The sequence below is a fragment of the Pelmatolapia mariae genome, linkage group LG10_11 (assembly GCF_036321145.2).
Source record: "Pelmatolapia mariae isolate MD_Pm_ZW linkage group LG10_11, Pm_UMD_F_2, whole genome shotgun sequence".
Lineage (NCBI taxonomy): Eukaryota > Metazoa > Chordata > Actinopteri > Cichliformes > Cichlidae > Pelmatolapia > Pelmatolapia mariae.
Genome location: NC_086236.1, coordinates 22,555,688 through 22,699,866, shown reverse-complemented (window position 1 = coordinate 22,699,866; position 144,179 = coordinate 22,555,688). Strand labels below are relative to the sequence as shown.

Genomic DNA, 144,179 nt, shown 5'->3' with positions numbered 1-144,179 from the left:
CTGAATGTGGCATGGGTTTTTTTTGTGCCACACAGACTGGTCTGAGTATTTCAGAAACTGGCCATCTGCTGGGATTTTCCCACACAAGCATTTCTAGTTAAGAGAATAGTCTGGAAAAACAACATATCCAGTAAGTGGGAATTCTCTAGGTAACAATGCCAGAATGCTTTGAGCTGATAGGAAGGCACAGTAACTCAAATGACAATTTGTTACAACAAAGGTACTGTGTGCCTGTATACCTTTGACGGAGAAGATGTATGCCACTTAACTTTCAAGTCTTCTATGTTTGTGGCTGAAATCACAGACAAAACTGTAGCTTGTTAGCTACATCTTATTGGAACATTGCAGGCGCCCATAAGAATGTCATCCTGGCTGAAGATTGAGCCCTGAGGTACAGGTAACCACAGGCGTGCTTTACACTTATGTGATCCAACTGATTTCCATTGTGCCCTCTTTAAACGTTATGTGATGGGACTGATCAGCAGGCAGCTGCCAGGTTAATCTCATCATGAATTAATATTTATTTTGGCCTCCTCCCGAGAGATCTCGACATGCGCTGCGTCTCTGACGCTGGGTGTGCGTGTGCATATTGTGTTTTATATTAGCCGAAGTCCCAAATCCCAAACCACCTAATTTCCTGGCTTTGTGCCTGCACTGCACAGATAAATTAGCCAAGCCCCAGCCCCCTGTGTCGCCCCTCCATGCCACCCACTCCCCCCTTTGAGAGAAACTATCACCAAAGGTCCATCTTATTTATACAGGCAAGGGAGGAATAAACTCTATCAGCTCTGAGGTACATTATATAAACATTCATCTTTCACTCAGTGCAGATATTAATAGAAGTTGTACTGCTTTTTCAATGAGGCAATTACCAACCTCAACCGGGAGAAGTCGGGGGTAGTGGAACACATCTGTGTCATGAGATAAATCTGGTTTGTGATGTGTTGTGCTACAGCCTTTACAAAGGTTTGTATTTAGGCTTCTCACTGACTAAGAGTCCTGTACTGCAGGATGAGGGTGGTGGCTGGGAATTCATTATGTGTATACTTATCTTATTTAACCCATGAGTACTCAGTGTCAGTGAGATCTACAAACCTGTCCTTCATTTTAAACATAACTATATGACCTCATGTTAAACATGATATTATACAACAAAAGGCCTAGGAGCTATGCTGGAGTTACTAGTTTATATTTCCCTTTGGATATTCCTCACTTTGGATAATAGTCTGTTGAAATAGCCCAGCGTATTACATTACCTTGAGAAACTGGTATGTGTAATATATGTAAACTGGTATGTAGCTTCATATGTTTTAACATTATGTTCAACAAATCTACAAACTAAACTTAGCAGAAAAAGTAAGCAGATTTGTGTTGGGCTGATTATTTGTTGTAAAAAAGCTACTTGATAATAAATATTATACTGTTGCAAAGCTTTTTTGTTTCCTCTTAAATGGAACCACATTTGTAAGAAAAATTGCATTTTTGGGTTGAGCAGCAGAGTTGAGTCTGTGGGTCATACCCATGAAAAACTTGACAAATCGTCTGTGCCAATGCCAAACCGCTTATTGTATAACAAACACAACCACACTGGCTGAAATGCTGGTTGAAGAAATGGGAAGCCACCCCACAGCAGAGTGTGACCAGGCTGTTGATCAACATGGGGAGGAGCTGCTAGACTGTTGTGGCTGTGTATGGCTCCTCCACATGCTGCTCAGGCCCCTGTTTGTCAATGAATAAATTGTTAAATTGCCAATAGGTCTTGTTTCTCCTCCGTATTATTGTAGGGTCTTTATTTTACAATATAACGGCCTGATGGCAAATTTTGTTGTGATTTGGTGCAATATAAACAAAATTGAATTGAATCAGCTGAAGTTTCCTAAAACTTCACCCCATTCAATAAACTACACCAAACAGTTAATAGCAGAATCAGCTGTTTGGCATTTGCAAGGAAGATATGGCAAGTTTTTCATGGGTGTAACCCTCAGACTCAACTCTGCTGCTCAACCCACAAATGCATTTTCCTTAAAATGTGGCTCCATTTAAAGGTAAATAAACAGGCTTTCTAACAGTATAACAATTTATTGCCAACTAGCATTGTTACAACAAAGAAATAAACCAAACACAAATCTTCTTACTTTTTGTGCAAAGTTTAAAAGAGGAGCTAACAGTTTGTCTTTAAAAGTGTTGTCAATGTTGGTTCTCACTGTAAATTTCTTCCACTACACTAAGAACCCATGCCCTTTCTAGACAGAAGACATTTCCTCTGGTTTTTCTGATCTATGTTTATTATTACAGGAAGTGACATCAGCTTTACCGTCATTCTTTACTATTAGTGCGTCTGCACCAAAGTTTTGAGGCTTTGCAAAGGGCCTTGAGTTCTTCAGTTTCCTTAGCTTTAGGCCTGTGTGAACAATCACAACGAGAAGATTACTCAATTATGACCTTTTTGAATGCTGAAACATCAGATAACCACCTATCGTCAACCACACTTTCAGTTAATTTGGAGGTGTCTAATGGAAAAAATGACGAAAGACTCAGTGCTGCACAGCTGAATTGCCTTTTTGCACAGCTAGAGCTGTGCCCAAACCTGCAGTTTCCTGAGCGGCCACTTTAGGGTGGCTCCAAAAATGAGTCAATCCCAATATGCTCACATGTGAATATACCAACTTATAGCGTGTTACAAAAAATGTCTTTGGTCTTTATATCTAAAATACCCATGTACAGGCTATGAAGAGGATATAAATATGAAAACTATACAGAAATATGAAATATAAACTATACAAGTTATAAACAGTTTTAAACAGTTGTAGAACTATAATTATTGTATTATAATCTATTATGTAAATCTATTATGTTCCACCATTGCAAAGGTGTAACTCGTAATCACACTGATTATAATCAGGATGCACGACACAAAAGCTCTGGGCCCCCCCCAAAAAAACTAATGTTGATAATATTAATAATTACACCTGGGATTTCCTGTAATATAGCCGTGTGTCGTGCCGGTGACAAAGACCCACAGGCAATACAATATGAGACAAGTTTATTTTTACAGCACCTTTCAATACCAAGACAATGAATGTGCTTTACATACATTAAGCCATAAAAGGCATTTTATGTATAGGTCTTTATAGATACTATGCTACACATATAATGGCTTTCTATATATTGCAAAAGTGCTCCCTCTGCTGGACAAAAATAGTAAGGTAGCAAAACCAAAAAGAATCAGAATCAATATGGCTAACTTGTTTTGGTAGTGTTTAGACATGTGTACATGTGTTCTTCTATCCTAACCTGAAACGAGTGCGCGATAAGACACGCCTCTTGTCCTCCAACTATATTTTAATTTGTTTCATACATTTTATTTCTGTGAAATGAGTCGGCACAGGTCCAAGCAATAAAAACAAACCATAACACAATAAATTAAAAAACACATTCTTCCAAAAATAGTGGCTTGTGCAGAGAAAATGCAGGTAATGTTCATAATTCATTATCTTTATTTTTCAATATAGTTTAGTAAACCTTAGTACACCTTTAGTGTTAAAGTAAAACAATCAAAAATGATGACTAGAAGAAAAATATTAGGTCGTCTTCCAAGAATCATTTTCTAAATAATACTGAAAAAAGGTGCCTTGAAAATAATGCCAAAGTTAAACAGAGAAAAACTGCAGACACAATTATTCGTACACTGTGATCATTAAAACTAAAAAATGCATACATACAGCCTAGCAGGGCCCCAAATGTTGGTGTTGGATAGTATGGAAGGTGAGTACATTTTAAAGATAACATAATAAAATAGAAACACTATAATAATACTTTCATATTTTGCCAATACTATGCACATTAATGTTTTAAGCAATAGCTTGTTTAAACACCCAAGGTGTGCTGCAGCGATTACTTGAAATGCAAAAAGTTACACTTCCAATATCTATTGCTTATGTTTCATATCTTGGAGATGTGTTTCTGCTGGACTGCTGCTATTTAAATTTTTATTTAATCAATGCAAAGCTGCAAAAGTCGAAACAGCTACACCGACTCTGTGTCTTTTTGAGCTTTGGGGTGGAATGATGATGATAATAACATGAGAAATCCTTTAAAGTGAAGACTGAAACATGGTGGAGTGACTCCAAGATCTTCTCCAAGATCTTCGAGGGAAGGAGCGATAATCCCAGCTATGTTATTGCTCCCCAAAAAAAAGGTTTTATTTGAGTGATTTTCTTATTATCAGGTGGGCCGTCTGTGCAGATCCAGTGTCCAGGTGTAATTTAAATGAGCTAAAGGTCAAAGAAGTCCAGTGCGAGCAGGAAAGGCAGTGTTAGTGCAGTTATGTATTACTGTCATTCAAATGTCATAGCGGCCACATGAATACATCTTTAGGTTTACAGACTGTATGAGCTGTTGCGCAAACTGGTGGCAACAAAGGGCTCTCTATTCTTTTATAGATATGTCTGTATGATAGAAGAACAAAAGCGCTCAGAGATGACCTCCACTCTTAATATAGGCATATATAGACTTCTTCTTCTGTCAGCTTCTCTAATATGATAAAACTTATTTGTAATAAATTTCAATAACAAAATATTTGTATATCTCAAAACTTATTTACAAGAGAGACCTAATAAAGACAGACAAACAAATGGAACCGATTACGTACTCCCACCATTTGGGGTGAGGAGAAAAAAATCTGATTTAAAACAAATCATAAAAGATTTGTTAGGGAAGAAATCTTTTATCATAAAAGAGAATGAACACCCTTTAGCGCTGCATTCATTTGCCGTGTTTGCCATTTCCACTTGTCATGAATTCTTTTCCCTTGTGAAACAAAGGTGATCAAGGTACTGAGGTGACAGTGAGGTCTAATACATAAAATCTCTTACACATCAGCGGTACATTTTTGAAGAGTAGTCCAATGCTAAGGGAGAGGTTATTTTAAAATTTTTATTCAGTCTTCATTTAGAGAGCTTCTACTCTCTGCCTATAACTTGAGTTAATGCACAACCATCATGCCAGAGGGAGCCATTAATCGTGTACTAAAAAAGGCCCACTGAGTTGCTATCCTGTGAAAGCAAGAGATCAAGGACTCAGAAGACCCACAGCCACAGGAAGTGAAAACACCAGCGATAAAAGCCAAGGTGCTGATTTGAACATAACACTGATTGCAGAGCAGATTGGAAGAAGCCCTGTAAAGGAGAAAAGCTTAAGTTTACTTTCCACCAGTGTTTGTGGGAAACATATAATGAGTAAACGCTACTCACTGTGATGAACGGCCATGCTGTTCTCCTTCCAAGTGCTCCCCTGATAAACCCTGCAGGTGTAGGTGTACGGCTTCTCATCAGCCATCGGCGCCCAGGTGAGGCGGCACAGATTAGGGTGGACCAGGCTTACGTTGCTCCTTCTACGGTCGTCTATGGACACGTAGATGACCTGGTTGGGGAAGGTGGTCCCCACCAGCCGGCTGTCCTGCCGATACTCGCAGTAGGGGCCGGGGACCTCGTAGGTCTCCGGGAACTCACAGTCCACCCTGACATTTCGCTCCAGGTAGGTGAGACATGGAAACATCTGGGGCCCACGTGGAGCAAACAGGAATGTAGTCACCGGGTTCACTGAAACAGAAGCAGCCAGAATGTTTGCTCTGTGATGGAAATTTTTAAGATAAGACGATAAGATTTCAAATTTAAGACAAGAACACACAGAGAGCGCAATTCCCCTGAAACTCAAAGGCTATACTAAAACTTTGATATTTTATGCTAAGGTCAGCAGTGGTAATATGGATCTATATAGTATATTAATATACATAGTATATTAATCTATTGGTGTCATTGTGAAGTTATATAATGTTGTATTGAAAAAATAATAATTAGTGCTCAGACAAAGAATGCACTTATCTCCCCCAATGACTAATATTTTACTTTAAAATTTAGATAAAAGCTTTTTCTTAATTTGTTTAACCTTATGGTTTCTTGAATTTTTTTTCAAGGTCAACTTTGATCTTGGGCGCTAACAATAAAGGTCAAAATCAAATGCTAGTCACATCCCCCAAGGCCTAATATATTGCGGTGAAGTTTGAAGACAATCCATGAATACAAAGTTTTTACCGGTTTTCACATTTGGTGTGAACTTGATCTTGATCAATTAAATCAGTGAGTTCAAGCTGTTATTAACTAATTATTATGAAATATCATTTCATTATCCTTAGCATTATAACACTACAACTGAAGTAGAATGTTTTTCACTTCAAGATACAGAGGCCATCATTCACAAGCCTACTCACTGAGCTAGCTAACAAGCTAATTTAGCATGTAAACATAAAATATGACCCTGCAAAATTTTTTATTCACATTCCAGTTCATTCACACAACAGTGTTGTGTGTCTTTCTCAGATGAAGAGATTAAAAATAACCCTCAAATATCTGTAACTCAGAATAATAAATGAATGTTAGCTGATATTGAACAAAGCGCTCATTTGCCTAGTTATTCAACAAGCTAGCTGGCATGTATATTGTTGTTGGGCCAAAGTAATTGTAATTGTTTGATAATTTACATTCTTTATTTTGTATTAGTTTATTTTGAAGATATAGCTTTGCTAGTCACGCTAACTTAAGAGAGCTGTAGGCTTATTGACTGATTGAAAAGAGAAATGGCAGGGACAACAAAAGTGTCATTGGGAAATAAAGCCAAATTTATTACAGCTTTGCTTGAAAAATATAGTTTATGTACAGCCTATTCATTAACTAATTATACATACAAAATACAAAATAGAGTTTTTAAATGATTATTTTATTAAGTGCCATGTTTATTTTGAACATTTCTCTCTCTCTCTTTCTCTCTGCATATATGTAACTATATCTATTTATGTGTGTGTGTTCTCCTATCCACTCAGGTCAAAGGTTATAACAAATAATTTGTGATAAAAGACTCTTTCCTTGTATATTACATAATCTATATGAATCTTTACTGATCTCTGTGGTGAAACTGAGCAACAACATCTTCGCTGCAGTATCACAGAAACATTTTTGACTCGATCACAAGGACTGTGGAGCTTAAATTTCACTAACGGTTCTATCTATCTATCTATCTATCTATCTATCTATCTATCTATCAATAGATAGATATCTATAGATAGAATATCTTTAATATTATCAGCATTCTCGTCCTAGTAATAAATTCCACTTAAAACGGGGCTGGATGCCAATGGATGGAAAAAAAAGAGTAATTAAAGAGACATACTGTGAGTCGTCTGATGCGTTATCATTATGTTGCCAAAGAGGAGACAGCCTATGACGGACAGGTGCAGCTCCATGGCGATAGACAGGCTATCTGTCGGATCAGATCAACCTTCACACCAGCTGGAGCCTGGCAAAGTTCATCATGGGACAAAACGTTAAAGTTACGCTACCGCAGAATGCCACCACAAGATATGTCAGACAAACACATATACGAGCATGCAACCTAAAGGTGGGATAACCTTCAAATCGCACCTATTAGCCTCCTGTAGCCTCTAATAGCGTAATTCTAACAGGCCTGGATGTGGGACTCTGTCTGCAGCCCGAATGCCGATAGGACTACGCCCCTGCGGTGTCCGAGCACTGCAGCAGACTGCTGAGCGGTCCACGTTTCAGGCGGGTAAAAGTGAATTCTTGCCGCGAAACAAGAGTTCCCCCTGCAGGTCAAAAAGTAGAAGCACAACCGAGAAATACAGCAGTCACTTCTCTGCAAAGTACACACGCGGGTAAGCATGCTGAATCCAAACTCAGGGGGGCTTTAAGTATACTGATAGCTGACATCATTTCTCTTCAGTAGTCTTAAAAAATATTTTACCCACGGACAGTACAGTGCAATAACAAACACCAGAGGTGGTGTTTGTTATTGCACTGTACTGTATATATTTGCTTCACCTAAATACTGACTTCCTTATATTTTTAAGGACTAGATGTCAAATCAGGCAGTGAACCCTAATAAGTGGCAGAAGAAGCCTTTAAATTCTTAGGACAAGTAAAATGAGTTTGGCATTTGAGTAAAATAGAGTACCTATAGTATTAATATCCCTTCATGCTCTAGTCTGGTGTGATCAGTGTTTGTTGGTAAAACTATATAAAACACTCAAACTAAAAAGAAAGACATTCTAGCAACTGAAGACGCTGATATAGAGCTATATTTTATTAAACTTTAAGACATAAATATGACAAATATATATAAACAATAAGCTTTATTATAGGTACATCTTGTAATACTGGGCTGGACCTTCTTATACCTTCAGAGCTGTCTTAAGTCATAAATTCAACAAACATTCCTCAGAGATTTTGGTCCATGTTGACAAGATGGGCTGTAGTGTTTAAACGGTGCTCAGTTGGTAGTGAAGGACCCAAAGTGTCCCTTGAGCAGTGTTCTTAGCTGACAGTAGTGGCATCTGGTGTGGTCTTCTGCTGCTTCAGAGATGGTATTCTGCATACCTTGGTTGTAAGGAGTTTTTGTTGCCTTCCTATCAGTAGTCTAGCCATTCTGACCTCTGACACCATCAAGAGTTAATCACACAGAGGCTTTTTTTCCCCCCAGTCTGTGAGCTGGTTCTGTGAGAAAATCCCAGTAGATCCGCAACCTGTCTATCACCAACAAGCATGTCATGTTGAAAGTCACTCAAATCAGCTTTTCCCCCCCATTCTGATGCTCAGTTTGAACTTCAGCAGGGCATCCTGACAATGTCTGCATATATTAAATGCACTGAGTGTCTGCCATTTGATTGGCTGATTAGATGTTTGTGCTAAGAAGAATTAGAACAGGTGTACCTAATGAAGTGACTGGTGAGCATATACAAAACATTTAAAAAAAAAAAAAAAAAGGAAAACGAAGCAGTTTTTCAGATATGGACATTACATTTTTAGATATAAATATGACATTTAACAGAGACAGATGTATGTAGCCTATCCACTGTCACACACCTGCATTCAAAGTTTACTTTGGGGTCGCTGTAGCTCAGGAGGCAGACTAGGTTATCCACTATTTTAAGGTTGAATAGAAAGCACTTAAGCATAGAAAGTGTTTGTATGAATAAGTGTGAATGGGTGAATGAGGCATGTTGTATAAAGTCCTTTGAGTTCTATATAAGTTCATTTACCATTTTAGTTTCTTCCTTTCTTGGTTTGAAAGGATAACACACAATACACATTTGACCCAGGAGGCATACCTCTGTACACCAAGAACAATAATGTTAAGTTTCCTAAAGTGGAAGAGAGATACCAGAAGCATGTATCATATTCTGCATAACATAAAACTGTTATTTAGTAACCATTTCTTGATGATAATATAATACTAGTTATATGGTATGGCAACAGTAAAGGAGGAAAATACTTATTGGAAAAGAACAGGCAAGGGCTCGTCTTTCATCTGCAGTGTATTAGCAGCAGAGGACCAGCAGGGTTCACAGCTACAGAGTCTCTAATGAATACTTTTGGCATGCGGGGATCATCACAGCCTGCACTCTCAGCTATTTATATTCGAAAAGGAGAAGACAATAAGAAAATGCAAGAAAACGTAGTGTCAGAATATTAAAAGGGAGGAGAGTAGCAGGCATCCTCTGCTATCAGAGACTGCTGAGGGTTGTGCCTTTCAGAGACCTCTGCAACACTTCTGTCAGGGAGACTGCTTCAGCATGGCAGCTGTTCAGGAAGGATCTTGATGAAGTGGATAAGCAGTGTGATGAGGATGCAGAGCACACTGTGGGTTTGGCTGTGGGAATTTTAACAAAATCTGGAAGGTGTTGAGGATTTTAGACAGCATAAGATGATGTTGGATGTTAGATACATTCCCCCCCCCCCGATTAAAGTGTTACTATTAAAAGTGTTTTCAAAAAGTAGGTGTGTAGTATCATATTTATGAAAGCAATTCAGCTTTACATTATATGGGTCTTTACCAGATTTAATTTAGTGCACAGTGCGGTTGTAGGAGTGGAAGCTGTGGTCTCTTGTTTGGTTTTTGAAAGCTTCTTCTTTCCACTTCCAATAATGTTTGCAGATTTATCCTCCCACATGGTTTGCTATCAGGTTAATTAAATGACTGCTGATAAAGTATCAGCAGAAAGCTACTATATAATCCTGTCATCAGCCTCGTGATCTCGTGATTTCTGTCTCCTTTTCTTCGTAAACGAATCTCCACATCTCTGTGTTTAAAATTCATGTTGGTGAAAGTAGCAGAGAAACTGCTGACACACATAGCGCTTGCACATATTGAGTAGATCAGCTGCGGAGGTGTGCCAGCTAATCAAATCCTCGTCACCACGTATCCCTTCTCATTCATCTGCCTCCTTCATTCTTTTCAGAATGAAACCAGAGGTTTGTGTACTGACACGTGATCCTCCGTCCTCTGGTAAAACAGCCTGAAAATCAATAGAAAACCGTACACAGTCCTAAGAAATGTCCCCAAAGTCCACCGGAGCAGCATTTTCTCCCCCTCCCCTCTCTGTGTCCCCCCTCCCCTCCCTTCCTCCCGCCCTCCCTCTCTCCCCTGCTTCTTCTATAAGCCGACCTCTACTGTATCTACCCCCAGCATCACACTGCAGAGCACTAAGGAAGACTCAAAAATGCATCAGAGAAGGTGAGAGGGATTCATGTGCTATGTTTGTGCATGCTGTTTAATCTGAATGGCAAAATATCGAACCGTGGCATGCACAATGCATTTCTGTCATTCGGTTATTCTGGATGAAGTATATGGTCCAGCTGCTCTAAAGCAAATGTTTGAATGCAGGCAAGGGTTGGTTTGCATCAAGCAAATAAAATGAAGTGCTTAGTCTATTCTTTCTACAAATCGAGGACGTGAATAATTAGCCGGTATCCTCTAAAGAGGTTAAGCACGGAAATGTGTCAGTAAAGTTTGTACTTCGATTCTTTGCAGTGTGAACAGTGAGGCTGGATTGTGATCGATTGTGTAGTGTTAAGGGTACAGCGACTTTTCTGTGGTTTAGCACAGAGCAGCAGAAGTGTGATGTTCATGTCTCCGAAGTGACTTGACTCCACTCTTTACAGCTGACTCAGATTTATTTGGAATCCAGATAATGTCGAGACAAACACAATAAAAAACTCTAACTTCCTCTTTTTGTTTTGTTTTGTTTTGTTTTTTAGGAACCTCGGGAGAATGTCTTTCTTTACCACTATATTACTCTTTGGTAAGACACACATCCTCATGTGAGCAACCCCAAATGTATAAGTTTGTGTTCTTAATTCGGATCATCTCTTCCTCCTTCATTATAGGCTTTGCATCTGCTCAGAAGGTGATTCAGTTGTCCTACTGCTCTATCGACGAGGACCACCTCAGGATGGACTGCAAATACTCACTTCCTTCTGAGTCATCAGAAGTCTTTTGCAAGTACACGCATGGTGAACGCCTCTTCGACACCACTGACCCATCGGAGGAGCAGCACGCCCCCTTCAAGAAACGTGCCAAAGCCCGCATCTTCCCAGGCAACATCTGTCGCCTGCTGTATAAGAACCTGCCCAACGGCAAGTCCACCTTCACCTGCAACATCAAAGTGGGCGACTCGGCCCCTGTGACCAAAACTTCGGTAGTCGAGAAGAGTAAGATGCTTATCCTCCCGCTCGTTTGACCCATATGTGCACTTCCTGTTATTTTTACAAATAAGAATAGAACATGTGAACTTGACAAACAAAACGTGTCTCCTTGCGAACCTGTGTTGCTTTTTTCTTATCGCAGAGCTCCTCCTCCCCTGTTCTGCATGGAGTGTCCTATTACAAAGCTGCAGTGGCCTACTGTTGACCTTGATGACCTTTCCCATGCTGCTGGAAATTCACTGGCTGTGAAGAAGGCGTCAAACTGCTGCATATCTTAACACTGCAACCATAACCATCTGGTCACTGATGCTGTACTCCCCCGAAGTTGCGTGTATGCACAAAGTGCAATAAGTTAAATTGAATGTACTCACAGTATATATTTGGTATGTCACACACTTGCACACTTGGCATTATGCACTCAATACTAAGCACACATACTGCTGCATATACACTATACTCTAAACTAATATCAGCTCTAAGCTATAAGTTACCTGTATCTGGCAGACTTTCAGTAGGGTTAATGAGAAAAAAAGCATGATTTAAAATTGAAATCCTAGATTCTGCAGTGTTCACTATCTGGATTCTATCATCGTAGCAGATGTAGTCAAAGATATTGAGAGACTGCTTCTTTAATAAGACAAAAACTGTCTAATTTAGAGGGAAGGGATGGAAACTAGTTTTGCTGTTCCATCTAATGAGTGAAATCTTCACAGCTCTAAAGTTTTGCAGTGCTGCACTCTCCAATGTGAATTATTGCTGAGTCACGTCGCTCGTTAAGGTAAGCAATCTATTTTGCCTGACTGAAATCTGTCCCTAGTGTCTCCTCCTGGCTGTCAAAAAATGACAGCAGATGGCAGTGACCTTGTGCTGCACAGGCCCACTAGCGGGAGACCGTGCTGTGTATTTGTCAATAAAAATTGGATGGAGCAATGAAGATAGCTGACAGGGTTTTAATGTAGGCTTCAAATGATGTTTTGACTTACTATTGCATGCAATCAAGTTTCTCTATTCTATCGTGTTCTATTCTATTCCTGAGGAGAGGATCAATAGTCTGGATCAAGTCCCTCAACTACAGTTGCAAAGACACCCAAACACAGTTTTTTTTAAATTTTGCCTTTCACGTGTGCCTAAAACACATAAGCCATGCTTGGCTGAGGCTTATTTAGTACATGTTTGAAACTATAAGCTAAGTCAGATACTCAGTCTTTATGAATTTATGAATTTACATTAAAAATTCTTTCACTGGTGCAGTGTTTTCTCCTGAGGTCAGCCTGTTCTGATGGCTGTTTCCAGCAGGATAACGCACCATGTCACAAAGCTCAGATCATCTCAGTCTGGCTCCTTGAACATGACAATGAGTTTACAGGATTCAAATGACCTCCACAGTCATCAGATCTCAGTGTCATCGGCAGCTGTGGGATGTGGTGGAGCAAGAGATTTGCATCATGGATGTTCAGCCAGCAGTTCGTGCCAATATGGACCAAAATCTCAGAGGAATGTTTCCAGCACCTTGTTGAATCTGTGACATTAAGAACTGAAGCGATTCTGGAAACAAAAGGGGCTCCAGTCAAGTAGTAGAAAGGTGTATCTAATTAAGTAGCCAGTGAGTGTATACAGTGTCTGGTATTTGTGAGTGAGTCAAATTGTATTTGAAGGTGTTGAAAAGCAACAGTGAAAGAGAAGGAAAAGAATATCTCGTTTCTATAAAAATCTGTGACTAACAGGATCTGTTTTGAAGTTGCATCCTTTAACTGAAAATGAATGAATAATAAAATGAATGAATAAAATTCACACTTGAGTTCAGCTTCTGGAAAGTAGTCCTTGTAAACAAGAAATACAGTCCAACTACCATTTGAAAAAAAATTATTTTACTGATTGTTTGTATTCTGCCAAAACAGGAAGATGATTAATCTATAGTACTGGTACCCTGTATACAGAATAAAGAAATAATATGGATTTTCTTTTATAAAATACTTTTCTTTTTATAAAGTTGTATCATTAAACTCTCTTTTAAATAGAAATAATGTACAATTGTTAAAATGCACATGCACATATACATTTCATGATCACAAGTATGTGGTGTCTCTATGCCCACATACCTTTGGCTGCATGATGTCATTTTACACCTACAGGCAATTTTAAAAATGTGTCTTCTTAAGAGTGAGCAGAAGATCTGATAATATGTGATCAGCATGCGGTTAAACAGCAACATTTCCAATGATGCGCCAAACGAACCGAGTAACTCCTGTCATCGTGTTGCCCAATCCCATGTGCCTGTGAGCATTATTTGAACAATTACTCAGTAACATGCTGGCATTGTGTAACAAAGCACGGTGTCATCTCGGGGTCCAAAGTACTGAATCATGCACTGATGAATCCTTTGCACAGTTTCACTTTCCAGCACTTCTCATGAACTTTATCTTACAAATAACAAGTGATAATATGACAAAGTTTTTAATATTATGATGCAAGAAACAGTCCATATCAGCCGAATGTGGGCTATATTTAAATCATGAATTAAATATTACTAATTGATTAAACATAAATTCCAATACAATTACTCATGCAGGGGAACTTGCCTTTAAAATGAGAGGAAATAAGAGACACATAAGCTAAAAATACAATCTGATTCATAGATTTTGAAAGGTGAAAACAGATGGCAGACAGAAAGTCAGGCAGCAGTTTGACACTCATTGTTTGTCCAGATTGCAAAAGCAGTAAAACCAGGCTTACTGGAGGTGGTTTCATTGTTTGTTTGGTTCACATTTATCCACTTTTTTCTGTTTCTGTTTCAATAAGGATTCATTAGTTAATGTACCTAAAATAAACATGCATTTATACACACATGCTTAAATATGTATTTTTATATTGGTGTGTTTATTAGCAATTCTCTTTTTAATCCCTGTACATTTGTTTATTAAGACAGATTGCTATCTTAGGACTGAATTGTGCTGCATACAGCTCGGCTGTACCTTTAGTATAATGACAACAAAGCTTGCGATTTTAATGTTAAGCTTTATCCCGATTAAAATGAAATGTAATGGTGCTAATAATAAACTTTATTTATGCAGGACTTTTCTTAACAAAGTTAAAACGTACTTCACATAAACACATTAAGAAAAAAAAAGGGGGGGGGGGGGCAAGAAGCACACACAAACATTAAAATAAGGTAAAGATATAAGAATCTTTACGAATCCATTCAAACAGTGCCATCGAAAGTCTACACTGTTCCTCACTTCTGACTCAGCTGGAAAACACCACGCGAGGACCTAACTGCAAGCGCTTGCATGGCCTACAAACACGCACATCAGTTTCACGCAGAACCCACACAGCTGAGAATGTGTGAGGGTTAAAAGACTGGAAATGTCTCTAGAGTATTGACACAACTAGCCATTACACATGCTTTCCTATCGGGGAGATGTAGTTTCTATTGGGTGTGTTCTAGTCAAACCTGTTTTTCTCCATCAGCCTCGGGGCGGCACCTGACAGGATCTTATTACCGGAAGTTAGGTGTTTGTAGTCACCTGCGCTGATTCTTCAAGCAACGAGAGGTGTTTACTCGAGCTGGAAACGTCGAAGTAAGAGAAACAGGAGTCGGTGAAACGGAGACCATTCGTTCTTTATTCGACACAAAGAAGATTTTTGCGTACTTTCGGCTTGTTTTACTCGAGAATTTTTAAAGGAGAACGCCGTCGAATAATAAACAAGAAACCCGACATGACTGTGAGAGGAGTCCTTTGGCTGCTTTTGTTCTCTGGCGCAGCCGTAGGTGAGAAAACTTGGGATTTCTTTTTATTTATCTATTAATTTTTTTTAAGTGTTTATTTATGTGCTGTTCTTTTATTCTTTGTAGGCATTCAACAGTTGAAGCTCCGTGTTTTTTGGTTTTGTTTTGTTTTTCATTTTTAAAGAAGATCGTAATCTTGTTTTGCAGTAGTTTTTACCAAACCGTAATTATAAGCTTAACGGTTCTTTAAAAATATGGGCAGGTTCAGTTACAACGCCCTAGTCTTGAGCAAAACCATGAAAGGCCATTTTGAATTATTACATAACTGGAATTTGTCCTACTCCTAAAACATCTTAACCTTCCGTTTCCACACCACCATTACTTTTACACAAATGTAAAGATGTTTAGCGAGGCCATATTCAATCAAATGTAATTCATCAAAAGAGCTGCTATTTACTTTAGTAAGTTCTTAAGCGGTTTCCTGTCACATGCCCACTTTAAAGGGGTCAGTAGGTATCGGTCAGTATCGTTTGTCCTGTTGTGATTCTCTGTGAGGTGCAGTGTGTTTTATATACAGCACGGCTTTTTGATAATCATCTCTGCAGAAAAACAAACAAACAAAAAAAGGTGAATCTTTATGAAAAAAAAAGCTCTTTATGGAAAAGATAGGTTAATCGTAAAAATAAGAAAACTGTGACCAGGGACAAAAATCAGTTTAGTTTAGTTATTCACCCCCACCCCCAGACTTGAACCATATCTGTAATATTATTCGTACTTCCGCCTTAATTTAAATGTCATCTCCTCGTTATTCTGTATTTTCCTTCCAAGTTTCCTGCTGCTGCTTAATGGTCATTTGTGTAATAGTGTAGTTGGTTATCAGTTTCAAGTTTGTGGGTTTTTTTTTTTTTTTTTTTTTAAAGGTTAATATGGAGCTGCTGCTGCTTTTGTTGTTGTGATTGTTTTGCATACAGTTTCACATTTATCATTATACACATGTTGAACGGCTTTTTATCCTTTACACTGTCTCAAATTTTCTGAATTGCTTGCAAGGTGTCAAGTATTTTTACAGTAATTTTTCTGGATTGGTATTAACAGTGAGTAAACTCAAAATCTGTCCAGGTTATCACGTGTGTATGTTACGTACAAAAATACCCCCCCCCCCCCCCCCCCCAAAAAAAACAAAACAAAAACAAAAAAAAAACAAACTTGTAATGAAGTGAGGATTTTCATCATCTACCATTCCTCTCTAGCTTGTTTACAGCTTGTGCAAAATGTGAGCAATACAATAGGGTACATTCTGCTGTATGAATCAAACTCTGGCTTGTCAGACGAGTTCCTATAAAACTTGTTCCACTTCTCAGGTGCATTTGCTGTCAGGACTTCTCAGTATGTATGTACACTGAAATTCTAAAAGTATGCAAACAAGGAAGTCATGGTGTGTCCTTTCAGTTTACACTCCTACCTTATCTTTCCATCAAACTTATCTCGGTTGAGATTGCCTATAAGAAATGCCCACAGGTTTTAGGTTGGTCTGCCATGAAAATACATGCCAGCACTGTATTTGTGTCAATGTTAATCTGAAGTTTAGCTTTAGTTTTATCAGCACCTTGTAAAAAAAAAAACGTGATGACTGTTCACAGAGTGAATTTGCACTGAGTTAATAATTATCTGCCTTCTGCTGTAGTTGAAGCTTCTCTGTACCACCTAAGCTTAGCAGACAGGGCAGTGGTTAATCATGTAACTCTAAAGTAATGGCAGCTGTGCAATGTAATGTGGAGTGGGGCAACAGATGGACATGTGGTGTGACAGAGAGGCTTTTTACTGGCTGCATTAATGATTTAGTGTCCCCGAAGCTCAGCTGACGTGCCTGAAAAGACCCAGTTTCACCCTGAGAGCCGATAGTTTCACCGGAAGCTTCCTGGCTCAGCAGACAGGAATGAGCCACTTTTGTTTTGATGTTTTGCTTGACCACTCCCTGAAAGCTTCAGAGCATGCTCCGAGTGTTTAGGCAAAGAGTGTGTTTTTCAATCCTCAGTGCTGTATGCCTGGTTATTTACATAATGGAAGATTGTGGTCTACTGGGAATACCTTATAATTTTCCTGGTAATACAGAGGGAGGACTTGGGTTTTCTGATCATGGCCGTCAACCTAGAATGATTATTTTAATTTATTTAAATGAATGAAAACCTTGGATTGATTTTTAGACAGCACTAGGTCTCTTTTGTTAAACAAAGTACAAAAACAAAATTAACTTTGGAATTATATTATCTCATCCTGGCCTCTCTTCACCTATTCCTGCATGCCATGTTTGTGGAGTGTTAAAACTGGGTTTATTAAAACCCAATTTTCAAAACAGCTTAAGCAGAGCACTGGTGTAATAATCTGCGTATGTGTGCAGATTTTCTTTTCTTTTTTTAATCTGCTTTTTGTGTTCAGCAAATGGTTGGCACAAACTTTCTACTCACGCTTCACTTATCAGACAGGTTAGACTACAGAGCAACATTGAGTATTTTTCGCCCAAAAAGTTCTTATCAATTAGGGCCTAGTGTGTGTGTGTGTGTGTGTGTGTGTGTGTGTGTGTGTGTGTGTGTGTGTGTGTGTGTGTGTGTGTGTGTGTTATCAAGAAGCTTTTTTTTTTTCTTTAAACATTATGGGGTCTGTGTGTCTCCAAGTAAATGGTAAGGATATTGGTTATAGGTTTATTCAGTAAGCTTAATGTATTTTATACACTGGCTTATTTTAATATTATGTTGTTGTCTCTTTTGGTCATGTATATATGTATTTTTTTGTACACTGACAGTGCACATGTAATGAAACGTGTATAAATTACATTTGTGTTTCAAGAGTGCTTGGCCCGTATGCAGCCATACACACAAGCAGCATATAGACAAAAGTATAGAGCCACCTGCATATTACGCATACAAGAGCTGCTCAGTCATGGAAACCTATGCTGTAAAGTTCCTGGTGCACATTTTTTTTTGTGTGTGTGTGTGTGTGTGTGTGTGTGTGTGTGTGTGTGTGTGCTGATGTTAATGTTAGAGGTGGTTTGGATCGCTGGTGACTCAGTAACTGCTTCCACACTGTAATAATAGCACTTACAGCTGATCATGGAACCAGGGGCGCCTCCAGAATTTTTTCATAGGCATGGCCATATGGGGGCCACTAAAAATATTCGGGTGACACAACAAAAAACAGAATTTCCAGTTTTATTATGTTTTGGTCAAATATAGGTTACCTGAAAAATATGGCAAAAAAAAGAGAAAGAAAATAAGTTGATATCACTAAAAATATGAAAACCAAACAAGATTTTGAAATCCGTAATAATTTAATAAGAATTTCCCAATTTCTGTTACTAGTTAGTAACATTAGTTTATGTTAGCTAACTATTGGCTGCAATCGACCAACCAACCCGGTGATGAAATGTTCCGTACTGACAGAAGATGACACTAAACATGTTTTTAAAACTTTTACTTTAACCACTTATTTCTTAAATCCAGCTTCACAGATGGAGTTGCATCTATGTAAGCTTTTATGAGCAGGGCTCCATGAAGTAAATTAGTCATGTTTCGCTTCATGTCCACTTCAACACTTATACCGATCACTCATATCAAACTTTCCTTTACTAAAGTTTTGCTTTCCCTGTTTTGTAGTTTATTTCAGAGACAAAGACTGGTAACTGTATCATGCCTGTACTGCTGTTGCAGAGATGACCGTGCATTCACTTGCTTCATAATTATATTCCTTTAGGCTACAAGCCGGTTTGCTTAAAGGAAGTGAGTATTTTGGACTTGACACTTGATGCTGAGTGTTCTATTTATTTACTTGTTTTATTTTAATCTGTGTGTCTAGGTGTAAGTGGATATTCGGTCACTACTTCAAACCCAAATGTACGAGTGGAAGAGAACAAAGGTGAGTTTTAAAACAAAATTTTGAATACCATACCAACTTTATTTATAAAGCACTTAAAAATAAACCAGGGTTCACAAAGTGCTGTGAATGTAAAAATAACATAAACAGAAAATGAAATCAAACATGCTAAAATAGAGAATTAAAAAAAAGAAAACAAAAAATGGGATTGTGAATGATTACCCAGGAAAATTGCAAACTGTCTTTGATGTGTCTGCTGAAATCACAGATTCAGAGGTTTTCAACATGAAGTCATATAATAAGACAAAACTGCCTTTAAATAATAGACTGCAGAATTATGCAGGTTAATGGTGTCACCACACAAATTTCCCTCTCTCTTTCCAGGTGTGGATTTGACATGCTCATATTCAGGAGACTTTGGTTCAAACATTTTACTTAGATGGAAGTTTAAGGACCGAAAAGGCTCTCAGGTGTTTGTGGTTCACGATGGGAAACCAACAGGTAAGTTTGACGTTTCTTTCTTTTAATTGACACTTTAATTAGTTTAACTAAAAAACAAAAACCCATGATGCATGTGAAATAAAACCACAATTTTCCAAAAATTCTATTTTGATGTCACTGTTGACAAAATTGAATGTAACAAATATCATCAATATCAGTCACGGTGATCGCATTGGTGCCTGTCATTGTCCGTTTTATTTGACAGATCCAGATTTAGATTAAAAGAAAAAAATAGTTCTGTTAGCATTAATCTCGTTAAAATGACGTTAACACCAAAACTGCATTAACGCGGAAAATCTGTTAGCGAGTTACCATGGATCGCCCCATGCGTGGGGCTGCACGGCGTTAACGAGCTAACTGCACTAACACGTTGACGAGCTAACAGCGCTTGCCGCGTTAATGCAGTTATGGCGTTAATGTCATTTTAATGAGACTAACGCTGACAACACTAGAAAAAAACTTTTTCTGTGACCAACCAAATAACCTGTCCTGAAACCCATCTGCTGGATGTGGTGTCTGAATACTTCCATGCTGGTTACGTAATGCTGCGTTTCTTCCACAGCGCCGTATGCTGACCGTTTGACTGTGGATGGTACCAATCTGAGATTCTCCAAAGTCACTCGTAAAGATAATGGAGTGTACACCTGTGAGATAACCAGCGCTGACAAAACCCAAGTTGGGGAAACAGATGTGACTCTGACTGTTCTGGGTAAGACTATATATCACATTTACTTGCTGTAATGGAGACAGTATGTTGCCATTTATAAGTGTTTCAGATAAAAACGAAACATTTTGCCCTACAGTGCCTCCATCTGTGCCATTTTGTAATGTCCCCTCATCGGTAACAACGGGCAGGACAGCCATCCTGTCTTGTTTTGATGAAAGCGCCTCACCGCGTCCCACATACAGGTGGTACAAAAACAACGTTCTTATGCCTGATAACCCTAGTAACGTTGCTGGCTTCAAAAACGCCACCTACAAGTTGAATTCAACCAGTGGCGAACTGGTAAGCTTTAGCTAGTTACATGTGTAACCTTTACTATGACTGATATGGTGTGTTGGCCTTTAAGTTTAAAATATACCTGTGTGGCCACAGAAATATCCTGCTGCAGCCAAGACAGATACAGCTGAGTACTACTGTGAGTCTGTCAATGACGCTGGCCCTCCTCAGAAATGTAGAGCTATGAAGATGGAAGTTCGTAAGTTCCTTTCAAACTTTAAACTCCACAAAATGCTTTCGCCTGAGCCATTTCTTCCTTACCTCACAAAGAAAGTGTACTGGTTCACCTTATTATGTTTCCCTGTGTTTTCTTCAAGGCGACCTAAACACCGGAGGAATTGTTGCTGGTGTAATAGTGGCTCTGCTGCTTGTGGCCCTACTGATATTTGCCATTTGGTTTGCCAAAAAGAAAGGATATCTGCCCGGTTAGTTTTCCACATTATATTCAAATCAGACTTTTACCGTCCTCCTCATTGTTCTGACGATGATCAGTGAAAAGTTTGTTGATTTAGGCAGGCAGAGGTCTAAAAAGTGTATCTGTAATACTGTGCTGATGTTGTTTCCTTTCTTCATATTACAGCAAAGAAAGAAAGGTAAGTGCATATTTCTATGCATTTAAATGTTACTTAACATTATTGCCTTTGGTTTAATAATGTAAAAATGATAGCGATCTATATTTGGTGATGTCAATACTGGGTTTTTTTTCCCCTCATTTTTCTTGCAGCAGTTCAAAGATGAACGCGTCTTACCACCCACCTCCTAGTGGTGGTGGTGATGATGTAAGTACAACGTTGCCTTTTATTCCACTAGCGGATTCATTGTTATAATAAGTACTCTTAGCTCTTGTTATAATGAAGTGTGCTTGGTATGTTTGAACTTTGAAATTGCCAGAAAATTAAATTTTTTTGAAATTGGAGTATTACTTGAACCTTTTGAGAGAAACTAAATATCAGTTTGCTTTATCGAAGGTTAAATTTTACATCTGGTATTTATTTATTTTTTTTTGCAACTGGTCGGCATAAAAACAATAACTCATGTGTCACATGTGATACACTTTGCATACAGGGCTAAAACATGGTATCTGTGCAAAAACGGATGAAGCTGACAGAGCTTTATTCTGATTGTGTTGTTTGATATGCTTGTTTCTCAGGCGGATTTCACACAGAAGTCATCATTTGTGGTATAGTGTACGAGCAGCAGTGGCGACAGCAAGCGCTCTGAGCGAGATGTCTCTTAAGTGTGTGGTTTTCCAGGAATTTGAAAGTTTGTACAATGCAGTTTTTATAGACTATTGCAATATATTTTTTTAACCTGAGCCAGCTACCATACTCTGTCAAATGCATCAGAATGTGAGGTTCATGCAGCAGCACCACAGGAAAGAAAGAAATAGATAACTAATGAACCTCGTACTGTATCTATCTTTACTGAAATGAACTGTGGCCACTAGTGACCTATTTTCAGCAGAAACCAATTTTCTGCTCATCACTGATGTGTGCGTTTCTGTGTGCTTTTTATCTTCTGTTAGAACAAGATTTTAAAGATATGCGCTTACTTGTGAAAACAAGATTAATTAGAGTACAGAGACCCTTACACCACCCCCACCACCAGCAGCAGTAAATGAAAATAAATATATTTATTTGTTATCTTTACATTGAGGACAGACATATATTGCTGCATTTATTACATTTGCTGTCCCATCACATTCATTTCCGCTAGCACAACTCTCTTATCAGTCTTTGTGGGTTAGCTGAAATGTTAACAGAGCCTGAATATCACGGCCACGTTTTTAAAGGTGTTTTAGTTTTTGTTTTTCCTGCTTTCGTTTTTTTTAATCTCTTTTTTCTTTTTTCAACTACAGATCGGATGTAATGTACATGATCATTTTTTTTCTGTCTCTTTCTTTGTAAATAAAACCAATTTTTAAAATTTGGATAGCTTCTTGGGATTAAATGGTCACTCTTATACCCCTTTCACTGCAGGACAATGGTTCAATACTCTTCCCAAATCTTGGAACTTTGCTGCCGTCTGTAGCGTTTTCACCTGCTTAAGGCAGAACCACTGTGATGATTTGGTGCAGTACTATTGCAGGCTTGCTAACTTTCTATCCAGAGACGAAATGTCGTCTAGTTTTGCTCATCTGAAATAAAGAAAAGAGCAATCGTTTACCATTAGATCCTGATCCTATCTCCATGGCAGGATAATTTATTAGATATTAACCAGCTTCCTGTGTTATAGACCATACAGACCTCTTCTCTGACTTTTAAAGGGATAACATGAATCCTACTCCTCTGAATCTACAGGTATAGAGCCTGTTTAGGAAGGGTGAGACTTAATGCTGAGAGTGCGCAACCCTGACGCAGTATTAGCAGTAAGCTAGCACACCCACCAATTTCATCATGAGTCACACTGGAAAAACTTAATATCCATTCTATTCCAACAAGGGACCGACTGTCAGGTTCCAACCAGTTTATTTTTGGCCAGAATGCTTCAAGATTAGGTGTACAGCCAGTACTGAACCAGTTTCCTGTTAGTAGAAAAGGGGAAAAGTTTACTTTGTGAATAGGATTCATGGAGAAGGTTGTATGAAGTCAATGCCTTGGATCTACTTGCTTCTGACACATTCAATTTTCACACAGCATATCTTAATGAAATGCTGTATACCTCTGGACGCTAACATTTGGTGTGATGAGATCCGAGTACCTATTGATGGCGTTCGATATTTAAGTGGATGTTGTTTTGCCCTTTTTGTATAAGTGTATAATTCTTCTGTGTGCCTATTTATAATAAACTCTTTTAAAATAGGTCTACATTTGTCTCGGAAGGGTAATATTTAGCTTTTGTGTCATCTACAGCCTGACTGCTTGACTAAACAACCCTCACTGACCCTATAAATACTGCTCTTTTTTAAAAAAGTTAGGTGTACTTGCAAATATGTACTGATATGTACTCTGAAAATTAAAAGTTGTAATATTATGTAGCAGGCTAGTACATTTTACTGAAAATTCACTGTAGCAACTTAAAATCATACTCAGGAGTTTGTGTGACCACCACGTGGTTTTGTACATGCCTGAAAATATTGGGGCATGCTACAATATGAGACAATTGATGGCGTCCTAGAAGGGACACCATCTGGACAAGAGGTCTAGGAGGATTTCCTAGTCCAGGCCATCACTGAGCTCCTGGACAGTCTAAGGTGCAACCTGGTGGCATTGGATGGATAGAAACGTAATGTCCCAGAGGAGTTCAGCTGGATTTAGGTCAGGCGAACATGGGACCTGTCAATGTATTAATTCCTTCATCCTCCAGGAACTGCCTGCATACTCTCACCACAGCATTGGCCCAGCATTGTTGTGGACTCAGGAGGAACCCAGGATCAACTGAACCAACGTAGGGTCTGACAGTGGGTACACAGATTTCAACCCGATACTTACTGGTAATCAGGGTGCCGTTGCCTAACCTGTAGCGGCCTTTGCTTCCATCCATGGACATGCCTCTCAAGACCATCACTGACCTACCACAAAACCGGTCGTGCTGAGCGATGGTGCAGGCAGCATAGCATTTTCCACAGCTTGTCCAGACCCTTTCATATCTGCCACCTCTTCCCATGTGTGAAAAGCACAAGGCATAAGTGTTGTACTTTCAATTTCTGGTATTCTATGGCAAATGCCAATCAGGCTCCAAGGGGCTCAGCAGTGAGCACAGGGCCACCTAGAAGACATGGGACTAACTAAGAACCCTCTCTGTTACTTCCCTGACCACATACAGCAGGTTTAACTGATTTAATCCAACACTTTGATTAAAAAGTGTTCCTTTTGGTTTTTGAGTAGTGTCCATCCACCAAGCAACAATCCAAAGCAAATGCTGCCCATCAGCTTTGAGTATGGAGCGAGGAATCCAGGTAATCGTAAAACATTTTTGTTATAATTCTTAAGTTTTAACTGTTGTTTCAATTTATAACTATTGGGATGTATGGAAAAATATACCTACTGCTAAGTATGTGTGATGGACACGATGGGCAGTGAACTGAATAAGAAGTAAACATTTTTGTCCATTGAGCTGTATGAGACATGTCACCCTTCATTTTCAATACATGGCCATACGTGCACATATATATAATCATAGTCATGCAGACGAGTTTAAAAATTAATGCTTCGTTTCAAACACGATGGGGTACTAATTATTATCATGATTATCTATTTTTATTGCAGTTCTTTGCTCTATTTTCTCCTTTAACAGTGTACCTCGCACACAGCTGAAACGCTATAGCTGTCAATATGAAAGAAAATAAAGCTACCATTAAAAAAAGTTGTGCTATTGTCTACACAGATACATTTTAAAATGACAAAAATCATTCACTTAACTGCAGGAGGAATTCACTGATCACCGCGATCCGTAAGAGTTAGAAATACTTATATTTCACGTAGTAATGTAGGGCAAATTGAGCGGGTTACTGTGGCAACTGATGGTGCTCGAATCCCCTTTGCTGTGCACTGCGCATGCGGGGTAGTGTCGACACCGACCTTCGCAGACAGGAAGTGTGACCAACTTTTTCCACCATCCAGCCCTACCTCGGCTCTTTACATCACCCTTCCTCAAGTAATCTCATTACTTTCATCGCACACGTATGTAAGCAGAGGAGTGTGCTTTACTTTTAGTTTCACCCTGGTTCCGTTTATAACAGCTTTCCTGTCCTCTCACAAACAAGCGTATGCCCCTTTAACTGAGAGAGAGGGGCCGCGCAGTCAGACCTGCGACCGTTTACAGGCTGAGCCTTCCCCTCACTCCGGGATCCATTCATAAATAAGACATCGTTTCGGCGAGGAAAGTCTGACTTTCTCACTCGAGCGGACCGGATGCGAACAGCGAGCGGGAGTCAGACACTTTCGCCTCCGCGCTCGGCGAATGTGGATCGGGGGCACGGCTGACAGCGCAGAAGTGACTTTCCATGGCTGAGCCCCCTGCTGTTGAGTTCATGTGCGAGCCCGTCAGGAGGCAGCTTGACAAGCTCTGTGCGTTTAGACCAAGTCTCACCATGCTCGCTTCCCCGCACTGTTTCGTGATTTCTACGCGCTTCCTCTTCAGCCGGGGCAGCCTGCTTTAAATAGCTCGCCTCTTCCTTTCTTCTTCTGGTTTACTCTCTACACCCATCGGTCTATCTATATCTATACACATCTATTACTTCCAACAAATGACAGTACATCGGAGGAGGGGTGGACCTGACGTACCGATGGAGCAGTGAGTTATGGCAGCTAAAGAGGAACTGTATGCCAAAGTGACCCCGCGGAGACAGCGCCAGAACCGGCCGAACACCATCAAACATGGGTCCACTCTGGACGTACTGCTGTCCATGGGCTTCCCCAAGACCAGGGCGTGAGTATACACAGCTTCACACACTGCTCACACCATTAAACACTGTAGAGCTGACCATCAGCAGCCTGTCAAAGTTTTCCTTTATCTGCCTTTCGGCATCAACATCAGCAGCTGATCAGCAGCATCTCTGCAGCTGGAAGGAGAGGCAGCGGGTCTGCTCAGCTGTGCGTGTTTGTTGATACATCTTTTCGCCCGTGGGGTCTTCTCAGATGACCCCCGTAAAGAAAAATGCAACAGCAGCTGTATACAGTAGGACTTCGGCTTATCTATTGTGCCATGCGTGACTTTTTTTCTTTTCTTTCTGCGGTGCTGCAGAAAGTATTTAGTCCAACAATATGAACGCAAGCTACTCAATTTCAGCTAAAAAAGACAGCAACAATGACTTAAGCTCAAGTGTTGCCTCACCAGCAAACCCAAGTACCTCAGTGCTGCTGTGCACGCACCTGTCCGTGTGTTGTTTGGTCTTCTTCCCACTACTAAGGTAAAAAAAAAATGACGGGAGATGTTTAGTGTTGTCTGAGGCACTCTTTTTTTGCTTTTGTTTTTTTTTTTTTCAATGAGAAGCTGACCCCCTGGGCCTCTCCTGGATGTGCCTCTCAATACTTCTTTTCATTCATCCCTGAGCAAAGAAGTTGCCAGGAAACAAGCAGTACTGGCTTGTGACTGTAGTCTGTGGATTATGTAATTATACTGGAAAATGACAATGTGTGGTCTGCTTACTACTATTGCACCCCCGCCCTCCCCGCCTCAAAAAAAATCATATAAATAACACATTTTCTTATAAAAAATGAGGGTTAATCAACAGAAGGATGCGTTTATTGAAACCAGGAAAGAAGAGAAGTTAAAAAAATGGATGTGCAGCTTTGTTAGTGAGTAAAGTTATGAACATTTCTGTTGCTGAGCCTTTTATTTCACTCGAGCCTGTGGGCAAAGGAGCGTTTTATCAAACATGATGTGGTTTGTGTAACCCGACATACTGAAGAGGTGTCAAATTTTAAGTTATGCACAGAGCTCGGTTTTTACATCTCAGCCTCCTCTCGCTGCGCAAACTCCACTTAATCACATAATCTGTAATCATAGTGTCTCTCATTGCTCGCCCTGCCGTTGACTCCCACATTACATATATTTCAGCAGCCTCATCTTCTCACACAAAAGCCTTTCTGTATGTTCAGCCTCTCCCCAGGTATCAAAAGAAAGCTGAAATTACTGCCACCGCAGACAAAAGTGAATTACCTGAGAGTGCCCCGATTAACGTGAAGCTCTGATGCTTGTTTTGTCGTCTGGATCGTGCAGATATAAAACTGTCTGCCCATTTAGAACGAGGAGTCAGAATTTAGCAGTGACAGTTGTCAGAGTTTTGCAAGTAGGCCGAAAGTGTTGAACAGTCTTTTGCTTTTGTTTAAGATGCAGCGTCTCCAAAATTAAGCCTTTTTATCGTCTGCAAAACTGGCTGAGGTCATCCCGGCTTTGATCGCTCCAGGCTGAAGCTCTCACTCATTCTGCACAAAGAACCGATGCAGAAAGAGCAACCTGTTTGCCAGGGCTCGCTTCTATTATTGATGACAGACTGATACACTTTGATTTGATTGAGGCTATTACATTCATAATGGAGCAGGATTATTAGGAGTCACTGCCGTCAAGGCTGTCTGGCCTCTCTGGCCTATTTATGATATTAGAAAACAAACATAAAAGGTGTTTGTGCACACTCCCCTAGAAAGCCTCATGTTGTGTGAGGCTCCTTTTTTACTTATATGACTAGTGATACCAAAATATAACATGACATTGTTATATTTTTGGAGCCTAATTACATGCGTGACTGCTTGCGGTTCTTTATCCCATTTTATTTTTAGGGAATCAAATATGCACAGGTTTTACTAACCATTTTCTGGTCTTGAAATAACTGCACACAAAGCAATTATTTTTTTTCTAAGTGGAACATTAAAGACGTAAAAGATGAGGCGATAATGTCGCTCTGTATCTGATCGATGTGTAAACAGGCAACTGCTTTCGGACACGCTTGTCACGTCTGCTTTATCAAGCGATAATGCAATACGTCCCAGTGTTGTCTCTGTACCACAGACAGCTTTGCAGTAACCCTCTCTAAATGAAATACTCCGATTCGTGTCAGAAACTGAGAAATCCACGATTAAGACATTTGGGGGCTGTAGTTCGATTCACTTAAAAGTTATCTGTGTTCTGCAGATGTGTTTCAAACGGTCAGAATCCACTCTGACGACCACGCCAGACACGTTGCTGTAAAATATCAAAAATAAACATCTGCTTATTAGGTTTTGTTGTCAGCTTCTCTCCCAGTTGGTATTGTGAGAGGGAGAGGTACTAATAGGAAAATCAGTTATCAGTCATGGCTCGAGCGAACAGCAGCTTCATTGTGCTAGAGTTCTTTTTTTTTCAGGGAGTAGGGAGCATGAATCATGTACACACACGCATACGCGAACACGGAGAATTGGGCTTTCTGTTTTAATTGGGCAGCGAGGGGTCTGCTGAGTCATCCAGGAACTGACTTGTGTAATCAGATAGGACATGGATGGACAGTGGTCTCTCTTTCTCTGCGATAATGGTGTCAGATGGTTGGAAGACGGTTTGGAAACTGAGCCTGACAACACAGACTTGCCATAATAAAACACGATATAGAGTTAAGCTCATTTTATTTGGATACTTGACCAAATATTTGGTATTTTAGCTTTAGATTAAGATCATAATTAAGTAGAGTTATATGACTATGGGTAGTTTTTCTTTTCTAGAAAATAATAATGGCAAATATAATTTTATTTTAAATAAAATCTATGCCATAGTGAGCAACGTAAAGGGGCTGGACCTCTACTGAAGACAACTGGTGTATGATCACAGCATCTTTTCTATGGTAAAGAAAAGTGCTGAAACTCTCCATTATGTAGGCTCATTATTATCTAATCCCACTGTAAAGAGAAGACTTCAAGAGAGAAAAACGTAGAGATTTCAAGGCGCAAAACGCTCATCAGCCTCAAGAACAGAAAGGCCATTACAGAGCCGAAAATGGCCAAGCCGATCACTTGACTGACTTGGCCAGTCGAGCATGCATTCCACATACTGAATGCAAAAATGAAGGCAGAAGTACAAATAAACAACAGCTACACACAGCTGCAGTAAAGGCCTGCAAAGCATGACAAAGAAAGAATCTTTGGTGAGGTCCACAGACTCCAGACATCGTGCAAAGGATCCTCAACAAGATCTTAAAATGAGTCTTTTTACATTATAGGGCGGGGGGAGGAAGTGCGTGTAAAAATAGCTGTAAATGCAATATCTTTGTTTAACACGTCAACACCTTAAGGGTAAACAAATTCTGCACATGAAACAGAAATTTGTGTCCAAAAATATGGAGCAACTGTGAGTATCGGACTAGAACTACCGTTTTGTTTTTGAAGCTACACCGAGCCATCTTCTGGACTTTTGGTGATCTTTTGTTGTGATGTTATATCCAAGCTTCTAGCCACTTCCAGATATGGTCCGTATAATGACATGTATTTTGTAAACAATATGTTCTGTGAAATTCCTTGATAAAGCATTTGCTTGCATTACTGCCACCGTAGTTAAATATTAACTTTTGCCATGAGTTTATATCCCCAGTATTCTCCGGCCTGCTATACCTTATCAGTAAGGCAGTTGCTCTGTCTTTCTTCCTCTGTCCTGACTTGGATCCTGACTTTTCTCTGACCTCCAATTATCAATGAGTGTGTAATGTCAGAGCAGTGTATTACCTGAGGCTAAATTTGACATAACTATGGTAACAGCAGCTTGTCGACTGACTGTAGGTACCTGTGCTGATGGCAGATTTAGGCGCAGTTTTACAGCTCGTGAGAAAGTCAAGAGAGGAATTAAGCTCTTGATTTAAACAAATGATGAACTATGTTAAGAGAAACTACGAGAAACAGACAGCGTGTCTGCGGCTTCTTCATGTCAGCCATGCATGAAGCACAGACCTGCCTTGAAGCAGCTGTAAGAAAAAAAAAGTGACTGAAATAGAAACAAATTAGGATATGAGCCAGCATACTAATTTGTTAAAATGCCTTACCTCAGTGTTTATTGTGGCAGTTTGGAGCAACTGAAGCGTGAAGCTGATGACCACATTGCACCAGAACAAGAACCGCAGGAACAAAGAGCAAAGCGGGGAATTAAAAGAGTAAATAAAATATTTAGACACCCTTTTGCTCACTTTTACTTTCATGCTAACAGGATGTAGACAAACTAGAAGTGGTGAAGGCTTTTGTAATGCATTATGCAGCATGACCACTTCTCAGTCAGAAGGTCTGTGCTTCATCCCAAAAGTCACATAAACTCTCGTGCATCCAGGATTGTCACACAAAATCCAAAATCTGAAATAAAAATATATATTATGGGGTAATCAGGTGATCAGGCAGTTGGGTTTTAATAAGTGCTCACTCTGTAGCGTATTACAAAATATAACATCATAACTAAACACAAGTTCTAAGAAAATTGCTGCTTTTGAAAGGCTGGGTCCGTCTAATATCTGGCAGTTTAGCATAATAAATGCCATAAATGTGCCCTTCATTTGTTTATTTGGCCTAAATCTGGTGTTGATTGTGGAATAGAATGCAGCCCTTCTGAGCTCCAGTATAAAACCCTGACAAATGCTGACCAAAAGCCTCTGTTTTGTGTTCCTTAACACGTGCAATTATCTTCAGGCACTGCCATGTCTGTTGGTTTCCCACAGTGCGTCTAAAGTGAAGAGGGCGATGGCACTGTGGTTGCTGCGCTCTAACGTATCTATGCTCAGATAGCATAATATGTGGTAAATTTGTCGTTTCTGTCTGTGTTTCTGTTCTTTCTGTCTGTAAAGGCTTTTGTTTGTTTAAGAGGAAGTCGGTGTGGGACAATGTTCTCTTGCCTGCATCAGTTTCATAACTCCCGCCTCAACCATAGCAGCTACATGCATTAACTTCACTCCCATGTAACACGCACCAAAGGCATCAATGAGGAACCGTTTCAGTTTAACAGAGGAAATCTTACAGCACTCACTCAATGTAGCTCACGCGTACATCAGACATGTTAGTGGCTGCTTGCAGTAACAAACTCTGAGCTTGCATTGCAGACGGCCAAGAGGAAGTCGCCCATTTCCGGAAGTGGCTTGTGACCTTTAGAGTGTGCTCGTTTGAGGGTTGAAGGGTGGCTGACGCAGGGGATTCGCACGTCTCTTCTGCATTGTAAAAGCCTTTTATACCTCTTGAGTTGCTGTATTTTTTTTCTCAGTAGACAAATGCAAAACTTTAGGAAATGTAAACAGTTAAAAACTCTAACTATTTAGATTAAGCTTTTATTCATTAACCTGTCGACAGGCCAATTTTAATCTGACCTTTGAGACCTGGAAACAAAATTTTCAGGTGGAATTTAACCAAAAAAAACCCAAACTAGAATAAAGATCCTGATTTTAGTTTTCAGAAAGCATCCGTGTGCGTGCCAACTGCAACTCTTGAACATTTGCTGTTTTGCTTTGCTTTGCATGACACATCCGCGGACTTTTGATGAATGCTGTGTTATGCGTCACAATTTTGGCACCGAGCCTCACATATTCTTAGTGAAACATTTGCCCTGTGCACTTTGCCTCATTTCACTGACGTCATGGGGCACTAAAAATAACATGCTAAAACAGCACACTTTGTTTTAGTTTTTGTCAGAAGCATTTCTAATCAATTGCTCAAACGGCAAAGCTCGGCGAACACAGTGAGCGACTAAACATTAACTTTAGTAACACAAACGGCTCACAGTTCATTAACTGGTGTCAATCTCTGACTTTCTCCATCTGATCTTGTGGATTTAATGTGTCGATTGTGCAGAAATAATGAAGAGTAGAGGCCCATGACACGGGCCGTACACTGCTTGCTTTGTTAGAGGGGTGCTACTGAAATGTTGCTTTGTTAGCTCTAAAGAAAGCTCTGAATGTACAACACCAAGAGTTCAAAGTATTGTATTCTCTAATTTTTTTTCTTAATTTTATTCAGTTTTGAGTTTTGGTTTTAATTCAGTTTAGTTTCAATTTGTTTCCTTATTGCACTTTAGTTTTTATTATTTGAAAAAGCTAGTTTTAGTTTAGTTTTCAGTATTTTTAGTGTTTGTTTTTGTCTTTTTAATTACTTAAATATTAAGGGTATTTGTAAGGGGCACGATTTAGGAAAATCAGAACTGGTATTTTAATAAACTGCTCAAAAAAACTAAAGGAAAACTTTGAAAACACATCAGATCTCAGTGGGAAAGTAATCATGCTGGATATCTATACTGATATGAACTACGTAATGTTTTAGGAACAAGTTTGATGGAAATGAAAATTATCAACTTACACAGGTATGAATTCAAAGACCCCCTGAAAAAAAGTGAGGTTAGGCAGGTTAGTCCATTTTGCTGAAATTTAATTGCAGCAATTCAAAACCTAATGGCTGCCACGGTCCCGTTGCCTAGCCTGTAGAGGTCTGTGACCCACCACCAAACCAGGCATGTGATGTTAGACGCAGTATAATTTTCTACATGGCTTTTCCAGATCCTGTACATGTGCTCATGGTGAACCTGCTCTCATCTTTGAAAAGCACAGGGTGCCAGTGGACCTGCCAATCCTGGCATTTTATGACAAATGCCAGTTGGGCTCCACGGTGCCAGACAGTGAGGACAGGGCTCAATAGAGGACGCTGAGCCCTCGGGCCACCCTGGTTGTCTGGTCAGATACAGTCACACTAGCGGTTCCTAGCAGATTGCTGTGGTCTCTTCTAGTTTGGAAGGAAGATGCCAAGCTGTCTACAAACACTCAGAAGCTGTGATCCGGTAAAACTCAAGAAAGCAGCATTAAAACTTGAAATATCGTTTGTCATATATAATTTATATCATTTATAGCCACAAAACCTGACTTCTACACGATATATTATGTTGAGAACCAGTTAGCTACCAATATATTATTATGTCATGTTATAATGTCATCAGGTTGCCTAGGAACCACCTAGCAATGGCTTAAAATATCTATTTGTTGCAGTTATGCACCTACAGCACCCTATAAAAGCATCATATTGTTTTCATTTCAAGCCATTTCAACAGAACAAACAGGCCAAACAACACTGACACACGTGCATCTACTAGTAGATTAAACAGACAAGATAAAACAAATTAGCTGTAGAGGTGTTAGCAGGCAAATGTCTAAACATTAGTGTGCTTACAACCTTGCGCTGCTTCCACTTTTTGCGCAAAGCAAATTGACCTCAAAGATGTGGCTAGTTTAATAGTGGGATTTTCAAACTTTTGAGGGTCAGAGATGGATCTCTTGATAGAAATTTTTTGCAAGGACCCTTATAATCCTACCACAGATAGCTGGCTTAGTGTCACTAAGTCAGTAAGCATAAACAGCTACCTGACTTGTGGACCAAACTTGAGAAATAAGTGCTTTAATGCACAGATGTCAGAGCTGCAGCAGTCTTCTCATCTAACTCTCAGGAAACAAAATGCCATAAAGCATCTCTTTCAACATATACAATAAACCTACATAATGGAAATGTTAAGTCTGTAAGCGTTATTGCTTTGTTGGCATGAACGCATCAGCCTTGTTGTGTATAAGGATACTTGTAGGCAATGTATCGTGAACTATAATGATGAATCAGCTGTTCAGGCCTCATGTCTGGCGTGGGCTTACCATCCATTTGCATAGTCTGCTAGATTGGCCGAAGGGGAGCCCCTTTCCTCTCCCGATGGGGGCTTTCCTCAGGCTGCAGTCTGCTTTTAGCAGCATCAGTCCTCTCAGCCCTGTGGCTGTAATAAGTGGTAAAAAATGTGTGGCTTGTAAACAGGAAATGTTGATTTGCCTATTGAGTGAAGTCAGGAGGGGCCCCTGGGAGCATTTAACACATTTGTGTGTGTCCTAAGATGTGTTGATATGCTTCTTCTTTTAACTTCTGTTCTTCATTTGTGGTTTGCTACTTCTTTGGAAATTTATGTAGCTAACCTGCATGGAAAAATATCCAGTTCAGCTGTAATAAACAGTCCGCTGTATGTTTACACGTGTGAAAAACCAGAAACACTGCTGTTTAACATGCAACACAACACTTTATCTGAAGTGGGCTTAAATGTGGAAACAGGAACTAAACACAGTTGCCATGTGTGGCTGCCATGAAAAGCTGTTTTCTGTATTGCGTGCAGCCGTGGTGCATGTGCAAATTAAGTTAAAGCTCCATTCAATAATGGTCACTTTCTCTTATACTTCCGCCTGACGGAAACCATTACTAATCCAGAGTGCGTTCACTAACAAATATATACTCTGGAACGACATGAACAAAACATTAGAAACATGGAATTAATTCATGGTAAAAGAAAACGCATCGACCGCTATAGCCAAAAAGTCTTTCCTTTTTTTGGCATTTAACATTTTTAGTAAGTGAAGGCTGGAATAACTAGTTCAACTATTTTGTTCTGTGTATTTATGGCAGTGTTGTCTTTATTTATCATTCTACTCTAAAGTGGTTAAGGTGCATATATATTTTTGATGGAAAAAAATAGGCAATATTCTGTCTGTCAAGACTTTACATCTCGTCCTCACTAGGTCTTAAAATTAGTTGAATGTAACCATATTATTTATTTAACTTGTAGATTCGCCTTTAGCACCAATAACTGTATGACTGTCTCAGTCTCTCACATTGTTGTGGAGGATGTTTGACCCACTCTTCTTTCCAGCGTCGCTTTAGTTCAGCTGACCCTATAACATTTTGCCATACAGACGACTTCGTGGTCGACTCAACGGCTGCAAGGTGCTAAGGTCCTTTTACTGAAAAACAAGCCGAAATCATCACACCTCCACCACTGTGCTTGACAACCAGTACGAGGTGTTTGTCCTCATTAGATAACCTTCGAAATGTACTTTCTTTTTTACCAAGACTGCATCCAAATATCTACACTGATAAGATCCACATGGGTTGTGTGACGCCTAGTTCTTGTTATCAGTCGTAACCACTCTGTAAAGTAGGCACTAGTCAAGGGCTCGTCTGAGGTTGGATTATGAAATGCAAGTGTGCGTGTAGGAATTTGTGGTGGCGAAAGTATACATGACACCTTTAAGCATATCTGTTGGTGTACTACGACTTCCTTGTGGTCCCGCATGTCAGTCAAAATCAGACCATGAAAGTAAGGCTTTAAAAAAGTTGAAGATATTTCTGAAAATGGCCTCACCACAGCTTGGAAATGACTGCAAGAAATACCAAGAACAACGCATACTTAAATCACCTCATTTCTTTTTCAAAAACTATTAGAAATGTGGGAAAGTTTAATAAAGAAGGCACCGAATTTGAAAGTGGGGATTTGAAAAAAGTATTGCTACATTTATAATTTAGTATAAGGATATTTCATTTTCAAAATGTGTAGCAGTTGATTATAATATTCCAATATGAGCTTTAAAAATTGTGGAAAGATTACCTTCTTTATTAAACTTCTGGCGAAGTAATACATCACATGCATGTGATTTCTTGCTTAATCAGTATCTTAATATAAAGATATTCTTTTCTAAGGGAACTATGCATGGAAGAGCTCATCGTGAGAACATTACACTTACAAGTTTTAACAAGTTCCACCAGAGGAGTCACACTAGAGGTTTGAGTGTGAACACTCTGGCCACCTGTATAACGATTCCAAAGTGAGCCATCAAGCACAATCATGAAGAAAAATGGTAGCAAAAAAAAAAAAAACACAGCACAAACCACAGTGAAACATGCTGCAACGAAGCAAGCCTGGTGGTATTTAGCACGGCTTCCTCACAGGAAGAGGCTCCTCTGTTTCTCCAGGCATTAAAAAAACCTGCTCGGTTACTGTTACCTACTTCAGTCAAGGACACTCTCACAAAAGACATTCGTAAATCTCAAGAATTTTATTTATGGATTTAATAAAGGAGGAAAAATCGACAAGTTTCAGACAGACATATTTCTGAATCGGCTGTTAGCCGAAACGTATGATTTGATCAAACGTGTCAGCATCGTTTGCTTTTTATGTTTTTACTTTGAAGTGTTGCCAGAGTCGGTAATGATGTCCTTTTCACGTGGACTGATCCACGAAAAGCTGAAGCTTAAACTCCAATCTTGTGCGTTACATTTTCAAAATACACACATACAAAAAAATCTTTTGTTTAAAACATTGCCCTTTCTAAAAATCTGTGCCACATAGATGAATAAAAACGGCAACACCATCCTGCTTGATGTTGTGTTATTGTTTATACATGGATCGGGGGTTCTTCTCCTTTGAAAAGCTTTAAAAAAAGGCAGATTAAATTCAAGTGCCGTTGCATCAGTTTGCTCTGTGACTCTGCACTAAGAGCATTACTATTATTTAATATCGCAAAGGTTCACTCTCATAAAATACCAAGGAGATAAGAAGCAAGAATCCAATGTTCCAGCCTGGATTGGATTTTGTGACGTCTCAGTCACATCTGCATGTAATCCCATCATGCCTTCTGAGAGAAAATCCCCTTCTTTTCCTCCTCCACACAGAACCAGGTGGAATCTTTTGAAAAGGACAACTGACTCTCTATCTTAAACCTCCTCCTTACAGTGGTGGTGTAGTGCTGAAATAGTATAAATAATAGATTAACCATAGACTAACCAAATTTTTTGACTCTCACTGTAGCTGATATATAACTCAAGTCTTTATGTAGATCTGTGTGAGCCATCTGTTAGGATCCTGTAAGGCTTGACGCTCTCATCGTGCACGCTGTGCTCTTTCAGTGCACGCTGCCCCAGGGTTGGGGGATTTCGCCGTATCTAGGACCCTCTCACTGGGACAAATTTAAAAATAGCTCATTGAGTTCGAACATCAGGGCGGCACAATGAACTCTGTCCGCATCACGCTATAAATTCAGTCAAATGGTGACCATACAATGATGCAGAATACGACCCCTTGTTCAGTTTTATGGCTCATTAGAACTGCCATTAAGAGTACCAACAAGCAAAGCTCTCTTATATGAGAATAGAGATATCATTTAGAAAAATGTGACATTATTATGAAGGTTTTGCTTTTAGGGTTATCTGATGCAATGAATGAGAGCTAAACAGACTCAGAGTTCTGCTTTATTTTCAAGCACCCTACAAAGCTCAAAGGAGATGGAGTTGGGTGGCTTGTAGCTGAGCTTTAAAGCTTAAATGCTACAAAGCAACGTGCAGTTACTTAACATGAATTCCCTGTTGTTTAAAAATGAAACTGTCTACTTCCTTTCTTTACTCGTTTATCAGGAATCCAGCTCTTACAGGCTGTAATACCAAGCATAAGATATATTCGACAAAACAGCAAAGTTTGTGCTACAGTGCACCAAAGATTTGCAGTGCGTGTGTGCTCTGAACCTTCTAAATTACCGTCTCTTGCAGATATAATCTGCGTTAGTCCTCTAAGAGCTGAAGAAACCTCCTTGAATCAGCAAATCCCTTCAGAGGCAGCCTGCAATAACAGAGCTTTTATAAAAAGATGCTAATTAGATTTTGAACACTCAAGAGTAATCATTCAATCAGCTCTCTGTTTCAGGAAAAAAAAAGAAAGAAATTAGAGTATAAAATGACACAGATAAATCCTGTGGTAGGAACCGTTCATTTTATATCATTTTAGAACAAAAGGCGTTATTTTATCTGTCATTTATAGCAGATCTTGGTATCGTGACACAGGGGTTTTGTTGGCCTACATTTTTAAGCAATGAGACGAGTGATTTGAATGTGTTGTTACCGTACTCGAGTGTGCTCGGCTTCAAGTTCGACCTCAGTTAACACTAACACAGGGAGCATCTCCCAGTAGGTGGCCACACCTAACTGATGATAGAACCAGACTGTCCTAATGCATTCTTAGTTGTTAGCAAAGAAGCTAGCTGCTTCAAGTCAGAGTGTTTCATGAACCTCTGGTATGAATAATGAAAGAATGATTGTGTGCTTGCTGTCTTTTTACTGGTCTCTCTGGATATTTGTTCTTTGTTCACGGTCACACGGAGACGCAGCAGTCTCTTCCTAATAAATACAGTCCGGAAGAGAAAGTATTGATTTGTGTGGCTGTGCTTTGATCTCCTCCTCTCGCTTTCTCTTCCTGTTTTGCAGCCTAAAAGCTCTGGTTTCGACAGGAGGGAAAAACGTCCAGGCGGCTTGTGACTGGTGAGAGCAACACATGCGCACACTCATATTTACTCTCCCTGTTGTTATTGCTTAACAGGAAATCAAATGGATATTTTTGACATGGCAAAAATATACTGACCTAATGTAATATTTTATTGACACGTCAGATTGCACTTACAACCATCACTGCCCTCTGCTGGACATTAGCTGCTCCTTTCTTTTTATCTTCCATTATCACAGTTTTTTTTTCTCCCTCTTTCCACTTGACGTCCTCTTGGTCACTCCAGGCTCTTTTCCCATGTCGATGACCCCTTCCTGGATGATCCTCTACCCAGAGAGTATGTGTTATATCTGCGACCAAGTGGGCCACTGCTCCAGCAGCTCACGCACTTCTGGAAGCAGTCCCGCCTGTCTTGTGGCAAGAACAAGGCACACAACATCTTTCCCCACATTACCCTCTGCCAGTTCTTCATGGTCAGTCTCAACTTCCTGTGTGTGTGTGTTTAAATTATTTGTGCTCACCCAGAGGAACTTGTTTTCAGTTTCTGCACATGTACAGTAAACATTTAATATATGCTGTCACATTTCCGTGTGAAGCCTGCTGCAGAGAACGCAGTGAACAGTTTAGAACTGAAAGAAGTGCTTGCAAATACAACATGTTAGATTTGTGTTTGCTGGATTGGTTAACCTCCTGTAACCTCTTTGTGGTCTTCAAATTTAAAATCTGTCCCTCAGTTGTTAGCTAACTTATGACCCAAGTTCCTCTTTGTTAAAGCATTAAGTCTATGTGTAGAATTTCAGCCCAATTTCTCCCAGTTCAAAGCCTTGCATGCATAGACATGCATTGTGAGACAGGATTTGAAAGTGGTGAGTGTCACAGATGTCAAGGTGCAGAGCTGAGCAACTGAAAACTCTACTGTAAACATCATGGTAGTCAAAGGGACTGTGAGAAGAAGACCTTTGGGGCCAGTCAGGAGAAAGTCAGAGTTGCAAGCAAAGCAGGGGTTGATTTCCTGGAGGTGTCACAAGTGGGAGCGTGGTGTTAGGTTTGGTAGAGCTGGATGTCATCAGGATAACAGTAGAAGCTTATATTAAAAAGTTGATTAAACTTACAGAAAATATATTCAGTGGAAATAAATAAGTAATGAATAGAAAAGGACCCAGAACTGATCCCTGGGGAGCACTGGCAATAACTGGAAATGGGTGGGATTTTACATGAGTGTGACCGAGAGCCAAGAGATGGGATTTAAACTAGTTTAAGGGCGTGTCTGCGATTCCAATACAGGCTAGTCTGTCTAGAAGGATGTTATGGATATATAGTCAAATGCTGCACACAGATCAAAGTGGATGGGAATGGTTGATAGACCGGAGTCAGCTGCCAGATTGTAATTGTTCACAAAGGTTATTGCCAGACAAGAGAGCATAAACTTGAGAAACAGCTATTTTCTCAAGGACTAAAAGAGTAAATTGATATAGAACAAAAATGACTGATAATATTGGAATCTGAAGCAGGTTTTTTTTAAAATAATTTTATCACTGTTGATCTGAGAGATCAGGGAACAACATCTGTGACAGGCCTTCTTTGTTCTTCTAGTTGCCAAAGTTTTCTATTGATAGTCCTGTGTAATGAAAAAGGATCTAAAGAGATGTTTGCACTAAACTCTATATTTGCCCATGTGCAGATTGTTTTTTGCATACATATCACTAGCAATGACAGAGTGTTCAGTATATCACTGAGTTTCCTGTGTTGTTATCTCCTTTACGCTCAGTGTACTGATGCGAAGGTGGAGGCTCTGTCCGATGCTCTCCAGACCACCATGGCCAAGTGGAAAGGTCGCATACCTATGCCCCTCCCCCTGGAGCTCTACGTCTCCTCAACCTTCATTGGTCTCTTCGTGGAGGAACAGATGGCAGAAGTTCTGAAGAGTTTTGCTGCTGACTTTGCCAGTGAAGCCGCATCAAAAGCAGGTTCAAGTCCTCTTTTTCCCTTTGGTTAAGAGGTTATACATGAACGCTGTCTTGCAGACGCAGTGTTGGATGCTAATGCTCCCAGGCTCTCTGCAGCAATGATTTAGTTCAAAGCAGTAGACAGACATTTGCATGCCTAATTGCTTTCTGACTAAGAGTTTTATGAAAGGATCAATACAATTCTCTCTTGCTTAGCCCGTGTATTAGAATTATTTGGGCAGCACTGCTTAACGTATTATTATTTGGGGCTTGGTTCACTAGTTGATACCATATCCTGGAAGTTCCTTTGCCTGGCTAAGAGAGTCCATCATGTAGCCATTGACGAAAAACTACAACCATGGAACTGTACCATGGTATAGAGCCAGGCTAGCTTATAGTAGCATGAAAGGTAGGCTGTATGCTATCGTCAAGGTTAAAGGTCAGAAGTGGTACTAGTATTTTCTATATTTTCAACTGGTGCATCCCAAGAAACCCTTAACTTTTGCATGGAAAAGGCACATATAAGAGTTAGGCTTAATATGGTTGGGCTGAATTGGGGGTACTTATAGGCTTTGGAAAGATGCTGAAGGCCAGGATCCAGGTTTTCCCATAAAAATATACCACTGTGACACGATCTGTAGTGTTAATTACTTTACCTGCCAGTGCTTTTATTATTGTGGATGACTGGTGTGTATATGTTGTTCTTTTTTATCCTTAATCCAGATGTTCATGTTGAGCCCCATAAGAAACAGCTTCATGTCACGTTGGCTTACCACTTTCAAGCCAGTAGCCTTCCAGCTTTGGAGAAGCTAGCCAAAAATGTCGAGGTGTCTGCAGGGTGTGACTGGCTGGCCGTGCTCTTCTCCAGGGATATTCGGTTTGCTAATCACGAGGTACACTCTCATTTAGTGCCATCTCTTAACAAGCACGTTTCTGCTCCTCAGTTGTAGCTCTGGGACTTGAAATTGCTGCCGTCTTAATGGCTCTTAATCATCTGGCCCCCCGCAGACACTGCAAGTCATGTACCCGTACATGCCTCAGAACGATGACGAGCTGGAGCTGTTGCAAGGAGACTTTATTTTCATGTCTCCGATGGAGCAGAGCACCGCTAGCGAAGGCTGGGTGTATGGCAGTTCGCTGAGTACGGGGCTGTCCGGCCTCCTGCCTGAGAACTACGTCAACCGTGCCGATGAGTCTGATACATGGGTCGTCCATGGGTAAGGAAGGGAAACAGGGTATTCAACATACACATCAGCACTGTGGGTTACTGTGCCCTTTTTAAAACTCTGTTAACAATTTAAGTCATTTGTGTTTTGTTTTTTGTTTCATTCTCTAGGTCTTACTCCTTCCTTAACTGTGCCTCTCCATCGAACTCTGGCAGCACTGTTGGTGGGCTATTTTTTGATGGACAGCAAAATGACAGTCTACTTGACAGTCTTGTGGATCCTCCCAGCCTTCCAGGCCTCTGTCTTCCTATGCAGGTACAGCCCATGTTAAAGTAAAAAAAACCAAAACAAAAAAAAACATCACGAACTTCACTGTTGTCCTGTAACAATCCCAGTAAAGAGTTTGTTAATGACAATAATTACTGCGTGGGCTCCTAGCAGAGGCTCCAGATTAGTGCATGTTGTCTTTAATGACTCACAGTTTCAAACAATTCTAATCGTAGGTGTCAAGACCAGCTAGTCAGCCCTCCCTGTCCAAGATGAGGCTGTTTGTGTGTCGCCATGGAGAGAGGATGGATGTGGTGTTTGGCAAACACTGGGTCACTCAGTGCTTTGACTCCAAAGGTAAGGGTTTAATAGGGGGATGACCATGTTTTTTACACATTAGTATGGCATTAAATACGTTTGACTTGATTTGTTATATTTTATTTGTGTTGTGCAGGCAGATACATTCGCTCTAATCTCAACATGCCAACCAGTCTCCCAGCTCGAAGTGGAGGGCACCGGGACTTTGATAAGGATTGCCCAATTACTGTCTTTGGCGCCACACAGGCCCGTCTTGTTGGTTGGTATATTTTACTTTTATATCATTTACCAGTGTAAAGCTATCTGAGATTCTGAAGAATTGAGCTTTTTAAGACATGACATGCTTGCCTGTGGAATCACACTGTATTTTGTCCTATCTCAGGGGAAGCCCTGTTAGAAAGCCATACAACAATAGACTTTGTTTACTGCTCTCCTTCTCTTCGATGCATTCAGACTGCTCAGCACATTCTTCAAGGTAGGACCTCATCTTCACAGACGTCAGTGTACTGACACCAGCACCTACTCAGCTTCTTTCTACTATGTGATATTTTCAATGTTAGCTTTGAGTCATAAATCTTTAGTTCAGGTCTTATCACAGTGAGACTTTTCTAGGTCTAGTTTATAAAGTGTAACGGGACCTTCGTAGTCTGTAGACACATCAGTATGTCTGCTTTAAAAAGGCGAATCCTTTTTAAAGGTTACCTCGTTTGCACATATTTATACATTTCCTTTACATTTTACTTCAAAAAGAGTAAGTCTCAGTTCAACTCTCTGCCAGGTCTACAGCAGGACGGAAAGACAAAAATCCGCGTGGACCCAGGACTGTTTGAATGGACCAAGTGGGTTTCAGGTACATGTTTACCTACCTGGATCCCTCCAGCTGAGCTGGCTGCTGCTAACCTGAGTGTGGACACAACATATAGGTACACAGCAGCACTAACACTAACACTATGGAGGTTGTGCTGTTTTGTCTGATCCTACAATCTACTTCACCCCTTGTATCTATTTCGTTTTTCTCCTAGACCTCATATTCCCATAAGTAAATTGACAGTTTCAGAGTCCTATGACACCTACATCAGCAGGAGCTTCCAGGTGACCCGAGAGATCCTGACTGAGTGCAAAAACTTGGGTAAAGTATATTAATTAACATGTATCCAGGATTTGCTTAGTAAGCATTAAATGTTGCCAACATTCATAGGTTAAAACAGCCACTTTATGTAGATGAAACTGTAGTTTTCAGTGTTGTACTTTTAAACTTCTTAGCTAGACTTTTTAGCTCGTAAAACACGCGTATCCAAGAAACTAAACATCATCAATGGCTTAGTTTGGGACAGAAAGCTTATGGTATCTGAGGAATGTGACTCTATGTTCTCTACCTCTTTCACACAGGAAACACGGTCCTGTTTGTGGCCCATGCTTCCTCCCTGGAGGCCTGCACTCGCCAGATACAAGGCCTCAACCCCCAAAACTCCAAGGACTTTGTCCAAGTTGTCCGAAAGGTCAGTGTAGCATTTCAGTTTCAGCGCTTCTTTCATTTCCTTTGTAACCTCTCCCTCTCCCAATGCGTTGTTTTTTTGACAACATGCACATCTGTGTCTTCTTTGTACAGATTCCTTACTTGGGGTTTTGCAGTTGCGAAGAAATGGGAGAGACTGGGGTGTGGCAGCTGGTCGACCCACCGATTCTGCCTCTGACACACGGGCCCAATCACAGTTTCAACTGGAGGGAAATGCTAATGCAAGATTGAAGGATATGCTCTTTGGCTCTCTTATCTTGAACTGCTGAACAAAAAGTGGCTTCCATCAAAAGACATCATGCAAAAAAAAAACAACAACAAAAAAAAAAGAAGTGCATAAATGAAGGCAAATGTATTCAAACACACTGCTCAGGAACGGGAATGTACAGTTTGTGTGGAGATTACAGAAAAATGAGTTACAGTTTGGGCGGGACTTTGCTGCATTATCCTCAGTGATATACTTGTTAACCCAAAATGTAGAGGTGCTGCGAGGAATGTAGATGGCTGTTTGATTTGTTGATGGTTGCCGATGAATCAGGTTTTATGTCACGAGAGGGTGCCTCATTAAACTGTGTCTGCGGGCCCCTCTTTGGCAGAGAGGGGAGTGGGTGACGACTTTGTGTTCTGCTGCCTTCTCACACACTGTGACCAGAATTAGTTGAGAAAGACTTGTGTATCAGAAAAACTATATTGCCGTGGGTCAAAAATAACTATTTAACTTGTAGCTATGACCCTCTGGTGAAAAAAACAAAAAGCACAAAAGAAATGTTGACAATCAGACAGGGCAGAACTGATCTTCATCGTTTTTTGGTGCTCAGGTGGGTAGCTTGTTATAGGTTTGATTCCTGTAAAATGTCATATCATTTTCTTCTGTGTTAACATTTACATGCCCACGTGACTCATTTAATCTTGCTGTAAGCCATGGCCTATGGGATTTGTCTGGAGACAACCAAGTCAATATGACCAAGAAAATTTATATGATAATATACAGAATGTTGTTGTGTTGTTGTTTTTCATCGACTGAACCTTCTGCTTGCTTTCTCTGACCACGACAGTACTTTTTCGACAACGTGATGAATTTTACTTTTTCTGGATTACATAAGATACCAGTTATTTGCTGCATGAATCTGAAAATCCACAGATACTCTAAAAATTAATAAAACAACGTTGTGGAGCTACGAAGGCCAGCATATATCAGCCCTCCATGTCTTCTGTAAAGACCTTACTCCCTCTTCTTGTGCAGCAAGAAAATGAGCATAAGTGGACACTGCAGTGCAGTAGAGTAGTGCTGCCAATATCCCCTTACTGTAAACTGTCTGCACAATTGCATATCAAATAAGTTTAGTTGCTTTAAGGTTTTATTCTGTACCAGCTGCAACATCTGATTTGTTTTTAAAACAGTAATGAATACAGGGACATCAAACTCATTTTACACTTTGATATTAAATCTCTGAGCACAGGTTTAATGTATTTGTATTTTATGTTATGTATGTGTAGTGCTTTTGCGCCACTATATTTTGGATACAATGTACTCAACACCATTTATTTGAAGGCTTTAGGTTTTTCTTGTGTTGCAGATAAATTGCATTTTATTAGAGCAAGCTATTCAGCAACATATGAGTAATTAAAATTATTAAAGAGACATACACATGAATGTATAATTATGATAATATGTATAATAATAATAATATGTATGAGTCTGAAAATTGCCATTCTACATAATTAGTACAGGTACTATTTGAGGTAGTACCTGTACTAAATATGTACTTCAGGTATTTTAATGTTTGATTATACAAACTGAGTACTGTTAGGCTACCAAGTAAGGTTGTAATTTTTACTAAAGTAAAAAGTCTGAATGCTTTTTTCCACTGCAAAACAGCTGTCCACCGCAGAGTTATATTTAAAGTCTTGTGCAGAACCCCTGCGCATGAATCTGAAAATATTTTTTTTCTATGATAACTTTATTTCTGATTAAATATCTGGATTTCCTGGAGCCCCCTGTGCCACCCTATTTTTTTTAAACCCAGTGGCATACATCTCTGACTGAAAACACTTGTGCAAGTCATAAACGAAAAGGAACTAGTTTTTTGCAGATACTTAGACGATTCACACATTTTATTTTCAGACATCATGCTGGCAGATGTGGTTTATAACATCTCAGACTTCCGTTTCTTTCAATTGCCTACTATAAACCTTGCACTGCCTGCAAAGACGATTTCTTGCTTAATGTGTGAAATTTATCAACATTTTATTAATCTGAAATATTAATTTAGGACATAGAAGAATTATACAAACTCACAAATAATATTACGCTAGCTAAAAGTAATTGCGCTAACCTGTTCACCTGAATTTCCTCTTAATTGTTCGAGGCGCTTAGTATAATGCACTTTTAATAGTGACGAAACTTTAAAAACTACATTTTATTTTAAACCCGTGGGACCACTAACAATATATTAAACTCACTACAGGTTAAAGCGCACAGGTGAAAAGCACCTGGGACATGAATAACTACTGTATTAGCATGGTAGCCCCACAAATGAAACTTGCTCATACAGGTTCTTCCACGTGATATGAGAAGCTGAGGAGGATATAAGGTATGTTTGATTTATGGCCTACTGCTTATTGCATAGTCTAGTTGTCAGAGTAGTTAAAGCCGATATAGTGTATAGCAAATATTACATTAACAGTATATCTTGTAGTATGTTAAGAGGACTGAAGATTCAAGAGTCAGTTACTAGAGGTGGCGCAAAAAAGAGACTTAACATAAACATACTGACATGGTATAAATACAAATACAATAATTAAACACAATTTACTGACATGTAGTAAAAAGTAGAAAGTTTGTGTATACACACACATATACATACAAAGACACACACATATATATATACACATATGTTTATGTCTACACAACCTGCTAATACCTGCTCATACAGTAAGATTGGGTCTTAATATTGCACTGTTTTAATGAACATGAGCTATTTACAGGCTGCGTGCATGTCTATGTAAAACGTATTCAAGAGGGTTGTAATCGTGTGAAGGTGAGCAGTATAAAGTGCACTTTACATGAGTTATTTAGCACATTATAAAATGTATATAAAGAGGTATGTCAGATTGAAGCAACATAGCTCAATCCGCCTTACAGTGTTTTAGATACTGTCATATGAAGTGCCTTTAATTTCAATTCTTGCTGTAAATATGTAGCCTCAAACCTTTTTTTGTTGTTACTGGCTTTTTTGACAACTATAGGGATTATCTAAGGATATGCATCTTGTTCGAAACTGTATAAAAAACGGAATTATTACAGAATTTAAAATATAAATTATCACTAGGAGTAAATTGAGTGCTTCTAAAATCCTAGTCTGCGTTGCCCGCGTTTCTCCTCAACATCACTCACACGTAAACTCTTGGCATGCAACACAGCGCCATCTAGCACTCACGCTAGATGGCGCTGTTAAACCAATCTCAGAGTCCCGCATAGTCAGTTACTCACAGACTCACAAACACTATGAGCCAGCAATTTCTAAATTCTGCCCCGGGTAACATGTAGATTAACACTGATCCTGGTGTTTGATTTGTTTTGCCTCAGAGAGCTGTGTGTTGGGACTGAGTGGCATTTAAACTAATTCAGTTGTGGGTTCCCTGCACTAAAATGTAAGAAGAAAAATAGGACTTTATCTAAAATTGCCAAATGTAGTTTTTTGACAGTGAAAAAATTTTTTTTTTTTAATTGGGAATTGGAAAAACATGGATTGTTTTACTTAGCAGTGATTACTTAACAATTGCTTTTGATTGTTATTAATAATACATTACAAAGTAGAGTAAAAGACTAATGCTTAATGATAGCTGATCAACACATCATAAAAAAAAACCATCTACACAAAAACAACACAGTAGGTATTTTTAGGGCTTACTGGTTCGGTTATGATGGTTTACATTTCATGTATGCATTCTTTGGTAAGGCCCTGAGGGTAGTCGCAATCTTGACCAACATCCCTTTACGTATTCTGCAGGTGTTCATAACTTGATCACACATGTAAATAATCTCAGTCTATTAGTTTATTAATTTAGACAAATTAATGTTCAATTCAGCATAAAGAAATGCTTTAACAAAAGTCTGTAAACACAGTTCTGTCCTCTCCGTTGGTGCAGAGGTCAAGCACAGGCAAAGAAAGAAACCATGCAGAAACTGAGCAGATATTTTTGTTCAGAGGTGCGCGATTAGGCCTTGGCCCAGTATGCATTCTCCTTCGTTGAGTTATGCAGGCGCTGTGCTACACTTAAGATTGAATAACTAACTAATTGGGGTTAGGGTTTGGAAGACCGTAATTTTTAATGCTGAACAATGAATTGGTATTTTTTAAAAAAGATTTCTTTCCTTCCTTTATGCATGTATTTTTTATTAAATGAGTCTTGCAACATCAGTATGATTTTTTTTAAACTTATTGTGTTATTACTACTTAGATAATCTCTTAAATATATGAGCTGTTTTTATACATCTAATTTTTAAGTCTGTCCTTCTTTCCCGTGAAAGCACATTAAAGTTTTGGGTTTTTGGGGGAACTTTGGGCATGGATTAAAGTGTAGAAACTGGAATATTAATATAGTTGTTACGGTGATTATAATGTGAAACCGTTACCTGTTTGCACATCTGTCTGGCTTTCATTTTGCAGTTGTGTCAAATTAAACTCAACTCACTCTTGTGTGAGATATCCTGCTCTTCAGTTGCTAAATGCTCCACTGTGTTCACAAGCTGTTTTCCTGCTTTGACTGTATGCTGTTTGAGCAGACCACTTAAAGTGTTTTCCAGAGCTTTTTGACTAAAAAAAGGGTTTTTGGGTGGGAGCAGTGAATCAAAACTGTGGAGCTGCCAGCTTTAAAACCAAAACGGTAAGCTGAAAAATGCTAAAACGAAGTTAAAACAGAGGTTTGTGACTTCTTCCATTAGAGATAAGTGCTATGAAGACTTTCACAGTCCAATATTAAGGTGATCTGTAAATAATAGAAAAAGATTGTCTCTGGGTTACATGTGCCACAATTCCATTGCTGGTCTTTTTTATTTGTGTCCTCCGTCTAAACATTTTGGAATTCAGAGTCATTGTGAGAGGTGTCTCTTGGCAACTTCTGACAATGGCTTCTGCCTCCTTGTTCTACTCATCGAAGGTCTTCAGACACATTGCAGAACAGCATCGGCAGTTTGCATGTAAGAGGAATCTAAAGTGGCTGTCATAAGTCCTTGGGCCTTCGTGTTGGCAATAACATGAACCAGATTACTGGGGGTCCTGACATATAGCTAAGTCAGTTTGGAAAAGAGTCAAAATTCTTGCTCTGTGTAGTGCCTTGGCTAGTTTATGACAAAACCAAGAATTATAAAAAAAACATTTTTATTTCAGTACTACGCTTGACAGCATGACATCAAATGTGAAGTCATTGGCTTGTCACTCGAGCAAAGCAGCTCTAGCAAATAAACATGAAAATGTCAATTTTTCACAGAAGCACAAGTTTAGGATTAGGCAACCAGTTCCTGCAGAGCTAGTCATTCTGACCAGCGATAAGGTTGGACACAGCTGTCACGAGTTAAGTGAGGCCATAACACATTATCACGATGGGCTGAAGTGCCTGCAGAGTACAAGAACAGAAAAACATGGATATACTGTAAGAAATAAGATGTCAGACCTCGCTGACATCTTATTTCTTACAGATTGACGGATGTCTTAGTGTTAGTGCTTCTCAATGTGGGGTACAGTTATTAATCGACTTTGGATATGTGGATGGACTTAAGCGCAAACATCATCAGTCATAGTGGTGCCAAATAAATAACTTTTTTGATATGAACAAACATTTTCGAGAGCTAGCAGAAGCTATTTGAAAGCAGCATCCCTCCCAAGAAAAACATTTCCAGTAGCCTTCACCTTGACTGATTTATTAAAACAGGTTTCACCATCATCATGGTGAGCATTCTCATCTGCTCTACTGGGCACACAATGCAAGCCGTTACTAACTATAGTCAGTCGTACTGAAAATTCATAAGAAAGGTCAGTTAGTGTGAGAGATTTCTAGCTGTTTGCCAGGATTAATGCAGCATGTGAAATATATGACATATGGCCGTGCTTATAGGTCTTTGCACAGACATTTTTCATTCATGTATCTCTGTGATGAGTCACCTGAAATTGTGTCAAAGGATCATGAAATCTGGGCTATTTAAAGTAGAGCAGCTAAAGGATTACTGTGCATATAAAGTGTGTATCTTTTTTTCTCCGCACCACTGAAAAGACAGAAGCAAGCAAAAGGTTTGAGGGTTTTTTTTAAGGATTTAAAACGCTCGTGAACATTCAGTTTGACTGTTTCTGATTTTTATGTCAATAAAGAGGATCGTACTTTTAAACAAGTGTGGATAAAAACAAACATTTCACACTGTTTTGCTCTGCTTTGTCGTACAGAAGCAGTTCGGTGTTTTTTTTGTTTTTTGTAACCAGGAAAAGACGACAGTTCTGCATTGTGCGTTGAACCGTTAACAGGAAAAAGTTGAAGAAAAAGAAACTTCTGAGCCCCTTTCTCTTTGTGTCTTGGAGCTGTTTAGGAGAGAGGGAGGGGAGGTGCGTGGAGGGGGAGGAGGAGGAGGAGGAGGTAGGTGGAGTAAGGTTGGAGTTCCACACAAGGGGCGAACTGCTGGCAAAGGAGCTGTTTTATACTGTGCTTCTCTAAGCTGTCTATGCCTTCTCTGTTTGTGTTCACTGGGAGTCTGCGTGCACCTGTGTGTTTGAGCACTGGTGTCTGTCATTCCAGTTGGTTGTTTATCAGTGTTGTCATGTTAGCAGCTCATGCAGCAGTCAGTAGGAGAGAAGCAGAACCGGACCTGCTAATAACAAAAACTCAGAGCAAAGGAACGGTGTTTGGAGAGTTTCTGCCTCCATCTTGAGACGAAAGAAATCTGAGGAACAAACTTGCCTAGCTGGAATGAAAGACTGACAACAAGCAGACTTGTGGGGAAAAGGGTAAGTTTCACAAACAGCTAAGGTTACTTCAGGTTGTTTGGTTTGAGCCAGGATCACTGTGAAAGTTTTCACCTTGTTTTTTTTTTTGTTTAGTTTTGTTCCAAATTCTGTTACAAACCTCAGTAAACTGTACAGGACTGTGGCAGTGATACACTTTTCTTGGACTTGAGCTTCTGTTTGTGCTCTTTGTGTATATGTGTGTGCCAACACGTTTGTGGGTGTGTGTTGAATTTTCTGTTGTCTAGTTTGTGGTTAATCTTAGCTGCTCTGCTTCTTTCAGGATATGTCTTCTTTTGCTTTTCATTTGTTGCGACATCTCACATGTCCAGAGGTAAAAATAAATAAATAAATAAATAAATAAATGAATAAAAAGAACTGCACACACGCAACAGGACAATGTGATGGCTTCACTCCAGAGCAGACAGCATTTACCACTGCTGGCTTAAATTAAGGCATTTCACTAGAAAACCATTAATCCATTAAACCTTACTGAAATGATTCTCACATGTTTAAAGCGGAAAAAAAAGTGTTGTTGCTAGATTATCTGCATTTGGAGATTTCAACATAGGGCCAGTCTGCATTTTAAAATTGGCCCTTGCCTGACCATGAGCACAAATGACAAGATATCACAGCAGGAGTGGATCAGAGAGAACTGTTCTGCTAACTTTTCCAATGATGTTGCTGCTTTTTTAAGGACTGTAGTGTAAAACATTATTGGTAGCTTAAATGGATGCCAGCAGACAAGGGGAGAATTGATCAACCTGGTGGCAATGACTAAAGAAGGTGGTACCAAATGACAGTTAACTCATGGGTCAGCATCATGTTTTTGAATTTTCTTTTATGCACAGTTATTTAATATGTTGCACTAGAGCAATTATGTAATACCTGATACTTACCAAAACAATCACATATGATGGATTTGCATATCTGTGTACCAAAAGAAGGAAAAGTTAGGAATTAAGGATTCGTTCTTTACAGTTCGGTGTGTCTGTGCATTTTGTTTTGATAACGTGTAAGTTTGATCTTTCCTCGGTGTCCACACTGTTCCCATCATTTTCCCCTGTGAATTCATTCATTTGATAAGCTCCATCACGAGGAGTCATGAAGTAGTGACTAAGTAAAACTGTTGGGGTAATGGGTTAGACCGCCTGACTGTTTAAAATATTGATGCTGTTTGTTGACAGTATATTGACAACTTATTGCAGGAAGAAGCTAATGCCGAAGCAAAGGAAGTTGATATTGCCTCGCTGATATTGTTTCACCCCTAGGCTGGGTTCATATGGTCATAGAAAGCTTTTGGTCATGGAATTGGGAAATGGCAAATAAATATACTGGGAAAGCATTTTCCAGGCAAGACTGTGAATTTGTGCAGTACCTGGAAAATGCTAAATTAGGTTTCTATTGTAAAGTTATAGGGCATGACTTGAAAGACCAGTACCCAGGACATGAAGTGAAGACTATGTAGACTCATTTGGCGCTCTTAGCATGAGATAGCTAGCTAGCCATTCGATTGTAGATACGCTTTGGGTGCCTCAAGCATATTAAGTCTCTTCTCCAGAACTGTCTTTTTTTCCCCTTCCTGGTGTGACACCTGCTAGCAGATGCACCGTTTCCTCTTGCCCGCCATGAAGCAAACCATTGTGAGGAATGTGTCCAGAAACGTACCCCAATTTGCAAATGAACTGTGGATGCTAAAGGTGGCTAACAGCTACACTAATTTAGCTCTTACTTGCTATCTTCTCTGAAGATCGTTCCATTACAAGGTGGGGTATTTTTTCCAACGCTCCTACAGTAGCTGTTTGTTAATTATGACTACACAATGAATTATCGTGGTTTGGCACATTTTCTTTCTATAGACATTTTCCTGGTGTGTTGACCTTAAATGTTTATTTCATATTAAAACACATTATTTTTTTATCCCATGAAAGCCTACTTGAAGTCATCCTTGAAGCTCTTTTCTGAACCCAGTGATTTCTGTCATATTTGAGGGCTTCTTATTGAACAAAATGACTGGGTTTGAATCAGAAGTTATAGTGAGGGTAGTCTCTGCCTAACTACCCTTAGAAAAACCCAGAAACTATTTTAATGGTCATAATGATATATATCTCCAAAAGTTGATTCTGTTCATCTGGACATAGTGTTTTGTGGGAGAAACGTTTCGTCACTCATCCAAGTGACTTCTTCAGTCTCAGCTGACTGCAGGTTTCCCCAATCTTATAAACAGTACATTTGCATAATGACTGAAACCAGCCCGCTGAAGGAACAATGGGCTGGGAGGTCAGTTCCTTAATCATAATTATGCAAATTCTCATGACCATTGATCAACAACCACTGACCAAAACCCACTGATCAAAGACCACTGATCAATGGCCATGAGTACCATTCACAGAGAGTTGGGGAATGGCTGCAATTACAGCATTGTAAGATGGCAAAAGATGTACCCTTAGGCCCCCTCCTCGATTCAGAGATGGTCTTTCCCTTTTCACGTAAATGGCCTCCTTGACTCCGCGCTCAAACCAGCGTTCCTCCCTGTCCAGGATGTGTACATCCTCATCATTGAAAGAGTGTCCACTGGCCTGTAGGTGTAAATAGACCGCAGAGTCCTGGCCTGACGAGGTAGCTCTTCTGTGTTGTGCCATCCGCTTCGCCAGAGGTTGTTTGGTTTCCCCGATGTATAAATCCTGGCAATCCTCCTGGCACTTAACAGCGTACACTATGTTACTCTGTTTGTGTCGGGGGACCCGATCCTTGGGGTGGACCAATTTTTGGCGCAGCGTGTTTTGGGGTTTAAAAGGTACTCATGGCCATTGATCAATGGTCTTTGATCAGTGGGTTTTGGTCAGTGGTTGTTGATCAATGGTCATGAGAATTTGCATAATTATGATTAAGGAACTGACCTCCCAGCCCATTGTTCCTTCAGTGGGCTGGTTTCAGTCATTATGCAAATGTACTGTTTATAAGATTTGGGGAAACCTGCAGTCAGCTGAGACTGAGGAAGTCACTTGGATGAGTGACGAAACGTTTCTCCCACAAAACGCTACGTCCAGATGAACAGAATCAACTTTTGGAGATTTACTTTCCTGGATGATTGAGAATGCATCAAGACATAATGATATATACTGAGGTGTCAAAACTCAGCATTATGGGTACTGGGGAGGTTGTCAAATGTTGTGTTTACGTGGGAAAGAGCTGAGACATGTTAAGGTACCACTGTAATAGATTTAATCATTTTTATTTTCATTTTCAATGCAGATATTTTACACAACCATGCATTTCAGAGAATATATGGTGATGAACATTTGCTTAAAAGTCATGGAAATTTTGCTGTATGAGCCTAGTCTGACTCAGCATTGTAATAGAGGAGTAATGCTACTCAATTTGCCTTTTCTCCCAAAATTCTGTACATTGTTCTTCCATATAGCTTTCAGATTCAGAGAAAGACAGTTGGTAGTTTTATTTATTTTTTTTTATTATGATGCTAAACAGCCAAACCCATTTCTTGCTTACCTTACTTTCTTACTTACATGCACATCTTTCCTCAAGCACACCCCACACATAATAACCTTAATCTTAAATTTGAATGTCATGTAAATTGATGCTTCTTTGGTGTGGGAAATAAAAAAACCCCATCAACAACATAGTGACATTTAAAAATTGGTGAGTCTTTTGGATTGTTCAGAGCGACCAAAGAGAGGACTGAATGTTTGTAGCTAAGCTAATGAGCAAAGTAACGTCCATATAATGTTAAAATATTCTTGTGGTACTCTCTACACAATGTCTCTGTGTTTATGAGGGAAGAGCCAGAAGTTGGTGGTGCTGAAATCAGCTTCTGGGGGGAGCAGTGTGTGAACTCAGTTTATCCTCATTGAAATTTTGTGGGGATTCATTGAGATTTTCTACATTATATTTGTACACTTACCAGTTACCTCTACATTAGAGTGCTTTACAGAACAAAAATGATAAGAAATAGTCATGTTAAGGATGATTAAAAGCGATGAATTCTAGGTTCTGTGTACATGCAGTGCTGAGATGCATAATTAAAGATTGTGAATGCCATGAGCTTGAATGCACTCAGAATGGCTCGACTCAAGTTAATGTCTGTTGTGTGTGATTCTGTTTGACATGCTGTCCAAGGATATCCTGCAGGGAAACAGATTAAAATAGCTCTCCTATTTTTTTCTCAGGTCTCTCCAATGATTTGCTACTGTTCTTCAAAATACTAACCAGCGTCACCATGACATCCTATTTAGTGCTCACAATAGGGTGTGCTACAAACCTGAGGCAGCTGAAAGTGTAGGACAGGAAGAAAAAGGAGAGGACATATAGGATGGTGGAGTTACCTCAAGGTATGCTTCAAAATGTGATTGGTTTCAAACAGAAATGAAGGTACTGTATAGGTATAGTAGTAAAAAAAATGTAGAAAACAGTGTTGGGGGTTGTTGGGAAGAGAAAGGGATCTTTCAGGCTCTGCATGCTTCACATTCTTAGCTGCTGATCTCTGTGGAAAATAATAACAGCCGTACTTGAAGGTCACACCACCACAGCCAGTGGTGGAGTCAGCCTCGTTACTGGCTACAAATTGGATGTTTATAAAGTTATAAAGTGCACTTGTCTTCTCTAATTATCTAATTATAGCGGGATATTACAGTTAGAGATTACTTAAGTTATTTGGAATGATTTTGTTGTTGTGAAACTGTCAAGTACTAAAGGTGTCTGCTCAGTACACTGTGTGGTCTATGAGACAGGACTATTTCTTATAGATGTACAGTAGTTAAGCAATTTTATAGAATGTATGAAGTACCCATTACAAGTGTTTGCCTGAGGTCATATCATTTTAGGGCTGTAAGGATATCTGGACATATTTTTTTCCCTAGAAAATGTAAAAACTGAAAGCACCGTCACAGACTAAAGTTTAGGTGAAGGTGAAAGAATGTGACAGAGCACCTGTTTTTCCTGCGGTAATCAGCAAGAGGCTTAGGTCTGAAAAGACAGTATCAGGCAGTGATCACACACCATTTCACTAAATGGTTTAGAGTAATCCCTAAACAAACCAAAGGCCAACCAACGCATTAGTGTCTGTGAAAACCTCTGCCTGGCTGGTTGCAAATGTGGGACATATATCTCTTTAAATATAATCCTGGGGTTTTTGGACAAATAGCTTCGATGTTCTACCTAAATCTTCCCTAAAAGATTTCCTGTATATTTTTTAATGTGGTTGATTTGATGTATGTATTCGGGAAACTAAACACAAAACATCTGTAGCATCATCAGAGTTCCCTCCACATCAGAATGACACTCAGAGAGCACAAATTTGAAGGGTAACACTTCGTATGAATTATTATTTGTCGGCATTGTGCAAGTTGTAATCCTCCATAACCTTTCATCTACTTTTCTTACTTTCCCTGCTCCTTGTGTCTGCTGAGGTAATGTTTCGTAAATTAGTGCAGTGATGCAACATGTCATATCATTTTTTTTTGCTTCTCTTTACATTAAACAAAGCGATTGCAATGACTGTCATTTCATCTCATTAAGATGAACAAAACTAATTTTATCCAAATTGTGCTGCTGTCAGACTTGTCAAGCTTTAATTGTTATTTTCATATCACAGCCTAGCATAGAAGTGTGTGAAGTCACTTACAAAGAGTAAGATTAGGTCTTGCTCATGTAAAGCTGTTAGCCATGAATTTTATAAAATTGAACTGCTTGTTGTTTGGATGTTAAAGCTTGAGTAATCGACACAAGAAATGCTAAAATCCCATTTCGGCTTTATAGGTATATAGGTTTAATTTGACTATATGAACACAGAAACACTCCTGCTGATTGCTTGTTCTTTAGGTGTTATTTATGCAGTGATTTTTTTTACATGCAGATCTATGGATTGAGTCAAATAAAAGTATCATGCTTTGTAAAGACAGTGGGCTGAGGTCAGTGGTCTGAACCTGCTCTTTTTTCTTTAGGACAACCCCTCTTAAAAGGAATAACGCTAATAAACGAACTCCTTGTGTGCCTGCCACACCGCACGCCTGCTATCAGTGGTAAAATATGACCGTTTTGCATTCCTTTTTCACTCTTCACCTCGCTCGTTTGACGATCTCGTCTTTTTCTCTGTCTCCTTTATGTTCTGTTTTCTCTTCCTTTTCTCTCTCTTCCTGTTTGACTTCTATCTGGTTTCTTCACAAATATGTTGTCTGGCTGTTTTGTCTCGCCTTTTGTCTCATTTCACCACGTGGTCGTTGCTGTAAACTAACCTCTGTTCTACTTCACCCTTTTTAAGGCCAAATGGGAAAGCTGTGTATTTATTTAAACGAAGAGTTTAATGAAAATCTTAGTTGAATTCTTAAAACAATGGCAAAATTAAATGATGACTTGATATGGAGTAAGTAATACATCACTATATCCTTGCTGCAATGTCTCTAATAATATACACCATATGGACAAAAGTACCAGGCTGCCTACACATTACACCTACGGGAGCTGCTCAGCCATGGAAACCCATGCAGTGATGAATGTGCAAAGTTTTTGTGCTGATGTTAATGCCAGAGGAGGTTTGGAGCTCTGCAGCTATTGAGTCAGCAGAGTGTTGGCAACTTTTACGCACTATGTGCCTCAGCACTCGGTGACCTCACTCTGTAACTTTATGTGGTCTACCACTTTGGGGCTGAGTTACTGTGGTTCTGAAACTCTTCTAATTTGCAGTAACACCACTTACAGCTGATCTCAGAATATCTAGGAGGGAAGAAATTTCACAAACTGACTTGTTGTAACCGTTAAACCCTGTTACGGCACCATGCTCAAACTCAGTGAGATCTTTAGACGACCCATTCATCCACAAATCTTTGTGAAGGCTGACTGCAAGGCTAGGTGCTTGATTTAACAATACCTGTGACAACAAGACTCAAAACACCTGAATTCAAAGATTAAGAAGTGTGGCCCAATGCTTTAGTGCATTTTTGAATTTATTCTAAAAACCTGGTAACACACAGACTAGATGAGACTTTTTACTTCCTGCTCCTTTCAAGTTATAGCCCCCCTTTATGTAATGAAGCTGAAAATCCCCCAATTAAAGCATAATTAAGTGGTAAATTTAGTCATTATGGCAGCTTGCGGGATGCACTGCAATGAAATCATTTTTATGGATCTTTCTGACTTGTGCTCTGCTTCTGAGAAAGAACTTTTTTGTTTTGGGTTAATGTGTATTTAAGCTAGGAAAAGTTTGTAGAGTGGGATTTAATTACATTTCTCTGTAATATTGAAGTTTTTCCTTTTTAATTGAATTTCTTGGTGATTACTGGAAAAACAAGTACGCTGTGATATACTGAACTCAGCTGACTTTCTTGGAAAAGACAAATCTGTTTGCAATGTTGGATGAAGCAGACAAAATGTACCTATAGATTAGTAATCTTTAGCTGGAAAAAATGACTGCTTTTATTGTTTCCAATCTGTTGCGTATATTAGGCTCAGTATGTCATTCCCTTTGAAATGCTGCCTGCTTCTTAGAAAATCTGGCTATTGACGAAAGAACATGACCAAAATAAATAGCACACTGTGAGGGGATTAAGGTTGTTTAAGAGCTTCTAAAATTACAGCCCCCAGAACATATCCAGATGTTGCCTTCCTGATCCTCCTCAGGTAACACAAGTGGCAGTGGTGTGGTGTGTAGAGGAGCTAGAGCAGTTCATGCAGAGCACCCCTCAGGTGTGAACACTTAAGATTTTTGCTGTCCTAGACTCCAGCTGATGTGACTATCATGCAGTATGGAGTTGGCTCTGTGTGTCCTGCTGATCAGATGTTGAGCCGGTTAGAGGAAAAAAAGAGAGAGGTCATGATTTTTCAGTATATTAATCTTTGAAGTTACTCTAAGGTTAGCTTCTTAATACAGCAAAAAGCAAAAATTTGTTTTGGTGTAACAAAAACAAAAAACGAACATAAAAAGAAAAGTACTGTTGATTTTACAAAGAGAGTGCTGTGACGAGATTCTGTGTAAGAGGTGGGAACTCGGAGAATTTTCTGAACTGATTTTCTGACCAGCACATTTTTTTCTGAGACTTTTTTTTCTTAATGCACAAAATATATGGAGAGCAATGTTTAAACCAACAAATAATTTACTAATGTTTGCAACACAGACTTTACTGCTAATTGTACAAATATTTTATTGTTTGCACTTCACCTTGAAATGAACTGAGTGCACCTGTGTTTTGATTGGTGAAGATTAGGTATTAGTGAAGAATTAGTGAGTCTTCTTCATAATTCTAAAACACTCTTTCAGAGTTACATATGGGATATCCTCCAGCCTTCCACATGAAAGAAAACGATAGACAGATTTGTCATTGTATAACTTAGTAGCCAATATATGAAAATTACATGTTCAAAAATATTTTTCATTGAAGACACATTTATCTGAGAGTTCCTCTTAATTAAGCATTTATTAGGCGTTAGACTTCTGTACTTCAGGAGGTAGAGCAGGCCATCCATTAATCGGAAGGTTGGTGGTTTGATCCCTGGCTGTTCCCAGTCTGATTGCTAAATATCCTTGGGCAAGATACTAACCCCAAGTTGGATGCATTTGATACATTGAAGTATGAATGTGTGAGAAAAAGCAAAGAAAAAGTGCTTGTATAAATGGGTGTGAATGGGTGAATGAGGCAATGTGTGTAAAGAGATTTGAGTGCTCAGACTAGAAAAGCACTATATAAGAACCAGCCCATTTACTATAACTTAGAGAAATCATTGACACAGAGAACAAATTTGAACCAGGGATAAATGTATAACAGAGTGAAGCCATGTAAAAGTTATTGCACATTGCTCTTAATACATCAGCCTCCTCGCTATGGAAACTACTGGTGGTACAGAGATTCCAGTTGTTCTTCAAGTTGGGCAACATTCTCATCAGGATGACAGCTTTTACTTAAAAGAAAAATGTTCTCCATTCTTTACAGTCTCTTGTGTGATTCAGGACATATGCTTCCGGTGGAAGGAAACAATCTTGTAAGCTAGCATTTTGGTGTATCCACAGACATTCTGGGTGCATTCGTGAAGCCACATAAAGTCACACTACCACCTCTGTGTTTGAGTTGTGGGATAGTGCTCTCCCTGAGCGCCCACTGTGGTTGTTTTTTCCCCACCTCAAACATGCTGGATCCCATTTGAAGTGAACAAATTTATCTTGGTTTCATCTGCATCTGACCAAAGAATGTTCTCCTAATGTTTATCAGATGTCTCTTCATATTCTGTTGCAAAGACCAAACCTGCAAGGTCTTTGTTTGTGTCTGCAGTGTATAGGTTGACATTATGCAATGTCCTCAGACTGTCTGAGCAATTACAGGAACATTAGTACCTCCTCTGCAACGTCTGAAGCACTTTTCAGTTTGTCTAGCATTTTTTCCCCATATGGAGCTATGATGCAGGAGGACAGACAGACAGACACAGTCTGTGGGTCTAGAATTGAGTTCTGGTGCTCACAAATCATAATTATGGTCATGTAGTTGGAATAATTTGTATTTACACATATATTTTTTCAGTGATCAGGGTTTTCTACGTTGTTGAATTGGCTTTTTACTTTGGTGCTTTAATTTTTCACAGTCTTACAGTCTTTCAAAAAATATTGGTTTTTGATTGTTCATAACAGGAACTATGCAACTTTCAATTATTCAGAGTTCAAACCCAGCATGATTGACTTTGGTAAAGGATGGCAATAGGAAAAGTACTAAGTAACTTTGAAATAGGGTTTACTATTGGAGCGTGGGCGGCAGGAGCTTCAGTAATTGCTCAGCTGTCTAGTGTTTAAACAGGAACGTTGACTAAAGTGATGACAATGATGCTCATGCATTAGTGCCACATGTAAGAAAAACAGAAGAGCATCTCTTTCTCAGGCGACTGAATCGGGGACATTAGCCTAGTCAGCAAAAAACAAACAAAAAAAAAAAAAAATCAGTTGACTGACACTTACGTACAGAACGATTTTATAGTAGGATTGCAGTGCATAAACCCCTTCGTTTTAAAGAGGCTATTGTTCATCTTTGCATAAGAATTTTATATAGATCTTTATACATATTAATTGTAAACTACTTTGCTATATTGAAACAACATTTAATAATTAAGTCAACTTAATTTGAGTCTTTCTTTGGTTCTGTTTTTTGACTTGTACATAACTTGTAGTGACTTAACTTTACTAGTTTAAAGTTTTTAATCTTCATATTACCTAAAGTGGGATAGGGCACTAGGAGTAACTGTCTATTATAATTAAATCGTCTCTCCTGCTCTCTGTCTTCTACTGGTAAATATACAGTGAAACAAAACGTTGAGAAGAGGTATTAGGCTACACCACACCAAACTAAAAACAACACATACCTTATGTTTTCTCTTATTTTCTTCTCATTGGATATACGTGAGGCACATTTAATATGAATCTGTTAAATTAACCCTTTCACACATAGTGGTCACTACAGTGGACAGCTATTCAAAGGCTTTTTTCTTGTATTTGTGTCAGTGTTGATGGTATACTTGCACATAAACCACTACATTGGACACTGATGTGTCGCTCCATACCCTGCCACCCACTGGTCGTTTAATGTTACTATCCGGTCTTTAAGTCTGACGTCACTGGCCGTGTCTGGGCCTAAACTCCGCTGCAGGTCCATATATCAAACGATCACTGTGGCATTACTGAGAGTTGAAAAACTGTCTAAAGTCTTTCATCTTTATTAAAATGATCAGCGTTCTGCTCTACCAGGTGTAACAATTGAGTTTAACATCCAGGCATCCATGAAAACGGAATTTATGACATTTAACGGAGTTAGAAGTTAGCAGGAAGTTAGCTCGCTAGCTTCCATCTAAATACAATATAGCATGTCCTGACTGCGGGGTTTTGGAAACAAATTAAAACGTACAACTCTGTTATCACTTCCAACATAAATGAAGACAGGAAACTAAACAGCAGTGACGTTTGTAGGGTTACTGAAGTTTGGCTAGCTGGTATATAATGATGTGCTACGTGACCGGTAGCGACACAGCTATGTTAGCATAATATAAACAAGCTAACTTTTTTTCCACTCTATAAAAGTTAACGTGAGTGTTCTTGGTGGTCAGGAACAAATGTAATCTCTGTAAGGATGCTGTAAACGGACCAAACTTCAGCCAGGAGAACAACTGAGATAATCCATCCACAATACGAGGTTAGTCATTCATATACTGCTGCATGGGCTGGGCTGTAGTTACATCGTAAGGTTTTAAAAACTGAGCTTAAATAAATGATTAGCAGTAATAAAAGCCGAGGGAGGTCAACAGTGATCACTGACTGTTTTAGGAGCTTAATACAAAACATTAAACATGTTAACAACACAAAAGCCATATTAAACGCAGACTACTTTAGGCCCGGAAGTAGGATTCGTCACGTCATCACTGAACGACCGGATAGATGTATGACGTGAGTCATTGTAATCATTGTTATTTAACCCTGTCAGGATTTTTTTCTTAAGTATTTTTAATCATCTTTTCATGTCTAAAGATGAATAAAAATACTTAAGGACAAAATCCTGATTGAGGTTGTCATAATTCATGCATGAAAGGGTTAATACAATAATGGAATAACAAGCTTAAAAGTTGCCATGATTGACAAGCGATTGGTGATTATCTGGACCATCACTGATCCCCAAGACACAGCACTGTATGATTAGATTGCTTCACAACTAATTGTATTTTTTATGTCTTTGTGACAACAAGTAGTTACAAACAAATTCTGTTCCTAAGATGGAATTTGATTATGAAAACTTTTACACTTTAGAGAAAGTATTAAGGAGATGGAAAAAGGCTGAAAAGCTGTCAAAGCCTGGGGTCAAAATGGCTACAAGGACAACATCAACACAAAGGCACAATGTGCAGCTCTTATTAAAAAAACATCAAAACACCTGCAGAATTCTTTACAACTTCATAAATTATTTGCTCATTTAACCACTACAAGAAAAACTATAAGAATGAAATTCTACATTAAGAGAAAGAAAACACTGGTACCTTAAACCAAAAGGTATTTTGGCGTATCTCGAGTTTGTAAAAGACAGACAGAATGTTCCACAAATTTTCTGTGGACGGATGATAAGTTGAAGAACTTTTTTGTCAAAAATGCACAAAGCTATGATATGGATGCAAAAGGCACCACATAAAATCCTGCTCGCACATCTAAGCCATGTTGCTGGGAGCATCACAGTTTTTCAACTGCCTTGATATCTCAGAGCCTGGACACCTTGCATCAGTTAGGAAGCAATTCATTTTAAATTATATCAATAAAATTTAGGGTATGTTTAGGAAGCAGTGCAGGATAATGAGCAAGATGGTTGAAAGGAAACCATAGGAAAAATCAGAGTCCCAATCTTAATCCAAAGGAAATGCAGTCACATGACCTAATGAACTAACACAATAGTCTGTTTTTTAAATATGTGAGCTACCAGGGTGTTTACTGCTAATTTTACAAGCTTATCGTTAGATAAAGCAGCTATTAATCATCTGTGTATTCTCAGTAAGTAATAAGTTCAGTAGAGGAGTTAATCAATTTGCCACGACCTTCTTATTTTACTGCTCTAGATTATGAAATTAAACTTTCTTCTTTTTCCTTTACTGTCTATTTCTCAAAGTAAGCCTCTGTGTCGTGGGCTGAATCAGCATCTTGAGTGGAAATATAGACCCTTGGGCCAGAGAAGAGGCATTATATCTGCCTGCAGGATGCCCTTGCTGAGTGTGCAAGCTATCTGGAGAAAAAACACAAAAGTGTACATTACCAAAGATTATCCTTACTCTGAAGAACCTGTGGATACTATATATACTTTGAAAACTGTATCTGTGTAATTTCATTTTTGCTCAAATCAAGCACAAAACAAAATGTGAAAATTAAATAAGTGGAAGAAAATATGTGGCTAGATAAACATAAACATACATATTGAAGATTGTTCACCCAGTATCTGTAAGGTCAGTCTCAACATTACACATGCATATAAAGTGTGTTATAAATAGCAGTTTGCTCCAGGCTCTTGGTCTGGAGCTAATAATTTTTCTGAAATTCTTTCTAATTATCAGCAGATACAAAAATGGTACTGTCATCTGCATACATGGCAATGCGTAAGTTATAGCAGATGTCCTAAACAGCTGCCCTGATCAACTTTACATTGTCATAATTTTATTGTTTGATAGTAAATCATTAAACAAAATACATGTGCTGTCTCTTGGATTACTAACTCTTCATTCATGTACCGGCTGATGATTTCAATCCATATGCAGATAGTTTAATTAGACCACGATTTATAAGAAGACTAATATCTACATGTGGAGTAGCACATGGTGGAATTTAGAGTTGATATTGTTTTCAGTCAAACTGAACATTTTTGAACGCAATACTCTCCTGGAGTTTACTTAAAACGGACAAAATATACTAGGAGCACCACTTGGTTCAGTAAAAGACTCTTTGGTTATTTGTAAGCATTCGCTTTTCAGACACTCCTTTGAAATGCAGTATCTGTGTGCTCAAAGAACACATAAACCTGCCTTGCCACTTAGCTGCTTAAAACCTGATCTTTATATTTATTTTTTAGTCAGTTTTGCTTTTATTGGATAGTTGATAGCACAGAGACAGACAGTGATTTATCCACTCTGTGATCAGAACATTATATGAAAGCAATTTAATGTCCCTGTATATGAAATAATGGCTGCAATGTAACAAATCATGGTCAGGTTTGTTGACCTTATGAGACCTATGGCATACACATTTTCAGTTTGCACACTTGGTTTGAAAGTGATGAAATTACAAAGCCAGTCTGAAGAATTTGCTTTGGGATTCATTTTTTGTTTTTTATATTGTGCATAAGGTTTTAAAAAAGCCACAAAGGTTTTAGTTGTGCAGTCAGCACCAGTCTCAGTGTTACGATGGCCTAGCAAAGTGAAGACCACATTTTTGCTTGACAACCAAAGGGTGGTTTGTGCAGCATTAAAAAGCTTTTAGTTAGATTAAGATGCATCGACTGATTGGTGGAATATTATTTTAAACGGAGCCGGAGACACTGCCTTTAGTTTCATTAAAGAGATAATAATAGTACTTTGAAGTAACTTAACATTATTGCAGAAACTAAAATTGAAAACTAAAAAGGCAAAACAGGTATTATTACCTTTTGTATTTCCTCTAAGTGTTATCAATTTATTTATTTTTTAATTCAAAATAAATCATGCCTACTTCTTCTAAAATTAAAGCTCTTTGTCCTTTTTATTCTGGTGGCCAGAAAGAATCTTTAATAAATTCACGGTAAATGTTTTCTACAGTTTCAGGGACAGGATAATAATTTATACTGAATAAGTTAATGCCAATTTTTTTTATGTCCCACTCACCAAAAAGCATGTTTTCACACCACCACTTATCCACTTTTCGCACTTTATTTTTTTGTTGAAAGGAAGAAAAGTATTTCAAGGATATATGAGATTTTTTTTCCCTCCTCCATCATTGGAGTGGCTTGTTGTTTGTGTTTGACAGCAGTCGGCATGCTGATCTCTGGTAGGGGCAGAGAGAAACAAAGTAAACATACTTGTGCTCGGACATACCTGTCGAGACATTAATGTACTGTGTTAGCAGTTTGATTGTTAACAGCTGGATCGATGACTGAAAAACAGTCGGACCACTTAAAGGTTACAAAATAAACATTTGTAAATGAGTTTACAGAGTTGGTCCACCCTCTCGACATCTGTTGGATGGATTGATATGAAAATTTGTACATGTGTTGGCCCAGAGGTTCATCACTAATGGCTTGGTGATCCCCTGACTATGCAGCTAAATATCTCGTGAAATACTTGGTTTGTCATAAATTTTGCTACGTGGATCAGTTTTAATACATGTTACTCAAAACGTCTGTATCAAAACGTCTGCCAACCGATGATCTCCCCATTACTTTCAGCTGCAGTGTGAACATGGTAAACATTAAATCAGATGGGTGTACTGTGAAGTGAGGTTAATGAGTCAGTGAGCTATGTTGAGCCTAAAGACATGGCAACGCATACTGCACAGCTTACCTGGTCCGTTGGAGGGTGTGCTGTTTTGGTTTGAAATCATAAGTAGCATTTTCACCAGTTATTTCCCTAAAATTATGATCTAAGTGCGATAAATGGTCTCATTTGATAAAATATTTTATGTACGCAAAACTGTTGAGCTGCTACTGATTGAACCCATGCAGTACAACTTCATTTGTGTCAGCTGTATACTATGTCTTGCGAGGAATTTACTCAATTGATGATGTTGGGTTTGCATAATTTTTTTAATTTAATTAATTTTTTTGCTTGAATTTCTTGTTTGAATCTCTCAGATTAAAAGATATATTTATCACATTTTTTTCACTTTCATGTCTCATCTAACCATATTTTTTTCTTCATATCTCCTGCTAAGTCAGCATTATCCCACAGCCTACCCAAGTGGTTTGATTAGTTTGGTATCAAGTGCAAAGTTGTTTGGACCCAATATTTGAGTGGCGACAAGTTATTAAGGATGAGGCCAAATGTTTAAAAATGCCCGAATTTCCTCTTTCTAAGCCTGCCTGATTATTTGCATTTAATTGGCTGCAGCTGTTCTGGTCTCTAAATGAGACTGGTACCTCTGAATTGTGTACCCTTTCACTGTGGGCTGTTTGGATTTATCTGGATGAAAAAATCTCAGCTTGTACTCCTTTGTATACTTTATAGATTTGTTTGACATGTAATTGTCTGTGCATGTGACTTCATTTTTTCCCCCATACGTGCAAACAAACATTTGAGTACACACAGTCAAGAAAATACTTCCTACCAACCAGTTAGTGGAGCACCGAAGGGCCTCCTGGTTCCTGTGTATTTCAGAGAGCTTTACTTTTAGGGCGAGCCTCGCTACTTAGTTAAACAAAAGGGCCTCCATGTTGGTCCTCTAGGTAAACACACTTTCCTGAGAAAACACGGACACAGTTACACTTTAACCTGCCCGGGAGGCCACAACTACATCCTCCCGGACAGTTTAGATCGAACTGGGCTATAGTTCAGACCCTCAGTGAGAATCATGTGCTGCACGTGAAACCATGCAGGCCTGTCAAACAATGGTGCCTTTGACAGCCATGCTCCCCCTCCCTAGTCCACAGTACAGTCAGAGCACTGTCTCTCTAGGGCTTGGATGTCACTCCCCATCTCTGTTGTGCTCCCCTGGAGCTGACCAGCTGGCTTCTAGGCTCTGGGATGTGAAAAGCAGCAGCACAGAGGAGCTACAGTCAAAGTTTAGCCCGCGTTAGCTCTTCAGAGAGGCCAGCAGCAACTCAAGCCAACCAAGTCGAAGTTTTTCCACTGATAAGTTCAGCCACTTGAGAGTAGGCTGAGCTGGTCCTTTGACCCACCTGACATCTTTTGCCCCTTAATCCTGCTCTGCAATGTTTTTCACATTTTCACACACATTTTTTTTTTACATGCCCTGCGGTGCACTAACCACAGTGTAATAATCCTATACAGAAAATATGCAGAATTTGCTTTCTCAGCATGGCAAAAATGTGAATTATAGTCTTTTTTAAGCAATGAACTACAATTAAAATCACTCCCAGTTAGCAAAGACTGCAGGGATTGAGCAATTGCCTGAGGAAACACAAGTCAGTCAAATTTTAATAAAATGCAGATGGCTAAGCTCAAATGTGTTTCATGCTCTGGATTCTCAAGTATCCACAAGGCATTGCAGCATTAACAATTGTTCAGCTCTATAAGTCGCTGGCGTGCAGTACAGGTACTGCATGTTGTGTCTAACTCACAGGTCATTCTAACTACATGCAGTAATGTCGCTTGTTGAAGTATCTCTGCCTGTAATGCAAAATAGAGAGAAGAAAGCATATTACTGTGCCTCCATTACTGCACAAACAAAGGTTTGAGTGTGCTTTGAAGCCATTGTGACTGGAGACATTTTTGTACACTCAGAATGAAGTGGCTGACTGAAGTCTCAAGCCTGAACAGATTTCAACATTAGGAACACTGAATAAAGCATTCTTATCTCTCTGCTAGATGATGGACATATAGGCAAGCGATGAGAGTTATATGATGTTATAGTTATGCAGAGCTGCCACCTCCCCCAGGCAGCGGCGGTCATGTAAACAGACAACGCTCTAGAGGAATGCTGGACTCTGTGACCTCCCGCCCCGACTGCTGTTACAGTGCACTGAGTTCAGTTAAAACAACCCTCCCCACGCTGCGCCTCCCCAGAGCTCCGCCTCGCCCGCCCTAGTCTGAGGCCCCTCAGGGTGGAAAAAACACACCTCTTTCACCCAACACCGCAGCCTGTTCACATATACATATACATATACACGTACATGAACAGACACACACAGAAAGACAAGTGGCCCTTTTCTTTGCCATCCCAGCCGTCAGGACATCAAGCTCCGGTTTCAGGCTGCTTTCAGTCTTTGGTTAAATGTACTTGGTCCTCCTTTTATTCCTTCGTTCCTGTAGAGTTAAAAAAAAATCATGGGTATACTCTTTAGTCCTATATTTTCAGGCTTAGTTGTTTCTTTTTTTGGGAACTGCAGAATTTAATTGTAAAAAAAGCCTGTCCCTGACACTGAGGAGCTCTAAGACATTCTTTCCTCTTACCAGTCAGTATTTCAAATTCGCTAATTGATAAAACTGACCTCAATTTTTGTTAGAAAATAGAGCCGCATGAATTTTTTTAAAAATTGCTTTTGTAAAAAGCTTGTTTTTCTGATTAAACTCTTTCCCCGCTTTAAATAAACATTCAGTGAAATGTGGTTTGGGAGGCGTATACTACAGTGTCAAGCAGACACTGCCATCTGCTGGAGTGCAAATTGAGGTGAAAGAGCAGGTCAGCAAGGATGAAGGCTCTAAGATGCTGGTTTGTAAAGTCAAACAGACTTACATCTGACAAAGTACTGAGCAGCAGAGGAAAAGCAAGACAGACACTGAGAGCCACATCTAACAGAAATTCACTCTGTTTCTCAGCCACACATGAGTTGTAACCCTGCTAAGATCCCTTGAATAAATCAAGTCAGTCAGAGGGAAGACCTAGTTAAAACGTAGCATGAAGCTGAGCTGCAGCTGCTTATATGTCATGGTTTATGAATCTTAAGTGGATTTTGTAATTGATTGCAGAAGCAGAGTGATGATTATCGCTTTGCTGGAACTCGTCACATTAAACACGAGAGGCCTAACACATGTATGCGTTACTTGTGCACACAGACATGTGGATGCACACATACACAGAGGCACACGCACATGCAGACACACACACACACAATCACAGTTAGCCGTTGTCTGAGGAAATGAGGAGCTGTCTGGTGCCATAGCAACCAATGCGGATATCCCACCCTTCTAGAGCAAGACAGAAAAAAAAACAACAAAAAAACAAAAGTGGCAATGAGAGATTGACAAGGCACTAATGAGATCCCTGCTACAGAGATTATCTATCTATTTATCTGTCTGTTTGTCTCATCTAGCTACTGTCTGTCTTGTGGTCGGGCAGTTTATCACAGTTCGAATGGGAAAAGTAGAAAACGTTAAACCACAGCTACGGCAACATCAAGAAATTTTAGGAAACAAAATGTAAGGAACAGAATAGCCACTCGTGGGTGAGAAAGGAGGTGAGCGCACACTGATGTGGAAGGAGAGAAATGAAACAAGGCAAGACGAAAAATGCTCAGACTACTCTCTGGGGCACGTCTGTCTGTTGTGAGCACTGAGCCATTGCCTAAAAACACAGACACTGCCGCAGTCTGCATCAGCCTCCCTTTCACCGCCGTGGCTCCCGTTTGAACTGCGCTCATATGTAATACTATTATTCTGGCCCATATACCAGGTTACATAACACTCCGAGCCAAATCCTGACCTCAATCTGCAAAACAGTCACTCTTGCACTGATCAGAATGTTAGACTCCTTATGAGCACTGACGTATGTGGAGCACAGCAACAAAAAAATAGTCAAGACGTCACAGGACTGTTAATAGCCAAAGTTTGCTGGTTTGGTACTACCTACTCTGCATATGAACTAATGATCATTGTTAATTATTGTTTTTTTCCCCTTCTGTAGGTGGCTCTAAGAACTTCTGGAATGGATGGAGAGCACCAACTGCGTTACCCCCCACCCGGTAAGTTTAGCCCTTATCAAGTCTCACTTCCTGGGCTGGCCTGCAGGTGGAAGTCACACCCACGGCTATGTACGCCACAAACAACATCCCTGTTGGAAAAAGACTCCACTCCCATTTACTTTTCCTATCTATCAAGTCTGTGTGATGTGATAATCATTGTTTGTGGCCACTTCATATCAGTAGTACAGCATGAGTGATAGTCTGTGTGTCTGTGTGGTGCTGATGCTATTTATGTCAGCAGTGTATGGCAGAAGACCACAAGAAGTGACTCACAGCACTGACATGACCTAAATCTTTTTTTTTTCTTTACTGCAGTGTCATTGTGTTGTCTTTGTGTGAAGCCAGCCAGCTTTGCTCACACTGTTGGGCTTTGATGTGCTGCCCTGAAGTGAGTGTGGAACATGTCAGTGAAACTGTAGAGTCAGAGAGATGGCTGAATGAGACTCGAGAGAGGCCGTGACTTTGACTTGTGTGAAAAAGCGCTTTATAGATTAAAATAAATGTGTCTCTTGTTAGACTGCTAGTCAGGGATCATCGTAGGGGAGGTAACCCCTTAGTACAAATTCAACTTTTTCCCTAAAGATATATTTTATCCTTACATGACCTAGTTTTACCATTTCAATAATTCTTTGTGGATGAATTTACAGCCCTTGAAAAATCTTAGTAGAGGTGCCTCAGTCCTCCACTGCACCTTTACACTCGGTCCACCTGTGAATGAAGTTTATTGAAAATCATTGGGCCGTTCATCTGCCTCCATGCTGTTGTTCTGTTACCTGGCATGGCCCCGAGTGCCTCCTTCTCCTCTTCAGGAGTGCAGCGGCTGCAGCCCCACCTGACGCACTTAACTGTTTGCCTACTGATCTACGCCTTGGCTCGAGGAGATGGATGGAGTGGGGATTGGACTACCAGCCAATAACAGTCCTCATTCTGACAGCACTGAAGTGACTTGACACATGTATTCAGCCAATCAGAGAACACTGCAGCAAAGGAAGAAGGAGCCGTTAAAAAAAGGGGGGTGTCTTTGGTGTCCTGTGCTTTCACAGGTTTTGCAAGTCACAGCTAAATTGCAAAACTGAAATCAAACCAAGTTGTGCAGTTATTAACTAGGACGTAAAATCTCAACATGGCACTACTAGATGGGATTATTCATAATCAATACTGTCTTTGAATATAAGGCCTGTAGTTGATAGCAAAATGTTGGTTTTATGCTACATTGTTTAAAAGTAATCACTGCAGCTATTAATAGGCTTTTATGAGCAACACATCCCTGTCACACTGTTGCTCTTGACTGCAGTGGCTAAAGCACCATGGTTTGCTTTTCACTTTTGAGACATTTGAAAAGGTTGGCTTTGATTTTTGTTGGTTATCATTCACTCATTCATAGCTTGGAATCACTCTCGGCTTATCTGGATCTAAAAAGAGACTGTCTTCCAGCAATGATGATGCATATAAAGGAAAGAAAAGCTTTCATCTGTGGGGCCTTTAGGTATATTCACCACCTCAGAAATATGGAATGCCGTCCTAAAGAATCAACCCAGGATGCAGGTTGTTATCTTTAGAGTCTGTAAAGTCAGTTACCGCAGTAAAAGGTCTATTACCTTGTCTGACACAGCGTGGCAGTGCCGTCTTAACGGCTGCAGACACATGCCACATATCAGTGTCCAGCCGGCAGAGGACCTCTCTATTAGTGTGCCCCTAACTGCACATGTTACAGTCCCCTTATCGGTCAATATTCCCTGGGAGCTTAGATGAGAGGTGGTTGTCTTGAGTTTTTATCTTGCAGTGCTGGTTGGCGATTGTGTTCGAATGATTTTTGTATTTTAACCAGATGGATACACGTTTATTTTTCACCAACGTGATGTGTGTTATGTAAGTAGGGTGTGGTCTAGTTGGCATCTGTCGGTTTATATTTAAGTACAATATTTTAAAAAAGTAATAAATAATCAACGCTGCTTTTTATTACTCAGAAATATGTAATATATTAACAGCGTGAGCATACGCGCTTTATTGAGAGGTGATCTCGTGTGGTCGCTGACTTTATCACCTTTGAAAAGGATATTTTCTGTTATTAGTTTTTAGCTGATTATTAATGTAACATGTTAAATGAAATTTCAACAAACTTTTGTGGAAAGTTCAGATGTGTGGTTAAAAAAACAAACAAGTAATTAGTTTGTGTTGTGAGTCTGGATCAGGATGCAGGTCAAGGATTATTTTTAATGAATTTTTAAACACTGAGATATGACAAAATTAAAAAAAAAGAAGCATTTTGCTTTTGCTTCATGAGCATGAGTGTGATTGGGTTATTTTGACAAAGATTATCAGTGTTTCAGAATTCTTTGTTTTGTTATCCTGACTTTTTGGAAAAATGTTCCTTCCATGAGCCTTGTAGGGTTTACTTTAAAGTCACGATATGTCCGGGTTTTTTTTTAGTCTATAAAAAAAACAAAGTTTCAGTTCTCGGGACGAAAGTCACAACAGCCGGTCCAATAATCCTTTGGTTCAGAACCTATAAAATCTACTTTTAAGTGACATATCATCATCTTCCGAACAACCATATTTATATTCCTTTTGTGTTTGAACACTTACGTCGAAAAAGGTCATGTGATACCTGGGCCACAGGATAAGTTTATTTGTCTGCGTGTTGTTTTCTCTGTCTATATGAAAGGTAAAGCACTGATTTAAAAAAAAGAAAGAAAAAAGCTTCTAAAAAAGTTGCTTATTAGATCCATGTTTAGTTTGCTTCAGCCAAACCAGTTTCTTTCTGCTACGGTTTTAATGGCAAAGCACTCACAGGCTTATTCACCACTGGATCTAGTGCTGGGTGTATTGAAAACAGAGTTTGAAAAATATTTCACTCGTTTGTATTTAAAAAGTTAAAATGTTAGATTAAAAGATCAAAAACACCTCCTAGTCTCTTACTTAAATTGTCATTAAGGGAGCTTGTCATAAGCAGCGATTCACCTCTCTGTAATATCTTACGCTACTGTTTCTGCAGACCAGCATGAATTCATTACTCTGCACTGTTCTGCATGTTTACATGACTCATTTACAGACTGTAAATAATCCGTTCAAAATGAAGGGCTACAAAATTACAATTTGAGTTCTCTTTTTCATCTAGAAAATAAATTTCTTGAATTGCTTCATAGCAACATTGTTATATTTTACAGGTAAAACAATCACAGCACAGTCTGTATATACAGTGCAGTCTCTCATTCAGAATGTGTTGATATTTAGTGATTTCTGCATATCTGTGCGACTTCAGTATTCAGGTACCGATCAAAAATTAACATGGTTTTTGATTTTATCCCGTGACCGCATCAGTATTCACGTTGATGATCAGCTCTTTTAAAATTGCATTGTGAGAGCCTGCAGACTGTAGTAGCTCTACTCACTGTGTGTATCTTTTTCCTGCCTCCATCCTTCTAAGCCTTACAGCTACAGTTCATGACTCACAAGGTACTCTGTGTGTGTGTTTTCTGTTTTATTTGTGTGCCTGAGCATCTGAATATACTGGAAAAGGCTATAGAGGACACAGTCCTGCATGGACTCTCAACGCTGCACAGGAGTACGAAAAAAAGACATACCGGATTATTCCAGATTAGGAAATCTATGTACTTTAGTGATCGAGGATATGATTCAGTGTTCTTTGGGCGGTGTTAATGTGGTTGAATGACCAGTGTTTTTCATGTGGCCTCAAGAAGTGAAAGTGCGACTGAGTCATCAAATAGAGACACAATAGAACAGGAAACCACAGTAGTGCCTACACACCCTAGTGCCGTAAGCACACAGTTGGGTTACTTGATTGCTAAATTTGAAGAATTTTGCTTGCTCATTATGGCTTTCCACTGTTCAGAGTCATGTCTCACGTGTTTGGAAAGACACACCCAACAAGTGGTCTGATTTATTGCTTTGGAAACAAAAGCATTTGTTTTACAGAGAGATGTGCGGTGTTGAATCTTTCAGGCGAATTACTCACCGACATTTGAAAAAGACAGCAATTGTGCTTTTTTATTGTTAACTGTGGATGAATATGTATCCAAGAGAAATGAAGTAGAAGAAGAAAAAAAACAGTACTGTACTGGCTCACATGGTGAATAGTGATTTATATTTTAGGAATTAGACAGTCTATTAAAAGTCAGGTGAAACAGAGAGGAAACTTAGTGAGGTTGGCGAGAACTACTGCTGTTATTTCCAAAATGCAGCGTGTCAAAATGATTAGACTAAATGCAAAAGTCCTACAGGAGAGAGGGAGAATATGTCAGCTACAGAGATGTAACTTTACGTGTTACTCTGAACATGTCTCATGCAGAAGAATAGCTTTCAAAGATTAGTTCCCTGTAGGAAATAAATTAATCTCAAGAACTTCCTATTCAAAACAATACAACATATAAAATGAAATGAGATTTTCCTGACAATTTACAGACCATTTTTACTCTATATTATATCTTTTAAGGCATAGTGGCATCAACTATACCTAGCGATATGTGAATGATTTAAAATTACTGTTCCTATTTGTTGAATAAAAATAGCGAGGGACGACTTGGAGTCTGCTACTGATAATTATCGTGATTCTCCTTGAATTTAGCTTGCGGTCAGTGTACCGTTGTCTGGGGAATCCTGCATGCAAATGTTAATTTCTTCTTGTTTGCTGTCTTAATCTGGCTTTCATTCTTCCTGACCAATTACTGTCATCTCAGAGGTTCAGATTATTGGCTCTCCTTTCCCTCCTCCACAGCAGACATGTGTAACAGTCTGGTAATGTCTGTGTAATATTTGGCATTTTCCAAACTAGGGTGATCCGCTTGTTGTTTATTAAAATGACTCAGTGGGTCAGCTTCCAGAGAGTGATGTCCAAAATGAAAAAGAGCAACTTGTTTGAGGTGAAAGGCGTGACCACACGCTGTAGACGCTACAAAGATGCAGTGTCTGTGACATCACCCACAGGTTTGTGAAGGGAGGTTTTCACGCCAGGATCTGGGTTAGCCAGCCCAAATTTAGGCAAAGAGGAGGTGCGTGGAAGGATAAGCAATAATGACTGACTGTGAGAGGCTGAGACGCCTGCCTGTCAACAAAGACACTAGAAAGACGCTCTAGATTTAGGAGCCTATTGGTCTTTGAGAGTCTGTCACCTGTCCTGAATCTTACAGAAACATTTATCAAAATTAAGCAAAATTCTTTTTGTTCAGAGGGTAAACCTCTCTGTTTTAAGAATTTGCCAGACCTGTTGTGCTTTTTCAGATTCTGAAAAAGTACAGCAAGCCTGTACTTTTTAAATTTAAGGCTGGAAAATTTACCCAAAGTAAAGTTTACAAAGCAAATTACAATTGTGCTATGCATGTGCAAATTTATAGGTTATGGCTTTATGAATGGCTCAGTCTAATGTGTTGACACTATCATGTTTCCCCTCCAATATCTGAACAAATGCTATTCTAATGAGCACTAGCGACGCAATTACCAAAGAAGAAATTATGGTAAAATGTCTTCTTTGTAATGTCTCTGCTAATACGAAGTAGTAAATGTAAAGTTTACTGTATGGGGGTTAGTGTAGTTCTGTTGTTCTTGGATGATTTAGACTGAGTGTGCAGGACTGTCTGGTTAGTCGCTCACGTTTTCCCTGAAAATCCTCAGCTTGATGCGTGTCTGACTTCAGTACTTCAAGCCCTTCACCTGTAATCCGCATTTAGTGTCATGTGATCATTTTATCCTTTTCACACTAATGGTGTGATTTGTTTCTGTCGTGTAACAGTGGGTAGAATTTTAATAGAAACGCACTGTTATTGTGCTTAATGTTTGTGATCTTTGACTTTTTCCATTTTTTTGATATGATCTTTAGCAGCTGCCCAAATAGCATAATTGTGTGCACAGTTGCACAAACTCTCTTGATGATTCACTGAGACATTTGGTGCAAATTAAGTTGTGGCACAAATATGACTCCCAAAATAATACTTGAACAGAGCAATTTAGATCCAGTCACAGCTGAAGCATACTTTACACACAGATAGATTGATCTCTCCGTTATGTGCTTGGCTCATTGGTTGCTGAGGTCCTGTGGTAATAATTACTTGGTGAAACTTGGTGTAAAGTGCACAGTGTTTTAAATTACCAAGAATAATTTAATGAGTAGTTCTAGTGCTTATTCATATCTATAAAGTACTTGGGTCCTCAAGGTTTCTGGATAGTGACACTTTTTCTGTAATTTTGCCTCTGTTTGCAACCACAGTGGATTTTAAGTCAAATAATCAAGATGAGATTCAAGTGCAGGTCAATTCACGTTTAATTCAAGAGGTTTTACCAAAGTTTTAAATGAAAGGTTTACACTTCCACATTTTCAGAAGGTCAAAATTAATTGGACAAACGAACCTAAATTTAAATACAAGAATCGTTTTCTCCCCCTAAAAGGGAGGGTGTGTGCAGTCGGTTCCATTTGTTTGTCTGTCTGTTTGTATGGCATCCACAGTTTTCATTATATCGTGTTCAAATTTTGTGTGATGGTAGATAACAACATCTTAGGCTGATTTCATTTTGGCAAAAATCGGGTCAAGGTCAGTAAAAACTGACAATCATTTATGGATCCTCTTTAAACTTCACAACACTATACTAGAACCTGCAGGATGTGAATACTTCGGATGACTAAGCATTTAACCTTGACCTTCATTGTTAGCGCCCATGGTCAAAGTTGACCTTGAAAAAAAAAGTCAAGAAACCATATCGAGTAATATACCATACGAGAGGGCATGAAGAGAGTGGTACGATACAGTTTTTATTTTTTCAATGTAATGCCCTGTGACATCACAATGAAGCCATAAAGTTTCGCAAAATCACACACTGCATAAATATATGTTAACATTTACAGTTTTACAGTTTAGAAAAGCCAAAGATTTCAGCCAATTCTGTAAAGATAATAAAATACACAATTTTAATATGTAATGCTTTTAGGTCATACAGCAAATTTACAAATCCTTTACTGCCTTGACTGATTGCCTGAACCCTAGAAACCAAATATAGTTTTCTCCTTTGAGATGCTCCAGGCCTTTACTACAGCCACCTTAAGTTTCTGTTTGTCTGTACGCCTCACTGACCTCAGTCAGGTGACTGACTTGCATGTTGGAGAATATTATCTTTCTTTACTTTAAGAAACTCTTGGGTTGCTTTTGCTCTAAACTTTAGATCATTATCTGTTTGCACTGTGAAGCTCTGTTTGATCAGTTTTGCAGCATTTGGCGAAATCTGAGCAGAGAGCATTGCTCTGTACACTTTATAATTCACCCTGATGCTTCTTCTATATGCAGTCACATCATCAATAAACACTATTGGTGGGGTTCCAGTCACAGCCATGCATGCCCATGCCATAGCATGTTTGACATGTTTGACAGATGATGCGGTGTGTTTCGGATCATGAGCTGCTCTCCTTTTTCAAATTTTTCTCTTTCCATCATTGTGGTACAAATTAATATCGGTTTCAACTCTCCAAATTATATTTTCCAGAGCTGTGCAGTGTCTTTTCAGATGTTTTCTGACAAAGTCTAATCTGACCTTCTTTTTCTTGATTGTACCCAATGGCTGTTTCTTCTTGGCAGTGATACACTTATCTCCTTGAGAGTGTTCTCGACTCAGTCGTGAAGTTGTTTTTCCTGATATAATTCTATATCAAGCACTAAAGTTGTTTTCTGTCGTCTTTCATGCTTTTGCATTTTGCTGAGCTGGCCACTACAAATGTGGATTGACGATAAGGCCACTCCTGAACTTTCTGCTACCTCTCTGATAAGTTTATGTTGGTTTTTTAGCCTAATCCGGCCTCCTTCTGTCACACCTGCATATCTATGGATCTCATGTTGAGAGTTCCAGTGACTACTACCAAATGCAAGATCAACACTTGGAATCAGCTCCATATCTTTTATATCCTTAATCTGTCTTGGGATAACAAGGGACCAGGCCTCACCTGGCCAAGAAACAGCTTGTCAACTTTCCAGTTACTTTATCTGAAAATAGGGGACGGTGTATAAATATGGCTTACTTCTTAAACACAGGTGATATCTTTGTTAAATCCCTTAAATTAAAGCTCACATTCGATTGTTTGTTTTAATATTCACTGTGGGACCATACCAAGATATAAATTGCATAGTCGTGTCTTTCAATGTTATAAGATGACAGTGTAAAATCAGACTACTTTAGCAGATTTTAAAATGTTTGCTCTGTTTTCCGTGGATAAAATGGGATCATTCTAAGCAGTAATGCTGTTAATTTAAAAGAAAATGCATCAAACAACTTAATCGTCTCCTGAAATGCTTTCGCACAATATTACATGTCAGATGGAGTCTATCTATTAGGCCGGGCCTTCTGTAAAGCTGGCAAGAGACTTGTGGCCATCCCATCATTAAGTGGGGAATTAAAAATCCTGAGAAGTTGTTAATCGCCACAGTCATTCAGATTCCATATAGACTCTACACGGCTGAGGACATCTATGAGCTGTGGAAGGGGCATGGTCCTGGGGAAACTGGGCCAATGCTACTGGACCCAATAGTGTTTAATTAGAGGGAGAGCTTGGCAGGAACCGATGAAGGAGAAAGGCTCTCAGGATGTTAGTCCAGGGTGAGAGGGTTCGCACACAAAACAGTGGCTTTTCATCACTGCATGACTCACTCAGTTTGTGTGTAAAGTATAGTGCATGTGCGTATGTGTGCGCATGTAGGGGGTGGGGGGAGAGAGAAAGTGAGAAAATGTGTATGTGTGCTTGTACTGTTTCCGTGTGTGTGTGTGTGTGTGTGTGTGTGTGTGTGTGTGTGTGTGTGTGTGTGTGTGTTTCTTACCTCACTGCTCAGGCATTCCAGTAGAGAAAGTGGTGTGAAGTGAAAGAGTGGCTCTCACAGTGTGGGTATTCATGGATCGGGCCCCCGTGGGCCAGTCAGGGCTCCAATGTTCACAGACAAAGCCTCTCCAGCCGGACCCAGACACACTCATATAGAAAGGGGAGCAACAGAAGGAGAGGAACGCAGAAGAGGGAGACAAGGTAACAAGGGGAGAGAAAATTGGAGAAGGGGTGCGAGGGGGGCAACAGGAGAATGTCTGTTGGCAGCTCCCTTCTCCCAGGAATGCAGGTGTGATCGGTTACCGTCTATAAGTGGACCAACCCAAATATTTTCTGCTCTGAGCTGCAGCCTGGAGTTTTGTTTGGGAAAAATCTAAATGGATGCCTGTCTTTTTTGAATATTGTGTTTCAGATTTCCTAAGGGTTAAACCCGAGATGCTTTGTAGAGCCTCTCATCTTTACTGTACCTTTACTTTAAATAACTGTTACACTGGAAACCACTTGCTAACCCCATATTCATCGGCACCTTTGTCCTTTTTTTTCTCTCCCTGCTGCCGTCGGACTCCATAAATCTCTCTCTCCCTTCTGAGGAAGTGGCTCCTCCCTTTCTTTTTACATCAGCCAATCCTCTCCCTCTCCCAGTCCTCTCTACTCCCACTAGCATTAAGCCAGCAGCTTGAGCTCTTAGGATTCCATGAAAGTTTATTCGACTTGGCCGTCCCGTCACTGCTCCCCCTGCCCTGGCCCCTTCCCTAGATCGGGTAGCCTGGTTCACTGTGTCCTTAAACAACCCGTGTGCATGTACAGGAAAGGGGCCCCAAAGTAGGGAGGCCCATCTCTAATCCTTACTTTTCGAAGAGACAGACTCGCACTGGAAAGTCTTTATACTGGCTTCTCTTTATTTATTTCTGGCTACAGTCATCACACAGTCTAATTACCACAGTCATCAATAACAGTGTTATCTGGTAGCACAGATGTGGTAAAACAATATAATACAGTGTGTACGACGACTGCTTAGCATGTACTCTGCAACTGATAGGAATCATTTAGAAAAGATACAAAAATATACATCCTGAAGAGAGATGTTTTTCTTCCACAGCATCTTTTCATGTTAATATCTGGAATATACAAATATTTTTTTTGTTTTCCTTTTTGGACAGTTTAAGAAAGACCCCCTACAGTGCAGTATTCACAAGGCGTTTGTGATGTTTTATAACAACTTTTACGTTCCCCATGAAAATCTCAATCGAAGGGCTCTCGTGGATCATGACTTTTGAATCGAATTTGCATTTTTAAAGAAATCAGGTGCAATTTTCTTTGAGATACATTACGTATTTCTTAAATACATTTATCTCATATTGAGCTGTAGCTCTCCTCCTGCTTGCAAATGTGGAGCCCTTATCAGTGTTAAAATGGATGGGTGGGTGGCACCTGCTACCATGAAATTGATGGCCCTGTCCTGAAGGTGCATAGTCACACAAATTGTGAGTGCACAGCAGCCAAGAAATGGCCAGAAGACAGATGATATTCGATATTTGAAGTTAAATTAATCATGAGTCCACTGATATGCAACAAAAGCTGCTGATTATGAATTAAAAATGTGTATTTTTTGAGGCTTTCCTGAAATGTATTGTTTACAAAAGTATATTGCTCAGTTTGTCATCAGTTAAGAATTTGTGGGGACGTTGTAGTAACGTGGAAGATAAGATTTTGCCAGTTACGGCTGTGAAAGCATAAAGTAACAAGGATACTTCCCGTTAGACCTTGTTAAAATATTTTCCCGTGAGTTGGACAGAGCATCTGGTTTGTTAGAATTCCTCGCCATTAGAATTCCTTACTGAGACAAGAATTGTCTCTAAGCCATGAATTCACCAAACTGCTGAAAACTGGAATAAAAAAAAATAAAAAAATCACCAAGGTCACAGCACTGGCACAAAAATAAGATTTGCAATATGCACATCTTAAAAGTTTGATTACAAGCTGGTTAAATGAATGTGCTGGCATTAACAATAAGCTGCTTTTTGAATGATTCTGTTGACAACTAAATGCGTAAACCTACTATAATGAATGGAGCACCATTCGATTTGTGCAGATGTTTTAGGGTCGACTTGCACTGATTTGATTACACTTTAGGAATAGTAATAATAGGTGATAAATTAATCAGGATATGGCAGTACAACTCACAGTAGCTATAAAGATGCATAAAGATGACTAAAAATATACCTAGTTATATTGGAAGGTATAATTAACTCAATTCATTTAATGACATTTTATCTTCCTGTTATGGATGGTGCTTTGATAACTTCTAAAATCTGTAGATGAAGCATACATGATGTGACTTCAGTTTCTGTGTATACAGAACCTACAGGTGGATGTTGGGTGTAGGTATGCCTTGTAAAATCCTAAGTTGGGCAGCTAAAGTGGGGGTGGAACATTTGAGAAAGGGTGTGATGCAGTAAGTGGTGCAGGATGCTGTCTGCCTGAGCTGTCTTAAACTGCTATAGCTACACCCCGTGTTTAGAGATGTAGCTATTTATACTGGGTGTAACTGTAAAACCAGGAAAGCCAGAAACCACAGTTACAAATCACCTATCCAACAATGTTGGGCAACTTCAGATGAACTGTTCTACAATACAAAACAGGCACAATCACTCTTTTACATTATAAACTAGGGCATGAATGGATGGCTATTAAATATGAGTATACTGAAGGCACAGTAGACACACTGTCATATGGCTCTATGATCCCAGTGACTCCTGATCCCCTCAAATCCCTGATGAGCTAGAAGCCATGACCCTGGCATCTGCCAGCAGTAGCAGAAGAAGCAGGAAGCTATGACTGAGTCACACCTAGACAGATGCTGCGTATGACAAAGTCTCAGCAGTGAAACTGCCAGCACGCTCACTGCTACTGAAACTCTCACAGGGCAAGATGAATCGTTAAACATCGATCCTGACTTCTTTGGCTCCAAACTACACTAAATTATGCGAAGCAGCTGCTTTACATATTTGGATCACCCTATAAGGTTTCTGTTTGGTCTAAAACTGCTGTAAAATGTGGTCGTCTGAGACGTTCATCAGTGATATTTTACAGTATTTTTTGAGTATGTCCTAAAAAGGGATACTATTTAAAAGACAGCAATAGTTGTGTTAGACCTTAAACTCGTGTTGAAATTCTGTCCTTCAGATGAACAAAGTACTTAGAGATGCCTGAGAGAACGCCTGGTCAGTCACTCTGTACTCCTGCTGGTATGTGTTGCGGAGGTGCAGCTGATTTCAGATGCAATCTTTGTGGAAGACTTTCTTTTTAGCAGCAGTGTTCAAGTTGATACTGTATATGTCTCAGATGGAAGTAGCCACGCAAACAAGCATCACACTCATATTTAGCAACAAGCATTTAAAAGGTGCTGTTTAAAGTCGTACAAATACAAAACATTTGTGGCGATTACTAAACCCAAATGAAGGCTTTTACACACCCATACAGGACTTTTTATTGGATTCCCATGCTCGTGGTTTTAAAATATATGTGTCTAACTTGTTGGATTGGTCAGGATTGGGGAAACTAGTATCACATTAAGCAGGAAACATCGTTCCTGAAAAACTTCTTAAAATTCAAAGATGCAAATGGATATCCAGTGAGATATGAGATCTAGCAACACTAACGATCATCTAAAAAATTAGGAATAGCAGAGACAAACAAATCAAATGTCTGACTGACAAGATTTAAACAGATACACTTCTTTAACTGTAAAAATGTTAATGTTACTCATTGGATTTTGCTTTGGTTACGGTATAAACCTAAATACAAACGCTTGCTTTATAACAAGAGGTTTACTCTGGCTTTCCATTGACTGCACTGAACACAGAAATGTCACTAAATACTTCCAAGTCATTGCAGTCAGGGTGAATTCAACCACCCCAGTGTGTCAGACAAGTTTCTCCAGTTAACCAGGTTTGAAGACTTTATTTTCCTAAATTAGTTCTTTGGTTTTTAACATCTGTGCTGCACTAATTTTTTTTTCCAAAGTTGCGATTATTTATTGTTATAAATTGCGGTGTCACTCCTGACAGTTAAATGTTTTGTGAATTTAGATTTTACTCCTCGCAGTTCAAATCTTTCTATCTGCGAACACCAGAATTTAGAAAGAGGATTCTGTCTATGATTAAATAAAGATTCATGTTTAGTTTTTAGTCACATGGATTTAAAAATCTAAGTAATGAGATTATGACTTTATTTTTTTCTCATAGCCACTCTGATTGTACACTGTGTGGAGGCCAACGGTATGTGAATATTTAAATATACGCACATGTATTTTCCCATCTTTAGTTTGCTGTGTGTGTGTGAGCAGGTATGCATTTATTTGTATCCGTGCGTGCAGTGGTGCATGCATGCGAGTTAAGTTTGATGTGCGTAAGTGAAGCTGTTTGTCTCGTTCTGTCCTGTGTGTTCAGAAATCTCCTTTTGCTGCAGACAGTCTGGGGTGCAGAAATGGTGCGGGGCGTGGGGGAGGTAGGCAGCGGACATGGCGGCAGGCCAGAATCAATTGGCAGTGTAATGAGATGGCCTGGTGCCAGGTAACCATGGAGCTACCCTCTTTGCCTGTCTCCCAGTGCAGAGTTCAAAATTAAACTGAATGAATGAGAGAGAGAGAGGAGGGGGGGAAGGAGGGGAAGGAGGGCAGGGAAATGAGGGTCTGAAACGGCAGGAGTGGAGGGTGAGAGAAAGAAAGAAACGGCAAAAGAGGAGGGTGGCTGATGAGGGGCTGTGTACTATTTCTAAGCTCTGCTGTAAAATCTAACTTGAGCCCTTATTTCTGAAAAAAGGAGAATGGAGGGGGTAAACTCAATATCCAGCCAGGGTTTTTTATACTCTGGAATATCTCAAAATGCTGTTTCTATCCGTCTTCATTTTGCTTCAGTGCGCTGCCAGTTAAAAGTAGAGTTTTAAGGGAGGAACGAGTGCACTTCATGTAGCAAAAAAAGAAATTAGACTCCATGAGTTTTTATCCTTGATGTTGTCCACGTTGAGCTGCTTCCTTCCTTTTGCGGGTCTAAAAGCATTTCTTTCTTTAATTTCCCTGTAAATCTTTGCATTTCTTCACCCCCCCCCCCCCCCCTCTCAGGCCCCACACTCTTCTTCCTGTCACAGAAGATGTGTTAATATTGAGCATTTGGCTGCTTTCTTAAAGTGATTAGTTCAAGTCAGTGGATCCTTCAGATGAATAGAAATTAAGTAATTAATAGAGTAATTACATCTTTTTCTTCTTCCTACAGCCTTTACCCCTGCTATGTCATTGTGCTTGCTCTTTTTTTGTATCTCTTCCTGCACATCATCTTCAAGAAGCAGTGCGCCACATTGGGTAGTTTTTCAGTTCTGCTTTGGCTGACATATACAATGGTGAAACACTGGTGTACAACCATGATTACACCAACTGAAGATCTGTCAAAACCTTTTATTAAAATAATAATAACACTGAATGTGAAAATGTCACATTTCAAAGACTCTTAGTTTATAATCTGCATTGATTTAAATGTGTTAAGTGAAAACCAAAGTGCAAATTAAACAACTTTTTGTTTTTGTTTTTGAATGATTCGCACTATGAAGGCAGTAAAGTCAAACAAATGAAGGAACATTTCTTTGCATAGTCCATCACCAATCCGAAACTCTTTATAAACTTGTTTCCAGAGACAACAATTGAGTTTTCTGCACTAAAGCTTACGTCTTCAGTGTGTTAGAAACTGGCTGAAACAGGGCAGAGCAAGCCACATATCACCAACATTTTTGCAACAAGCCACTACTTTTTATGTGGTGATGAAAGTAAATAGATGCTATATTTGTGTTGTCACCTGTCCTGATATGACCTGCGCTTTCACTGGGATGTCGTCTTCATTTTCTAGCATATTTAGAGAGGGGGAGCACGGTACACCCTGTACAGTAGAAAAGTATGCTCAACAGTAGGCCTCATAGCCTGCGAAAAACGGCCAGGCACTCTCTGATGAAATGGCCCAGACTTTGAGACTTTTGAGTGCACATTGACAGAGAGACGAGACAGTGGGCCAAGATGTCTGTGGTGTGGATTAATGGGGAGGACTGGAGAAAGGGTGCCGCAGTTGTGCGTGAGCAGAATATTTGATGGGGGAAGCGAGAGGAGGGAACAGTGAGGGACAAGCAATTGAAAGAAATGGGTGAGATGAAAGGGGGGAAAGATATAAAAATTGGACTGCAACATTCAGAAGCAAAGATGTACGAGTGTGAATGAAAAAATATAGTAAAAAAATATATGTTGCTGCTGTCTCATGTATCCCACTGGTTCTTTATTCTGCTCTCTCCTGCATGAGTGCGTCTTTTCCACATTCACCCTGCTGCACTGGGTTGATTATGGGGATGAATTCGCCATGAAGGCCGTCCTCACGGACACCTGAAATATGCATCCTAGTGATGTTAAGTAGAGTTATTGCTAAATATGTTAAAGTTTAAATTTTTTTCAAAGATTAAAAACAATAAAAATACACGCACAAAAGCAGAGAACGAACAGTTAATTTTTGTGGGTACTAAGTAAAGCAAATGTCGACAAACTGTCATATAAAACACTTTAATTATGAAAATTATGACGAATTCTTTAATCGTCTGCACATCTTTAATCATTAAGCTATTTTATTAACTTTTATTAACTTCCTCTTGTGTACCTAATGCCCTTATCTGCTTTTATTTGACTCAACCAGCAATAATTTTCCAAAAATGAGGCTTAAAACATGATATTTGCATGAATGTATGTACTTGAGTAAGCTTAGTATGTTCTGTAACATTATTTAACAATTATGCCAAACCAAATTACAAATCCTACACAACATTGTTTTTATTTCACTTTTGTATATAGATTTGACCTAAATTCTCAGCCTGAACCCTAAACCCTGGTGGATTTCACAGGTGTTACTGCAAGTTTGTGGAAGTTTATGAGAAAATACATTCGGAGTGGGCGGTTATTTTATATTTTGACTGCTGTACCCAAAAAATTAAAATCACCCATTATACTTTTTTATTTTTTAGGTACTCATGAAAGGATCATTATTATGTATAATGCTATTAGACAAGACAAGAATCATGGCTGACATCACTGGACCATCCTTTTACTGTGGGAAGCACTAGCTGCCAAGAAGTCACTTAGTGCCAGTAACAGGAGTAACTTAGGGTGATATATAGGTTCTTGTAGAAACTTCCGCATCACAGACGCAGCTATGACTCAACTGTGAATCATAGCCTTAACATGATTAGACATTTACCAATGAAGTAATAAAACAAGTGAGAGTGAACTATTGATGTTGCCTTTCCTGTAATCTTCCACATATCAATATTTGAAAAATACACAGTATATAATTCTGTCCCTTTAAACATTTGAATGGGTTAAACATATTATAAATAATGTATTAAGCCCTGAATAGTTTCATGTTTACATTTCAGTCTACTGATGTAATGAATTCAAAGGTAGCAGTGGTATTGTTCATGTCTCAGTGTTCTTATCAGCACATTCTTTCCAAATAAAAATATTACAGCTTATCTTAAAAATGCTGTGGCTTTACAACATGGATGCAATAACGGTTTAAACAGTGCATCATGATCCTGAGTGTTGTAAGAGATCTGAGTAATAAATACCCCCTGTGATGTGTAAATATTAATGCATTTTAAGGTATTTTACATACTTTAAGCTCGTAATGAGATTAAACTCCAGCAGCCTGTTAAGGGCCTGTCTTAAAAAATGCACAATGGAGTAAAAGTACAGAAAAGAAAACCAGTGTGAAGTTTTGATTCAATAATCCTACAGGTTCAGTAGTAACACCCCAATTATAATGCTGAATGGTGTTTTAAGCCCAGTGGATATCAAGAGCTATAGCTAGCATGCCATTATAGTAGAGTGTTTAAAAAGGTCATTATGTTTTAATAAAAGCCTCATTCCTGGGGTGGAAAATACAAGTTGGTTGGATGTACGAGGCTACCGACAGACCGGTGCAGCAGGACAATAATAAGGGCACGTATTGTAAGGAGTCAGTTAAAAGGTCACAAAATCTAATTAAAACAATGAAATCCAGTTTTAATCTATGTGTCTAAGACCTGGATTATGCAGCGCACTTGTCACTGCATTCACTGACATAATGTTACCATATGATAAATGTTGGTAATGATTTTTTGCCTATTGTTGGCTTCCCTCTTTCTCTTCCCCACTTTCCCAGGCTCTGAGAGTGGCTTTAAGGGGTTACCTTGTTAGAGGTTTGGGGTTATGCCCATGTCGGTCGCTCTGTTTTCTCCAACCTTCTGTTTTTGGAGAGGCCCTTCTCTGTGTCGGCACCGTGACAGGGTTCTTGGCAATATCCTGAAAGTCAAATCTGTTCATTTAGATTCAAGTGGTGACCATGGAGCAGACAGCAGCCCATTGGCATGCTGTGGCAAAACTAGTATCCAGGGCAGTTAATATCCTGAACCCAACATTTGTCCTTTTTCATAACACTAACAAGCTGATATGCATGGAGGGGATCCGTGTGTGTGTGTGTGTGTGTGTGTTAGTTAGTTTGTTTTTTTTAAGTATGCCGCATACTCAGGCTTTCTGTGCAGTTTTTACCAGATTAAATTTTGCTTTTAAATTAGCTTATTCTGCAGAGGTCAGGGTCAGATACAGCAGCATCTTGCTGTTTTTCTAATCTCTTGCTTTAGGAAACTTTGGTTGGGTGGTTGCTTATTGGTATGAGCTTCACTGAACACGCTTCCAGTGAGCAAGAATGTGAGGCAGCCATTTTAAAATCTGAAATGGTTCTTCCAGTGCTGGTGAAGATGACCTCACTGGGAGGTCAGTCCCTCAGATTTATGTTGGGTATATTATGTATATGATTAGTGATTTGTGTAAAACAAATGTAGACGCGCATCTGCTGAGACGCATGAGGAAAAACCTTATTGCTGTGAGTGATAAAAACAAGTGTATAGATTTAACCCGGAAAATTTTCAGATGGTTTCTCTAAAATAACTGCTGCATCTTTACTAATTTGGTTATTAAATATGATGTCTGGAAAATAAAATCCCCTGCCCTTTTGAATGTTTCTAGTAGAATTTTGGCTTTATATCAGATAGGTAGTGCTTTTTATGCATCGTGACTGCAAGCAGCCAATAAACAGCCTTCAGATACTCCACTAGAAATACCCAAATGTAAATGTAGTACTACCGACTGCAGCAGCCATGCTGTTTAACTACTGTACTGTTGTGACGTCAAGAGTGGTGCTGAGCCTGAGTTCAAATAGTCACGAGAGGAGACTGTTCAAGATAATCAGTGATGTTTTTATTTGAAATTTGGGATTCAAGACGATAAAAGTGAGAATATAGCATATGATTACATTTTGTTTTTAAAAACACAGATTTTATATAATATAATAAAATATCCATTATTGATATGTACATATTTTTTAAAATAGAAATTATATAGTGGTTGAGTAAGAGTCACCTGTCCTGTGAGGCATCTGAGAGCATTTTTTTTTTTAAAAACAGCAAAAAAACCCCCCCAAAAAACAACAACTTGCAGAGCATCAGGATTCGAGCATGTGCACGACGAACAGTAAACCACATGAACCTCACTCATTTACAGTTGTAGCTTTCCCCTCCCCACGGTGGCCCGAAAAGAGTTTCCTATGGACCGACAACACAGCTGTACGCCATTCGTCCGATCTGAAAGACGGCTAACGGGACAAAGGGCACGAGTGAGGAGAGGGAAACGAGGGAGAGATGCTCGCTGAATCGCCCAGCCCACCCCTGTGCAGGACGGGGAGCACCTCTCTTCCTCTCTGCTCATAGCTGCTTTCTCCCGGCCCTCAGCCATTTTGGAGAGAGCAAAAAGTGGCTGCTTTCTCTCTCCCTCTCTCACTACGTGGCATAGCTTTAGAAAGGTTTCGGCTGCTGTGTTTGTAGCAGCAGAGAAGACACACTTTGCAGCTTGCACTTTGGGAGATATTATGTTTGCAGAGAAAAAATTCTGACGCGAAAACAAAACCCTTCCATCTCGACTTTTTATTTTTTAATGAATTTTTCCTTTTTTTTCGTTTCCCTTGAATTCAGCTGCTAAGCCTCTCTCCTCCTTGCTGTGCACTTTTCACTCATGCTGTTTCCTTTTCTTTAATAACTTGCGCTGTAGTTTTGGTGGCCGGTCCAATCCCTCTTTTCTTTTTTAAAGTCATGTTTTCTCATCTCTCAATTTGATTTTTTTTTTATGTAACAGAGTTCAAGACAAAGGGATATGTCCATATTTTGGCAGCACTAAGAAGAGACAGAGCAGCAGCCAAGGATCCTGCTGGGATCCAAAAAAGCCAAGCAGAATGAAGCACCAAAAAAAAAAAAAAAAAAAAGAAAACACCACCCTTTCCTTTGCTTGGTCAGAAATTCCACTTTCTCTGTAGCCAGCCCTGCGCTGCGACTCCTCCTCATCCACATCTTACCGCATTCAACCTTTTGCCATTTCTCTCTTGCCGTACCTTTTTTTTTAAAGCCGATTTGAGGTTTTTGTACCCCGGAAAATGGGGACTGGACAACGGGTTATGAGTGCGTAACTAGGAGAGAACAAGGGGATGTTTTCTTCTTACTTTCGGTTGTGATTTAGCGTTTTTTTCTGCTATTAGTGTTATTATTGTTGTGCTTCTTATAGTTTTTAGTCGTTTGTATTTTTAAGGGTGTGCTTGGATCACCACGTGTTTGTGTGGTTTGGGGAATGTGTGTGAACGGGTGTATACTCCCTGTGAATGTTAGACTTGCTGCTCTGTTCCCAATCAGTTTGTGATGATTTACATTCTGCTTTTTTTGTTGTTGTTTTGTTTTGGGTTTTTTTTACATTTTTATTTTAGGTTTCTTGATTTCTCCTAAAGCGTTGGCCTACACTTCTCTTCGAGCCTGACTTCATCTGAGTGTAGAGGACGTTTGACCACCATGTCCAGCTTATGCCTTACTGGTATGTTGGCGATTTACGAAACTTACAGTTTTCATTTTGTGGAAGCGGTTCAAAATAGGGTCTAACCCACACAATGTGATGCGTACGTGATTTTTATTATTTTTTTTAAAACTTTGCTTATTTTTCGATGGTGTTCGCTTTATGTTTTCTCTCCAGGAAATTTTCTAAGGTCCAGAGAATTGCATTATTGATTTTAATTTATTAGGTCATTGCAAATAAGAATCACTTTTATTTTTATAATAAAAAAAAATACTTTGTATTTGGCAGCGGAGCGATTAAATGTGATTTGTAGTCTTTATTTTGTCTTATTTAAGAATATATAACTGCATGTGCTGGATGTATTGTAGTATTTGCTTTTGCTGCTCTGTTGGAGACGTGGTACTTGTTTTTATTTTAATCATAGTGTGATATTTCATAAAAAGTCGTGCAGCGCAAAAATGCCTTTTTATTCAGTGCAAATTCATTTTCTTTAGAAAAATATTTCCTAGCGATGTGCGTTCTTGTGTTCAGATCTAAAACTATTTACAGTATACTATTCTGACATTTCAAAATTATACCTCAAAAGAATGTGATCAGTGGGGTAAACACACAAACACCGCATCTATTACAGTCATGTGCCCTGGCCTATTCTGTGTACCATGGCCTAATTTCCACGCTCATCTCTATTAGATGCTTAAAAAGGACACATTGTATATTCCCACACTGAAGCAACCTTAATAAGTACAAGAAGTGAAAATACATGAAAGGATTGATACTCAACGCGTGGATTTATTCTTTAAATATTGTAAAAGTGAACGCTGAAATAGAGTAAACTTTTTAATATTGATGCATATTTTAGTTGCAGAAAGACCTACATGCAATGAAAGCTGTGCCATGTTGAGCCTTATCAGCGTTACAGTGTTGTCCATTGTGGTTTGAACACCCAGTAAGAGGAGTGCTATGATGCATCAGTGGAGCTGAAAGCTTCAGACAGTAGAATGAGTTGTCTGCTTAAATGTTTGTTGATTTCTCTGCTTCTTATCCGCTCTTAAAGTGTTAATGCCAGCTGCCACGAACCCGTAGATCCGAACTTGTGGTGACTGGCTGCACAAGCTCGTATCTATAGGTATGTGTCTTCCTGGTAAAAACAGCATCTGCCCAGTGCTTTTAAGAAAGGCGACTAGATCACTGGAATTATTTTGGAAGCAGGTTTTGACTGGATAACCATAAAGAGTGGCATTTCTTATTCCTTGATTCCCACAATTAAACAGCACTGACCCTGCGTGACCCTGTATCCTAGGATGCAGGATATTCTCTACCAAACTTATCCCACGTGTGCCGCCTCGATGCAGTGACCCCACCCAAATTTGTGGGTTGGGCTAAATGACGATGTGTCAGAACATTGTACATGACAGACTATCTTTGGCCTCTACGTCAGTGTTGCAGTTAAGTAAGGAGGACAACTTATTGGTGAAATTTTTCTTCAGTTTCTGGTAAAATAAAATTACATTGCTGTGGTAGTTTTGAACTGCTCGCCCGGCCCTACAAGGCAGCCATGCTGCAGCTTCCTCCAGTGTTCCGCAGGTTGAGGTAGTAGGTTGTATAGTTCAGAGTGACACCACAGGAGATAACTGTACAGCCTCCTAGCTTTCCCTGAGGAAACACCACACACTCTGTACACTGATGGATTATTTCATAAACGCCAACATCTGTGCAATATTTGTGTATGAGAGTTTTATCGCCTGGTTGTAAACACAGCTTCTCTGTCAGGTGGTTTTGTGTCTGTTTCTTAATACTCTGAAATATCTTCTGTTTAATTCAAAGTGTTGTTTTTGGGTTTTTCGTTTTCTCCTTTAAGCAGATATGGGAAGAGATAAAGATATTTTGCTAAAGACTTGCATGAACATGGCAAATACTGCATCTCGTTTGACACTTGGAAAACAAAGTTGAAACAATGACAGCACAGATTAGGGAGGGGGGCAAAGAGAAATCATTTCAAAATATGGGGAAAAGCACTAGCATGCTGCTGCAGTGATGTTTGCGGGACGCTCTAATGAAGGAGATGCCACTGAAGGGAAAACACACCATACAGCCGCAGGGGAAGAACAAGGTCTTGGCGGCCAATTATGCACAAAGTTCACTTTCACTTAACCAAAACGATATACTTCCTCTGCGCAGCTATGTGGTAAAGACACTGCTGTGATCAAAACAGCCAGTAACAACTTTCACTGCTTCAAACCAAGAAAACCACAGGCCCCTGAAATTATCTAGGTTCCTGACTGCAATTTAGAAACGCGCTGAATTACTTCTTAATTTCGGCTGTGTTCAATTTCTCGGGCTTCGTCTCAGACCGTGTGACCTTTATCTGCTCTTCAGGCATATTTTCGTTGCATACTTTTGATCTCTGTTGGATACTACATTTTTGTAAACTCCCACTTTAAGGTGTTGGAATAGACACTGCCAAATATGCATACACAAGAAATTAATGAAAGTGTTGTAATTTAATTTGTTTTAACTGTTTGGGGGGTGTTTAAGAAATATGGATCTTTATGAGTAAAAAACAGTTTTTAGTTGTCCTGCCATAAAAGTATTTAACTAGCACATAATCTTTTAAGCCTGAACTGTAAATATACATTAGACACTGGATGTAGGGCCGCTAGGTTAGAGATGGTATCCTACTCCTGTAGTGCGGTATGCTGCTGTGTACAGATGTGTAGTGCAGGGAGTGTCATGATGATGAAAGACTGTTTCCACTTAAACTCTATGCTCTCTGTCCCAAGGCCACCGGGTTCGATAGAGGTGGGGTAAGGAGCTCTTTGGGCCAGAATGAAGAAGGGGCCCTTGGTACGGGGCAGCTTTTGCAAAAGCGCAAGCATTCAGTTACAGTAGATACAACGTGAATCGACTGTTGGGTTTTTCACTGTGCCTAATTATCCTTGCTTACTTTTTTCCCCCCCTCGCCCTTGTTCTAGAAAAGCGTATTCACACTTCTTTCTGTGCTCGGTGGTTTGTTGTTGCCATGTGGTAGTGCATTACATTATACAGCAGGAGGCATAAAGGAGCTCTCCCTGACTGACCCCCCACCCAGCACACACGGCCCACCCTCGCTGTGGAATCTGTGCAGGTTTTTTGTCTTCTTTGGAAATTTCTATAAATAGTCCCGGTTGACTCTTGTCGTGTTAGTGTGCAGAGACAAGGTGGAAGTAAAACTGAGCATAAATGAAGGGACCCTTTGCCGCACTGAAGTGCACGTGATGCCTTTCAGACATCGTGACATGTGATGTCCGCGAGCAAGGAGAGATGCCTTAAAAGTGAATTTTTGATTTAAAAAAAAAAACGAAGAAGAAGAAAGAAAAGAACGAGGCTCTAATGATACAGGGAGAAAAACAGCAAAATGTAAATGAGAGCTGAAGAAGTGAGAACTGTCTGCCTGATTTATTATTTTTAAATTGACTTCAAAATAAAAGAACGACCTATTTAAACCAGCAGGGGGAAAGGGGTGGGGGGCGATAATGTTGGGACCACACAGGCCATTTTTCTGCTGTCACTGATCTCAGCCTATTGTGTGCTGTCCGTCAGAAGAACCCTGGTAATTCCCTCTGCTCCCCATTTGTCTCGCTTTCCTACCATCTTGTCTCGTGTCTTCCCCTCGCCCCCCCCTTTTTTTTACAAGCCTTTTCCACTGCTTTACAGTGACTAATACTGATAAAATATAAGACCACCACACCACAAGGCTTCCAGTTACATTTCCTTTGAAGCTCCCTGAACTGGTGCGTTCACTCTCTCTTGCTCCCTCCTTTTCTCTTGTTCCCACCCTCCTTTTCTCCATGAAACGCACGCTGTAATACCCAGTCACTCACAGACACAGAGGGCGAGAGACACAGGAACAGAATACTGGACATGCTACTGGAGCAGGATTTTTTTTTTTTGTTTGCCTTAAATGAAAAAGGAGCTTGAAAGAGACATTGTAAGATAAAACTGTGACTTCCTATTTGACTGTCTTTGCCTTCTCGTTGTGCTACTGTATGCTTTTGTTCTCTTCACGTCTCTCTCCCTCATTTCTCTACCTTCCCTTATCTCTCTTTCTCCATATACTAGGCCTTTTGTCTGTGTAATTTCAGCTGTGGGGAGGGAAATGAATGGGTGATATTTATTTTCTTTCCCACCCTGCTACTGCTGTTTTGATGCTATATGTAACAAACAGAAAAAAAAGGGGCAAGCAGAGGCTCTTCAGTTTTTCAGCCTTGGGGACTTGAGCCTGCAATCTATGAAGCATGGAAGGCAGAGGAGGGAAAGAAAATACAGAGGCACAGACACAGGCCGAGAGGTGTGATACAGCGAGACTAAAGCACCAATCAAGTGCAGAAAGAAAATGTGAGACAGATGGAGCCAAGAGACGAACAGACAGACAGGCAGAGGAAGAAAAAGATGGGTAGTAGTGTCACATGGAGAAAGGGCTGAGCAGCAGTAGGCAGAGGGACTACAGCAACAGGCGTTACACATTTTTTCCTATTATTCACTCCTGTCGCTGTTTTGGCACACTGTGTCTCAGTCTTTTTTTTTTTCACAGCTACTAACCAGATCTGCCAAATTCTGACGGTAACCTGAACATCCTTCTTGTTTTTGATTTCTCATGTAAAGCTGTGACTCATATGGGGGAAGCTTTGGGGAAAGCTGAGATTGTACATTATTGAATGTGCGGGGCGATGAATATGCGCTTTAGTGCAGTAGAGCTCTTTTTAGTTAAAAATCAGACGTCTGGGGGGTTAAAATATTACTTTAACACTCTCTAAAATCCTGTTTTTCTCTTTCTGTATGGCTTCCTGTCATTTGCTCTTATTCTCTTGTATTAGTCAGCATACGTGTAACATTACTGGGCTGTGGTTTTGCTGTTTATTTTTGTGATTTTTACTGTTGGACCCAAGCTAAACAGAATATTTTTTCAATTCTTATGCTGGTTTCTTTTTCATGGATTGTTTTTGATTTATTATTGTGCATTTTCCCCTCCCCTGTAATACTAAATGTATTGCTGTCTCAGTCACCCTCACTGCTTTTCTATTCTATTCTCTTTTTTTCCTCATGTTCACCTACATTAAACCTTTAACCCAACATCTGCCCTCCCTTCCATCTCTCCCTTCATGTCTCTGTCTCCTTCTCTTTCTCTCTCTCTGGCTGCACATGGTACAGTCTTGCATGTCTGAGCAGCAGACGGCTAGACGGCAGCAATCTGCTAGAGCAGGCTCATGTGCTAGCCCGAATTATCCATTCAACAAAGCCTGCGCTAGCAGCACTAAAATCTTCCTCTATTCTTCTCTCCAGCATTCATTTTTTTCTCCCCTCTCTCTCTCCGATTTTTTGCCCGGCTACATCCTCTCTCCCTTTGCTAGGCTGACCGGCACAGGCGTACAGAGAAGACTGCGGCAGCCTCCGCCACCTCGGTCAGCTGGGTGAGTTTTTTCTTCTTTTTTCTTTTCTCCTTCCTTGCATCTCATCTTACCGCTCCTCCCAGCCTCTTTTTCCTCCTCCTACTCCTCCTCTTCATCTTGTGGGTAGTCAGATTTTATTCTGCGACCTGACAAATGAGCTTTCCCTCCATAAACTCAAAGCGGCATGATTGACAGGTGCGGTCTCAGAGGACTGACAAGCCTGGCTTGTCACGAGATCGCACTGGCATAGAGGGAGTAAGTGGTAAGGAGCTTGGACTTTTTTAGTGTTAAGGGTGTATTTTTATCAGCGTGAGACACTGGCGTCAATTTGTAGTCTCTGCTGCTGTAGTCATCTGGCTGCTGCTGCTGCTGCTGTATGCGTTCACAGTGCGGGGTTTGGAAAAAAAATCAAAGATGTTTTACACAGATTATTATTCTAGGTTTGGTCAGGTTGTGACAGGGAGGCAGAGCTATCCTTATGATTAGTGATGGTAAAGTGCTTTCTGATTGGGTGTGTATGGCTAGAGTACAGTGTGCACAGCATGAGTCTGTTCAGTTATCATAAGATTATATATGGTTAGGTTTTATATTACATTTTCAGTGTGTGCTTACTGATGCATATCGATCTTTTGACTCATATAACGATTTTGTTTGTAAATGTGATCATGGATGAGCTAAATGCTAAAGCATGGTGGGGTTGTGCATTTTACCGAGATCAGACTCGACTTAAGGAGCAAAACTGAGACTTAAGGTAGAGCACCGCACAAATCGAGGGATAGAGGGAGCTGTTTCAGTCTCAGCCACAGTGCTCGTGCAGCAGATGATCTACTGTACGTTGCACAGAAAAGGCCAGACCAAAAAAAAAAAAGAGCAATCTGTACCTCTCTCATTCCCTGAGACCCTAACTTGTGACGTTTTGCTGTGATGTGCACGGGTTGGGTTCTTGGGAGCTGCGAGGGGCACTCACACATCTCTAACTCTGAACAAAAAAAGGAAAAGGCTTAACATGGCGGAAAGACACAAAGCACGATGAAGAAGGAACAGTTTCGTCTTTTTATTTATTTATTTATTTTTTAAAGCTAGACACGGTGACATAAGGTTCATTTGATCCACGAATAGTGCAAAAATAAAGCGCGAAAGGAACGCAAAGTACGAACATTGGGTTTCTTTCAGGATATTGAGAGTCTGAGAGCCAGAGGCAGGCACAGTGTGCAGGGCACTGGGTGGGGGAGAGGGCGGGGGAGTAGGATAGATAGAGGAATGTGGGTATAAGGGACATGTGACTGAGATGGAGGGACGTCCAGATGAGGTGGGGTGACATGGTGAAAACACCCACATTTACAAAATCCTTGGTACAATGAATGAATGAGGAATTTGTGAGTTAGGTTACACCCTCAGTGACTAATGTTGCACATGCTAGCATAGACAAACCGCACAAGAACCGCACCTCGCTGTTAAACCCTGCGTCATAAACCGTATAGTCATACACTTAAAGAAACATGATGTTGACCAAATAAATATAATTTATACGCAGCGGGGAGGAAAATTATAATATAAACAGCATAACTTGAACACACAGCAAAGTGCAAAATGCCCTTTCAATAGAATGAAAGTCAGTGCTTTAGGGTATTTTATTTCCACTACTCAATCCACAGGCTCTTCATGCCTTATCTTGAGAGCAGCACAAAGTACTAGTGAGAGCGTGACTCTGAAAGCTCAGTACACTTGTGTTTGACCTCATGAAAATAATCATCTTCCTTTTTCTATTATATCATCTATACCTACCCTTACGTGCATTCGGCCCGCTGTTTTTTTTCTCTTCTTGTTACAAGCGAGTGTGAAGATAATGGTGCAAAACAGTATTACACAGTCGAGTGGGAATTGTAAGACACCTTGACGTGCATGTCATAAGATGACCCCCTCATCAGCTATGGATGAAAGCACAATTGTAGCGGCTCTCAGGTGCATTAAAAGGCTTTTATATAGTTTGTTCTGTGTTTTAATGGGCGTCATTGGAGAGTAGGATGAGTGTGGCAGAACTGCTCCCTGTTTTGACGCATGCGTGACAACTTCAGGTGTCAAACTGCTGAGGACTAACATACAGTCCTCTTATGTTATATGTTTTCTATAACTAACATCCTTTGTGTCAAAATATGCACAAACGTGCATCTGTTTGCGTAGTCGATCGGCGAACGCAGTAACGGCTTCGTTTTTCCTCTCCTTTTATCCATACTTGGATGTCCCCCTTTTGCATATCTCCTTCCTCCTCTTCACCCGCTGTGAAGTTGCTGCAAGTTTTCCAGGGAGCTTCAGCAGCATTTGAACCGGGATACCGTTTGATGTTTTGTCCTCATTCTTTCATTAGCGTGGATGGGATGTGATTATGTGCTTGAAGGACAGGTAGCTTTGAGCTCCGACTCTTTTTCTGAACGTTAATTTGAAGCTATGTTTCACCATTTCTGACTCTAGCAGCAGCCTTTTTTTTTTTGGTCCATACAACATCCTTGAGGAATTTCGAGATTCATTAAATCGGGCATTTTTACTATGCGGTCAAACACTCTTAATGAGCAATGACTTCTGTAAATGTGCAGCTCATTTGCATTGTCACGCACTTCATATCTTATTGAGAGCTTTTGTCCTCTGCCTGGTTTCAGTTTACTGTGTGAGGATGAAGCTGGAAGTAAGGATGCAAGCAGCATGTGATGCAAGTTAGCCAAGTTTCTATGAGGGTAAAGAAGCAGAGCATGCTGATAAATAATTAACTACCCTGTAGAGTAAAATCTGACTTGCTGATTTCTTGAAGATGTTTTATCTTTTGTTAACTTGAATCCATGTGAGCTTGCCACTGCTGCAGACAGCTCCATGTAATCATATTGAGGGGTTTTCGCTGTAATAGTTTGTTTAGGATAAGAAAACACTTTTATTCTCAGTATTATCCCAACACTGTGATTTCCCATGTGTCTACAGAATATGCCCGCCACACACTGGATGCACATGGACGCTGTTTTCTGAGCTGATCTGGTCAGTCAGTCATGGCCTTCATTTAGCCCCAAAACAATCAATGAATATCGGGCTTGAGCATCTAGTCCATCTATTTGATCCAAATTAATTCCTAGATGGGCATCCATTGGACTAAATATAACTGTACAAATATGATCACACCTCACCCAGCACAAACTGATTGAAGAGGGGCAGAAAAAACAACTTTGCCAGACATCTCAACAACTTTAAAACACGAAAGGTAAGAGTAGCTTCTTTAGGTCAGAGGGAAAGAAAAGAGACTTAGAAAAGCATTCCTTCACATGCAAACTTAGTTGAAAAGAGAATGATGAAAAGATGTCTTTTCAGGCCATTGAAAAGATATTTCTATGCATATAAACCTACTGAGTAATTTTCTGTTCTTTACAAGTCTAAAAGACATTTAAATAGTACACAGCTATCTAGGATTTCATCATTTAAAATCTAGTTGAATAGTGAAAGTGCTGTAGATGACTAGTTGCAATAAGATACACATACATACATGTCCTAGGTGTGCTGTGACCGCTACTTTGGGCTATAGCAACCTGGAAATGTTATGTATATGCCTGCATAGCATGTAGAAGCTAAATGTGGTTCACCTTTAAACCAGTTATTAAATGACTCCCTTTTCCCCCCCACTGTAAATCCACATTTAACGGTGCTTTGGTGAAAATATGTTATATAATAATGTTTGGTGCTACATCTATCCTTGACCGTAGCTCTGCAATCAGCAAACTATTTTAGCACATTCAGTAGATTTCAGGTGTGCGTGTTACATATTGACACATGTTTCTGCTCAACTCTGCTGGTGAGCTCAAGTCTTTTGAATTTGAAAGGTGCGGTTGAGTTTATTTGTCTATCAGTCTGAGTCTTTGGAGATCAATTCCTAGTCCGAAATAGGATCAAATTTTCAAAGGGATGGGTCTTAAGGTTGGTTACCTTTCACCTTTCACTTTTCAGTCACATCTCGATCTTTCTTAGAATCCTGCAAACATTAACTTTTTAAGTGTTTTTCCTGGGTGGGTAAGGAGTTTGTTTATTCTTCAGGTTTTGTTTTTTAAATGTAAATGTGGTAATGTGATTTTTTCTCAGTTTAGTGGGGATTCCTGCATGGAGCAGTGCATTTGCAGGAGTAGGTTATGGTGTCAGTGTTCACCTTGTTCAGCACAAACATGGAAAGGAAGATTACTTTAGACAGGCGGCGAGAAGGAAGGAAGAAAGATGACTAGTTGTAGAGTGATCGCAGACACAACGCATGTTTGAGTGTTTTCTGCCATATATATATATATATGTGTATGTATATATACATATATATATATATATATATATGAGAGGCTATTGACTGACAGTAATTAACAAAAAAAGAAAAAACATTTACATTTCACTTAAAGCTGAACACTGTATGCACTGTATTTGATTGGTGTCATTCACTCACAGTTGTAGGCACACCATGTTTTTTAACCAGTCCTCTATGCATAATTATAATTTAATCAAAGCAGTAGTGCTGTGCGATACTGAAAATTTTGGTACTAATCCAACGCCAAATAAATACAGACTGCATACTGCCGGTAACAGTACCAATACTTTTAATCTATGACGGCAGATTGTGGAGGGGAGAGCAGTGTGTCATCATTTATGAGAAGAATCCTCAATTTGATAATTCTGAATGCATTTTAATGACCACTAAATAACTCTGATTTTTACTTTCCACGATAATTATCCAACACAGTAAAACACACGTTTTCTGCTTTTCATGCATTTTGAAATTTTTGAAGACCCTGAATGCAAACTTGACTGTCTCTAAAGCGTCAGCCTCTGTTGTTTAAATGTGCTTTAGGCTCTAAATAAAATAGATATGACAGTCAACAAAAAGGGTTCCCACATTTTTCATAGTGCATGTTTGAGGTATATATTTCTAAAAAAAAATTTCTTTAACACAATTTAGCGGGCTACGTACCGAACTTAGAGGATAGAAACAAGTATCCATGCTATTGCGCTGGTATTGGTATGGATCTGATACCAATACCAGCGCTGGTATCAATACTATTGATATTTGAATCGAGTGATGTTTAGTGATTTAGTGAAGCAGCAGGTAACAGTTCCCTGAGGTTTATGTATAATTTAAAGGTGCTGAATAAAGAGCTGATACTGTAAGTTACAAAACCATACACTGTACACTTACTGTACTGTAAAACCCTTTAAATCTCATCAATTTAGAGGGTTTTTTTAAAACTTTTTTTTATCTCTAAATATGTGAATAAACGTGTCTAATGTGAGTTATTAGTATATGTTGGGAACTGCAGACATATCAGCTCTATATCTTTCTTCACCAGCCATTTCCTGCTCTCACCCCTTACGCTGTGACCTCACTGCTGCACTCTGAGTCCTGAGATGCCCTCTGATCGCTAGATGAGAGGCAGGACTTGAATTCAGCTTACTCTTTGTCTGCTGGTTGTTACACTAGCTGCTCCAACAGCAGCAGGAGCAGGTGTGTCTACCTCCTGTGCCATTCCTCTCCCCCCCCCCTCTTCCTGTTCCTTCATCACTGCAGTACGGCAGCTCTGTCTGGGAGGCAGCCATTCCATTGTTCTCGCACCCCCCTCTACCTATGAGTGCTCCTGTAGGTGCTGGTGCCGCTCTGCCCGCCCCACCCCACCCTGTGGAACAGGCTGGCTTCAAATCACTGTTATACTTTTCACTTACGTGCCCTGAGTAGGTTACGCTTATGTCTTTCTGTCTCTTCTCTCCCTGGACAGAGCTTGCTACACTCGTTGCTGCACACCGCCGCCATCTTGTTACTGCCTGTGCTACTGGTCTGCCTGCCTTTGCTGCACTCAAACCAAATCATCAAACTCAGCCTGCGGTTGTTTCCATGCCACTCCTGTTTGTGCGCAGCTTTGTCACAACACAGTGCTGCGCACGAGCTACCGGACACATGTCGTTGCTGCACAGAAGCAGACACACCTGGAACTTTTATCTGGGTGTTTCTTTAATAGCTGCCACAGATTGGATGCTGCAGACGGTGTTGTCAGCATCTCTCAAACCATCAGTAAGATCTGTACCATTGTAATACACACTATGCCCGATGTAGATTTAGCTAAGGATTTGACATGCCGTACACCATTAAAACAAGTAAAAATAAGTGAAATGTTATTTTACAAATTTACAAATGATTCAAAGTGGCATGTCTTCTTTGCAGGATTTAAGAAAATTGCTCCCGTCGAAGAAAATCAATAACCACAATCTGTCCCTTATTCTGTGTATATATTTTTCTCCAGAGCCCATATGCCTGAGCACATATACTGTATATGCTATCTTTGTGAGCTTGTGTGCTGTAAAGAGAGAGTGGGAAAGAGAAAGGAGGGGAGTGAGAAAGAAAGAGAAAGAGAGAGGAATCAAGCGTCGGTAAGAAAGTCTTCCTAATTCTGTTTGGCAGAAACTGTGCTGTTTAACCATATGTGCAGAGAGCAGGCTTTGCACATGCTCAGAATGACTCAGAGGACACGACTTTCATGTCTCAACGCAATTAGATTAACTAATAGATAATTTTCCAGCAAATATAAATAAGTTACAATGAAGTCATAAATAATTTAAAAAGTGTGCACTCTACCTTGAATTATTTTTGTTGTACTCACAGTATGAGGTTAAAACATGGGCATTAGAAGGAGAGCGGGATACAAACACAGCAAGTATATTCCAGCTTATGGAAATCTTATTGCTGTATTTAACCGTGCTTTGGTGAAAAACAAGTGGAAGTGTGTAGGTGGAGGCCAGAGTGATACAGCAGTGAGTTCAGAAGGTCTTCAATCCTCTAAGACTATATGCCAAGAAGACACCATGCTAATGAAATCATAAAGACGGTGAAGAAAACAAGCTGTCCCTGGAGAATACATCCATGCATCGGAGGTTGCCAGTTTTACTTTACTTGTGTCTGGGTATACATGTACTGTAGCTTTGCAGTGATACTGTATTTATAAGGTCAAAGGCTGCTTTGCTTCAGGGTTAAAATGCTCTCAGCCTTTATCTTATGATTACCTTCATCAGGTCAGTGAAGATCACCCTTTGCCCCACCAGCTGAGTGGGACAGCGGGTTACAAGAGGTATGCAAATCACAGTAATATTTATTATGTGTAACAAGGAAGAAAATTTAAAAAAGAAAAAGAGTTTAAATCACTGCTGATATTACTATGAAATACAGGGTACAATTAGAATTAGATAGAAATGATCAAGATGCAATTAATGTTCATACTTTAAATATTGGACAGAAATATGACGTTGAATAATTTTGGCCACTTTTATACACAGTCCGCCATCTTTAGGTGCTTAAATGCAGTCGAACGAACGCTCATTATAAGTTGGGGGTGGTTTCAGTTACAGAACCAGCAGTTCTGGCCTATTCAGAGAGCTCAGGTGGTGGAGCAGGTGGTGGAGCAGGTTTGGGCAGGACACTGAACCCCTAGTTGCTCTCGATGGCAGATGAGCTGTCTGAACACGTGTGGCCTATAAATGCCGATCGTCTAAAATTTGTACTTTTAATACTTTGTCAGGAATCATTTGCAGGCAGTCTGATTTCTGAAACCTTCGGAAATTAATGCTTCTGCGTTTCTTCAGTTGTTTGTTTACGCGTCTTGTCATCAGGGAGTGAAATTCATACTCAGTCAGACTGAGATTGGCCGAGAAAGTTAAATTGTCTGCATTGTGGTTGACTATAATCAATGCTGACATTGCTTGTTGTCCTCATTGTGTAAGGATGGAATCATTACACTGTTACCAAGTAACAGTGTAATGATTCTTACAATGATTCTTGAGTGTATTACGTACAGAGCAAAGAATTCGTAGTTTATTGAGCTACCAGGTCTCACGCAGAGTTAACTTTGAATTAATGATTAAAAGCAAACAATTGTCAACTGATAGTTTTCATGAATGTTATTAATCTAGTTTGAAATTTCAAATTCAGTTGGAGTTTCAGAGACTTCAGAGCAGATCGCTGAAACAATACCGAAGCAATATTGCTGCATTTTAAATTCATTTTTAAATCCATTTTTAAATCCGTCCATCCAAGTCATCTTTGGGCAAAATGCAGGATATACTGTGGACTCATTACCAGTCTATCACATGGCTAATACAGAACACTTGCAGTCCATCAGCTAAGAATGGCTGCACAATTAGATCCCATTTAGAGGAATTATTCACTGTCAAAAAGTCCAATTTATGCAGAAAGCACATAAGAGCAAATATGAATTTCTTACTGGAAGGTAAGCTCCATACTGGAACATCACAATACAAGTTCAGAGAGCTTGTCCAATGAAATAATTCATTATAATCCAAAGTGAGCCTTCAGTCAGCTTGGGAGTTGTCCTGCTATGTTTTTATGATCCAGTTAACAGAAATAAAGCTCTCAACTCTCCGGCTTGAGTAATGACGTAAGCAGTTAACGATTGGAAGAATTTCTTTTGGACAAGAGCGGAGGACGTTGATCATTCAGGGTCAACAATGAGCGCCTCATTTGTTCTTTTGTTTTCCCATTTGTAGTATAAATAGAAGCAGTTCAGCCTTCAGTGGAGAGTTTGTGGAGCATACTTACTGAGTGTCGAATGCAAAGATGTTGCATTCTTTATTATTCCATATCGACTGTCCTGGAATCCGTTACACCATTTACCAGAATTGCAGTCCAAAAAGTATGTAAATCCCAGCTGGGAATGGGTGGAGAATCCCAAGGTTTGTGCATGTGACATGAACTATTCATTCTTCCTCTTTTTCTGTCAAAGCATGACTTCTTAAAAAGAGTTACAGGTGTATCTGGGCCCACCTTATTGTTACATATATATAATGCACAGCTGTCAAAAGTAAATAAAGTCAAAATCACAAACGTCCTTTGTCAGGTGTTCACATTTAATTGCTCCTTCAGAAATAAATGCAAAATCTTTGGAAAACAGGATAATCTGCTAACAAGTGCCATTTCCTCACCCAGAGGATCCATACTTGAGACTTTGTTTCTCCCGGAATAAAATTTTTCCTCATTTTCAGTGAGGAACCAACCAAAAACCAAAAGGTTTTGACATTCATTGTTCTCCCAGAAGATGCATCTGCAGACAATCCCTAACTTTCTCCTCTAGTGCTACCAGCACAATGATGTACGGGTGTATGTGGTTTTAAAATTCATAAGTCACCAAATACTGGATGGATTTCCATTAAAGTTTGTGCCAATATTCATATCCTTCAGTGTACCTGTCTGCATTTTTTTTTTAAAGTGTCCAGTGTTCCAGTATTTTGGCTTGCGATTAAACAACTGCAAAGCTAGTGATTTGCTGCATTACTTACATATTGCAGTCATGAATAAGAGAAGAGACTAGCCTTTCCTGGTAGACTGCAGTGAATTATCTTCACAGCAGCAGAGTAGACATAGATTGCATGACATGGTGCAGTTTGCACATGGAATGCAGAAAGATTTCAGGCACTGAGTGATGAAGGCCAGATGTTTGAGTTATGCATAGGAAGTCAGTGGTCTACAGTTGCTACCGGGTACTGTATGAAACGATGATGCCAGAAACCATCGCCGGCATATACCATGTAATTAAATTTAAGGAAACCCACTCACATATTACAGCTTGTATATAAAAGCAATACATGTTCCAGGTTTGAAAAAAACAGACATCAAAAAACATTACATAAACACAAGTGCCTAAATAAAAATAGAAACGGTATATGAGTAAGAGGTGTTGCTTATGATTCACCTGGTTACAGTTTGCATAGCAACTAATTCAGTTTTTTTATATATATAAAGTTTTGCTCAAAAATAAAAAATAAAGAAAACCTTAAGAGAGTCTGAGAGGTTGTTGTGAATGTTGTGGATTTAATGATTGGTCAAAAAGAAATAAAACATAAATATAAGTCAGGTCATTATATCGATATCTTCAATTTTGTCCTTCATTTGTAGATGTTACGGAAATTGATCTTTTTAAACTTGGAGAAAAGAAACAAGTTGAAAAGAGGACTCGTTTACCAGAAAATATTCCTTACACATTGATTTGCAGCACGCAGTGTGGTTACATTATTAAACTATAGACACCCAGCAACGGTAAATATATACTGAAACTTACCTCCTCCTCCTATAGACGGTTTTCTCTTGTTCTTTCTCCCTCCTTTTTGTCTCCTCGTCTTGCACACAGTTACACATGCACACTCCCAGCCTGTCTGCATCTCACACTCACACTCAAACACACGCACACACACACACACACACACACACACACACACACACACACACACACACACACACTGTCTTTTGTTTGGAGTCAGACGGCATTGAAGGCAGATCCTGTGGCCCTTCTGAGGAGAATGTTAATATGCCCGCTCTGGTCTCTCTGGGGACGCAGAGAATGGACTCGGGCTGCTAATGCACTGTCACACTAACCCCACTAAGTATTCTCACAGTTAGCAACAGCAGCGCTGCTCCCAGAACTGAAATGTATTTAACTAAACTCGCAACCTACTGAATCGTAAAGACTTACTTTAGATTGTCCTTTCACAAATAACTGCCTCATTTGCCCACCTTTCTGTGTCTGCAAACAGAGATATGGCAGGTGGGCTATTTGTTGAGTGCAGTTAGACTTATTTCACTTTCATTAGCACTTTATTTATGTGGACTCATTAGGGGCAGTTTGCTCCCCCACACTGAGGTAGGCTTAATGGATTATACTAACGACCCACACAAGCATACGGTATTCAGTTACATGTAGAGTTTAAACAAGTCAAATTATCTTTGAAGAGTTTGGGCTCGGTATCGGATTTTGCTAACTTTGGCTAAAGGACGTATTTTTGCTTGTGGTTCAGTGAAATCCTGCTACTCGAACTGTGGTCAGCTGAGTGGAAGGAAAATGTTCCCCACTTACCGAGCCAAACTGGTGTGAGGAGTAACTATTTTTTCATTTATGTCATTAATAAAATAAAACTATTTTTGCTATTTAAGAGCATTAAAAATGAAACCTAAAATGATAACATTTACTTCATGTTGTATAATGGCTGTGGTCATTGTGTCCATGTGCTGAGCCTGTGGTTCACAGATGCATGCAGTAATAGTCAAAGGACATTTAAGGTATTACTATATAAACTATGTATTATCATGGATTAAATATATTTTATAGCTACTATATAAGACATTTTATTTTGTGAGCAGTGTTTTCCTTTGATAATGCTGGTTTAGTACTTTAAAAATCTAAACTATGATCAAGATCCTGTTACTCACTACTTTTCGAGCTGTCTCACGCAGTGAGCAGACTGTGGATCATTGACATTGCTGCCTTGATTTCAGGTGTCGACGTGCATCAACATGCGTCAGCGCTTTAGAAAAGCACAGTTTGCTTCCTAGGGTCTTGACTGCTCAACAAGTCCTCTGACAAACCGATTATATCGACTCTTTTTAAAATCTGACACAACCCATGTAGGCGTTCCTGAAACAACATATAGGAGTAGTGCTAAGAAAAAAAATCCACCTCACCTTTGACCAGGAAAGCAGAGTTTGACTCTCATCTGAGACAACTTTCACTTGTGGTTTGCTTTCATGTTCACTTATTTGTTACGGGAGGATTCAGGGTCACCTAAACCAGCCTTAACTGTAAGCTTTATCAAAAAGTAAAGTTTCCAGCCAAATCACTGACATTGTAATTTTGGTTAAAATATACATAAATACGACAATTTTAATATGTTAAAGCATTTTTCAAATTTCAACATGCTGTAGACCCTTCTGAAAGTGGAAGAAAGAGATGAAAAGACAACGAGGCTGGCAAAATGGAGAACATTGCCAAACTCTCCACTCTCTTTTCTAAAACTCAAATATTTTTTGCACACCTGAAGCCGCTAACAGCATCCTCCATGATAATTACTGTCTTTGCTGTTATGACCTATTTTAGGTTTGAGATGCTTCTTTTCACACTATTTAGTTACTGGTTTTAAACCCAATTTGCAACCCAAATATCAATTCAAGTCATGGTGGAATTTTTAGCACCCATTCAGTCACAGGCCATTTTGCATTAATAGTCATGTTTTGTCGTTAATGGTAAACTTTTCAGCTCTATGCTGTGTACTTGCAGTTTTTGCTTTTACAAGTTTATTACTTTTCCTCCTGTTTTCTGGCTGTGAGCAAGGAAAATGCAGCATTGCACTATCTGTCCCGCTCCCCACCCCATCTTGCTCACCAACTGAAGTCCTTTCATAATGAATGGCAAGGTGCTATAATAGCATTCAGGTTGCCATAGAAATGAGACTGGGGCCTGCATGTGATCCCCCCCTCCTTTTTTCTTCTTCTTATTTTGGAGTGAGGACTGAGGACTCTGAGGCAAACTCTTCCTAAGACCATCTTTACAGTCAGCTTGACATTTTACCTCCTTTCTGCTGCTGGGCCTATCTGATCTGATTTGTTAAGGTAATGTAAGTCATGCAAGCGATAGAACACATTCCTTCAGGATCCAACAGTGCTTTTCACTCATTGCTTGCACCTTAAACAGTCTGGATAGTTTTATCCCACATAAATGAAGCTGATCTGTGGCAATGCAACTTCAAAATTAGTCTGGTCTCACTGTCATTAGCTGCGATGTGATTTTTCTGGCTTTGTTCTCAGACACTATTGTTTTATTTTCTTTAGCCAGACTTTCTCCTACTTCCTGCTCATACAACAACTTTATGGTTTTTTCCACTTAACTTAAGTAAACATGTTTCATTATATAGACGAATGGAAATTATCCAGATTGTCACAAGCCTGTTGATTTAGTCTGTGTAGGTTCTCAGTCATACAGGTCATGGTAATCAAAGAAGCTTGGAAAGAAAAGCGACTGGACTCATTTATGCTTCTTCAAAGTCACTGGTACAGATATGTAGATGACAACTGGGTCAAAATCAAAACCCAAGAAGTAGAAGCCTTCACTGTTCACATCAACTTTGTGGATAGAAACAAAGTTCACCAGGGAAGATACAAAGGATAAGAGTTTGCCATTTCTGGACTGTGCGGTGTAAGGTTTACCGGAAGCCCCCCACACACGGACCAGTACCTACTCTTTGACACCCACCATCCTCTGGAAGAAAAACCTGGAGTAATCAGGACCCTACAACACCGGGCAGAAAATGTTCCCTCTAAGCCAGAAAAGAAAAAGAAGGAACACACACATGCAAAGAAAGCTCTTAAAACATGTGGTTATCCTAATTGGGCTTTCATCAAATCAGCAAAGATGCACAAAAAAGAAGGTCAGACACCAGCTGGGGAGAAACAGAAGGACAAACCGAACAACATTGTCATCCCTTATTTAGCAAGTTTGTGCAGCGAGGAGTGCTCAGACATTGGAGAAACCAAACAGCCACTTGATAAACGCATGGCACAACACAGAAGAGCCACCTCGACAGGACAACACTCAGCTGTACATTTGCAGCTAAAGGTCAAAAGTCACTCTTTTGAGGATGCCAAAAGAGAACAGAGAAGACAAACGGTTTGAAAGGGAAGTGAAAGAAGCCATGTATGTCCACTGTGAACGGCCATCTTTGAACAGAGACGGTGGGTTACGACACCAACTGTCAGCCATCTACAGTCCAGTTATGAGACCCCTTCCCTGATGCCGTAACGCCCACTCACACCTTGCGTCAGTTGATCTCTATAGGTCACATGATATGATGAGACAAGGCCTCACAATGGTTTCACATGAAACCTCTGCTGATAATGACCCACACCCTTTTTCACATCTTGGCTCATGTGATGAGGAACATGATCAATAGTGGGTCAACGACTCTCTTAAGGAACAACTAGGGCTTAAACACCTGGGACTCTCCACCATTTGGTCCTAGAATTGAAGAAGCTTCTTGGATGAGAGGTAAAGCATCTTCAAGAAACTTAGAGAAGTCCAGTCGCTTTTCTTTCCAAGCTCCTTAGATTACCTGTTGATTTAGATTGATTCTGACTGACCAACATATGCATGGTGGTAAGAACAAACTTTACCAGTGTACACATTTTGTAAATCCAGTGATAATTTTGCTTGTACATTTATTTCTTGGACAGGGTAAGAACATTTCTATACACTATAGCTATATTGTAGCCACAGCTGTCCTGGGGCAGACTGCGAGGCTGCCATATTGCGCTATCGACCCCTCTGGCCATCACCAGTAGGCAGTAGGTGAAGTGTCTTGCCCGGCCGAGACTGTCCGAGCCGGGGCTCGAACCGGCAACCTTCCGATTACAAGACGAACTGCCAACTCTTGAACCACGATCGCCCACGATGTATCCATAATACGATTATGGATACATATAATGTGAATACAAGAAAATGTAAAAAGCAAATTTTGAAAAAAATAAAGTGGAAGTGGATGTGCATGCAAATTTAGCCAAAGGTCAGATTGTGCAATGCTCTGAGAAATTGCAAAAAACCTTCAGAGCTACATCTCAGACTCTCCAGGCCTTAGTTAGCATATTAAATGTTAAAGTTCATGACATTACAATCAGAAAAAGACTGAAAAGTATGGCTTGTTTGGAAATGTTGTCAGAAGAAAGACTTCTCTTTGAAAAGAACATTGCAGTAGAGCTTTAATTTGCAACAGTGTATTTCTCCGAAGTGGAGATGTTTGGGCGTAATGCACAGTGCCATGTTTGGTGAAAACCAAACGCAGCAAAGACCTCATATCGACTCTCAACCGTAGTGGAGGGATGGTGATTTGGTCTTCCTTTCGAGCCACAGAACCTGAGCACCTTGCACACATTAAGTCGGCCATGAACTCCTTTGTATATCAAAGCATTCTAGAGCCAAATGTGAGGCCATCTGTCCGACAGCTACAGCTTGGCCAAAACTGGGTCATGCAACAAGACAATGATCCCAGTCCCATACAGATGCATACAGATCCCAACACCAGCAAATCTACAAAAGAATGGCTGAAACAGAAAAGAATCAGGTGTTGCAGCTCAGTTAAAGTCCAGATGTCAACCAAATTGAAATGGTGTGGCGAGCCCTTGAGAGTGCATAAATGAACTGGCCACAATCCTCAATGAACTGAAGTAATGCTGTAAAGGAGAGTGGGATAAAATGTCTCTACCACAAGGTGAGAGAGAGAAACTCATAGAAAATGATTACTTCAAATTATTGCTGCTAAAGGTTGTTAGGCTGACTCATTAGGTCTGCTTAGTTGTTTACACTACTTTTGAATTTTTATTCATTTATTTTTTGGGTCTGAGATTGTATTTACTGAATTTTAGGACCTGGCAAAAACCAGATGATTTATTTCTAAGTTAAGAAAACATCCACTTCAGGCTCATTTATAAGCATCATTTAATATCAGTTACACAAACAAATAAAAATATATCTCCAATACTTTATAAAACCAAAAGTAGATTTATACATAAAGATTAATTCATAATAATTTATAATATTAATTAACACTGGTCTACACTTAATTGTAAATGTTTCTGCTTTTACCTTCGTCAACCTCAAACAAAGAGTTTAAACAATGAAATCATGATAGTCAAATCTGCTGCCTGTTTGTTTCAACTAGTGAATTATTCTCCTTTCACATCTTCATATTTAATGTTGACAGGGGAAAAACAATCTCAAGTGGATATTGGTTCTTCCTGGTTCACATTCCCCTTTACTCCCCTCTGCCCTGCAGTCTTTCCAACGGTACGTTTAATGTTTGGTGTGCTGCCAGCGCCTTTTTCATATTTGATTTTTCATTTCTGTTTGGTTGTTCAGTACTAGTCTAGCTGTTCTAAAAGCCATTTAGTGAGCTATGCAAACATTTATTTTATTCAAATACAAACAAAATGGGAAAAAGTAAACCATTTAACTACTGCAGTTGTCTCATTCCATGGTGAAATGTCCCTCTCTGCAGCCACAAATTCTGTTTACTCACTGAGTAAACGTCAGTTTTACTGGTGACCACTGGCATCAAGGGTTGTAGGTTGCAGACCCAAATTCAAGCTTCTGAAGTAGACTCCATAAACAAAAAGAAAGCTTTATTGAGGTGATGCAGGTAATCCAAAAGGCAGCAAAAAATAAAATAAAATAAATAACAAATTCCTCAGCACGCAAACAAGAGACGGCAGAGAAGAACATAGTATGACTCATCAAAGAACTCACGAAAACCGAGGCTTTAAATAGATAAAGTAGGTAATCACGAGACTGGAAACACCAGAGTAAAGAGACACACCTGAAACTAATTAAGACAACCACAAGCGATGAAAGATTAATGGCGAGGCACAAGAGATAGAGGACTAACAGAATAAATCAGGAGCTAACTAAAAGGTGAAGCATGTAATACAGAGAAAGACTTGACAACAAGGCGCAGGATGACACCATGGAGGCTAGACCAAACTAACACTAAAAACTGATTACAAAAGAAACAAGAACTAAAAACTAAATGGAGTCGAGAGATTAAGCAGAAACTAGAGACAATAAGCACAACCATTAAAAAAAATCCCTACTATAATTACAGAAATAAAGGAAACTTTAAAACTATAAACAAAAAAATCTCAACAGAAAACTGAAAATAGCCAAACAAAACCCACAGACACGTGGTCTCAAAATTGTTTAATGAACATTTAGTTGTCTCATTTTTCTTTCAAAATGCCCCTAAACAGGGTTTTTTTAAATTAAATTTTTAACCTGACGGAACACCTTGACATCAATTTTTATAAAGCAATTGCAAAAACTTGTTGTTAAATTATAGTAGAAAGCAACATATCAAAATATCTGCTGCCAAGACATTCAAAGCAAGCTAAAAGTACCGAAAACTAATAGGCCCAACTTAAAAGATGATACAAAAATGGTTTCACTATAGCTAATTTTCCCCTTCATCATCACTGTACAGTGGGCTATTTTATTTTTATTTATTTATTTAATTATTTTTACAACTCACACTTCAGGATTGTTAGCTTAAAATCAGAGGGATGGCTCTTTGCACTGAAAATATGAGAGTAGAGATATACAGTCCCTCGCTTATAAGATAAATAAACACAAATTTGTGTTGTTGTTACCTATGGAATTTTTTTAACAGAATTATGACAGTTAATGCAGCTTGCTGTGCAGCGCAGCAATTGAAGAAATTTGTACATGAGGTTTGGTGAGTGTATTTCTCCTTTTTTTATTTGTATTTGATACAAATCATTAGATATCTGCATCTGTGTTTTGCACTAAAACCTAAGCGAATTAACGAAGCTGATAGTTAGCAGTGATGCCACTGTGGCTACATCCATCTTACATATACAGCCCTAGTTAAAAACAGCAGAAAAGAGAAAGCTGTGTGCATGACTACAACCTCAATGTTGCCATATGAATGTGTAAAATAAAAGCTATGATAAAGTAAGGTGTCTGAAAACAACTTGCCTCTCCCTCACACAATATATCTGTTTCTTTCTTTAAAAAGGTAACTGTAGGTCTCGCTGAGCAGAATGAGAGCCTGATATAAGCATCCAATTCAAACGTAACCAAGGTTGAAATATCTGCCAGGATAAAAACCTGGTTCATCATTTTGATAATGTAACCTATTTTTTAAACTCAGTCTGCTTTTATTTGCAGGCCACTGAATAAAATCAAGGAATTTAGTTGTGTGCAATCTGAAATTAAAAGAAGTGCATTGGTGAATGTCGCACAGAACAAACTCTCACTCCAAGAGGCATCTTTCATTCATCTAGCATTTACAATAGAGAAGATGCAAGCACAGAGCGAGGGAACTAGAGTTTAACACAGAAGCAGTGTAACCTTTGAAATGTTGTTTTATTTACAGAAGGCTCAAAGAAATGGCTCAGATCTCAGGGGTTTGGTGTATATTTCTCATATCATTTTTATGATTTTTCTGGATATTGGTTGTAATATTATTCATACACCCAGGTCAGATTAATAGCAATACAAACAGATTACCCATTGCTCTGACTCTGTGTCAGAGTAGCTAGTCAGACTTTAGGAGCTTTCTCTGTGGCCTGCTTGACTGTGTGTTGGTGTTAAAGGCCACATGCTTCACAGCTGTGACACACAGTCTCTGGATGGCAAGTAGGATGCACGCTACCACCTGAGGAAATTTTTCCAAATTGCTAAAACCAGCTTGTAAGACATTTTTTCACACATGCTTTTACAACAGCTCAACGAGCAAACAGTTAGTGAGACAATGAGTCTGGTAGTTAGTTTGACCTAAACTCTGTTATTTTTTAGTTCAGTACAGTTTTATTTATATAGTGTCAAATCACACCAACAGTTGTCTGAAGATGATTTATATTGTAAAGTTAGGATCCTACAATAACAGGGAGAAAGGTTTTATGGCCCCATGTCACGCAGAACTTAGCTCAAATGGTATGTGAAGATGAAAAAGTATAAATGTGATCCTTCAAGAACTTTTGAAGCACGACCCGTGTGCAGTAAAATACCTCCGTTATGAAATACTATCTCTAAGCATCAAATAATCCAATCCCCTGCTGAGGATGAGGATAAAGGAATTATCCGTGCAGAGGGTAAGACTGCTGAGAGGAAAGGTGGGATACCAGCATGAGCAATATGAATTAAAGTAATAGCAGTTTATGCATACAGAAATTACAGGTGATGAATGGATTCCACATTGTATCCAGATGTTCAGAAGCTTCCGATGTCTACGTTTAAATAGAAACAGAAGCAAATCATTTCAAGTAAACCAAAATTAGCCGAACTACATGTAAACTGAATGCGACGCACATGAAATACATTGAAATGAATAGATTAAATAACAGGTTAAAGTCGTAGGAAGAATAGCCCTTCTGTTTTTTCCTCAGCCATAAACATGTTAACGTTGCTGAGGAGACTGATGATGAACAGGCCAATAATAAAAACTACTGATAGTATACTGATAATTGCTGTTTCATTTATCTAAATAAAGTTGCCTTATAAAAAGAAGATTTAATATCATTTTATCTTAATGCTATGTGTTTACCTGTGGTCATCTGCTCTGCATGTTAAATAAAGTCTTAAAAACCCACTGTGACCTTGACTGTCAGAAGTGCACGTTCAATTTGGCGCTTGTGCAGTCTTACCTTTGCACAGAAACCGACCACAGGTTTGTACCTTGATGGCTAGCGAACCACGAACTCACTGAGGAGTCTCCGTGTTTCTGTCATGGACTTGTTTTTCGCAGGTCTTTGTGGCCATTGCAACCAAAGGCTCTTTTGGCCAAAATCCACGTGGCACAAAAAGGCCGCAGCATTCCTGATGTCTGTGGCTAATCTGTGGTGTCAGCTTGTGTTAATGCCGCACCGCCACATTTGAGGACACACAGGGCCGGGGAATATTAAAAACTCCCATCAGCAGCATTCCTCCAGAAGAGGGCGGGTCTGATGAGAGCAAGGGTCACCTAAGGTTAAACTCTGGTTGTCTGTTAGAGCAACTCCTACTCCAACGGTTTGCTCCACTGGACAGAAGGTGGGGCAGAAGCAAGACGGAGGGAACGCACTTCAAAGAGCGAGTGCTTTCTTCTTGTCCGTCTTCATTGAAACTGGGCAAAACGAGCTTCGTGGGGGATTATTTCCCTGCTGTTGGACAATTTAGATACTCGACCGAAGATGCTGAAAAGGACACGAGGTCAAATGGGTACTTAATTATCTTCATCTCGACACGCCAGACACTTTCTGCATCCCACCCCAATTGACCTATAATGACCATGAGATATTGTTCTGCTAAATTTGAGAAGTCTAGCAAGTGTAAGGTCGGACTGTTGCTATAATTGCCACATGTCAAATTTCACACAGCCATGACACTTTTGAGTGCGGGCATTTCTCTTCAGGTATTCAGCCCTGCAGCTTTCGAGCCTAATTTGAATACACAAAGACTGAGTTAGCATGCATGGGGAAAAAAAGACAGTTTTTTATCTCTAGCACAGCAAACTGCGGCTCATAACAAGTCATACGATAGCTGAAAAATTCAAGTCATTTCTGGTTGTTTCAGGCTGCTGTGCAGACATGTAACATGTGCTCTGCTCTCCCTAACTCCCAGAGGGGCAAGGACAGGAATGCATTTGAGGTCAGGGGTCGGACACGTGCACTGCTGTAGCCTGGCAACAGGTGCTGTGCAAGAACCGCAGCCAAGTCATTAAAGAGTACAGCAATCCTTCAATTAGGCCAAACATTTTCTTTGGTTTCATCTGACATGACAGAATTTGCTCCTGTCTTTTATCTGTTCTGTAGTAATACTGCATATGAACATATTCAGCTGCCTTTATTATTCTGTTTTCTGTTGAGACTCTTTAAACAAGCCAAGCTGTAGCTGGAACATCTGCACAGAAAGAGAAGCTCATAGCTGAGAGGTTGGTAGTGTCTCGGGGAAATGATAGCTCTGTGCCAAGGTATTCCTTCCCTCCTGAGAGAGGCCCCGCCATTCAGCGCTGTGAGGTCAACAAGTACAGACCATTACCCACAATGCCCTTGAACAGAAAGAAAAAAACAAAAAAACAAAATATTCAGGGCTGTTCCTTTAAGATGGTAAGATGGGAGCTGCCTGAATTCACTCAGAGGCATGGCTGCAGCCAAGATGGAGAAGAGGAGGGAGAGGGAGGAAAAGGCAGGAAGGAAGAAAACAAAGATGTTCCCTCGATGTGGAAAGGGACAGACTCGTGCTTCTCTGCTTCTTCTGCAACACTGTAAAGTTACAATTATTCATATTGTAAAATTATAGGTGTCAGTTTGCTGATTGCTTCGCTCGCAGAGAAGGAGTCTTGTTGCTAGGAGAGGAGAGAATCAGCCTTCTCTTATTGGCCGCTAGGATGCGTAAGATGGCCCAATGAGAGCCCTGCCCTGAGCAGCACCGCAATAGTAGAGCTACCCCCACATGCAGACCTGATTAATATGTCAGACATGTTTTATGGGTTAACGTGAATCAGGCTGGATGTATTGAAAACACTGCAGCAGGGGTTTAGTGTACGGGTATTTGCTTTTTGTGTGCAAGTCTACAGAACACGCATGCCAGGGAACTGCCAGGCTGACAAATCATACACAGTGCTCTGAGGTCAAAGGATGCTCTTGATTCTGAATAGTGTTCACAGGCACACATACACAGCACACTCACTGTACTAATGAAGTAACTGAAAACAGACTAGACTGGAAATAGGGTTCCTCACCTGTGTGTGATTATCATGAGAATGCAGCACAAAGGAGGAGCAGAAGTGAAAAACTTAACTCTGTTTCAGCAGTCAGATGCTCCTCAAAAGACGGTTGTTACGAATTGGGAACACACTGTACAGTTGTTAATATGACGTGCATCTCAAAACAAATCTGTCGGGAAATATCTTGTGTGTGGGTTTTTTTTTTTACCTGACAGGTGGAAAAAAATACTTTTTTCTTTTCAATGACAGGGTCAGTAAGTTCAAATTCTCTGTACTTTTTTAAAAAAAAATTCCTGATGCTGTTTTTGTTGGATGGCTTTTTTTCATGGTAGGCACATTTAACTCCAAGACTTGCTTAACCTTAACACAACAACAGCTTTTTCAAAGTGAAATAAATACTGTCTTACTTACATTTTGTAGTAACTGAAATGCTAAATAAATAATGAATAACTTTTCATATAACGGCATCCTGAAATCAAAGCAGCTTCATAGAAACTCAGATACTATTACTTTTATTATTCACACCCTATTTATCCTTCATAAAGATATTAGAGTTACCGTACCTGTTGGAAATCTCATTCAGCCTCCGAGTTAACTCAGTAACCTGCAAAATGTGAAATATGTTCTTTATGTATCCTTCTGCTGCTGAGTTATAGAGCTGAACGATGGCCAGGGAAAGTGTATTATTTGCAGAAAAATACGATGTAACAGCAAAGTTGACCTTGAGTTATCATTTCAATATGTTATTCTGTTAGACATTTGTATGAAACGCTGTCATAATAATCCAATGAAAATGACCATTTACTACTAAATTCTTACTCAGCCTTCCTGGAGCTGAAGATTCTCATGAGCTACACCTGCACAGGCAGACATACATAAACATAACGGCGTCATTTTTTATCAAATTTCCTTTTGTTTTTTTGTGTAAGCTAAACAACGCACAAGTAACGCCATATTTATTATGTTTTGTGCATTCTCTGTGTCCTTACGTCTGACCCGGTCTCCTGAACATAGTTTGTCTTTAACAGCTTAAGGGAATTTTTTTCAAATTTGGCACAAACTCTCGCCTTGACTCGAGAATTAACTTATTAGAATTGTGTTCCGAGGTCACTGTGGTCTCATAACTCAAAAAGAAAAAAAAAGAAAAGAAAAAAAGTCACACAAACGATGCGATTGATACGATGTGATATCAACATTAAAAGGCAGATTGGGACCATATTTTAGATATTAAATTGGTTACAGTAATCTTTGTGCCCACCTTTCAGACTCCTACGATATTATGAGCCTGCAGCTTGATGGGTTTACAAAGGTGCACAACCACAAAGCAGTAATTGTAGTCTTTTTTTTAAGCATCACGTGTAGTTCCTACTCCTACTGTTAAATAGCCTCCTGCAGCCTCCTTTTGCACACCAGAAATTAGTCCCCTTTAGATCATTGCAGGTTTATGTAGATTTAAAAGCGCGAACACGGTACAGTTACACAGGTGTTTTCACTTTCACTGATTAGACCCCTGCTCAGAGCTGTGTGGGCGTGTCCCCACTGCTTCACTGACATCCCCCCTTAGTTTTATTTATTGCACCTGGAAGCGGTCTCCGCCTTCACTCAAAAAGAGGTCAAGAATTTGCAGATTTGATTGTATTTTTACATCTGATTTTGTTGTATGTTTTATATAGTAATCGCCGAGCAGAGATTCAAACGTGGTCACAGCATGACCGCGTAAACAGACTGACAGACGCTGATGTTGTTTTCATGTACAGTAACATCCCAGTCAGACTCTCTCGTGTTTTTTTGCATTTACATATATTTACATGGACATTCTGTCTCATTGGCTGCTTGAGCAATCTCTCTGCTCCACGTCAACATTATAAATCTGTGGTGTGGTGTGCGTTGGCTCGCTAAGTTGGCTAAGAAGTGAGAGGTCATCAGTTTAAATCTCCACTGGGATGGATTTGCTTTGCACACATTTGCTCTTCGCTCAAGTGAGAATTTTATCTTTTCACATTTGATGAAAGGAGGATTTTTAAACAATTCTTGTAAACTTGATTGAAAGTCCATTAAGCTCAAGGATGGCTTAAGCTCACGGGGTAGAGCAGGTCATCCCCTAAAAGCAGGTTTGGTGGTTCAATTCCTTCCTGCTCCTGTCTGCAGAGTATCCTTGGGCAAGATACTGAACCCCAAGTTGCTCTCTGATGCATTCATCAGAGTATGAATGTGTGTAAATGGGAGATTGAAAGCACTTAGGTGTAGAGAAATATTTGTATATATTTTTTTGTATGAATGAGGCATGAGCTCTCTGAGGGCTCCCATAGAGTAGAAAAGCATTTTATAACAAAACAGCCCATTTACTACTTTCATTTCTATATTTCAACTAAGAGAACAGTGACATTCACTATCAAAATGTTTGCTGGGTGTGTTTGTTGAGCTAATGTAGCATCCATCTTTACCCAATGTCTGACTGGGCCGAGCTCCATCAAAACACATGAAAACAATAGTGTGGTTGAGCGAAAGTGCCAAATGTGAATTTTCATGTGTAGGGAAAAAATATCAAAACACACTGGGAGACGCTCTTTTTCCTCTATGATGTTGCCACGGTTAATTTTTGAGTGAAATATTTATGGTAAATCACAGCATATTTTTATATATTTATTTTGTGAGTTTGTGGTTGGTACAAAGCAAACAGTTAGAAAGTCACTATGCAGGATCATTGTATGTATTTAACAGCTTAAAGATCGATGAGGATGGTTGGTATGATGTCTGTCAGTTCTCCTGAACTCTGGGATTTTAAGTCTCTTTCAGCACATTGTTTTGGTTTCCCAAATGGCAACTTTGCTCTTTCAGTTCCACCTCACTGCTTTCTGCATTGATTCCAGATGCTGCTCTTAGCCATTGATGGACAAAAAACTCACAGCAAAGCACGAGTGCTTACTGAAGACTAAATGGTAGAAACACAAAGACGTGAAGAGTAGACCAAAGATTTAATTTAAAAAAAAAAAAAAAAAAAAAAAAGAATATTGGACTTTGTTGGTCAGGTGGAGCTTAAAATATAAACTGATGTTGCCTGCATAACCTGCAAAATTTACCACAACCAATGTATTGCAATAATGCACATTAAGGGCTCATCTTCTAGTCAAAGTAATTTTTTTTTAAAAGCCCAAAAAACAACTATATTTACATTATTACACTCTGTAGTCTGCTGTATATAACAATATCCAGACTAAAATCCAGCTTCTCGATAACATAGTAACCCTCCTGAGAAGACTGCAGCAGCACTGTTCTCAGGGGTGTCTGGCTTCACACATTTGTGATTTTATACAAAAGGCAGCAGCTTTTTAGAGTTATTCATATCACCATCAAAAAACAAGCTAAAAATAAATGTTGCGCTTTTTATGCCACGCCTGATCACAAACTGCTTTCCTGCCAGGAAAATCACAATTCGTGACCTGAGACTCTACCGGCTGCTTCAATAGATATTATTCTGCTTCCACAGAACCCGCTGCTTTGTAGCAGCAAATCAAACAGTGGGTAGTGCATATGAGCACAGTCGTTCATGTTACTTGCTGTCTGCTTAATGTTTGTGCTGTAAAAGACTGAGATGAGTTCAGCAAGAATCTTTAGGTATACATTTCTATTGCGAGTGTCTGCTGTGTGTTGAAAAGACAGCAGGATACTTTGAGGAGAAAGTTGATTAACTGAACTGATTAATATGAGGACTTGCTACAGGAAAGATAGCAGCTGTATCTGTCAGCACTTTTTTCCTGGAGAAGAAAAAAAAAAAAAAGAAAAAATCTAAAACAGTTGATCCATGAGCTGTTCTGACTAAACAGGATGGATGTAAAAATAAATCACAATTCTAATTTAGCATTTATTCAGTGGCATCGTTATTCTAGTCACTAACTTTTCTATTTAGATAAAACAATACCAAAACAACACACCAGTGATGAGTACTGATTGAAGGTTTGATCAGCCGCAGCACTGCTGTTAAAGTTTTTTTTGAATCACCATTGTTGTAACATAAAGTGCCATCTGCAGCCCTCCTGCAGATATTAAAAATGCATGTTCTGCCCTACAAAAGCATCCCAAAACTTTAAAAACTAGTTAGAGGGAAAAAAACAAACAAACAAACAAAAAAAAACCAAAAAAAAAAAAAAAAAAAAAAAAAAAAAAAAAACACGCAAACAAAACCAAACTTCTACATTTGGAGGTGTAGTTTTGGGTCCTGTTGCTTTAACCGGCTGTTGGGAACATTCCCCCCCCCTTTTCTCCTTTTCCCCTTTGTACGCTCCTCTATGAAAATGCGCATCTGTTCTCTGGCCACACACGCAGACTGAAAAGTGCAGCTTGAGTTACTCTGCTTTAATCCACAGTTTCGATAATAGTCTGTTTGAAATCCCTTTTTTCCCCGTCTTTAAAAAAAAAAAAAAAAAGTTCTACCCTTTTTTTTTTTTTTTTTTTTTATCTTATCTTTTTTTTCCCCCCCCAAAGAGGCACTCTTTTCCAAGTGTCCTATAAATACAGTTGTTAAGGTCACAGATTTGGAAATAACCCCTGTGAAGTTCAATGCCGGGCTCCTCCACTGTTTGCAGTGTGTTTTTGAAGTGGCAGGGTGGGCTGGCAGTTACAGATTGTCCCACTGTCACAGGGTCACAGGTTTGATCCCTCTTATAGCCCGTGTGGCCATGTTGAGCCCACCTCCTTCAGAGACGTTGCCCCTGCCTCACCCCTTTGTTCAGACTGTTGTATGAGACAGAAAATGGGTCCGTTACGATTCACAATCACAAAGCTGAAAACAGCCTTGCTGTTCATGAGGTTTACAATACAGAGAGCGAACATGGTTACAAAACACACACGACACAAAGTAGTATACAACTTTTTTTTCTTAATTTATAAATTAATTTAAATAAATCCTGGTCAGGTATTGAGTTGTCGTTCCAACTCTGCAGATCCAGAACGTGACTGAAGGGAGGTAAATGTCATCACATGCTGACCTCTAGTGGATGATGTGTGGATCTCTTATAAACAGCAAAGAAACCAAAAAAAAAAAAAAAAAAAAAAAAAAAAACCCTCCAAAAAGCCACACCTCAGTTATAACCATGTAGAGCTTTTTCATTCATGGGTTTTCAAATTCATCTTCTAGTGTAAGTGCAGAGAGTTTAATCGGTTTTTGAAAAATAGCCTCTATTGAGTCATAGTTTAGAGAGGACCTCTAATAAATTCTCTACACAGTAAAACCATTTCCTAGCCCATTACATTTACCCCAGAAATACATCTGTGAATGATATTCTGTATACTTCTGAAATCTGGGTGAAGAGCACCCAGACTTTAAAGCATGCGTTTCAAATTTAGACCACTATAAATGTGTATTATGCATTAGAATAGCAGAGGAAGTACAAATGGCACACACAGTTATCACTTACATGAAAAATACATGTGCTTACATAAGATGTACATAATCAGAGTTGGCCCTTAATGCAGAAACGTGCTATTTAACTGTGACAAAATTATTTTATTAGCACCAATTTTTTTTAGCCTTCTACTTGAGCCCTTGTAATTTTAAGGTTTATACCATCACTAATGGAATTTAAATTTGTGTTTTATTCATTTATTTAAAGACGATCCTTACTTTTGAGGAGCTGAAGACCTCGATGTGTCTTTTAAATGTTTAAACATGTTGTAGCATGTTTTATTGTAACACAAAAGAGTAATTTGAAAATTAAAAGCTGTCAAATTTTGGATTAAGAGTTATTTCTCCCTACAGTGAAGCAGAAGTTAACAGAATTAAAAACTGTATGGTAAAGAAATGCCACTTAGTTTTAATACAATTTTCAATTCTCAATTAAAAAGACCCCATTGTTATGTAAAATGGGGTCTGTTTAGTTTAAGTGATTTGTGTGCCACTTAGTCTATTTCTGGGCTTAATTTATGCTGTGAAACAAGTAATCTGAACAAAGGTAATAACAAATTAACGATTAATATCTATATATTCATGTCAAGGATGCAAATTTGATTGCTATACAAATTGTTATAAATAGCAACACATGTTGACTTTATGAAGCCTGGGACCTTAAATGTACCACTTGCCAGTAAAAGACTGTAAAAGAATATTTGATGTGAGAAATTGTACTTATGTACATTATTCTCAACCATGTGTTTTGACTGATTCAGTGTGTGAAAAGAATCCAGACACTTCACCTCTGAAAAGTGTTAATGTTGAAACTTTAATTTAAAGAAAATTATATTTAAAAAAACAGTACAAAAGTCAGATTTGTAAAAATTTTTGGAATATTAAAATTTCTTTTAAAAAAACATTTTGGCACTTGGGTGACCACAGATTTACTTTCAACTGTACCCTACAAGTCCTACCAGTCGAAAAACCATCCAACACTGATCACACTTCGCTTGACAAAGCTACCTACCTATTCAGAACAAGTTAACGGCTCAGTCATTAGAGTAAAAACGGGACAGCAATCTCCAACGTCTATTTGCAGCAAACTACTAAAGAGAGATAACAATCTTACTGGATTTACTAAATCAGGTTATTGTAATACTCAGCACACTGCTTGTATTGTCAGTGAAATATGGTGATAACATATGTCTGGTGATCCCCACCTATATACTGTCTACAGATATTCACTATATGTTAAGCATAAAAAGCAGCAGCAACTCAGTACCACCTGATAATATATAACTGTCTAATGCTTATTGATGCGTTGTATTCATGGGGAGTCTAAAAAACAAAAAGTTTATGCAGAGGCACTGAAGGTACCGTGGAAGCCATAAGCCATGTTAACAGGCACATAGGCTCTTCCTAGCTCTTCAAATGTCTTGGCATCCAAAATCAGGAGGAAGGTCCCTTTATCCTGGAGAGAAACGTTTGATGGCGTTAACACACACACACACACACACAAAAAAAAAAAAAAAAAAAAAAAATCACACTTCTCTACACACCACCACATGGTGAAAGACTTCACTTAGGTTCAATACACCAGGTGGAGGTATGCTTGAGAGGTGCGCATGTCTTTAGAATAGCAGCTTTAATTAAATTCAAGGACCAGAACGCATTGTGTGTACAAAAGAATATTAAAAAGGGTCCTCATCCAGTGTTTCAGGGGTAATTAAAACTGATTAGGATCTTTTAAAATAAACAGACGGGCAAATGAACAATTGACATTTGCTATAGGGGAGATGGACACAATAGCACAATGCTCAGTTTAGATTCAGGCTGCCCAATGTGCTGTCAGGAAGACGGACACTGGGATGTAGTAGAACACCATTTTTGTGAAAAAAAAAAAAATAAATAATAAAAAAAAAAATCTTACATTACTCAGAAAATCTTTTACTGGCACCATTAATTTAGCCAGCAAGTGCACTTTCTGCCATTAATCTTGAAGGCTTTAGAAAGTTCTGTTTTTAATTCCAAAAATTCACTCGTAAATTCAGCAATGAATATTTATGACTCTGCTCGTCGCCCACATGAATATTTATGATAGATCGTGTCCAGCTGATTAAAGAATTGGAAGCGGAAAGGAATCAAGCTTAGGCGGACTTGCAGACATGCTGGTACCTCAAATTCAGGAAACCATAAACCTCTGATAACGTCATGAGACACAACAAGGTTTGAACTGACATTTTTTTATAGAGTCAAATACAAGAAAAAAGGTAAACTATAAAACACATGCAGCTCCACAATGATCAGCACATTAGGTAGATGTATTTGCTACGTCTGTGCAGTCGAGAGTCTTACCTGTGACGGGGTGAGAACCACCGAGAGGATGACACCATCATCTTCCTCCACAGCATCAGGTGACGGCACAAACACAGGCTCTGAGGGGTAGAAACCCTTCTGGTACCAGACCTGTGGATGATCATTTTCACAAGTGTCAGTGTTTTTCAATTTAACTCCAGATTTTAAAGTTGCTCTTGTTCTTATTAAGACATGAGCAGAATGATACTACAAGCCAATAACAGCATCTTAATTTTGCTTCTTCAACTACTGGCTCAGTTCCAGTCTGGTATTTGTTAACACACACCTGAATGCTCCCAGAGCAGCAAATTGCTCACACTGATAATCACAGTTGCTATGGAAGCAATCAGGATGTAGTTAATTTTTCCCAAACGCTACTTCTACATTTTTGGACTTACTTTTAACAAAAGTAATGGTTTAATATTTCACGTGTAGTTCATCTGAGGCATCGTTTTACCTAGTTTAAAATATTTTTTACTAAGTTATAATACATAAAACTTTAACTCTGAAAGATGAGCTTTTACTGTGACAGTCCAGATGTGGTTGAATTTATAGACAATTGTCTGCAGCAGTGTAGGAAGACAGTTGATATTAACCAGAAAGAAGCTGCAATAAGCCAATATACCATTTAAATGATGTTAACTAATAATTTACACAGTATAATAGCAGTGAATATGATCAAATTCACTAACGCTCTCTCATCGTCTCTCATGTTTAAATGAGGTGGAGCCCTTTGCACAGTATCATACACACCTTGAATGTCTTGTCCTTCAGGTCCATCTTGAGCAGAGAGTCTCCCACCAGATGTCTGAAGCCACAGCCGTAGAAATAACGGTACGAATGTGTGTTGCATCTGGCGTAGTTGATCTGCGGGAACTCCAGGCCACCGTACTCATGGAGGTCATCTCCATGGAGATCCTCGTGCTGGCAGAACACCTATTGAAAAAGAGGATGAACTACCACCTAAGGTCAGTAGAGCATGCGAGCTCTGTGACCATGAGATTCACCTTTAACTGGGCTCATGTTTCTGCAACCTAGTTATGTGAACTCCAATTGCACACATTTGTTCTAACATACTAGAAATTATGTAATTATTATGTAAACTTCCATCCATCAGTTTGTGTAGTCAAAAACTACACAAACTGTAAAAACACTACAGAAACATCTCTTAAGATAACAGAATAGATTTTTTGCTGATGTTACCCATCAGTCTAAATATAAATATCCCAAATTATATTCACATATCCAACAATATCACTAGTTTTACAAATGTAGCGGTTACTCTTAAGCAGGCTTTTTCTACAACCTTACAAATTTTATGAGTTTCAAAAAAAAAAAAAAACCAACCCCCCCCCCCCAAAAAAAAAAAAACCCCACACACCCCAAAAAACCTAGTACTCATTTTATTAACTTAATTTTCTGCATCTGTGTGGCATTAACGTTTCTACTCAAGTAAGGGAACGCTTTACTTCTGCCACTTAGATTAATTTCAAAATAAGAAGCTTAATATTTTTCACTGCCTGCTTGTTGACTTGTACAACATTGTATGAGTTGTCAAGACAACTCATTTCTAGTCACTGCCTCCAGCATGTGTGCTACAGGTGAACTGTAAATGAAGGCATGAGCAAGAAGTCAACTCACCTTGTCATCACCGATTTTGACACACGATGCATTGCTCGAGGGTCGAGTGTTCAGGTTCTGGTCTTTTGGGGTTTCATTGGTCACATGCAGTGGCAGAACAAAACGCCGAGGGAAAACCCTGCACAAGGTGTTGTATACCTGGAAGGGACAATATTTGTACATTTTAGATATTTGGTTAATTCAAATCTGAACAGACTGAAATCCATAAAGCTAACACTGAACAGCTTTCTCACTAAATTATTTAGTAAATTAGCAAAGCCAATATTGTCTTCCCCGGTTATAAATATTTATTATGCCAAAACTTAAGTACAGTGCAAAAAAATAAAAATCTGTTTTTCTTGCTACATTTATTTTGTAACCATGTGTGCATGCAATTATACTGACCTCATCCAGCGCGTCTCCTGATTTACGCAAGTTCTGGATGAGGTAGTTGTTGATGGCTTGGCCGTCGTCGGAGCAACACATATCGAGCATCAAGAAGCCATCCTCCTCAAAGGCGTTGATTTGATGGAAGGTGGAGAAGGCTTTGGTGTGGTACTTCACTGAGCTGACCTGCGGTACAGTGTATACAGTTACAGAATTTCTGTCAAGTACTTAATTTAGCTGTAAATACAAGGACACTCTCCTTTAAGGACAGTACTCCTCAACATCACCATCACTTATTCAGAAGACAAATTATGTTAAAAAAACCATAGAGTAATAAAAGCTTAATATATACACAACATGCTTATTACATCTGTTACATTACATTCTGAATCACCTAGTTTGCTCTGTGTAGCCCTTTAAGTGGGGCCACTCTAGGGAGTTTTCCTACTGCAATGTCATTGCAAATTTGTGGCGCAAAGCAGAGAGGGACACTTTCAGCCTAGGTGGCCCCCTAATGGCCTGGAGTGGAATAAAACCAATGTTTCAAATCCACACCCAATTTAAATGGATTCTGTCTTTGCCCACACTTTGCCTCTTTTTACATTTACATTACATGCAGGGTTGGTAGTTCTTGCATAATCAATAAACAGGAACATCAGTTGTTGTTGTATATAAATATAATATTGAAGTGCAGTTAAAAATATTAACAGTCATCTCACCTCGCCTGTGTGTTTGTTCACGAGGTGGAAGACTGTTTCCTGTTTGGGATCCCAGTAGATGCCATCACTCATAGCCTTTCCTCTTATTTTACATGTGACTATCTTCAGCAGGTCCATCTTGACTGGCTGCTCGATGAACACCACGTAGTTCTCAGACATGGCTGGAAGCAGGAAGAAAAGATTACCAAGCTTTGCAGCTGAGGGCAGCAAATGGAGAAAAAAACAAAACAAAAAAAACAAAACACAACAACAACAAAAAAAACAAACAAAAAAAACAAAACAAAACAAAACAAAAAAAAAAAAAAACACAAGCATAATGAGTGTTACCCTGGTGTGCTGGCTTACCAAAGCTGTGGTAGTAGGAGGGATGGGACTTGTTTGCAGGCACAATAGAACAGAGGATTTTGGCTCCTTGCAGACTGTCTTCGCTTTCCGTCTTCTCAGGAGGTACTCTGATGATATTGTAGAGGACTCCTGGAAGGAGAAGTGTTTTACAAAACATTGTTCCATCCATCCTCTTCAGCTTATCTAATTCAGAGTTGCTGAGGAAGGGGGAGCTAGAGCCTATCCCAGCTGTCATGCGTGAGAGGCAGGGTACGCCCTGTACCGTTTGCCAGTCTGTTACAAGGATAACAGAGACAGACAACTAGTGATATCTATGGCCAATTTAGAATCAACCTAATTAACCCAACCCAGTTAATCTAATGTGCATGTCTGTGGACTCTGGGAGGAAGCTGGAATGCCTGGAGAGGCAGAGATGACGCACTTTCCACATAAAGACCTGAGTCGGCCAGTGAATTTGAATCCAGACATTTGCTGTGATTTGACACTGCTAACTGCTGCACCTCCTTTCTTCCAACAAAGTACAGTTCATTTCTTTTTTTCCTAAATCAAGATTAAAAAAAACAAAACAAAACATGTAACTGTGCAGACTTTAGTGTGGACTCAAGGAACAAACCTCTTCTTCCATAGGAGTTGCCCATGTTGTAGGTGGTACCATCTGGATCATAGTGGGGGTGAGCAGTGGCTCCATTTACTGCAATGAACTTACTCCAGTCCACCTGCAAAACAACAGAATGATAAGGATGCATACTGTGTTTATACCAGACTACACAATGACAAAGAAATGTGTTTACTGCACATAACAAATGAGATTACCTTCTCTAAAGTTTCTAGGGTCTCTGGGTTCACTCTGTGTATGAAGTTTGTCTCTGTGCTGACATAGTAGTCCCCTTTGTATTTCACAAAGCTCACACTTGCATTGTCTGTGGGTTCTGTAGCAAAGACAAACAAAGGATGACATGTTTTTTTAGGACTGAAAGCTTTTCTCCTTTTAAAGAAATTGGTCTGCTATACGATTTACAGTTTGTAGTTATACTGGAGGGTCCAGTGGGAATGTAAAACATTTTGTGCTCCCCTCTGGTTCCCCACTGTAAAGCCTTGTTATGTAACTTGGGTATATACAGAACACTTAAGAAGCTCCATCCCAGGAGGATTTAGCAAAGCAAAGTTAGTATAAACTTGATTTTATCTCTAGCTGTTTTTTTTTTTTCTTAACTGCAGCAGAAAACCTGCTTTTTGATCCATTATGCACATATACTTCATCCCACTGTCTTATTTACTCACCAAACTTCTCAAAGTGAGAAAGGAATCGCTGGAAGAAGTTTTTACAGGGGTCGGGCATGGCAAGCGTGCCAAACTCAGACATTATGATCCGGTCCCGCTTGCTGTTCTTTTTGAAGGCATCGCTCTGCAGGAACCGACTCATGTACGTCACCTCGCCTCTCTCAATCTTGAACTGGTGCAGCATGGCCATCCCATCAAACCAATGGTTGTAGCTGTCATGAAACACAGATGTTAAGGCTTGACTCCATTGTTATAAAAAGGTTCATTTTGTACTTTGCAGCAGGTCTTTATAACTCACTGTGTTTCTCCAAACTCAAACTTCCCAGGGCCATTGCGGAGGAGTTTGCCATTGATCCAGGAGGGAATGGTTCCCTCTAATTTGGTAGCTACTGGCTCAGGGGTCTCTTCAACAGAGCGGACCAGGGCAGCAATTGTCTCCAGCCCCTTCAGTACCTTGCCATTGTGGGCATTTTTTGCCTGATCTGAATCCAAATGAGAGAATGGACAGAAATTACCTTTCTTTAGTGCAACTTTTGCTTTACACTTCTCAATATTTCCCTTTTACTTAGTAACTGCTGTAAACAACAGTTCTGGCAACCCAAGTATAAACTTTACTTTTCTGGTGAAACTGTCAGTTCTGCATGCAGCTCAATAAATTAAGAAAAAGTAAGGAATGAAAATAAGCACTTAAGGTCTGTGCCACATTAGAGCTCTTTAGTTGCCCAAGCTTTGCTTCTGAGCAGAGTTTAATGACATTTGGCTTGGTAAGTTTTACGTAACACTGCTGAAATGCAGACAGAAGGACAAACAAACAGGATCTCGGGGATATAAAAAAAATAAATAAATAAACGCCTCCCCAACTTTCACCTTGATTAAGAAACATTTAAAACCTGCCATTACTTTTTCAAGTGTTCATTTACTTGTCTTTAAAAGGTCATTCATTTAAGTGTCACAGCTACTAAAACATAAATATAAAGTATAAAATAACCAGTGACATTGAAATCTGCTGTTCTAGTTTAGGGTGGTCATTTGTTTCAGAAAAGCTACAATAAACAGCTCAGTGCCCTGCTGAGATCTTTTAGAGAGAACCCCGTTTAACCGCTTCAGATCCTCAGTGAAAAAAGTCACCAACTGCTTCTCTGACTCCAGTGTTAAAGACGCATGACTTAAATTATTCACAACAGTCAGCTGTACTGTTACCATCCACCCCTGCCACTACTGACAGGGAAGGGCTTCATTTTTACAAAAGTAAAAGCACATGATTGTTTAAACAGTATATTCTGGAGATCCACTCAAGCAAATTGAAATGTACAGAAGTTTAATTTCTGGAGTTTGAGACAATGACAAACATGTCGCTTTAAGCTTGTTTATCCAAATACACCCAGTGCCGCTTTCCTATCATGCTGTACTATACTACAGGGGGGGTGACAAATTAAAAACCTTGAATAAATCTGTGTTGAAACGATTAGTTTGATGTGAAGGGAAATTTTCTGCTATAAGTTATGGCTAATTATATTTGGCCTACAGCAGACGGGCTGTTACAAAATCCCCATAAACGTGGCGGTTGTGCTGTAGCTAAACAGCAGATATCCAAGTCTCCGATTACAGCCTCAGTTCTACTCTGTTTTCTGGTAGTGTAATGCCTGCCGAGTTTTTCATATCCACCGGCCTGTGAAATTAAATCCACACATACCAACGTAAGGCTGAAAGAACACTCTGTTCTGATATTACTGTACATACAGCCACAACCGCCCATCACCGCGCTCTCAACAGTCCAGCTGATTTATAGAGATGTAAATATGATAAATGCGATTTTATCAAGTGCTCTTCAAATGCTCGTGGCTTGTAAAACGTGCTGCTTCCTGTAAGTTATGAAACCAGCAGCGCATCGTTCTGTGTAATCTGAACAGTATTACTGTACAGTATTCACAACAAGGAGGAAGCTTACCTGCACGCTCGAGCTTCACAGTTGACATGACAGGTGATGGATGCAGTTCCTGTTTTCTATATCCGTGTCCTGCTAGACCACAGAAACCCACTGGTGTGCGTGGAGCTGCGACAGCCGCCTGCAGCGATAAACTGCGTTATGTAAGCTATAAGAGAGAGAGAGAAAGAGAGAGGGAGAGAGTCACTTGTGCCCGCCTGGGCTTGCAGTCACACACGGTGCCCACAAAACAGAGGTTATGAAATAAGATAGGCAGAAAAAAAGAATAAACATTTACAACAGCAGCTACATACAGGCCTATACAATCATAAGCTACACCTGCTTTAAACCACGTGGTGTGCTAACAGGTGATTTTCCAGGTTTCTATGATTTATGTCTAACATCTTTGCTTATATTGGTAAATAAGCTGTAGTCAACAGGATTTGCAAAGAGTTTATACTGTATAACAAAAAATAATAAATTGCTTTGGCTCTGTGTGTGGCAGGCAGAGTAGAACCAATTTATCGGAAAAGACAAAGGATAAACTAAAACAGCACTACTGCAGATACTCTGTTTTTGCATAAATGTGTTTCTAAGGCCATAAGGACAAAACCACAGCACTCACAGACAGCACACAAGAAGCAGAACAAAGGCAAGGAAAGTCTGAGAATCAAATACACAGGAAGGTGATTAGGAAAGTGGAGACAGCTGAGGACACAGCAGGGACAAATCAAGACTAAGAGACAGGAGCTACTACAATTAAACAAGAGGCAGAGACAAAGACACAGGAAGCTGACATAAAGAAAAGTAAACAAACAGACATGACTGACTTTACAAGGAGACACTAAAGGAAGACACATGGGAAAGAGTCAAAGGAAACAGGAAGGGAAAACACTAAATATTTCACAACCAAGATATGAGCAGAAGAGAGATAGCACTTCTTAGGAGCACTTCAGACAACTTATTTACCTCCAAATGTTTTTGGCAGCAAGCAACTGACAAACTATAGCAGTAGCATCTATGCTAATGCAATTTATCTTAACTGTTCTCCAAGTTAAGGTTTGCCTCTCCTCATTCAAAATACAGTGTAGTTGTAATAGAATATCGTTGGCTATTGAGGATAATAAACATAAAACAAGACCACTCAGAGAGTGCAACTCCCCCTGAAGGTCAAGGGCTAAGGACTAAAGGATTTTTATGTAATAAAAAACATCAAGGCTACTGTAGTAAATTCAAATCTTTTGTGTCATTGTGATGTGACATAATCTCAAATAGAAAAAATAATGTTTTAAGGAGCTCAGACAAAGAAAGTGCTTACTGCATGACCCCTCCAATGTCTGCCATGACTAATATATTGCTGTAATATACACCAATAAGAACAATATAGAATATATGAATCAGGACTTCAAAACTTATGCTGATTTAGCTACTAGCACTTAAATGTGTATCACTTGTATGCTTGTTTTTCATTTCATTTTCATTTTTTCATCTATTTATGGTCACATAGTTTTATTCTCAAAAATCTGCATACTTATCGCTAGCATTTGTTTTCAGCTGCACATAGATGACTGTATTGCTCTTTAACTGTCTCAAGTAGACAACCAGGAGCCAGAGAGCTGTCCATATGGGCTCTGTGTGTCTATCCAGATAATCTTTGTTGGAGGATTAAGACCGGAGCAGGAAGACATTCAACACGACCTGCATTTGTCCAAAGAGGGTCCTTTAACCTTTCAGGTAATGTGTGTTTTTCTGCTTCATAGCCTAAACTAATAGAAATCCACTGTCAGTAGGCTACAGGCTAGCTGCATATAATAGGTGAGCTTCACTGACCTCTGCTCTGACCTCAGTTGCTGCTAGCCCACAGTACTTTTGTAAACATGCTCTGGATTTCTCTCGAGGTTTGACTGTTATGCGAAATATAGAAAGCAGAAAAAAGTTCAACAACAGGCAATACTCGCTGTCCATTAAAGTTTATATCAATTTACTGTTGACATGGAAGAAAGTCCTCTGACATAATACTGTAACAGATGGTGCATTCAAGCGTAATTATATTGTCACAGGGCAGTTAATGCAGTAGAACATTATACTCCATACAAACAACATAATAGGTTTATAGCTGTCATATGGACCTTTTGCTTCCAAATGACTTCGAACATTATCTGATCATTTTTTATTATTCTCATGAAGGCAGTAAATATAAAACAGTCTCTCAGTAGAAGTGGTTTTACTGGAACTGTAATTTTGTTGTGTCAGTGTTTTGAATCCAGCACAGCACTGCAACCCATCTAAATTTTAACATGTATAATGGTCAGTGGAATTAAATCACACATCCTCCAAATTCTGTGGGCCATTTACAGTAAACACAACACAACTTCTGCCTATGTCATATCAGGTGTGGTGTTTTATTAATTTTCTATAAAAACACAAAGAAAAACATGACCTGAAAAAAATCAATGAAATGCTAAATTATTTTTTAAATTCCCTGCATATTCCGGTCTTACCGTTTTAATTATGAGGATTTAGATGCTTATCTCTGTGGAGTCTTCCTATTTCTTTTCTTTTTTTTCCTTTTTAGATTTTAATTTACAACAAATTATCAAATGAAAAGGGGAAATTTGTAAAATAAAACTTGAGGGAAATAGATTCCATTATAATGCATATATTTGTTAATGACAGGCCTATAAAGTGATATGGAAAAGCCCCATCATAGACACAACCACTGTGTAAACATAGATCTGAGTGAGAGTTGTAGCTGGCTGGCTTTATCATGTGAGAATTGAAGCCATTAAACCAGGGATGGGGAACTCCAGGCCTTAAATGCTGGTGTCCTGCAGGTTTTAGATATCACCCTGGGTCAATACACCTGAATCAAATGATTAGTTTATTGACAAGCCTCTGGAGAATTTAAAGACATGTTGAGGAGGTCATTTAGCCATTTAAATCAGCTGTATTGGATCAAGGACACATCTAAAACCTGCAGGACACCGGCCCTTAAGGCCTGGAGTTCTCCCGCCACGTCATTAAACAGTTATACTGAAATTTAGTCATTATTATAATGTTCTTATTGCTTGTTATTTAACAGTATATGCATTTTTTTTTTCAACAGAACAAATCTCCACTGCCGATCATAATGTCTTTATTGGATTTTCTTGGGCAGGGGAAGCTGTTGGGCGTCGGAGTTCTGCTGGTGTGGCTCGTCCTCTTCCACCTTCTTGTTAATGTTTGGCTCCTTTGCGTCTTTACCAGTCTCCTGGTGGTTCTCGGAGGTTGGCTTGGGTCACGGGCACTGCTGGATGCCAACAGCGTTCTCCACCTGGAGCACTTCTTGCCTCTTGGCAACATTAACCCACCTCAGTATTCACCTGAGCATGAGTGGAGATTGAACCATGAGATCCACAGTGCTGTCCACAAAGCAGTGCGTGACTTTGTGTCCTCGTGGTATCGCACTCTGCTGCCCGAGGTGGAGGGCGAGTTTGAGCGTGCGGTGCGTAATTCCATGCTGGAGTCAGTGATGGAACTGAAGGAGCGTGCCCGGCGAGTGGACAGAAAAGCCATGGTTCAGCGGTTGCTGGAGGTGTACGGGGGTCACCTGCAGAACTACATGACAGTAAGACAGATACAGTCAACACAAAAGGGAAGCATGAGCCTCTGGCAGCTCTACAGTGAAGTAGACACCCCTCATCCAGCTGTGAGCAGCAAAGCTGCTGAGCTCAGCTACTCCAGAGCTCTAGTTCACCTTGTACTACATGTGCTGGTTCCATACCCACAGATGGAAACCAGGACAGGAGGTTACATGGTTACAGAACTTATTACCTGCAACGTGCTGCTACCGCTCATAAGCAGGATATCCGATCCTGACTGGCTCAACCAGACCATTGTAGACATACTTACCAGATGCAGAGAACCACACCAGGAAATCAACGTGGATGACCTCCCAGTAGATCCCCTATACAAATGTCAGATCGACCAGGAGTCCTGGGCCACCTGCAAGTCACTATCTTCTTCCGATCAAGCCGATCTCGCCAGCAAAAGCACCTCTGACCTTGATGACCTGAATGAGAGCCGGAGCACAATCCATGAGCGGGAGTCCTCACTGAGCAGCATGGTTAGCTTGGCGTCAACTGGGAAATTTCAAAGCTGCCGCCCAGGTCTGCTCACACCATACAAAGTGAACTGCTGTCCGCTCACATCTGCCCACCACTCCAACTCGTCAGAGTCCAAAATAATTTCACTGGACTCGCTAACTCAGTCTGACTCCGATGATGATCTGAAAGGAGGCTTTTGTGAGTGTGGTCCTTCAAACAACTTCTGCAGCATGCTCACTTCAAAAGATGATGAAGCCTTTGGATGCTTCGGTCCTCTGAGAAATCTAGGACAGAAGGTGGTGGTGCCGGTGGACTCCCAGTGGCCAGCAGGCATAGCTGAAGAGAAATCTCCAGGTTGCCCTAGAAGAAAGCTTTGTTTACCCTCTTATAGTTTGGATTCCCCCAGCAATGCAGTGGCACCTGTGAACATCCAGAATGTCAGAATTGGTGGCACCGTCACCGCAAAAGAGCAGCGTGGCACCGGCACACATCCCTATATTCTTTACACTGTAAAGGTACAGTCATGCCACAGCCTGGTACAATGAAGTTGTCTTATGAAATTGGATTATTGATGATTGCATACTGCACCCCTCTTTCTGTTTAACAGTTTCAGACAGCGACCAGTGATGGCAGCGCCACTCCACAGCATGCGACCTGCCACAATGTCAATCGCAGATACAGCGAGTTCCTCAACTTGCAGACACGATTAGAGGAGAAGCCCGAAATGAAGAAATTAATCAAGAGTAAGACATCGTCCTCTGCTTGAAGACATCACCAAACCCTAGTAGCCCAAGAAGAAATGTCACGTTTATTTATTTATTGCATTTCAGATGTCAAGGGCCCAAAGAGGATTTTCCCTGATCTCTCATTCAGCAGTCCAGACGGTGAGAAGGTTGAAGTGCGTAAAAGCCAGCTGGATGCCTTCCTAAAAGTAAGCATTGGGATTATAACTTTTGCATTTGCAGGATTCTGACGTTTGGGGTTTTTTTGTTCTTGTGGTATAATTTTTATTGTTTTCTAGCAATTAAGCAGCATTCCTGAGATAGCCAACAACGAAGACATGCAGGAGTTCCTAGCTCTCAATTCAGGTGTCTGTACGTATTTTGGAAGAAAACCTTTTGCCAAGTCAAGAATTGATAAGGTAGGAACAAGCTAACAGAAAATTAAACTAATAAATAGTTGCATTTTGTGAAATTTACTCCATTACTCCCCTGCAAGAGTTAAGTAAGAAGTTTTATGCCTTGTTCTTGAGCATGGAGTTGGACCTTTTGTGAAAATGTGTAAAAAAATTCCACATTGTAATACTCAAGAACGCACAAAATAGAGAAGAATAAATACTCATGAAGCTAATCATGTACAGAATGAGACAAAAACTGGATGCTTTTTCTTTCTTTTTTCTACAACTTGAATTTAATTATCTCACATATGTTTGATTGATTGAAAGATGATGGAAAATGCTTTGGACACTTTGAAGACAGCTTTCCCACATCCAGAACCCCTCAGCCCAACAGAGGACATCGATGGAGATCCTGATGGAAGAACAATGGACAACAGAAAATACAGGTAAGAGCTCTATCTGCCTGATACCAATCTTCACACACATTCAAATCTGCTTTGCTTCCTTATTATCAATTCAGTGAGTTAATTCTCAGCTTCTTTTATGTTGGATTTAATTCACTTTTTTTTGTAACCCGGGGTTTCCTGTTTTGTGTTCTGTGCTTCAGGAGGCTTTTCCCAAGCAAAATCTCCCCAGCCTTCAATATACCCAACATTCCTGATCTACATCCTAAAGTGACATACTGCTTCAGTGAAGGCAGCACTGTAAGTTATTATTCTTCATGAACTATCAACACAAACGTGTTTCAGACTAATGTGGGAGAGCGTTGACATTTTCTTCAGAAATCATTTGCTTATTCTGATTTTCTAGGTCCTCAATGGCATGTCACTGTCCCACCTCGAGAATTTTGTTGGTGAGCAGGAAAGACTGTTATGTGGACTGAATGGGAAAGAGAACAAGCAGAGGTGTGAGCAAGACGTGAAGAAGACTTCAGGGAAAACTCACGGCACAGGTTGAGTTTGTCTGAAGTAGATTTAGCCACATTGGCAAGATGCACTGACACAATTTTACCACATGGGTGCAGCAAAACCCAATGTCTGTGGTGGCTGTAGCTGAGCAGTAGACGATTTGCAGCAATAGGGCATAAACACATTTTGGAGACTTTTTGAATCCACATTTAGTAAGAATGTTTTTTTTTGACTTGCAGTGAAAAATCTTGACTACAGCATCTATTAATAGATATTTCTGATTAAAAACATTTTTTGGTTGATTGTTTATTAACAACACAAAGGTAACTCCATGTTTTTGCCCACTACCACTAATGGTGTGTTCTGCCTTTACAAGTAGTCAAATAATTTTTTAATTAAATGTATAATTATTGGGGGTTTGTGTGTTTGTTTGTACGTGTGCGTGCTGCAGACACAGCTGTGGCAGATGTCGCTTTGAACATCTTGTGTCTGCTGATGAAGGATCAGTGGAGTTGGCTGTGCACTGAGAACATCCAGAAGGCCATCAGACTGCTCTTCGGGACTTTCATCGAGAGGTAAGAGTTCCTCAGCATCTGCAGCTGTTTGTGAACTGTTGTTCCCGATTCACTTACACAATGGGCGAATAACTTCTGACACCCTGGGACGCCCTGTGATAATAAGCCAGATGACTCATAGCAATTAGTAAAACTACAGGCAAGTCTTAAAGTACCGGATGTCCTGTCATTTTCTACTTCTAAACCCAGACAAAACTGAAACGATTGTGTTATTTCTCTCTAAAATATCAGATACATGGCGTATAATCAAATACTTAATCTTGATGGCATTACCTTGGCCTAGAGTAACACTGTGACGAATCTTGGAGCCATTTCTGAACAGGATATGTCACTCAACTCACACATTAAACAAATCTCTAGGACTGTTTCACTTCATCTGAGCAATATTGTCAAATTTAGAAACATCCTGTGAGAGTGAGGCTGAAAAATGAGTTTGAGATTGTTACTTCTAGAGTGGGTTACTGTAAAAAGGTTATTGTAAAATCTCCCTGAAAAACCTTCAGTTCAAAGGCCAGAGTGAGAGTGCTAACATATCAGCTTCTCTTGATTTGCTGCCTGTTAAACCACAGCTTAATTCAAAATTCTTCTCTTTGAATAGAAAGTCCTGAATGATCATCATACTATATGGGTAGAGTTTCTTAAAGTAGAATGGGAGGCTGAGCCTTCAACTATCAGGCTCTTCTCCTGTGGAACCAGCTCCCAGTTTGGGATCAGGAGACTGACACTCTCTCTACCTTGAACACGAAACTTCAAACTTTCCTATTTGATAAAACTTATACCTCAGGTGACTCTGCTAGAGGACTTTTCTGGTGTTTGTTCTACTCTCTGCCATAGTTTGTGTGATGTCCTTTTGGTTGTTTGCAGTTTTTGTACTGTCATTCTCTGTTATTCACATTGCAGGAAAAATTATTGAATTTTTATTCATTACAATAAATCACAGCAAGGCCTCAACAGTTGGCTATGGGGTCTATTTTGTGAGCAGGTGACATATTTACTGTCATTTATTTTTCCTTCATTCAGCCAGATCTAGAGGGCACAAGGACAGGTTAGTGGTGGTTAGTAGATTTTAATGGTGCACGATCTTCTCTCCGATTGTCTTTCAGGAGTTTTTTAGCACACACACATAAATGTTATGGGTTTTTGTGCTTTACTTGCTAAACTAAATAACTGCTGGACCCACTTTACCACATGGTGTGTGGGAAATGGGCTTTTCCTACCCCTAATGTTATGCTATCATTAAATGGTCATACTGGTCACAACTTTTGGCTTGATATCTGCCTCTGGGACCTCACTTCTGGCTTAAGGTTCATGCTTTGCATTCTCCTTTAATTGGTTAAAGCACGCTTTTTCATGAGCTTGCATTTAATTCCCCTTCTGTCTGTTTGAAACACTGGCACATGTCCTGAACATGGACGCACTCACTAAAGTATTGAACTGATTTCTGTATCAGATGGTTGGATGTAGGTGTCGCCCACCTTACCAGTGCTCCTTGCTGGGTGATTTACCTACAAGTGCTGCAGGAAGCTGTATGGCCCGGTGGCACTCTGCCTGCTCAACCACAGCCTGAGCGAAGTGCTGCACAAAAGGAGAAAACAAAGGAGCAATGTTTGGACTGCCTGATGCAGCTGCTCCCAGGTGAATAACAGCTGTTCAAATCAGATTACTGCTGTTAAATGCTGCCCTGATTTTCATAGCTTCTGACAGTATGTTTCACTATTTGTGTCTGAGCAGAGCTCATCACTGACATGCTGGGTAATGAGAAGTACAGACTGAGTTTGGAGACTATGCTGGAGTCTTTGCAGGACCACCAGATAAACAAGTGAGTCAGCAACCAAAACCACTAAGCAAACAAGAAACAGAAACTGTATCAGTGCTGGTCTCTGATTATCACTAAACAGTACAACCACAATGTTAATGTTTCAGATAGAACTGAAAACTCCTCTTACCTTTCATATTTATACTATTATATCATCAATCTAAGAATGTCAGATTCTTAATGTCTTTTTCCTACATCTGTGTTTTTCTGCAGGCATCTGCTTTACTGCATCTGTGACCTGCTGCTGGAATTTTTGATCCCCGAGTCGTGTGATGAGAACTTCCAGCATTCTCTGCTACAGAGCTTGACCAAAGACACATATTGAGACAACAATGATCGTCATTAGTTTACAAAAATCTGCCTGCTGAAGCCCAGAATTGATCACCAGACAGACTCGGGTCTGAATGACAGTCACAACTCTCAGCAGCTTGTCTGATAGATAAATGGAATACACAGGTAAACAAATAGCTGTCATTCAGTTGTGGGGAGCACAGTGTACTTTGCTGTGGTCTGTGTGGGAGCAGCATCAGAGCTGAGAACAACAACAGACTGAAGAAACTGATTAGGAAGGCTGGCTCTGTGAGCCAGCTATCACCCTCTATAACATTGTATATCTGTCTGACAAATGATTGTCTGCCATATAATATTTATATAATTCCTATCATCATTTCATTATCATTTCAACTTCCCATATGTGTGATAGACTTATCACTTATCTCATTATCATAAAACAAGCTTTAGCTTCCATTTCAGCTTATAAAAAGTTTGCATCCAAGTAAAATACAATGTCCTTTGCCTCCATTTGTTTACTTTTCAAGTTAAATCTTATTCGCTGTTAGAAAAACATATGCACTGTTACTGATATGGTTGTAAATCGTGCACATTCCTACTTTGGAGCCTGGTAAGTTCACAGCTGGCATGAGTGCATATGTTCATGATATCTACCTAAAGTATGATGATTCTTCAGATGTAGAACTCGACAGATCGCCGGGGCTTGAAAGGAAATGAAGGAGGCTCTACCAGGATTTTATATAAAGTTTTATTCTGTCTTTTGTCGCCCTTTATCTAATGATTGCTAGAGGTCTCACTGTGCTTCCCAGTGCAATTAGTGCCTTCAGCTGAGCCCTCTGACATCTCTGAGTGAAATCAGCAGTGTGAAGGAGGTGCTCAGATGAAAGCTGGGGCTGAACTTCAGACAGGTGTACTGACTGAATCAATAAATGTTTGAAGTTGAGAGCACTGTTGGGGAATCCCCGTCTTCAACACTAAGAGTGAACTTGTGGGATTTTAGACGTCATAAAGATGGTTTTGTGCTAGTTTTCTTTGATTACTCCTCTGTGTCAGGTAACTTATTCATATAATCCAGCTCTTCTCACACATTCTTTCACTGTATAAACACTATTTGTGTGAAAGGAGTTAAAGATCGGCTGATATTTCATCAATAAGTGTGTATAAGTATTGTGTTTTAGTCTTCCCATGATCTTTTGATCCGGAGAGCAGTTAAAAAAATACCAATTTCTTCACAGCCAAATTCCCTGATGAGGGATAAATTAACTGCATGATTTACAAAACCACTTTATGTTTTGCTTGAATGGTAAATTGAAAAAAAAGTAAGGTAAAAAAATCACCACTCTTTATAAAGTGCTTCCATATGGCAACATCATTTTATTAAATATGGATGGCTAATATAGTGTGTGTTTGTGAGTATCTTTATTTCATTGAAAGGAAAAAAAATCTGCATCACTTGGTATCTGCATGCACTCTGTACTTGAACTGAAAGATTTATTATCCGTGTTAAGCACGACAGGGTAACAGGGACACTGGTGGCTGGTACTCAGACAACTGTCAAGCATCCTTAAATATTCAGTATGGCAGCCTATTGCAAAGAATCTCTGAAACGCTGAAATAATTACAATCAGTTCAAAGAGGGTGTTCGTCTGTAAAAAGAAAAAAAAAATCTGGCAGTTCTGTCATGGTGATTGAAAAAGTCTCAAAAATGCACGCTCTTCCCTGCTCTGCAATTATCTCTTCCAATGTAAAACACTTTTCTATCAATTTAGTGTGTTTCCAGCTCTGTTTCTGTTTTAGAAGTGCTTTGTGGTGGAAATCCGAGATGAAAAACCATATACGTGTACGAGTGCAATTCTGTGGAATAATCCTGTAACACACACAAGGTTTATAAAGCTTTAAGACCACAGTGTGAGCAAAAGTTGTATATTGGATGCGCACAGATCCAACAACAGGGGAGTTGTTCACATATGCTCACATATAAACTGTCAGTCGTCAGGGTGTAAATCCACTCCTATTGTTTCCACTTGCTGGTCAGCAGGACTTCATAAAGTTAATGTTAGGAACATTTAGCACATCTCACTTCCTTTCTTATGAGATCATGGTCTGATACTGGTGGGACCCCACCTCCTGTCTCATGCTTTGGGACTTGCTTGTGACTGGAAACCAGGGGGGATTAAATGCTTAAACTGCACTGCTGGTGGCCACATATGAGTGGGAACAGCTGTATTTTAACCACAAATTGCTTAGTGCAACAAATACACACGGAAGTTCACAACTTAGATCCATTACAGGAATTGCTGAATCATTCCAAATAAGCATTATTTTTCATTTAAAATATATTGTAAAATATTGTGATTTATCTGATAAAAATCCTCCCCCCCACCCTTATAGTTTGTTTTTATTTTTAGTGAAAACAGTGAAATTTGTTGTGCACAGTTGTAGGCTTCCTCGGGGTGACTGGTAAAATCTTCATTAGATGTTCCTCAGGTCAATTTGTCCAATGCTTTGGTTTATGACTGTCCTCCAAAATGAAACTGTGAGGAACATGGCGAGTGAAGGCCAGTATGCTCTGATCCAACAGATGAGCTACTGTTACACAAATTGCTGAAAATGTTCATGCTGGTTGTGGTAGACATTATCAGAATACACATTGCACTTTTCATTGCAGTTTGTTGGGTATGAGGCTGCATAGGGATCTGGACCACAGAGAAATGGAAGTTGTCCTACTGGAAAAGCTTGGGTCCTGCCATTCACGTGGATGTTACTTTGACACATACCATCTACCTAAAAGTTGTTAGAGACCATGTGCATCCTTTCATGGAAGCTGAATTCCCTGACAGCTGTGGCCTCTTTCAGCAGGATGAATATACCCTGTCACAAAGACACAAGAAGCACAACAAATTTGAAGTGTTGACCAAATTCCACAGCTCTCAATCCAATCAAATATCTGGGGAATGTGGTGAACAAGCAAATCCAATTCATGGAGGCCCCACAACTTACAGGACTTCCAGGATCTGTTGCTAACTTCTTAGTGCCAGATACCACAGCACACGTTCAGGGTCTAGTGAAGTCCATGCCTCAATGTTTTAGGCTTGTTTTGATAGCAAAAGAGGGACTGCCACAATATTAGGCATGTGGTCATAATGTTATGATCAGTGTTTGATCGTAAATGTTGTGTAGGATGTCTGTTTTGGCACACTTTAGGCTCATTAGAACCAAATGAGTACAACTTGAATACCACAGCCCAACTGAGTATTGTTGCTGACCATGTCCATCCCTTTAAACCACCGTGGTCAATGTCACAAATTTCAAATAATCTCAAAATAGTTTCTTGAACATGACATTGAGTTCAGTGTACTCGAGTTGCGTCCACAGTCACCAGATCTCAATCCAATAGAGCGCCGTTAGGTAGTGGTGGAGCAGATGATTAACACCATGCACGTGCAGCAGTGTGATAGTATCTTGTCAATATGGGCCAAAAGGAATGTTTCAAGGACCTTGCTGAATCTATGCCACGAAAAATTAATAGTTCTGAAGGCAAAAGGAGGTAGAAGCTGGTACCAGCAAGGTGTACCTAAGAAAGAAGCCGTGAGTTTCATATCAGTAACACGATGATAATGACAATAGTATTAAACTAGTTTCATTATAATTCACCATGGTCCCAAACAACAGATGTTCTTTATGAGTTTGCAATAGTTGTGACATGAGGCATGACCAACCACAGCTAAGAAAGTGTCAGAAAAGCCCAGCAGCTGCTGAAGCATCATGAACCGTCTCAGTTTTACAGTGGAATTTCAGTGTTGTAATGATTAATGTACAGTCTCATGGACATTTGTGCAAACATTCCACATGTAGTGATTATTCACAGCAGGTGAATACGACCAGCTAACAAATGTGTTTCCTGACCTTTAAGCTAAATCTTTGTTTTCAAACTCAATCTGTAATTAAAATCAGCATTCTTGTGAAATCTTTGTACACCACTCCTTTTGCCATTTTCCCGTACATCCAATGACGTAAGAATACGTTTTGTATGACACAGAATTTAATCTTTTGGCGTGAGCAAGCCTAACTGCTGATTGTAGTACGTGACCTTGCAATGAAGCCAATCTGGTTCCTGTTAGTGGTGTGTCCTCTGCTGCACAGTGCAGATGTGCAGTGCAGCCTTTAAGGAACTCTTACACCCCACACCCTGCCCTACTTCCATCTACTTAGAAAAAAAACCTGTTTTCTCAAAAAGAATTGCATTTGCTATATGACTTTATCCAGTAGCAATTCTACTGCCTGTACTCCACCCCTTTTCTAGTTTATTTGATTATTTGACCAGTAGAAGGAAAGAGGTTGCATGGAAGTGGGCATAGTGGTAGGCAACAATGCTGTGAATGCATTTCTGAGACTATAAACTTAAAACAGGCTAAAAAGGAGAAATATGATACGATGGATAAGTGAAAAGTGAAAAGGGTGATGTTGACCTCATAGTGACCCCAACTTGAAACAACTGTGTGAGTCAAAGCATTTATCACTGAGTTCTGGAAACTCTAACAACTGTTGACCTTATCTGTGGTTTATCTGGAAGTTCATCAGGAGCAGGTTTATATTTGCCAAAAAGATTATACACCAACCCCATCCATCCATCCATCCATCCATCCATCCATCCATCCATCCATCCATCCAGGGCTAGGTTAAAGCTTTTGAGAGCTGCTTTTGTATCCACGATTTCTTCTGTCCAACCTGTATAAAAATAGTGGTTCCACCCATTTTAAAATAATTACTACCCCTTATATTCAGTCAGTGTCAGCCAGACCCCCTGTTATAGTTAACATTTTCTAATGAGCTGCATGCTTTTCTGCTACTTCCGTTTGCTTCCTATGTTGACTTTTTCTTTCTTTGAGTCCTGAATCTAAGCTCTTTTACTCCAAGATCAACCATCTTTATTTGAAAGAGATTTGAAATTATGGGTATGGAGCACATGCCAAACAGGGGTCTTTATGCCATTCTTTGTTTGTGCTAATCAGTTGAATAGCTCTTCTTAAGAGGTCATTACTCTCCCCAGTCGAAATGGAAATGCTTATCATTTTTCAAGTTGAAAAGGTAATGATCACTAGAGCCATTTCTCTGAATCTCAGTGAAAGAATGTGCTGTTTTTGGTATTCCAGTATTTTGGTGCATAACATCAGTCGCCCATATAAGGTCGCATCTGCTCTTTTGTGCTTGATATACAGCTAGATGTATAGTTTTCATAGCTATACATCTATAGCCATAAAATTATACATCTGTACATTATGTTCTTAACTGCTGATAAGAGATTAAAGAGAAAAACTGCAGCTTTCATGTGGAGATTACATTGCAGATTCAAGACTGCAACGGTCTCATGGCGATGAAACGAAACATGTCAGTGTGAATTCTCTTTTTCATCTGTAAATGGTCGACGGGGGAAAAAGGTGCCCCCTGAAAACGGAACATTATGAAACATGCTCGTAAAGTTTTTTTCTTTTTACCATACCACAGTACACTTTCTTTACCTTAGAGTTTACAGCCTGTAGCTCAAAGGAAGTGTAAAACCTGTCATTTTAATAAGTAGCTTTTTTAAGCCCTGGGCGAAAACCAGGCTTATAGTTGCGGTCTTCTCTGTTTAAACAGATA

General features: G+C 39.5%; 5 protein-coding genes and 2 long non-coding RNA genes across 9 annotated transcripts; 4 read left to right on the top strand and 3 right to left on the bottom strand.

Annotated features, from left to right (window-relative positions):
* Positions 1–3,047: 3,047 nt before the first annotated feature.
* Positions 3,048–7,584, bottom strand: si:ch211-215c18.3 (uncharacterized). Its single transcript, XM_063486640.1, has 4 exons — positions 7,476–7,584; positions 7,225–7,350; positions 5,253–5,600; positions 3,048–5,177 (listed from the first exon to the last, which is right to left on the bottom strand). The coding sequence occupies exons 2-4, from the start codon at positions 7,295–7,297 to the stop codon at positions 5,071–5,073; spliced, it is 528 nt and encodes a 175-aa protein (XP_063342710.1). The 5' UTR covers positions 7,298–7,350; positions 7,476–7,584; the 3' UTR covers positions 3,048–5,070.
* Positions 7,585–14,912: 7,328 nt separating this feature from the next.
* Positions 14,913–23,422, top strand: f11r.1 (F11 receptor, tandem duplicate 1). The gene is made up of 10 exons (XM_063486460.1): positions 14,913–15,324; positions 19,132–19,191; positions 19,534–19,650; positions 20,213–20,359; positions 20,454–20,656; positions 20,747–20,849; positions 20,968–21,075; positions 21,231–21,243; positions 21,375–21,429; positions 21,801–23,422. Exons 1-10 carry the CDS (start codon positions 15,273–15,275, stop codon positions 21,834–21,836), a joined length of 894 nt encoding a protein of 297 aa, XP_063342530.1. The 5' UTR covers positions 14,913–15,272; the 3' UTR covers positions 21,837–23,422.
* A 1,760-nt stretch (positions 23,423–25,182) lies between these two features.
* On the top strand, positions 25,183–45,449 carry ubash3ba (ubiquitin associated and SH3 domain containing Ba). Its single transcript, XM_063487426.1, has 14 exons — positions 25,183–26,020; positions 38,116–38,169; positions 38,418–38,604; positions 39,900–40,098; positions 40,801–40,970; positions 41,086–41,294; positions 41,414–41,558; positions 41,747–41,867; positions 41,965–42,087; positions 42,211–42,303; positions 42,607–42,751; positions 42,851–42,957; positions 43,218–43,327; positions 43,438–45,449. The coding sequence occupies exons 1-14, from the start codon at positions 25,893–25,895 to the stop codon at positions 43,573–43,575; spliced, it is 1,929 nt and encodes a 642-aa protein (XP_063343496.1). The 5' UTR covers positions 25,183–25,892; the 3' UTR covers positions 43,576–45,449.
* Positions 45,450–64,780: 19,331 nt separating this feature from the next.
* On the bottom strand, positions 64,781–78,849 carry LOC134637040 (uncharacterized). Its single transcript, XR_010095052.1, has 3 exons — positions 78,259–78,849; positions 67,664–67,796; positions 64,781–64,860 (listed from the first exon to the last, which is right to left on the bottom strand). It is a non-coding gene; the product is annotated as an uncharacterized LOC134637040 (long non-coding RNA).
* On the top strand, positions 69,249–104,321 carry LOC134637039 (uncharacterized). 3 transcript variants are annotated; one of them, XR_010095050.1, is made up of 4 exons: positions 69,249–69,451; positions 89,126–89,229; positions 94,396–94,655; positions 100,409–104,321. It is a non-coding gene; the product is annotated as an uncharacterized LOC134637039 (long non-coding RNA). The 3 variants fall into 3 exon arrangements; XR_010095051.1 differs by lacking the exon at positions 69,249–69,451 and having other exon boundaries at positions 87,645–89,229; positions 94,596–94,655; XR_010095049.1 differs by lacking the exon at positions 69,249–69,451 and having other exon boundaries at positions 87,645–89,229.
* A 17,640-nt stretch (positions 104,322–121,961) lies between these two features.
* Positions 121,962–129,912, bottom strand: LOC134635706 (carotenoid-cleaving dioxygenase, mitochondrial-like). The gene is made up of 12 exons (XM_063485177.1): positions 129,772–129,912; positions 128,122–128,305; positions 127,824–128,035; positions 127,356–127,471; positions 127,156–127,258; positions 126,543–126,671; positions 126,198–126,358; positions 125,497–125,664; positions 125,113–125,250; positions 124,225–124,407; positions 123,472–123,582; positions 121,962–122,587 (listed from the first exon to the last, which is right to left on the bottom strand). Exons 1-12 carry the CDS (start codon positions 129,797–129,799, stop codon positions 122,471–122,473), a joined length of 1,650 nt encoding a protein of 549 aa, XP_063341247.1. The 5' UTR covers positions 129,800–129,912; the 3' UTR covers positions 121,962–122,470.
* A 1,439-nt stretch (positions 129,913–131,351) lies between these two features.
* LOC134635705 (sorting nexin-19-like) lies at positions 131,352–139,942 on the top strand. The gene is made up of 12 exons (XM_063485175.1): positions 131,352–131,481; positions 132,854–134,347; positions 134,440–134,575; positions 134,663–134,763; positions 134,854–134,973; positions 135,277–135,395; positions 135,557–135,653; positions 135,760–135,901; positions 136,309–136,432; positions 137,883–138,067; positions 138,164–138,251; positions 138,462–139,942. Exons 2-12 carry the CDS (start codon positions 132,878–132,880, stop codon positions 138,571–138,573), a joined length of 2,694 nt encoding a protein of 897 aa, XP_063341245.1. The 5' UTR covers positions 131,352–131,481; positions 132,854–132,877; the 3' UTR covers positions 138,574–139,942.
* The last annotated feature ends 4,237 nt before the right edge of the window (positions 139,943–144,179 follow it).

Excerpts from the sequence above, each read along its gene's own strand:
- LOC134635705 (XM_063485175.1), top strand. The coding sequence starts at position 132,878 with ATGTCTTTATTGGATTTTCTTGGGCAGGGGAAGCTGTTGGGCGTCGGA. Across the intron at positions 134,764-134,853 it reads AGCTGGATGCCTTCCTAAAA|CAATTAAGCAGCATTCCTGA; the intron begins GTAAGCATTGGG and ends ATTGTTTTCTAG. Across the intron at positions 135,654-135,759 it reads GCTTCAGTGAAGGCAGCACT|GTCCTCAATGGCATGTCACT; the intron begins GTAAGTTATTAT and ends CTGATTTTCTAG.
- ubash3ba (XM_063487426.1), top strand. The coding sequence starts at position 25,893 with ATGGCAGCTAAAGAGGAACTGTATGCCAAAGTGACCCCGCGGAGACAG. Across the intron at positions 38,605-39,899 it reads CCCTCTGCCAGTTCTTCATG|TGTACTGATGCGAAGGTGGA; the intron begins GTCAGTCTCAAC and ends CTTTACGCTCAG. Across the intron at positions 41,868-41,964 it reads TCAGTGCTTTGACTCCAAAG|GCAGATACATTCGCTCTAAT; the intron begins GTAAGGGTTTAA and ends TGTGTTGTGCAG.
- LOC134635706 (XM_063485177.1), bottom strand. The coding sequence starts at position 129,799 with ATGTCAACTGTGAAGCTCGAGCGTGCAG. Across the intron at positions 128,036-128,121 it reads TTTGAGTTTGGAGAAACACA|CTACAACCATTGGTTTGATG; the intron begins GTGAGTTATAAA and ends GTTTCATGACAG. Across the intron at positions 127,472-127,823 it reads TTCTCACTTTGAGAAGTTTG|AACCCACAGACAATGCAAGT; the intron begins GTGAGTAAATAA and ends TCTTTGCTACAG.
- f11r.1 (XM_063486460.1), top strand. The coding sequence starts at position 15,273 with ATGACTGTGAGAGGAGTCCTTTGGCTGCTTTTGTTCTCTGGCGCAGCC. Across the intron at positions 15,325-19,131 it reads GTTCTCTGGCGCAGCCGTAG|GTGTAAGTGGATATTCGGTC; the intron begins GTGAGAAAACTT and ends CTGTGTGTCTAG. Across the intron at positions 21,430-21,800 it reads CTAGTGGTGGTGGTGATGAT|GCGGATTTCACACAGAAGTC; the intron begins GTAAGTACAACG and ends CTTGTTTCTCAG.
- si:ch211-215c18.3 (XM_063486640.1), bottom strand. The coding sequence starts at position 7,297 with ATGGAGCTGCACCTGTCCGTCATAGGCTGTCTCCTCTTTGGCAACATA. Across the intron at positions 5,601-7,224 it reads AACGCATCAGACGACTCACA|TGAACCCGGTGACTACATTC; the intron begins GTATGTCTCTTT and ends CTTCTGTTTCAG. Across the intron at positions 5,178-5,252 it reads CAGCATGGCCGTTCATCACA|GGCTTCTTCCAATCTGCTCT; the intron begins GTGAGTAGCGTT and ends TCTCCTTTACAG.